The sequence below is a fragment of the Diadema setosum genome, chromosome 19, assembly GCF_964275005.1.
Source record: "Diadema setosum chromosome 19, eeDiaSeto1, whole genome shotgun sequence".
Lineage (NCBI taxonomy): Eukaryota > Metazoa > Echinodermata > Echinoidea > Diadematoida > Diadematidae > Diadema > Diadema setosum.
In genome coordinates this window covers 32,780,369-32,922,207 of record NC_092703.1, presented here as the reverse complement: position 1 = coordinate 32,922,207, position 141,839 = coordinate 32,780,369, and the positions used below count along the sequence as shown (strand labels likewise).

Sequence of the window (141,839 nt, the reverse complement as noted above, 5' to 3'; positions counted from 1 at the left end):
AGTGCAGTTATTTTTTTTTTTCTTCAAAATGTAATTCCTTGACAGAAACAGGTTTTTAATATCTTTTTGCTCTCTAAAAAAATATCTGCGGAATGATGACTGACAAGACTTTTTATTGTGGTGTGTGTGTGTGTGTGTGTGTGTATAAACCAAACAAAGAGTTGGCAAGGTGATTACACATTTTCGCCTCTTGTATGGTTGCAATCAATATACATGTATCATAACATTAATTTTCATTACATACGACACGTTTTGTCTGATAACTAAAATCAGACAAACATAAAGCCGGGTATAACGCGGAATGATACCTTCTTATAGAAGTTTGCTCAAAAGTTTGGCGCTTTCTGCTGACAATGACAATGACAATGAATTCTATTTCTTACACGGCCCCTCCCGAGGCATGGAAGAAATACAATGAGTATAAAACACACAATAAAAAAGATTGAAGGACAAGTTCACCTTCATTAACATAAGGATTGAGAGAATGTAGCAATGCTAGTAGAACACGTCATTGAAAGTTTGAGGAAAATCGGACAATCCGTTCAAAAGTTATGAATTTTTGAAGTTTTTGTGCAGTCACGGCTGGATGAGAAGACTACTGCAGTGTATGATGTCACATGCGTACAACAATAATAAGGAAAATATAAAGAGAATTTCACAAAATTTCATTTTTTGAAAAAAGTACATATTCCCTTGACTCGTTACTGACATATATATTATGGGTAATATTCTCATTGCCTGTAGAAAGAGGCAAGTCAAGTGCACTTTTATTATGCGAAAAAAAGGGGAAAATATGTTGAATTTTCTTTACATTTTCTCTATACTGTTGTACTCATATGACATCACGAGCCTTAGTAGTCTCCTCATCCAGCGGTTCCAACACAAAAATTTTAAAAATTCATAACTTTTGCATCGATTGTCCAATTTTCCTCAAACTTTCACTGATGTGTTCTGCTAATATTGCTGCATTCTCTCAATCCTTATGTTTATGAAGGTGAACTTGTCCTTTAAATCTTTGGCAGTCACAAAACACATAAATAATATAATATCGGCAAGATTTAACAACAAATAGAGCACACTGTGTCAACTGACACACTTTGTTTTTGGCACTCCTAAAAAAAAAACTACAACCAGTTACTTAAAAAACAATAAAAGAAAAAACAATTATTCTAGTCAAACTTCGACATAATCATCTGCTGTGGTATAGGCAAAGAGATTTGGGGAGGAGAAAAATCTCTTTGGGTATTGACCGATTCGGGTTCGTTGAGGGCAGCAGACATTTTATGACACTGGGCGCAGCCATGAGCTCAAATTGCGGTGTCTCAGCCGACCCCCCCCCCCCCCCCCTGCTCTCCCCCACCCCACGGGCAACATGTTTATCGCGCACTTGTAACAAAGGTTCGCGTACTAAGCAAGCATTCGCGCACTCAGTACGAGATGCCCATTGGCTAAAACAACCATGCATCAGTTTTTCATTAAGCGCGCGTGAGAGGGGTGGGGAGAGAGAAGGGGGGGGGGGGGGTCGGCTGAGACACCGCAGTAATGGCGCTGCCCATGCCAAAAATACACATAGCGCGTCACAGAATCGGTCAATAGGTCTTTACACGGGAGAGCGCCCTCAATTGCCAACAGCAATTCAATATTGCATGCCCTGTCTGGACCTTTGCCGTAATGGTCTGGATGTATTCGTTCAAGTCTGCATCTCATCACTATTCTGTACTTGTGAAAACAATGTACTCTTTTATGTTTCGCGTTTTGTTTTTTCTTTTCGTTTTCAAGCAAAAGAAACCAGACTATATAGCATCGTTTGCTATTCATTATTGTAAATGATTATGCAGTCCTTTTACACAAACGTATACTAGTACAGTAACAGCGACTAAGAATCAAGATGGGTGTACACTGTGTGTTGATACATTCGATAAAAACGCCAATTAATGAGACTCCTCCGTCAGTCGTAGTTCATGGGTCGAATCGAGGCTTTGGGCCACGTGACAGCTGCCACTTCGAGACAGACCATTACATCAATCTTCATCTAGTCTCCTTTACCAGTCACTAATATAGCGGCACCATAAAGATCCCAGACACTGCGTGGTTTGCATTCACAGAGGTGTTATGTCAATTTGTAGTTCACTTTCACTAATTAAAATCTTTGTCAATTCCAGGACTGCCAGTAGTCATCCATCAAGATGAAGAGGGTTCCAAAGAGCAACCAGACTACTGTATTACTTGTATATTACATGAATCTCACTGGGCAAAATAATATTTATGAACAAGGAATTTTCTTATATAGGCCTACACATGATCAGGGAGGTGGATCTCTCTTCCACCTCCCTGACATGATGATGGTGATAATGTATTGCAATTTTCAAAACGCCTCCTGCAAAATCGGGGAAACTGCCCTATTTCCACACCATTCAAACTACATGATGAATTCTTTTTGAGCCAAGTATTTGCTAATGATGAAGCTGATTACGATGACAATAACAATAACATCACTAATAACAACATAAATAGTAGTAGAGTAATAATGATAATATCAATAATGATGATCGTCATCATTAAGAAAAATGATAAATGATGATAATCAGTTATTATAATCATTACCACCATTATCATCATCATCATCATCACCACCAAACACCTATTTCTAGACCATGAGTTATACAGATACAATCTATTGCCCAGCAAAATCAGAGAGCTACAGTTGTATTGTATATAAGATCTCCATCATGGTAAAACCACGGAAGCACATGGTACTATTATATCTCCTTGGCATAATGAGTTGCGAATGTAATTTATATCATACACTACAGATATATCATTGAAACTATAGTTTATATGAGCTTTTTAATCTTAGTGAGAGTCCTCTAGCAATGTTCAATATCGAATTTTATTGGTAGAGCTGGGCCCTGTTTCATAAAGCCGTTTGTAAAGTTACGAACAATTAACTTACGGGCGACTGGTGATCAGTTCTGATGTTCGATACTTATCAGAATTTTCCATAATTCAGCACAAGAACTGATCACCAGTCGCTCGTAAGTCGTTCGTAACTTTACGAACAGCTTTTGATGAAACACCCCTCTGATTCATTCCAGTTTTGGTATGCAAATGCCATATCTGCCACAAATCCGTTACGTTATGTTTTATTTGAGATATAATTATTGGGCCCATGTCTTGGCGGTTCACTGATGTCATAATTGATTAATTCCTGCAATTGCTGTCACAGTAGATTGATATGTTTTATGTTATCTTAACATCTAAATATTTCAATAATTATTTAGTACAGTGCAGCAAAAGAGCATTGAGGAGCTCTTGCAGCGCAGTGGAAACATTATAGGCCTACAAACATAGTTTCCACGCTCAGTGAATGTACTTTCACATTATTATCATGATGATGATGATGATTATTATTATCATTATTATCATTACTTTTATTACTATCATTATCATTATTATTATCATGAAATTATTATCAATATTATTATCATGAAATTATCATCATTATTATTATCATTCATACTATTATCATTTCTATCATTATCAATATCAGTGTCATCATCATCATCATCATTATGTTACTCGGGGTTGATTTGGAAGTGACTTGGTGACGATCAAAATAACTGTAAATGATGACCTCCGTATAGCGGCAACCAATGCAGAACACTAGAGAGAACACTAAAGGGAGATCTTTGAAAATTTAGAGCAACCACAAATCAGTCTTGCAATTAAAGCCCATCATGTACAGTAGTCGATTAGACACCTGAATTGTCGCCAAAAGCCACGAAAGCGATTGATTTTCTCAACGAGACAATACAGAGTAATATATAGCATCCTGACATTGATCAACATGGATTTTGAGGGTTGAAATTACTGAAATTACCTGATCACCGAAGTGCTTCAAGATCTAGTTTCGCCAGTTTCGCGGTCAATTTTTTCTTTCGAATAAGTACGATCGGCCGTTACTTCAACAGCACCACCATGCGGCGTGTTTGTGCCATCCACAAACTTTCCTCCCGATTTTCCGCCCGATCGAGAGCGAGTGAGACACGACGGTGCTACAACTGTACGCATAGCTACAGTAACAAATCCGCTAAACTGCAGTTCTCCCATTTGAGACTCGGGTGTTTGACTCAGGTGGTTCATACAACAATTTCATTATACAATAATCTAACTTACTGATGACGCACGCATGAATGCAGCTCTTTTAATATACATACTGCCATGTATTTCGGATTTAGTTAGGGATTCAGTGGCGGATCCGGGGGGGGGGGGGGGCGCAAGAGGCGCACGCCCCCTTTATTTATCGTTAAAAACAAAAGAAATAAAAAGAAAAAAATGAAATGAAACCCGGAAGTGGCACCAGAAATATTATTTGCGCCCTTCCCCCTCCCCCCCCCCCCCTTTACAGAATTTCTGGATCCGCCCCTGGGATTATACATAACTTTATAGGCCTACAGCGTGCAGATAATTGACTGTGCGTACTCATTACTTCCATGTTCAAATCAATGTCAAGCTATACAACTGTACTTCTAAACTTCTCCAATTGGCATAATATGTGAATGTCCAGCTGACACCTCATTAAATCGGTGTTTAGATAAAGGAGCTGTTCATAAGGTATAAATCAATCATTCAATTTTACTGCCGTTACGGAACTATTGCAAGCTCCATAAACCGAGAGGTTTTGATCTCGAGTTAGTGAATCAAACCAAGGAGGTACTAGGCTCGCCTAGTACCTCCTTGATCAAACTTACATGACAAGTACAACTGTTAAATCATCTACATGGCATATCATGACAATTCAAGATACACAAGGGATTATGTTTTCAAGAATTTGTAACAAATACTGCATGTTTTAATGTGTCACATTATTATCATCATCATTATCATTATTATTATTATCATTATTATTATCACAATTACCATGACTATTATATCAAGAATCATCTTATCATTTCTCTTACTTCAATGAGCTTGTAACTCCGCTAATGAACTTTTTTTTTATTGCGTTTGAAAAAGTTCATACTCTTTTGATGTTTATAAGATAGCTGCCTGGAATTATACTCTTTGGTGATTTGAACTTTCGATCCAACATGCCTAATTAGGAAATGTTCATGTACCACACCCACACACTGATGACTACGAAACAAAATAATCGTCGTTAAGTTGAAGTTCAGACGGGAGTGGCTTCTTCACTGAAGAGTTAAGAATGCTGGTTGGGATTTCCTTTTACGGGCATACAGCAAATACAGTATCGGAGCATTTCTGTTGAACAACGACTTTTGTGAGTGTGTTCCTTTTAATGCGTGTGTATGTGCTTATAGGCCTATACTCGTGTGTGTATGCAATCTTTCATATCTTCCAATATGACCATGATATTGATAGTGATGGCAAGGCGAAGGCCTCGAACTATACTTTCACTTTCGCATGCCAGACAATCGAAGGCATCGAAGATTTCTAATTACACAGCACATTAGTCCGGGCAATAACGAGTTATGACAGTACATCGTCTGTGTAGTTCTAGTTGTCTCGATGTCGTAAGTATCAATTTGTTTAGATGCCCTATATGGAAATTATAACTCAGCTATACGTGCGTGTCTACACGTGTGTGCGTGCGCGCGCACGTGTGAAGATATTGTTTGATCAAATTAATTGATTCAGGACTTCAGATAACTCATTATCTGTCTTATTGTTATGATGACATTCATTTTCTGAATCCACCATATACCCGCACGTATGCATTTTTTTTTCTGCTACTATACTATCGCTTCATTATAGCAATAGATTGCTAACGATAGTAGTCTCATCCTCTTTATGATCAAAATTGAATTATTTAATCAAACCACGTTTTGTATCGAAAATAATTTTTCTTTATTTGATTTGGTTTATCATCTCATCACTTGTTCATTATTATCATAATTATTGTTGTTAACATTCAATTTGAAATGAATGCAGAAAAGCATCTGCGAACAATATCTGCAAACAAATAATCTATTATGTCCAATATTACTGAATGATTACTTTTTAAAGATCATAATTAACCATACTAAATATTCACCGTTTCTTGGTAAGTAGGCCTACACTTCAGTACTTGAATCTATAGTTCACACATATTTGTTGTCGGACAAACATTTTGGATGCGAGGAGAAACTACTATGAAGGTACGCATGAATTACATGAATACAATTATCATAAAACTGAATGCATATGTTTCATGTGAACTTTATCTGCTTCTATAGAGTTGGAATACTGGTAGACAAGTGACAAGGGGTCGAACTGAGGGGAAGATAGTACCAGGGAGGTGGAAGATCCACCTCCCTGATATTACTAATTACTATTGAAACACTGTACAATGTAGCTCTACATGACATTGTCATGTCCACGCCAGGATGATATACAGTGTAGTATGCAACACACGGGCTTGCCAAGCAGACGGCAGATGCTGTTTTCACGCCAATACAATCCTGATGCGCATTCCATGGACACTTTAGCACTGATTAATACGTGGCCACCTCGTCTGTTTCTCTCATCACAGGGGAAATACCGTCCTCAGCTGCGACTAACGATTCGCTCACGCGCTGCTTCGGCGAGCCACGGGCCTAGAGATGCGAAGATTAAGGGAGTCGTGCCCACAGACAGGTCTGGGGATATTTAATTAAAGGGAAACTCTACTAAGTCTACTCCAGTTTACGTTGAGTTCGAAAAAACAGCACTAAGTTCCATCAACGCAAGCCAAAAAGAACGACCCCCCCCCCCTCATTTTTGTTATATTATTTGTTTCCTTGAAATATTAAACTATGTAGGCTTCACGGTTTGAAAACAGTGTTCTGGTTTTATATTGGATGATATGAATACTGCTATCATATACTAAGTAATACTACTGCTACTCCGAAAACTGATCATAGAATGTAATAATGATAATAATAGCAATGGTAGCAATAATAATAATAACAATCACAATAATAATAATAATAATAATAATAATAATAATAATAATAATAATAATAATAATAATATGATGATGATGATGATGATGACGATACTGGTATTAATGAAAGCAATAATACCAACAATAACTCACATCCATAATGTTCCTGATACAGCGCTTCTAATCGCTGGCATGAGAAAACGACAGACTGCAATAGGCCCTAATTATTGTTAGATATCATAGAAACAGCGCAATTAATGACAAAATTAGCTTTAAAAACTAATAATACTTTTCCTCAACCTTGCCCAAACACAATGGTTGAGCTCATCAGTTCGAAACATCAAAATTAACACATTTTTATGGGTCTCGAAGTTCCAAACCATAAAATGAACTGTCATTTGCGAACTCCATGGAAGATGAAAGTGTTTGGTTTCGAACAAAGACTATTCATATAAAAGTTGGCTAATGTATCTAAGTTATGGAAATGAGGGCCTATATACCAGTGACCTATTCTACATAATAATCTATTTCTATTATAGACTAAATCTGACCACACGAAATTCAGTTCGTTTTGATATTACATAAACTCACATTTCTGACCAAGAATCGAATGTGCGAAATCATAATAATATAACTATCTCGTAAATAAATACAGTGCGTAATGACATGCGCGAAAACGGACTAAGAATTCACGTATAGGCCTATAGCTATACGTGTTGTATGTGACGGAACATGTAATACAAAAGTAATGCCAAGGGGAAAAAAACATGGTCTGGCTGTTTACATAATGTGTTTGAAACCTTTAAGGGTATTCTAAGAATTTGAACGCATTGGTATACTACTACTACTCCACGGGCTATTGCGTGCTTTGTGACGTGCCCTGGAGACAAGTGACGACGTGTTTCGAATCCCCTCAATAACAGACAATCATAATTTGCATATACATGCATCTATTGCGACGCCATTATGATCATATAGTGTAGGTTCATAAATTATAACACGCGTATCAAGGGATTGTCTTTAGGGAGATTAATACCTGCCGAAGGTCGAAATACGTTACTATTTACTATGCTTTATTCTTATACTTTATCTATAGTGCATGTGACAATTAAAGCCCTTATAACCATTATAATATTCTCATTCTCTCAATTCTCATTTATCTTGCTGTGAAGTCTGCAGAAGAAAACGCAAAACATAATGCCACTGAAATCGATTTCAGTTCATCGACAAAAGTGTTGATGGGATGGCTTTCGTTTTTGACGTCGTACTAAGCAATGACAAATTGAAACAAATTTGATACAGCTGATGGCTTTACTACTATTAATATCATTTCCACGTCTTATGTGGATCAAAAATAACGTAGATAATTAGTGATACATTGCGATGTACGGCCCTGAGGTAAAATTAAATAATGCGTCTGATGATAATGACTTTAAAAATCTATCAAGATATTATCAACTCGGAGAATAATGATAACTGAAAATAGTAACATGAATCACCATGATACCTTACCACTTTATCACCTTACCGCAATATACAGATGAAAGTACACATGTACGAAAAAAGGGTGAAAGAAATCATAAAATAGGCATCATCCGTTACATCAATACTTCGCGTAATGTATCCATATGAAAGAAACATTACGAATATTAACTGTGTACATCTGGCACTTTTTTTTTGAAGCACTTCACACTCCAAATCAAAAGGGAATTAATACAGAGAGTTGTCCACAACTAGCATGAAATCACCTCATGTCGGCGGAAATGGAGTTTTACTACAACCAACACCCTTCTTCCATCAAGCAAAAATTGTTCGATGTATGTTCAGACCAGTCCTTATCTACACTGGCCAGCGAACTCAGACAACCAATAAATTGACGCCAAACATTCCAATCATTTCCTCTCACATTAATATACTTACATTTCCTAGGTCGGAAACTTCACCAACGGTATATCCCGTCTATCAGAGTCTTATTATCATGCCAGACTTGCCACTAGGTCTACACGTCTGTTCCCTGACATATCAGGTGATCATACTGCTATACTACTACGAGATATGAGAGCGAGGAATCACAAGACGAGCTACAACTGTTATACATGTCGAGACCTCTGCATGTATTGGTTTGCTATAGTTCCATAGCACACGCCCACGTCAAATACCACGAAGAAGAACTATAGATCTGTGCATCGACGATGGCTGAAACAGAAACTAGTCGCTTCCGTTGATACATGTGAGGGGGGGGGGGGGTGTTAGGGCGCAGCAGCCCCCACGCTTTTAGCTCTAACAAAAAAAAAAAGATAGAAAAGGAAAAGAAAATAGGAAAATATCGAAAAGAAACCGCCCCCAAAAATGACACAAATGCTCCTCCCCGAGATTTTTCCAGTCAGATAATTATTATCTCCATAGCATGGTCGAATGATTTGAGGGATACAGCGAGCCCTAACCTGGTGTACCAAGAAGAGGTAACAAAATGAAGTGAGAGTCAACCAACAAAAGCAAGTTGCCAAACATATCAAAGTATATCAACGACCAACCCTTCCTTTTTTTCTTTGTTCTTTGTTTCCTAGCCCTCCCATGACTGTTCTTGTTGTGTGTAGTCCTGATTAAGTGATCACTTTCCCTGCTATTTGTCATTTTGGCTCTGACGAAGATTCTGCTGAGATCGAAAGCTCAGGCCCCTTTTGATTCCATTGTACTCCATTGGCTCGCCACTAATGGATAAGTGATTTTCAGCAGCTCTTTTTCTGCTACAAGTTTGAAAAAGTTATAACCCAAAGATCACTATTATCATTAATGCAATTACGGTCAAAAACTTAATAACAAGGCTGAATTGGTATATTAGGGGATCATTATCGACGACTGTTGAATTTTGACCTTCGTGAATGATGACATACACTGTGTAAATAAATATCTTACGAACACGACATGGCGTCATACAACGCGGTACCCCGGGGTATGACGGTACCCCAAGGTACAAGGTACATATTCATTTATCAACTTCCATCGTACAATATTAATGTATGACAAAATAGGTTCTTGGTACCTTGTATTTTCTTCCGTTCAATTCCTACACATGATTAAAGCCTTTTCAAGTCACATCGAAACTTATATATAAACACATAGATTTTAAGAAGGATTTCGCCATCTCTAAATATACACTTCCTGTGACGTCGTTAAGTAGTCTGACATTGAAGATTAGTCTCCTTTTCAGGATCTTGGTATAGTCTTGACCATGCTTCTCACTGTTCTATAATGATATAACATGCTTCTTCTTCTTCTTCTGCTTTAATTGTAACTCTGGTGAATAAGCATTGGAGAAATTCACATGTTGTTTGATGAGTTTGTAAAATGGATGAACCCTGCTACTTATTACGTTGCAAGTTTAGACAATGGCGTCTGAAACTGTTTTTGCATGTTTGTCCTAGACTTTATCCCCCATTTTTCCTCGAGGAGGACGATGATGAGGAAATAAAATACAGAGAATGATTAATGAAGGTGCAGTAAGTTGTTGTTGCTATATCCTGAATTTTAAGGTGTATCTTTCAGAAGCATCAGGGAAAGATACAGATTCGCTAGCAAACGATGGGGTCAACGCACTATTCAGCCATCCTTTATAGGTCTACGAGGATGGGTCTCATACTCCTCATTCGAACGTGTATTAATGCACTCTAATATCGTTTTCATAATGGACTTGCAGCTACAACCTCGCTATACTATACCCCAGTGTTTCATAATGCTTCTCGTTGCTATGGTTGCACAATAAATGCTGTTGTCGTGTCTAACACACCAGCTATATACGAGCAAGGAACGCTGGGGAACTATGGGGTGATAGAGATTAGATGTCAATGACAGACATACAATGACAATGACAATGACAATAAATTTTATTTCTTAAAACGGCCCCTCCCGGGGCATGGAAGAAATACAATGAATATAAAACACACACACACACACACACAAAGAGAATTAAATCTTTGGCAGTCACAACACATAATTACATGTAATATAATATCGGCAAGACTTAACAACAAATACAGCACACTGTGTCAACTGACACACGCTATAGGAAAAGAAGAGGGCAGATATAATATGATGACAGTGAAAATATTTATGATGTTTATACTGTGGCAGAAGTAATACACCTGTAATATATAGTAGATCACCAGTAGCAGGAGTATAGTAGGAGAAGGAGTCTGTAGTATAGTAGTTGTTGTTGTAGCTATAGAACTATAGTATAAGGGGTGTAGTAATAGTAGCAGCAAGTAGTATTGTATATAATTATGTAGGAGTTGTAAAGGAGAGTTGCTATGGTAGTAGAAGCATTATGCAGTAATACCTATAGAATTAGGTAGTAATACTAGCAGTACTAGTACTACTAGCAGTAGTAGTAGTAGTAGTGGTAGTAATAGTGGTAGTAATAGCAGCCTAGCAGTAATAGCAGGTGTAGTATACTATATAGCATCAGTCTATAGCAGCAACAGTTGAAGTAGTTGCAGTAGACGCGATGACCATGAGAATGACGATGATGATGATGATCACGACCATGATAGATAATTATAATGATCACAAAAATGCTGATAACAATAAACTGCTCAGAGAATAATGGGTAAGATAAATACACAAACACTGATAAAGAAAACGATTATGGTGTAAAAAGAGGATATAACATCACTGACAGTGATAATGGAATCATTATTATTATTATTTTTATTATTATTATTATTATTATTATTATCATTATTACTATCATTATTATTATTATTATTATTATTATTATTATTATTATTATTATTATTATCATTATTATTATTATCATTATTATTATTATTATTATTATTATCATTATCATTATCATTATTATCATTATTATTATTATTATTATTATTATTATTATTATTATTATTATTATTATTACTATCATTATTATTATCATCATCATCATCATCATCATCATCATCATCATCATCACAGCCCGCCTGCTATGTGAAGGTCACTCAAGATGATTCGGCGCATGACATCAACAGCTCACCAGCGTATCTCGCGGACTAACGGACTGAACTGCACTCATGGATACTTTGACTCGAGCACTTCAATTTATCGTAAGTCATCTATTAATAGATGATCAACCTACTCATCTAGTCTACGCTGTCACCCCAACCTCCCCTTCCCCGATCTCACTCTTTTGTCTGCGGACATGGATCGACACCCCTCATGATGGAGCTACAACACGATAAACTCATTCTGTTCATGTAGACATGGAAGAGCGTCTCATATTGACATGATGATATGAACGCGGTTTTTAAAGGTTAACTGGTCACTTTGCATGATCTAAACACTGCACTAATTTGTTACATTTTTCCACGTCCTATAATGTTCGTAACATCCTTGCCACGTCATCACTGGTTGACCTCAGGAAGAATGTAGCTCACCACCGAGTTACCTGTATGTGAGTGACCATTGTCTTTCCTTCAAGTTGGAGCCAGGAAGGCAGCACGAATGGGTATTTCCCCGCCTTTATGCTATAATCTATATCGTCTGGGCAATAAACCTGCATGTTTGTACATATCACTCAATCAAAGGAGTAACACACATATCATGCACACGTAACTGGATGAACACCAATAACATAATATACGTATGTGTATGCATGTATAGATAGATCGATATATAGACAAGGTCTTTAACATGACTTTTCTCTCGGAAATTCTTTTTTTTTCTAAGTTGTATGGCAGGTGGACGCTAAAGCAGGTTTGACTGCATAAATTATGCTTATACTCCGTAATTATTGTAGTGTTATACGGTGTTCTATACAACATAGGCCTCCGGTATACTCACTGCATCTTAAATGAAGAGAAAGAAAGAGAGAAAACAATAACCTATGTTAATTAATTACTTTGTATTCAATGTGACAAAAACGAAGGTGACGAAAGAGTCGTTCAGTGCCATTGGGGTGAAGAATGGAAGAGCCTACAATCTCACAAGTAAGAAAAGAGGAGAAAACATCGAAAAAGAAAGAGTAAACAGAGCATTACAGCCGACTGATAGATCTTACGTTCTTCAGAAGGATATCTCTCCCTCTCAATCACCGACAAATAACATGCACCAACAAGATTCACCGTCGTCGAGTCGCGAACGTGTAATCATTGGAGCTAGGATCAGAGTGGATTCTGATGAATTCGGGAGAACGAAATGATATCACCCCGGCTACAAGAACTGATGAGGAAATATAATCGAAACTCACTCAAGCTCGATATTGCCTGGAGTTGATGGACAACATGCGTTGTGAAAGCAGGGGAGGAGAGAAATGCTTGAAGGTGCGCACAAAACACGAACATACAAAGCGTTACACACTCATTACATAGACTTTATGATAATACACACACACACACACACACTCGCCCACACATGTAATACACGCGAAAAATCCCACATACGACATCCACACACACATAAAACATACACACAAACGGACACACACTATATAGCATTAGGTACTTGTGATCTTACACTATTGTACGTTATATCGTAATGACATGATTTTTCGCAAGTTTGCAATTACTACTATAGCGTTATTTTGATCAGAAATCTAATAATGCATCTAATACTGATAATACGCAAATGCTATAAATATTTCACTATAACATTAATACTTCAGAAAAGCCTACCAATGTGCATATTATCAGTATTATATGCATTAGATGTATTGTAATTGTAAAGAAAATTAATCAGGCTTTCTTATGATGTCACATTTGAATGATAATGATGCAGTTTTCAAAGATAAACGATACATTAACTTGGAATTGCAAGACTTTTTGAGGGGTTTATTTTGGTTTGATCTTTGCTGTAACACGACAGGTGCATGTGGGTGCCAGAATACCACACGGAACATTCAGCAACAATGCACGGACGATGAAACTGAATTTTACGTACGACGTGAAAAGAGATTGCACGATGACAATCCCATCGAAATATCGAGCAATTCGCACGGAACTGCCTTGTTGAATTCCGATACCGCATGTAGGCCTTTACCAGCAGAAATTGAGAGCAGACATCTAATAAGTTTGCTGCATTTTCTGGCATTTGATTTTCTTTAAAACAGGATTGGACATCATGAGATATCGCGTACCAACTACAATTAACAAAGCAAGTAAGGAGACGGATATATAACTAAATATATATATATATATCAGGGAGAGAGAGAGAGAGGGACAGATGCAGATAGCAACATATTATATATATATCCACCATACATGTATACAATTATATATATATATACATATATACATATATATATCTTCTCGCACTCTTTCTTTCTCTCTCTCTCTCTCTCTCTCTCTCTCTATATATATATATATATATACATTTGTATATATATAAGAGGGAGAGACAGACAGACAGACAGATAGACAGGGAGGGGGTGGGACGAGGGAGAGAAAGAAAAGGGAAAGAAAAGGTTTGATAGGTCAATCGCTTGATTTACACCGACACGAGTCGTCCATCAAAACGATTATGAACTAGAGTGCAGGATCCAGAGAGAGATGATGAAGGTGAAGAAAGAGCAAGTTAAGATGGACCGAAATGAAAGTGATATAGCCCTCATTGCTCGAAATCATCATGCTATATTTATCATTGGAAGTCATTCCTCCTCGTCCATTTCGCTCGTCGCTTTGCTATAATTGTCTGCTCTTGAATTGAGTAGCACCCAGTTGCGACGAGTTATTTATAGACCCTTCATACGCAGAAGATGGACGAATCTAACACACCTTCGAGACGTCCGCGAGGTTGTATACACAGCATGCAAGGAGGTACAATATAGGCGAGCTCGCCTAGTACCTTCTTTTGTATAAAGATGGTTATAACACACCCCTCCCATCCTCCTTCCCTTACTAAAGTGAGGTGTTCAATTTCACACAAATTCAATTTCTGGGTGTATCCTTGTAATAATGCGACATCATCATTTAGATAACCTAACGAAAACTGAAAATTTTATACCCTCTATACGGTAGACACACCTTGGTATTCATTCTGGTATTATTTCAGCTGCAGTTCATAAAAGAAGAGGAACTAGCTAAAGTGTCTTGTTTCTTACGTGATAAACTCAACATCATTGCGTTGTATCAAACTGGCAGATTCATATAAAAATACACGGATTTTTTTAGTCGCTACAAAGAAGACAATGGTGCACGAAGGAAAATGTAGATGTTTTTCGTTCGTTTATGACAATCATTTCCCTATCACCTTTGTGTGGCAATAGATCACTACGGATTTGGAAGGAATGACAACAAAGCAAAAATGTCATCTTCTCACAAACATTCGCACTCAATCATGGCAGAAAGCGGGAAGGCAGCACAATGGACAATTTGGTACTATACCAAGACAAAAACAACGATGCCTTAGCACACACAAAGAGTGATGTTGACGATAATTTTGAGGATTATGTATAAAGTAACACTAAAGAAACAGACCTGTTTGTAAGAGTTTCATGAACATTTATCATAACAGGGAGGTGAGTACCTGATCATAAGTATAAATTGGATGAATCTTCATATGAGTTTGTTTCAAGGCGACTGGAAAAAAGCCTAAACTAGCAGTACTTTATCAAGCACTTTCAAGGAATTTCAGGACCAGGCAAAAGTGAAAATGCTTTAATTCATTGAAAAAAAAATTCATCCAAAAATAAACATTTTACAAACTGAGGAAACCGCAGACACCTCCTTCTGCTGTTTGTGGGCGACTTATTCTTTAACGTGAAAATCCACACTTAGTTCAAATCGAAAAATCAAAAAAGATATCAAAAAGCCGGTGGTAGTCTTACTCATAATTATGTAATATGTGATGGGACAGTAAAATGGAATTTCAAAGTCTAAGCTATTCAGATGAATCATTGGTCACAAGCACATGATATGCAAAATACATGTAATACATGTAGTCTACACCTCACAATTCTCTAATCTGCTTGCACTCAGACATCTCAACTAATTTCAGTTTCTTCTTCTTTTTAGCAGGAATTAATATACATGCAGAGAATCTTCACAACAAAATTGTTTTACAGAGTTGCAGCGATGTAGCAATGGTGACTCTGTAAAGGGGACAATGGATAATGAATACAGTCGCTTAATTGATTATCGGCAAAAATTGATTTTTATAGCAATACTGATGAGTATACATTGTATTGTCTGATATCCAGACCAGTATAGGAGAGTTGTATGGCGAATAAATTATCATCTGCACTTTGTCCAAGTTGTATAAAATGTGATGGCGCGCATTCACTGCTTCACGAAAACGAGCCAAACTTCTATAACTTTCATAAATTCGTGGTTGATTTCAGTGAAACTCTCAACACTTCGAGCTTCTTCGTAAAAAATAATAAGAATCAATTGCTGCATGAAGTGGACTTATCCTTTCAGAGCGTCGTGTGTTGAAAATATGGGCTCATCTGTATATAGGGAAATATACAGCGTGTTAAGTTTTGTTACTTTACGATTTGTTACGAACGTCTGTAAATATTTACTCCTTCGTTTGTCGGCATTATCCGTGGATTTACGCGCGGACTCTAACATAATTCATATTCTCTGATTGCCATTGGGGGCGAAATTTAAAACAATGGAAGACAAAAGATTCGAGTTTGTTGCCGCTTCCCGCTAGCTATAAAGTGTCAGAAGTAATTTACGATCACGAAAAACAAAGTACCCCTGTTTGCTAAGAGGTAGTGGGAAACTATTAAAATTGATTTATAGAATGCTTGTGGACCGAGATACGTGAATGACTGTAAAATCCAACTTTTACCGAACCTTCGAGAAGTCAAGACATTTATTTTGTTTTAATGACTTGTATGAACACGAATATACCATTAATATCTAGATTTCAATCTTACACGGCTTTCTTCCATTTCTATTGAAATATAGCACTGCTTTTATTTTTCTGTTTCCTATATTAGTTTCTCATATAGCTATACACAATGACATGAGCACCGATACACGTTACCACATCATGTTTTTCATAATATGTAGACAATACTCTCTGAAGAAGGTGGAGTTTATTGATTTCAATAAAGTATATGTATTTATAACTATACTTTCATATCCCTTTTCTATCATCAATGGAGTTCTTCCTCATATAGTACCGATGTATGTTTTATATTCTTTATTACCAATTAATACATTTTTGGTTGATTTCGAAAATGTAGAAATACATCCAATGGATGAATTTAATCACAATATCGTTCGCCTATAAAAGTGCTGACATGTTGCTCTGGCGAAAACAAACGACAACTCTGTAATGTATAGAGTGTGTGCCCTGAACTTGGCCTGCTCGCAAGTGCAAACGCTCCGGCATTCATTCGTGCTATAGGTCTCAACGGACTGCACAATCGCCGCCATTATTGACGTGAAAATCTAATTTACGACGCGTCCGTCCCTCGACGCTGAAAATATGCTATGCATGCGCGCGATCCTGCATACCGTGCGCTCATCGCAGACAACACATGCTGCCTTATCGTAAGTCAACCGAACAGGGGTCTGTAAAATGATGTCCTCCTGCGCGTCTGTGTATTGAAAAGGATATCACAAACCCGCGCTACAAAGGAAATTGAATCTCTGTTGAGCAACAGTCCTTAAAAACCTAATGAGAAACGTTGATTCAATACACAGCGGCCACATTATATGCTGTCAGATATTGCCAGACGCCGCGTGACTAAGGGGAATTGTGATTGACAAATTGCGCCAGACAACTTATACAACAGCTTGCATTTATTAATGTTCTTGCGATCTATCGACGGGTGGAAATGTCGTTCAAGGAAAGGAGAGATCCTCTGAGCCCAGCGGTGATTACTGCATTGCATATAGCATACTCAGTCATCTGTCTTCACAGTAGGACCAGCTTGTAGAAAGGGCATAGAGGGGTGAAACGTTTAAGAGCCAATTCAACAACAGTCTAACCTAGATATGAAAACACTCTAAAGTTATTCAAATTCATGATTCTCTTCCGTCGAGATGTTTTCATTGCAACTGATTGACAAATTGCCCTACATCGACGTAAATAAGCACTGAATTGATCAGTGTTTTAGTAGTAGCCATTTTAGTAGTAGACATTTACGTCGATGTAGGGCAATTTGTCAATCACTCTAAAGTTGTCGTATAAAGAAACCGTAAAGTCATAGAACTGGTCAGGTACTGGAGAACTGAAAAACTTTGAAACATTGGGTGACACTATGAGCTCTGGAACAAAACAACAACAACAACAACAACAAAAAAAAAATTCTGGCTTCAACTCCTGCACTCTAAAAAATGCGGGATTAAAAGTGACCCAAAACGAGAGTTAAAAATGACCCCTCCAGCTTGGTCAGTACTATGCACTAACCCCGTGCGGGGTCACCCAAAACAACTCCGCAGCGGGGTTAAAATTTGACTCCGGCGGGGTCAAATTTCACCCCGTTGCGGAGTCATATTTGAATGACCCCGCATGATTGATGTATGATGTAGATAGATCGCAAGAAGATTTATAAATGACCCCGCATGATTGCAGGGTCATTTCAAATACATATAACCCCATATGACTTGCGGGATTATTTTACTATAACTCCGTCGAGCTTCAAAAAAAAAAAAAATGGTCATTTAATCCAACCACGCAACGGGGTCTTTTTATTATGGGTGGTCAACTTTGATGAATTAAAGAAAAAGGCTAACTTTTCATATCAAATTTGATGCACATAGTAACCGGAATCTTACCAATTTTTCTACCAAGGGCAAAAGGCAAAGTACCATCGGTTGGTCAGCTTCGCGCCACTCACTTGCTCGTTATCCTAACAATATTAGTCGCGCCCGAAGTGTCGAAAATGATATATCTCAATCATAAAGCCTTGATAAAAGGCTACATCCAGGATACATAAAGTGCTATGGCCTTTTCGTGTATATCTTGTGATATCATACATGTCACGATCACCTCGGTCGCCAGCTAATATACGAAGGCGAAGCAATATGCACCTGTGACATTTTCTTCTTGTTTTTAGTATGGCAGCATATCAGTGATCAGTTGAACGTTGTATCGCTCTACTCACCATATTGTGATCTAGCAAGATATTGGTTGACGAACCATACATAAGTGATTTGTTTTCCTTTTCTCTCTCTCTCTCTCTCTCTCTTTCCTTTTTTTTTTTTTAAAGGAAGCATGCCTCACTAGTAATAACTGCAAGCAGCATGCACAGTTAACCCCCTGCGGTGCTTTTTCTGTTTTGTTTTGGGTTTGTTTTTTTTTTTTCAATCTCGCACCGATTACAAAACGTAAACAACAGCAACGCAAATCAACATTATGTTGGAACCGCACAAAGCTGAAACAGCATAATAACATCACAGCTATTTTCCAGTGCACACGACCAGGGATCAAAAGAGTGGTTGCCATGGCGACAGAAACTCTACCGCTAGCGAGACCCGTCAGCCATTGTCGTGGACTGCGTGACTCTTCTATCTGCTGTCAGACCACGAAAGATGCCACACAGGAATATGAAATCATTTACTTATTATGTGAACGTTTCGTCTAACCGAAAGGCAAAAATTTCGATTCCCCTGAATTCCATGTCCGTAGTTTATCAGGACTGTGAAAGTGTTAAAGAGATGGTGTATAGTTTTGGCTGAGATGAGGATTGAGCTTTTAACTTTGTGCGGCATACTAGGAAACTACTTATGAAATAATGCAGTTCTATTTGTTTGTTTGTTTGTTCATTTTCCATCTGAGAAGATGGCTGGATAGCCCATATACAGCTACGTTAAGCTGGTCTTCCATGGGGTCCAGTTGGATGTGAGGTGGGACCACTTCACCGGGTTAAACACCCTGCTCTTTGCGATGAATGAATGAAGCGGGATCTTTTACATTCATGAGTTGTTGCTCTCTCATACACGGGACCTCCATTTTATGTCCTATCTAAGAGGAATTCAAAGTTTATTTGACGAAAATCGTTTATTAGAATCCATTTGTTTTGGATATCTCGGCCATTTTAAAACCAATTTTTATCAAATAAACTTTAAATCCCTTATAGAATTACATGCTCTGTCATATTTCACAAGAGGTTTCTCATACCTACTAAAGAAAAGTTGGAAACCTGAAGTCCCATATCAACCAAATCTACACCATCCCCTTAAGATGTTTCGTTAAACTCCAAACACCACGCTCCCTGCACAACACCTCGAAAGGTTTTTAAAGTTCCTCGCAAGAAGACGCTCACAGAATGCGTTGGCAAAAACAGGGGAAGTCGTAATAAACCATTTCGTAGTTGCTATGTAGCCTCAGTCGGTATCAGCTTACCGTTTATTGATAAACTGATGCTTTGCGGTGAAACGGACAAAAGACTCGTGGATCCCATTCCACTTTTTATTGGTAATCACTTGCACACAGAATACTGCGCGACTCTGAATTATTGACCAATCATATCACAGGATAAGGGAGAGGGGTCGATCGCTACTATCGATCATATTAATGTTTCGCGATTTGCTGACGAAATTCACGCCATACTAAACAAAGGAGGGAGACATTATATTGCCCGCCTTCTACTTCTTTCACGCAATGGATAAAACCCAAGATAAAGCGTGTAGGCTCCTGCACTCTTTCTCTATCTCTTAGGATAATGTTGCACACTTTACAAGTACCAGGTATTACAGTTTAGAACATGCGATATCTATTTATAATGATAAGTGCTTTTTTTTTTTGGTTGGTGCGTGGCCACACAATCACAATTGAACTCTGTTTTGTAGGACATTGACGGGTATATGCAACATCTCATCTTGCTAACTGAACTAATATGCACAGACGATTATGATGAATTAGTATTATCCCTCACATTTTCCATATATTTCCCATCAATATACTTTCTTTTTGTCTTGCCAGAATGAAATTTTACACTGTTTAATTATTTCAACTTGTCAGAGAAATTGTGCAATTTGTTTTGTTCTGTAATTTTTGTTTTTGTGAAATAAAGCACAAAAAAAATCACAAAATAAATCGAAATCGAAATCGGAAGCTAATCACACGTGAAATCATTTTTTTCTCCCCCCCCCAGCTCTTTTCCCCTCCAATCCTCCCTTCCGCTCTCCCTCTCTCCCTCTCTCTCCCTCCCTCTCTCTCTCTCTCACACAGAAGTTCCCGCAACAGCAGCAACACAAACAAACAAAGGTATATTGGAGAAAGATGATTGATTATAAACTGCAAGACATGGCGATAAAACGTCTCAGCTGCCATTATAGAAACAAACACTGCTGAAAAGACAATTCCGGGACATGATAATAATGAAATATTATCTTGCCCAAGGCCGCAATATACTCTCTAATATGGCGTCATATTTCTAAAGACATCAACTACATGTATCTATCTCCTCCAGAAGGTATTGAGAATCATATTTGCCTTTACAGTATTTCAGGAACATCTCACGAGCATGCGTGAAAGCGAAATCCCACATAGTTATGAGGCATAGTACATGCCATCAACCAAAATATCACATTTTATAATTTTTGAACGCGTTTTCCCGACTTTCTTTACAAACTTTCACTGAGTGCTTCTCTCATATATAATCCGCACTTTGTGAAGCCACTCGCATATCTGTGGGAGTCAAATGCCTTTCATGTGTTGTTACATAATATTATACCACGCTAAAGCTACGAACGAATTCAGTCACTACAGACTGCATATCTTAAAGAGTGACAGCCCTCTGTTATATGCCTTTCCAATTTCCACATCTGATCTGCAGAGGATTGAACATGGTCCCATTCAGTGATGAGCTGATAATGAGCGTCCATGAATGTGCAAAATGTATAGGCCTACGTTGTAAGCTTGTATGACTACTTTGATCGTTTGTTATACAATGTGTGTAGAAGTGTTTTCCATGCAATAATAATAATAATAATAATAATAATAATAATAATAATAATAATAATAACAATACTGATAATAATAATAATAATAATAATAATAATAATAATAATAATAATAATAATAATAATAATTATAATAATAATAATAATAATAATAATAATAATGATAATAAGCCGTATGATTGAGTTTCTTTAGGAAAATAAGTGAAAGGTATTTCTTTGTCTATTTCAACATGATATCGCATTCTACATGACCGGATTGTGAGAGAACCCTATCTTGATCCGATATTGAGTTTGTATACACGCGAGCTGTGGGTTGCAACCTTTAAAGGAATGGTACAGTATTGGTTGAGGTGAGGATTCAGCTTTTAACTTTTGCAAGATACTTACAAGCCATTTTATGACATGCTAAAGAGCGTACAATTTTAAGAGGAACTCAAATCTTGATAAAATTCGGTTTTGAAATGGTTGAGACATCAACAACAAAGTAAAACAAAGTGATCCTAATAAAGGGTTGGTCCCAACTTTTATTAGGATCCCTTTGTTTTGGTATCTCAGTCATTTTGAAATCAATTTTCATCAAATAAACTTTCAATTCCTCTAAGAATTGTGTGCTCTTTCATATTTCATATCGAAGGTTTATCATTATCTACAAAAAAAAAAATATCAAAAGTATTGGAAACCACAAACCCCATCTCAACCGAAACTGTACTATCCCTTTAAGCGTGTTCCTGTAAACATTGCAATGAGGGTAGCTTCTCGGCCAATGACTATCAGATCTCGTTCGCTCGTTTGTGTATGATACACCAGTGAGTGTCGAACTCGAAAGGTCACTTGGCAGATATAGTAAGATGCATAAATAATGGTCATCGAATGACCAGTGCGACGAAGATATAGAGTTCCGTATTGTTGGCAATGACAGACCAAGGAGCTCCATGGACAGACCAAGGAGGTACTAGGCGAGCTCGCCTAGGTGACCCCCTTGGTCAGACACACTCGATGTGAGACTACAATGCGTGCCTGGGACGCGATCGTTAACGGGCCGTTAACGATCGCCCCATCACTGTACAGGCATGCTAACCAGGAAACATTAAACTGCACATTACTTGAATATGAGACCAATCTGAAGCAAAACATTTTCACACAACAATAGATATATAATGTACTCTTAAATGAATCCCACAAGGATTGGAACAATCATCCCCCAGCATTCCCACTGAATCCCACTGATCAGTTACTAGCCTGTTAAACAACACCACCTCATAATGCGACGGAATATTGTCTGCCTGGTGAATTACTAGCCGATTCACTGGTACATGTTGCAAACAACTTCATTAAAGGTACACACGAAAAGGGAAGCAATACATTAGCAGCAAGCAGGTCATTTCGAAGAAAATGTTAGAGCGGAAATCAAACAGAATTGTAGCACCTCGCGGCACCCGGTCGACTTCCGGGATGTGCTACAAAGCTTATTCATGGTAATAAATACTGGAGAATTCATCCAGAGTGACGTGCAAATAGCGGGTTTGATAGTGGTGAAGACATTCCCAGTAACTCGAGCCTGACAACTTTGGTTTTCTTGCGGGTATTTGATAACGAAAGAGCGGCATTAGTTTTCCGATTGAAGGAAATCAATTTTCTCCCGAACTGACATACAGTATAATATCATATAATGGATCAACCTTCATCTACGCACGATCACACACTAGACTTATAGGTGTTAAGATATTAAGCTAAGACCCGATGCATGATTGTTGAATCCTTGATTCTTTTATACTCAGAGAGATATTGAAACACTGAACGATTTAGACGCATTCATTGAAGTGTAGAAAAATTACCTGATTATAGAGACATCAACCTGGTATGTTATGTCCATAATGACATTCTTTGGTGACTGCAGATCTCACTCTTCTCTTTAAATGTGACGTTATCAATTTAATTCGGTTCAATTAAATTCATTTTAATACAACAATTTTTTTTTGTCCCATAAAACATAATATAAAAGAAAGAAATTTGAGTACACATTGGTTGACTGCAAAGTGAGAATCATAGGAATAGTGAAAACATCTATGCATAGTCTGAAACCAAACTTGTTCAGTTCAGTTCAGTTCAGTTTATTCAAACCAAATCAAACATGACAAAAATACAAGACATAACTGTAAAAATTTAGAATGACAGGTTGCATTCTGCATGCACGGCGCTCCATTTTTTTTTTTTTTTTTTTTTGAGCTCGAGTGTCACTAATTTAGCAATCTGTTCTCATTTTGTAATTGCTCCTTGGCCAAATTTCTCTCTAACTTGGCCAAAAAAAAAAAAAAAAAAAAATGTAAGGGATATTATGATGCTATTAGTAGCGCGTTCTCTAAAACCAGGCATTGACAGGGAGGTATATAGGAGAGTACACCTCACCTTCTTGACATGGATCGAAAGATCGGTCTGTGTCTTGTCGTCGGGGATATAATATGTTCCGCGGAGACTATAATAGGTCTGGCTTCACGGAATTCCCTCCTATCTATACGGAGGAGAGCCGTAAAAGTAAAAAAAAAAAAGATTAAAAAAACTCCTTCGGACAGACAGACAGACGGATTTTTCTGTCTACTTCAGGTTCAGACCACGAAGGTAAATAAAACAAAGTCTGCACGTCGGGAAATCAAGAAAAAGAAAAGGAAGAAGGAGGAGGAGGAGGAGGAGGAGGAGAGAAAAAAGAAGAAGTGACTTTGTTGATCGTTATAGTAATGCGCCATTTAGTACGAACCTCTCCTCTGGAGAGTTACTCCAGGAGTAACCGCAAGGCTTTCGAGAAGGTGGGGCAGTAATCTGGGCGGAATCCTCGAAAATCATGAATTTTAGTGGATTTACGGAGGTATTTTTGACGATTTTACAAATACAAATGGTGTAACTTTAAAAAAAAATAAATTGTACCAAAATGTTCTCCTGTTTGTGGCACACACACACAAACACACACACACACACACATAAAAGATATGCTTTCGTGGATGTGTGTAAGGAGGGACGAGGGGGCGGGGGAGGGGGAGGCAGCACTTTTGCAGTACTAGTATATCGAAGTATTTATAACTTAAATTCGACAGCTTGTCTTCCCATTTCGTTTCCTACAGATTTCTTCTTTACCCCCTTGAAAACAATTAATGTCCTTGACTTTTTACGTACTTTCATTTGTCCTTTTTTGGCGCTTGTCCCATTGTCGCCTACTTATAACGAAACCATATTGAAAGCGAGACTGATTTTATTCTATTTTAGAACATCCTATAAACAGGAAATGCTCACACATACACGTCTAATCTTGCAGATCGATGAATTGTAGACGCATTTCTCTCTTTTTTGTGTGTGTTTTGTTGCGAAATCAATGCACAACTTCCGAGATGATAGCTCCCAAATTTCCCCGAAAGAATGACACAATAACTGAGTCGGCGCATATGGATTACGCGACCTTTGTACAACATACAGAATGTAGTCGCATCGTTGTCCCATCCTGGCCTTGCCCTTATACAGATGGTAAGCCAAGTCATTACTCTAAAAGATTTGCCTGGCTATACATAGTCCACTCAACAGCGATAAAATATGATAGATTGTTGTAACTCTAAATGCATGGTATTTTCCCCCGTTGACAAGAAATGAGAATCATTTCTTTCTATCCCCCCCCCCCTCTCTCTCTCTCTCTCCTATGTCGATTGGATTTGATGTATAGGCAAGGTCAGCGTGCTATATAAACGTCGAATAAATTAAAGAGATATAGACGACTTCATTAGGCAGATTTGTTAAGCGAGGTCGAATTGATTTTGTTGGGACATTATATACGCCTATACTATAATTTTGGACTAAAATAGCAAGCATATACATCAAACGTGATGGGTTGTAACTGAGCCGATAAAAAAAGTAAATTGCTGAGGGGAGGGGGTCATGGTAAAAATCCACCTAAAAGGTAAAGTAGTATCCTTTTGATTCATCTCTATACTATAAACTTAGTGCGCATACTCATCACTAAATTAATTCAGAGTATTGTATACCGTGCTTTCACTGATATGCAGCAATCGATATACAGAATAAAACTCGTAAGTTACTATTCTTCATCTGTGCTTTTTTTTCCATCTCCCCTCCTCCTCCTCCTCCTCTTCCTCCTCCTCCTCTTTCTACTACTTCCTCTTCTTTCTTCTTCTCACTAAGAAATCGCTGAATTTCCAAATCACATCTGCGTCCTATTGCCTAAAAAGTACTCCCATCCAGTCGAGAAAATTTACAATACAGCGACCATAACAACGCTCTATTGAGGGAACTCCCTTTACAATGATACACGGTTAAAATGAAATTTCAGTACAACCAAGTAAAAATTCAGATCCCACTCTGGTGCAATTTAATTCCCTTCGGTTATTAACAAAATTTCGATATAACGAAAGAACACTGTCGGTCCCGAGGACTTCGTTCTAGTGTTCTTATGTAATATTAGTGATTCTAAAAAGTTTCGGTTTCCCGTTTGTCGCTATGGTAATTGGTGTTTTATGTAGAAAAAAAACTCCACCATATAATCACTTCTTCTCCTGTCGTTATCTTTCTCCTCCGGCCATTTACATGCTAGTAGGTCCTATAGTCTGCAGAAAAAAAAAATGTAGTAAATGGGGGAAAAGGCTGACACTTCACGGGGCTCGAACCATGCACCTCTTGATTAGGGTGAGAGGTACAATGTAATGTATCCTCTTCATGATGTTTTGCTCGAGACTTCCTCGATACTTTCTGCGGCGTGACATCCTTGATTTTTGTTTGTTTGTGTGTGTGTTTTTTTTTTTTTTGTAAAGTTTAATACAGAGACGCAAGACACTCCTGAGAAATGCTATACACTCGAGAGTATACAAAACTATCACTCAGTTGCTGCATGAAAGCGCATGGAGATGCGTTCTTCCATATGGCATTACTGCACAAAACTTCTTTCAGAAAGGTCTTATACAATAATCATGAATAATGATTGAAATAACAGGAAGTCAATACTGCGTTTCTATGGTGAGCCTTGGACCAAATCTGAGTGGATGTGATGACTGCCAGACAATGTGGTCAACGGTTTCATGATCACTTGTATCACAACTGTGACAGCGGCTCTTCTATTAAACCCAAGTTTCTCCCACTTAATGTCATGTCATGATATCGCATGATAGGTCACAGGAGTACTTGTGGAAATTTACTTCTGGTGATTACTCAAAGTTTACACGCATGCGTGATGAGCCAGTTCGGAGTTTAATAGCTCATGTGCACATTCGTACTTAAATGACCTTTCTTTTCTCTCAGTTGCTGGTTATAGCATGGACCTAATACACATGGACATTCATCGTATCGTTAATTAATTCATGCACTCGGACATCTCAAAAGCGCCACAAAGACATTTTTATCATGTTTCACTGCTTTGATCCCATGATCGTCACCGTCAGCAAGCCGGGAGAAGAACAAGACGGAGATTCGAGAAATCTAAGACTATTAATATGCGCAGAAGAAAATAACTCACAAAAATCAAGTAAAGTGAATGTGCAGTTGTGGTGTATGTTAGGAAATCATACCTCAAACAATTTCGCTTGGGAGAAGCAGGCAGTTTTTAAAAGAAAGCTAACATTTTGGCAGAATGATTGTCATTTGTGAGCTCAATATTTCACTTTTCTCCAGCTTATTCCAGAGCAAAAACATGAAAAAAGGACGGTAATGGTAGAAAACAAATATATCTTGCCATTAGACAAGGTCTTATGGGTGTGCAAAAATGAATACCTGAATGTACTCATTAAGATGCACATAATCAGGTGTCGGTGACGATCATTACATCAAAGAAAGACTGTCGTGAATAGTCCATGTTTATTAGGTCCATGGTTATAGGCACTTTACTCACTTTCAAAGCGACAAAATGCATAAACCTGCTCGACGTAACAACCTACGGAATTCATCAATCATGTTCAAACAAAGGATGAACTCGCGTAGACAAAGTTACCAGATTGGTCCGTCAACTAACAACTCTTTGAAGGAATCCATTTCATTATTTTTCATTGAATGTCATAATAATCTCTTTCTATCGATGTTGCCAAATATCACTTTTGCTGTCAGGCGGTTGTGCTTGCAAGTATCATTCATACACTATAAGAATTCCATGAATAATTATTACATCCCAGATGCTTATCAAAAAAAACAAACAAACAAACAAACAAACAAACAAACATCATGCCCTGTTGGTACGAATGACCTTTTTACGCTCATGCGCAAAGTGGACTCCGAACTGGTTTTTATATACAAAATTGTACCATATAAACCCCATCAGTCGTCGTATCTTTATTTCAGACGTCGGTCTTTGAGAATTAACCATGTAGATAGATGTTTGATACATAAACTTTGCTCCACTTCATCCAGTGATTTCTGCTGGGCTCTGCTTCACAAGAATTTACCACAACCTTCAACTTCAGTCCAAACAATGTTGGATTTGATATGAAGTAAAGTCTACTTTTTACGCTTCATATACGAGAAGACATTAATTGCACAAGTTCTACTCGACATGGCCCGTGATGTGTTTTTGTTTGTTTTGTTTTGTTTTGTTTTTGTTTTGTTTTTTGATTTTGTTTTTTGATTTTGTTTTTTTTTTGCTTCTGTTTTCGACATAGCCGAATAATGAAAGGTGCACCCGGTCTCAACAAGAAGTTAACATTCTGTGATGACCCCTCGGCCTCGAAACGTATCAATCAAAATATGTGCGTTCTGTGGTTACCGTGTAATACAGACTGTCTCGTGTAATTCTGGAGCTAAATGGTGTAATTCAGATCGTGCGATGTCTAGACACGTCATATTCCTTGCGGTTTCTATATAGGAAGGGGAAGAGAAAGAGCCAGTGGTGGTTGTGAGCAATGACGATAAACACTGGCGTCCGCCCTCCCCCCCCCCCCCCCAAAAAAAAAAAAATGATGAGGGAAGGTTTTACTCTTAATCTGTCCAATCGAGGTTGTCGAAGTACAGATGACAAGTGACATATTATTGTATTCTGGCGATTAAAACATATACAGTCAAACCTGCCTTAGCGGCCACCTGTCTAACGCGGCCAGCGATCACAAATTTTGTTTCCCGCGGTAGATTTTAACCTGTCTATAGCGGCCAAAAACCCCATGGAGCCGTAGCCGAGCCGATAATTAAGCGTGTTTTTTCTGCTTTGTAGCCGTGCCAGTCATTACTGGGCAACGTTCAGTGATCGCCACCGCTGCATTTATCACTCATTCGGTCATGTTCTTCACGACTGTACACATGCAACTGTGCAACTATTTCATAAACACCGGCGTTGTTCAATGCATGAAACACACATGTGCGTACGTACACACATACACACAACATGTAAGTACTTATAGATGTATACAACGATGATACCTGTACATATAGGCAATGCACATAAAGTTGGATTACCTGTCTATACCGGCCACTTTTTACGTCTCCCTTGGGTGGCCGCTATAGACAGGTTTGACTGTACACGTAAGCGAAGGTTTGGTAGGCTGGGAAATCAAGGACCGGAACAACTTAATGTGTGAGATAGATAAATGGATAGACAGATAGATAGATAGATAGGTAGGTAGATGGATGGATGGATAGATAGATAGGTAGATAGACAGATAGATACAGCAGATAGATAAAAAAGTAGATCGATAAATGGATAGATAGATAGATAGATAGATAGATGGATGGATAGATAGATAGGTAGATAGACAGATAGATACAGCAGATAGATAAAAAAAGTAGATAGATAAATGGATAGATAGATGGATGGATTGATGGATAGATAGATGGATACACTCATAATATACATACATACATACATACATACATACATACATACATGCATACATACATACATACATACATACATACATATCGCTATAGCTATAGTGTGTGCGCGCGCGTGGGTGTGTGTGTGTGAGAGAGAGAATTATGTAAAAAAAACTCAGCATTTTGCCACGAGCCTTCTTGCATATACCGTCCCGAATGAATCATGATGATATTTTCACGGATAGTTTAACACTCATCCACAATCATCTCCATCTGATATTGTCACGCTGCTTATCAATCACGAGATAATTCTGAACAATTAAATGCGGTCCGGCGGGGTATGACGGTGAAACACTATTCTATCAAGTCACGATGACGTTGATACACAGGATAAGATATATAAGATACATTTTATACCAGAGATAATAGTATCATCACAATTCAAATGCATATGAGAATAATGTCGCCTGAAATTCTTTGAGACATCACTTACATCATCATGAAACTATCTGTACAGTCTTCGTTTGATTTTACTCTATTATATCACAATCCACTTCTAAATAGGGCGGCATTTTGCCTTTCGGCAGTATGTGTTGGGGTTTTTCTTTCATTTTGCACATCATCAATTACCTGATGGCATGAGTTGCATGTTTTACTGGGCCCTCGTCATTAAAAAAAAAATAATAAAAAAAGGACGCAGTCATTGGGGAAACAATCATCTACACCGACGCGTGATTGCTTGTTTACTGGCTGCTGTCCATCATCACAGACATTATTTTGTTATTGAATTGAAAGAAATCTTGCAGATACGAATGGACTGTAAACAATCAACAAGAAAAAAAACAAAACAAAACAAATAAACAGGGAGAGATAACGTATCATCATCTAACTCATTAACTTCCCATATCAGAAGCATAAAAACAACAACAAACAAATGGACACATTCTGCTGAGATAAAAAAAAACAGCAACCCTAAATACAACACTGTATGAAACGAAACTTTTGAAGAAAAAAAAAAATGGCGTAATTTCACTTGTAGCTTATATGCGACGCAAGACCCACCCACTCCGGAGTCAAATTTTGGTGGGGGATTCCCCCGGTTTCCACCTCGACCTTCGAATACCGGAGCGTGAAAATTGTTTCCTAGCCTGTCGCCACCACCAATAATCATAATCACCCCTGTGAGTACAAGTTGAAAGATCGGTTTGTATCTTGTCGTTGGGGATATGTTCCGCGGAGACCCGTCTGGCTTCACGGAATCCCCTAAACGGAGGAGAGCCGTAAAAGTAAAGATTTAAAAAACAACATCAACAACAAGAACAAAACTCCTCCGGACAGACGGATTTTTCTGTCTACAGTCATTGGTTCCTGTCCTCGGTACAATCAGGGAAGTTGCAGCTCCTTAGTACAATTATGTTTGTCAAGAATACAAGGGTGACGGCACATAGGCCATATACAGTCAAAGTCTCCAAAATTTCCTCTTCCCTATAGATGACATTAAAGTGCATCGACACTCTAATAAACTGTGAACAGACGAGTGCCAACCAACCTCCTGTTAATGTAAGTGTTATCATGGTGATCTGATCCTTTTTAAATGGCAGATGTGAAACGTATACCATACCGTATATATCATTTCCTCTAACTATAATCTACGCTATGCATGGAGAGCCGGTAACATGATTAATTTATACGGGTAGATACACACTTACACGAGCGTTCCCTATACCAAGACTCGTTCGTGGCTGTCAATAAGCCGTAAACAAAGCTCATAAACAAGTTTGATAAGTGAGCAACACTGTCTGTTCCATCCGCAATATATTAATCCACGCAACATGGTCTGAAAACGTAAAACATAATATACGACTTCATATCATAACAGTTTCCAGGGACGGCTTATTTCACTAAAAAAAAAAAAAAAAAAAAAAAAAAAAAAAAAAAAAAGAGCATCATATAAGGTCCTGCAGTTAGATGCTTATTATTACTCACCTTCCCTCGGCGCTAAGTGCTTCGGTTCAGCGTCGATGGTCCTGTGTATCTTTTTTTTTCTTCTTCTCACTGTGAGCCAAAATAAATTCCAAATTGAGAGCTTATGCTTCTAGTCGTTTCAGAACGTGGCATAAGCGCAGAGTGGCGATAGGCACAGGATGTCCATTGTATGATATGTTGGCTGCAGGCAGGCAAGTCAGGTAACTAACGAGAAGACAGCCCTGTCTCTAGGCGTGTTAAGAGGAGGAGCATGACAGACAACAAAAGGCACTGCGGAGGGAACTCCTGCATGAATGATCTCCCGCTCTTTACGAATGATCTCACAAATGCGTTTTATCACGAGAGAAGCAAAGCTAGCAGACGATGAAGGAAGATGCGACCAGGCGATCGGTGCGCATGTGCAATGGTCATTACCAGTCTCGTCGCTCACATTTGGTACATTAGAAGTTCCTGCGCGTATGATAGGCTCATCTTATACCCATTTTGTGAGGACGCAAAACAGGAGATAGTTCCGATGCACAGTAATTCCCCGTTGATCGTGTTGATAGCTGGTTGCCTGCAGAACACTGGGGGATCGCGGCCGCGCACACAGCGTTCGATTAACCTAAGTAGTTCCCCCGAGGAAACTCCTTTTGTATGGTGTGAACTTGAATTTGATGAGGCGGATCGAATGTAATAGAGGACGCAATCGCTTTCAAAGCGGGAGAATATTCACGTCCCGGTCTTGATGGAAGAACCAGCGGCATCAAATTGAGGGGAAAGAGTCAGCCCGCATACTGACTGGCTGCGCAGTTTGACCCGTATCGGGCAGCAGGACTTTTAGTATGTGATCGGAATGCGAGGAAAGTTGGGAGACTGGAGGAGTATTTATATTCCATCTGGCGACGGTATTTTCGCGATAGCAATAAGTGATAGCTGTATGGTACATTACCATCGTTTCATTTCATGTGGCCCGGATGTTGAGAGATTATAGAGAGGAAAAAGAAAGGGCACGGGATGGCAAGCCTTTATACAACCACGTCCCCACCTGGGAAAGGTTATAGCAGAAAAAAAAATGTTGAAAAGTAAAGAGAAGACAAGAAGATAAAAAAAGAAGAAAATTAAAGAAGGAAAGAATTGTTATGCAAGTTTCTATTTCAGCACATTCTAATTCTCACAATTCTAATAACAGACATTTGTATTGGAAAACTGACTTCTTTTTCTACGTGATAATGGTAGAGAAAAATCATTATTATCTCTGTATAATGACTTGGGCAAGCGAAAATAAAGCGAACATGCATACTTTATCCTTTTCACTACACAACTTGTTCTCAAACGTAAACATGTATTGATATGAGCTTAAAAACTCTGTGATGTTTTATTAACATTTTATCGTGATTAACGATAACTTTCACACATGCATTATTTGTGTGCATGCCGTTTTCTTTCGAAGAATACTCGCACTGTTTCCCCCCTCTACTCAAAACTACCATTCGAGCGATTGCTATGGATGTTCGGTGAAAACAAAATAAAGTGGCATCGAAGTTAGTGATTAAAGGAAACCAAAGCCCAAAGAGAAATATGGATTGAGTGAAAGCAGCAACATCGGTAGAACACAGCAGTGAAATTTTGAGGAAAATCGAACAATCGATGCAAAAGTTATGAATTTTTAAAGTTTTGGTGAGGGAACCGCTGGATGAGGAGACTAGTAGAGGTTATGACGCCATGTCTGGACAACAATTAATATAAGGAAAATATCAAGGGAATTCCACAAAAATTCATTTCCATGAAAACTACACATTCCATCAACTTGATACTGACATATCATGTTAAGGGTAGCATATTCCCCCTGTTTTCTGAAAGCGGTTAGTCAAGTGCTCTTTCATTATGCTAGAAAAGTGAAAGCATGTTGAATTTTATTTTTATTTTCTTTATTATTGTTGTCCACACATGATGTCACAAACTCAAGTAGTCTCCTCATCCAGCAGTTCCAACACCAAAACTTTAATAATTCATAACTTTTGCATCGATTGTCCGATTTCCTCAAACTTTCACTAATGTGTTCTACTAATGTTGCTGCTTTCACTCAATTCACGCATATCTCTTTTGGCTTTGGTATCCTTTAAGGAAATAGGAGATGTTTAGATTGATTTTAGATCTCTTTCGACGCCAAAATCGTATGCCAGTCTATGTGCAGTTGACTGAAATAGATTATGATATAGCATAAAATTCCAGGAAAACTGAATAAAATGGTGTGTCATCACCTTATAAACAACTGACCATCACACCAATCTTTCATTTTTTTTTTCCCCAAACAAAATTTATCCTTCACGTCAAATTACTCTAAAGTTGTATGTCACGATTGTTTGAAGTATAGAAACTTGGTTGATTATCGACCAGTGCACATAATATCTTATGCGTAAATAGGCCTTTTGTCTATTATGAACAGTATCTGATTTGATTTAATTTGATTTATTCTCTGTGTGTGGTGGTAAACTCTTGTTACACGTCAAATCCGTAAAATTTAATGTCTATATACCATTCCGACTGACTGATACTCTTGAATTCAGTTGAACGAGTGTGCTTTGTTTTGTTTTGTTTTGCTGTTTCGCTTATCCTTTGCTGTGATTTGTTTATTTGTTTGTTTGTTCGTTTGTCTTTTAGCTCTGTAGTGGTCACTGCCACATTTCCATCCACAAAACACGTGGAATGGAAGGAAGAAAACTTCACGTATTGTGATTGGTATGTATAAGTACTTGGTCTAGGACATGATAATGCCACTCAGCTGCTGATATGATAGGCCTATACTCATTTCCACCGTAATTATACAGTCTTCTCTATTAAGAATATTTCTGTTTGAAGCGTAATGCAGTCAACTTCGCCAAAGTCGACTTCGCCCACAAAGTCGACCTCGCACGAGACGAAAAAATGGCCAAATCAAAGAAAATTTTACCCCAGATGGATAACAGTATACGTCATGACGATGTGTCAATTCTATTGTGTAAGTCAAAATTCACGTAACTCGAAGGATTCTCTTCGGTCCCTTAAAGGACAAGTCCAACTTCATAGACATGTGGATTGAGTGAATGCAGCAATATTAGTAGAACACATCAGTGAAAGATTGAGGAAAATCAGACAATTCGTTCAAAAGTTATGAATTGTTAAAGTTTCTGCTCAGTCACTGGTGGCTGAGAAGACTACTACAGCTTGTGATGTCACATGTGTACAACGATATAAAGACAAAATAAAGAAAATTCAACATATTTTCAATTTCTCGCATAATAAAAGAACACTTGACTTCCCTCTTTCAGAAGGCAAGGGGAAAATTACTACCCCTAACATCAAATGTCAGTGACAAGTCGAGGAAATTGTGCACGTTTCACAAAAAGTTTTGTGAAATTCTCTCTATATTTTCCTTATACTGTTCCATACGCATGTGACATCATACACTGCAGTATAGTCTTCTCATCCAGTAGTGACTGTGCAAATATACTTTAAAAACTCATCACTTTTGAACGGATTGTCCAATTTTCCCCAACTTTCATTGATGTGTTCTACTAAAATTGCTGCATTCACTCCAGCCATATTGTATATGAAGGTGGACTTGTCCTTTAAGAATCGACTTAAAGAGGCAAGTCAAGTGTTCATTTATTACGCGAGAAAAGTGAAAAGATGTTGAATTTTCTTTATATTTTCTTTATATCGTTCCACACATGACATTGTGACATCACAAGCTCGCGATCCAGCAGTGACTGAGCAGAAACTTACAAAATTCATAACTTTTGAACGGATTGTTCGATTTTCCTCAAACTCTCACTGTGATGTGTTCTGCTAATATTGCTGCATTCACTCAATCCACATTGTCTCTGAAGGTGGACCAGGCGAAGTTGAGTTGCATTTCCATTCTACGACTTACAAAATAAAATCAACACGTTTATATACATCCAAGGTAAAAAAATCTTTGACTAGTATGGGCTAGTTTTTCGACTCGCAATATGTGCGAGGTCGACTGTTGAGAAGTAGACCAATATAGACGTACCACAGTGCATAATTCCACTGTACTGTGGAATTATGCCTATACCGTTATGCAAAACAACAAAGCCATGACTTGTTGGCTACAGTTGTTGTTTGCTTTTTCATATCATCAACTACATGATTATGATGACAATGATAATGATAATGACAATGATGACAATGGTAATAATACTCTGAGAAAATAGGTTCAACTATATCAGACCAGTGACTTTTAAAGGTGCAAAGTTGCACCCGTAAAAGTGCTACAATTGTGTCACACGTACAGGTGCAAAGTTGAACCTGTTTTTCTTAGAGTAATTTATGGCGAGAATGATAAAAATTATAATAACAATAACAATACAGATTATAAGTATTATCACAAATGGTCAAGAAGGGGAAAAGGGCTACAAACCGTCAATAATGACATGTAGCCTATACTCTTACTGCATCGCGTATCATACATTTTGAATAGATGTGTATTGGCTCTAAGTGTGAACAAAGAATAGAGGAAATTCACACAGGAGAACAAAGACTATATAGTGCATAGCGAAAGTACGTATTTCGATTTACCTACTTACAACGCAAACAGGTTTACATTTCTCAGTAGAAAGTACTCAGACTTTAAATACTTTCTTTAGAAAACATTTTATTGTAGGCCTATAATAGGTATCGTTAAGTACGAATCGATAAGAAATCAAAACGTACGAGTCCATCAAACAGGAGGCTCTCAAGTGCTAGAGATCTCAATAATGATGATAAAACTGTGAACTGCACTGCCACCCCAGCCCTCAGAAGGATGACGGGATGGAACATCCCTCAGTAGATGGAATACAACAAGAGTGTTCCGACTCGCACACGGGCGCGGTCGCAGCGGTCAGACGACAAAACTCCTGCTGTACAGCTATGCTATGCGAGTTGATATGAATGAGCATGCTTGAAAGCAGCTGGTGCCTTGGGATCTCAGCTCGCGGCCGCTGAAGGAAAGGGGATGTGCGCTGGGGCCATGATAGAATGTAAAACCTCGTGATTGGTGATGATAACATAAACATATGTTCAGTGGAAACTGCTCGCCAGTGATAGCATGCAGAGCGGGAGGCTTTCGGCCGGAGCATGAGAAGCTCCGTGATGGGAGCATCACGGATCCAAGCCGAGTTTGATTTCCAAGGTTCGGGGTTACCGCTGCTGGGATGGGTACCGGAAAAAACAGGAGGAAATTACAAGGTGTAGACGGTGAAACCTGACAACTCCCTTAACTTAAACAAACAAACAAACAAACAAACAAACAAAACAAAAACCACAAATAAAATAAAATGAAATAAAATCGAATAAATGAAAATAAAATGAAAATAATAACAAAGAAATCATGGTTAACAACCTTATCAACCGGCGCAGCATAAACTCAGAGAAGACTTGTAAGGCACGTTCGTGAATATCATAGCCTCACATAGTTTGCACAATAATTATGTAATCGTGACTTGCAGGAGGCCCTACTTTAATTTTGCGGAAAATATGTAAAACGGTAAATCTTATCCTTTTTTTTTTGGTCTGATTTTACTAAAATTCTCATTTTGCGTCGATTCCAGTCTACACTTTTCAGTTTACTACAGTACTTAATCTGGGCCCCGTCTTATAAAGACTTAAAATCACAAGTGAAGTCCCCAAATCAATCGCAACTTGCATTGCAGCTCTCAAGAAACTTGTGATTGATTTCTATCACAAGTCTTTGACAGGGCCCTGAGAGTGAACTCTACCTAGAAAGTTCAAGCAAATGAAAACTTTTATTCTGGAGCGAAGCCTGCCCTCTCCAGTTCTGTTTAGTTCATGCCTCTCCTGGGGACACGACTATTGCCTGAAAAGTTCCAGAAGAGGAATCTTTCATGAAAATTGCAATCCGCTATTGCCTTGTGTAGGTCACCTACTCTACCTCATTGCCTTAACTCCTCCTTCCTCGCTCCATGTAAATTATACGTGTAGTTTACATAGCTTATATCAGGGTCCGCGGAATGGGGGTGATGGGGGAAGGGAGAAAGCGGCAGCCCGCTGCAAGCCCAAGACTTTCCCGAGGTTCCGCCCTGAAAGAAGGGGGGGGGGGGGGGGGAGGAGGGGGGGGGGGGGGGGTGCGGGGGACTTGTCCCTTGCCCCAACCGCGAGAACGCCAACCCACACCCTCCAGGTACACCTTTTTTCTCCCTGGTGGCCCGTTCGGGCTATCCAGATTTTTACATTTTAGAATTTGCTTTTTCTTGCACAATTCTATATGCTTACTCTTTTTCTTTTCTCTTCAAAGAAAATATGACATGAATACAATCTCTGATGCATGATATACACTTCCTGTGTGAGACAACCTACATACAAGCGAGGTGAATTTCTGTAATCTTTTGTGTTCGCCACATGATGTAAACCACACGTATATTGAGATTCCTGAAAAGATTCTTGTCACAGGGTTCCAAACTGGATGACTGCTCGTGTGTAATCACACGGCCAGCGCCACGTTTTCAAAAGTGGGGTGGGGGAAGGGGCATTTCTGGGCTTCTTTTACTGACGGTCTTCAGCGCAAAAATAGGCCTTATCACACTCACTCTTCAAGGTTTCATTATGCAGTATTTCTAGTATGCCACTTCCGGTTAAAAAAAAAAAGGAAAAAAAAAAGTGTGGTCCCAAAGTGGTGATGCCAGATGTATTCCTATGTATGCTGCAAAAAAAAAAAAAAAAAAAAAAAAAAGGTGGTGGGCCCAAGCCCCCACCCCCCCCCCCCCTTTCGGCCAGCCATGATCATACCGTCTCCTCCAGTAAAAGGCAAAACACTTTGTCCCTCGGATAGGACATTAAATGGAGGTCCTGTGTGTGAGAGGGTCACAACTCGTGCAGGTAAAAATCCCACGTTATTCATTCCAGGGAGGTGAGACCACCTCCCTGTTCATTCATAGCAAAGAGCAGGGTGTACATGTTGTATAACCCGGCGATGTGGTCCCACCCCACATCCACCTGGACCCCGTGGAAGACTAGCTACTGCAGCTGAATGGGTTATACAGCCATCTTCTCAGATGGAAAAATTAAACAAACAAACAAACAAACAAACAAGAAGCACATCATCACTCCAGAGCATTTTATGTTTTCTTGATATGTCTTTATTCATCACTTTCTCACAGTAGTACATGATAAAAGTGAAGTCATCAATCAGCCATTTGAAATACTCACACTTGCATAATCAATGGATGAAAAAAGATAACACAACTTTACAGCACAGCTCTTGGAAGTGCCTTGTACCATGCATCCTACATTAGTTATCAGTCAGTTATCAAAGGCAAATACACACGTGGTATACAGGTACACTGTGTACTTGCAATTCAATCACACTTGGTTTCTGGCCTTATATTTCTTATAAGCCAAGAGTTAAATGAGTCAAACTCTATGCTTCATAAACAGTGGATACTGCCCCTTTCTTGGCTGAACTCGGTTACGCACAACGAATCATATCTTATTCATGACATCATCACAAATACCATTACATGGACATATAACACTGCCTTAAGTTCCTGGATCATACCAAAGAACGGAAGAACTTATCATGCTTCAGATGTACATGTACCACGTTCCCAGTGAAGAAGTACAAATGTATTACAGTATCTGTTCAAAATCTTAAATCTGAAGAAGGAGACAGCAACAGACAGATGTAGAAGATAGTAAAGAGTTAAAAAGAGAGTGTTTGATGGTGTGGGACCCCTTGAGAAATCATACAGATAGACGAGCACTTTAAGGTAATCTTCTTCCTCCAGTACTTTGGTTGGATATACACATCCCTTTACCTTAGATTTGTTTAAAAAACAAACAAAACCCAAGTTTATATTGTAATCAGTTCTGCAAGGCAGCATACGGCCATGTAACATTAATCCACTTCTCTATCATAACCCTTACCCCCAATTTCTGTGTGGATAACTCTTCATAAGCAACATCAAGAAACCATCAATTTGATCAACTGAAATCATGGTATCTGTACGTACCCATTTCCTCCACAGAAGAATAAATACATGTATATGGAAATATCATACCTTCCTCTAATATGGCAGTGGGCTTGGTCACACAATTTCTTCATTCAGACACATTCAGAATGAAGGTCCAGCAGTCTGTGAGTGACCACTGGACTGGTCAGTGCTTGCCCACAGACAGCCAACACTTGTAGCTTTAACTGAAGCCAATCTACATTCCCTCAGTAAAACTGGCAAGATCAAGCGGTTTTACCTGCTTGCTACTTGCTGGGACACTGTGAGACACTTTTGAACCATTTTGGAACCATTTCACAATCCCAACATACATCGTGCGCTACCAACAGCAGGCTGCTGTGCAGGTTCAATGATTGAATGGTGCTTGTGCTTTTCTCAAAGAAATCGAATAAAACCTCTTCACAAACATCACACTGACCGTAAGAAAAATATGACAATCATAAAATATATTTTACAACTGAAAATCAGAAGAAAAAAAAAAAAACCACAGCGAATTCGCCGAGTCAAATAGAGGAAGCCCTCGCCCACACTTTAACTGGACATCGCCTCGCCGAGTCTTGCTGCCACGTCATCCCAGTTGGCAATGTTGAAAATTGCCTTCACGTAGTCCGGACGGACGTTCTTGTATTGCAAGTAGTACGCATGCTCCCAGACATCAATGCCAAACAGTGGAATCAGACCTGAGCAATATTATGGGGGGGGGGGGGGATGAAAATGAAACAAAGGGGGAACAAAAAGAGTCATCACCACCATTTCTTTGTACAGGAGAACCTTGTTATAACGAGCTGCTTGGGACCATGGAAATTTCCTTGTTATATCAAATTCCTCATTCAAGGGATAAGAAGAAATGAATATAAAAGGAATGGGACCTACAAAATTACCTCATTATTTTGTATCAAGTATCTCACAACAGGTTGTTAATCCATCTATGTTATACCAAGATTCACTGTACTACTGAACACCCAAATCTGTCGTCTTATAGTTGGCCTTGTTCACAGATACTTTCTAGTCAATCAGTTGGTTTCTTCCATCTGCTGTTTCTTTTTAAACTTGATAAATTTTCTTTTTCAATGATGATTACAAGTAATCTCAATACGTTCTTTATCAAATGGGCTGAGAAATATTGTGCCCCCCTCCAAAAAAAAAAAAATCATGAAAAGTTGCTGCAGACCATGTTTACTACAATTTTGTCATTCTTGATGGGGTTTTTTTTGTGCCTTCTGTCAAATGTCTACTTCTTTCATTCACTTGTATCTATATTTCTTGTGATCTAAAGTTTAATAAAGTGTCCAATGCTAATGTAATGAACTCTTAGTCACATACAGTGGACTCCATTATTGCAAAATCCTCGGAAACGGCAATTTTTTTTCGTTTTATTGAAATTTGTTATTACCAAACAAATAAACAATAAAAAATACATAGAGCGGATAATGTTGCTGCCTGAATATTTACTTCGTTGTAACCGAAATTTCATTATAACCGTGTTCATTATAATGGGAGTGCACTGTACATGTATTCCATTTTTACAGGTGTTACATAAGATAAGAACAAAAGTAAATGTCTCCAGTTTGCTCACCTGTCGTAGGTTGGAGAGGATCCTGGTTGGCACATGTGGCAATCTGGAGGGACCCTGTACCCTTGTTGAACCCCAGCCAACCCCAGCCGGAACCCTGGATGGCGATGGTAGCTGCAGACAGCTTGGTGACCATGCTGTCAAATGAACCAAAGTCCCTCTTGATGGCATTTGCTAGTTCACCTGGAGGAAAAGATCAACCAAATCACACCACCATTAAACAGTCTTAGGGTGTGTGTTGTTTGAAGGTTTGCATGGTGAAGTTAATTAGGAAGAAAGATTTGCGGAGACACCATGTGTATGTAGTCCTTAACCGGATCGTAGTTTGAAAGAAGAGCTTAGAAAGAGGAGAAACGAAGAGGGAAGCGACATATGGGGGTTGTGAGGAGGGCAAAAAGTGAAGAGTGGGAGACAGTAATGGGCTGGAAGTTGAAGTTGCACTAGTGGAGACAGTAGAGAAAGGAACACAGAGAGTGGTAAGGAAGAATAGTGTGAGAATCAAGTAAGATGTTCGGACATCGTTAGAAGGGGAAAGATGAAATAGAAGGGAAGAGGAAGAGGAAGGAGTTGAATGTTGGAGAATCATGGAGATAGGAGAAAGCAGTGAAGATTCATGAAACCAAGAGAACGAAGTCGGCGAACAGTGTGGCTATGGAATGCGAATGAATGGAGAAAGGACGATTAACAGAAATAAGGAGGGGTAAGTAGAGGAGAGGTGAGAATATGCGGAGAGAATGGAGAGAGAGAGAGAGAGAGAGAGAGAGAGGGGGGGGGGGGGCAATGAAAAGAAGAAGAAAAGAACAAATTGAAATTCAAGACGTAAATTAGAGGGAGCTAGTGTAGATCCTAGAATTAAATGCTGCTGCGGAAAAGAAAAATAAATGGAGAGGAAATTGATGATGGTTAAATCCTGAAAAGGTTCCTGTGGGAGAAATGCAAAAATGAGAAATTAAAATAAGGTTAAAGTGTAGACCTGAGGAGAGAAGACAAGAGAAATAACCTGTAAAGAAATGTGTAAATTAAAACTAGTGGTCCTGAAAAGGACCGTTGGGTTGTATGGAAGGAAGAAATAAAAAGAAAAGAAGAAAGAAGAAAACAGAACAGAAAGAAAAGAAAAGATAAGTAGTGTAGAAACAGACAAAAGTGTAAGAGAGAGAGAGAGAGGAAAGAGAAATGAAACACTGAGTAAAGGTACACAGCTAGTGAAAGTAGAGCAAGAAGTCTAGTTATAAGAATAACTAGGAGAACCGAGGAACTTGACGTTTCGGGCAGGTTGACTGTCCTTCGTCAGAAGTGAAGCGTGATCTGAGGGGAGGCGGGCTATATATGGAGAATGCGGACCTAGATGGAAGAGGTCGGTCGAGGCGGGCTCGCAGGCGGGCTGAGCGTCGGCTGTTGGTGGAGTGTTGTGGTCGTTGATGCGTTCTATTGTTCTTGGAGTGTGTTAGTGGGGGAGTACATCTGTGATGGCTAAGTAGGCTGTTAGTAGGTCGTGGCCGGAGGTTGGAGTCCGGGTTAGTAGATGGGGTGGACGCCGGTGGTGTGAATGAATTGTGTCGGTGAGGGCGTCTTCTGGAACCAGCGATAGGTGTGGTCGTGAGTGGAAGGCGCGGTTGACGTCGTGGGCGCTGTTGTGAAGAGGTGGGGGAAGAGTTATGAGAGGAAGGAGTAGAGGGGGGAATGTGCTGTGGAGAGAGTGTGTTGTTGTTGTCATTGTTGCTGTTTGATTGTTTGTTGATGAGAGGAAGCCAGATGTTGTTGATGTGGAGTCCAGTATCCTGTGTAACAGTGTCGTGTGTGTGAATTTCTATGGCTTCTCTGATGCGTCGTGTGTTCCAGTTTTTGATGGATGTGACGAGTTTGCTGTCTTCCCAGTTGATGCGATGTTCCGACTGTTGAGCGTGTTTCACGATGGCTGACTTTTCCCATTCCGAACGTCTGTAGCATGTTTTGTGTTCTTTCAGTCTGGTCTCTAGCGATCTCCCTGTTTCACCTATGTAGACTTTGCCGCATTCACATGGGATACGGTAGACACCTGGTTGTTTGTGTCTGGAGTGCTTGTCTTTGTGTGAGTGCAATGAATTGTGAAGTTTGTTGGAAGATGTATGACGGACCTGGATGTTGGCGGACTTGAAGATGCGTTGTAGTTTGTGCGAGGTGGCGCCGAGGTAGGGAAGATTTACAGTTGTGATGGGCTGTTCCTTGGCTGCTTGGTTGGGATGAGAAGGTGCTTGAGTGTTGATTTTGTGTTTGGGGTATTGGTTGATAGTGGTGAGTGTGTCTGTGATATGTTCGAGTTCTTGTCGAAGATGTTCTTTGTCGCTGATTTGATGAGCACGTCGGACGAGAGCGTTCGGTACTGACTGACGGACTGCTGGATGATGGAAGGAGCGGTAGTGAAGATATCTGTCTGTGTGAGTGGGTTTGCGGTAGACCTGGTGAGAGAAAGTGCCAGCGTTGGTCTTTGTGACGAGAACATCGAGGAAGGGGAGAGAATGGTTGTGTTCCGTTTCCACTGTGAATGAGATGTTGGAATGTTGTTCGTTGAGGTGTGTGAGGAAGTCGTCCAGTTGATCTGCTTGGTGTGGCCAGATGGTGAAGATGTCGTCGACATACCGGAGCCAGAGTGAAGGTTTGTGTTGTGCCGTGGCTAGTGCATGACTTTCGAAATGTTCCATGTAAATGTTGGCAATGATCGGTGAGAGGGGGGAGCCCATGGCTGCGCCTTGTTGCTGTTTGTAGTGTGTGTCCCTCCATCGGAAGGAGGTAGAATTGAGACATCAACCCTACAGACACCCTCGTCAGCTCTGATGTAGAATCACTTCGTTCTCTTGGTTTCATGAATCTTCACTGCTCTCCCCTATCTCCATGATTCTCCAACATTCAACTCCTTCCTCTTCCTCTTCCCTTCTATTTCATCTTTCCCCTTCTAACGATGTCCGAACATCTTACTTGATTCTCACACTATTCTTCCTTACCACTCTCTGTGTTCCTTTCTCTACTGTCTCCACTAGTGCAACTTCAACTTCCAGCCCATTACTGTCTCCCACTCTTCACTTTTTGCCCTCCTCACAACCCCTATATGTCGCTTCCCTCTTCGTTTCTCCTCTTTCTAAGCTCTTCTTCCAAACTACGATCCGGTTAAGGACTACATACACATGGTGTCTCCGCAAATCTTTCTTCCTAGTCTTAGGGTGTGTTTGAGCTCTCTCCTAAAGCTTACCATACTGTACTGTACCATACCTGCACCAGAGGAGTGCTCAGATGGTCCTAAAAGTGTACTGTACTGTACCATACTGAGCCAAAATTGGAGGAACCAAAAGTGGACCACTCTCCGATATGCTCTAAAAGCGTACCATAACGTACCAGAAGTTGGCATGAGCATAATGCGCGTAACATGCACATCATAATGCAAACAGTTGATTCTCTTTGTTCAGGACACCTGCATGTAGCATAAGCACGCCAGGTGCATGACTCTGTTGCTACAAAACATGTGAACCCTCTGACTCAAGTCCAAAAACAACTCATGAGGTACGCTTTCTCCACAGAGCACTGAAACCCTCCCAATTTGGCATGGTATGGTACGGGTACGGTATCGTTTGGTTTGTTTTGGTTTGCTTTTGAGCACTCAAATACAGTCAAGGTATACAACAACAAGAACAGTAATAAGCTTTGCATGTATTTGCCCGTATTTATCAATGCCAACAATTTCTACACCACAAACATTCCACATTTACAGCATCCCATACAAAGTCACACTTTGTAGTTTGTTTTGACTTCAGAATGCTGCAAATGTGGGTATACAACCCTGTACACATACATAATATGAACAGCATGACCAAAACAAAACAAACGAGAAAAGCACTTGGTGAGTGCAGACCTCCGCCAAGCAGCTTTATTTCCACCAATATCGTGATTTCCATCTGTATCATAGTCCTAAATTCATATCATCTGCATCACTAGATTCCATGATCATGAAAAAATACACTCACTGCAGACCAGCCTTTGCCGCTTCTGGTGTATTTAATGGCAAATGGCCCAATAGCTCTGAGGGTCGCAGAAGCAAGTACACCATCTTCATGATGGACCCTCCCAGTGATGAGGAATTCTTACAAAAATTCACTAAATTCCTGGATCCAGATGTTGATCCGGATCACCACAAAAACTCAATCCTCTGCTCCTTGTGTCATTATCAACTTATCCTTAAAAATTTCAGCCAAATCTGCAATCTTTTCTTGAGTTATTTTACAAACAGACAGACAGAAAAACAAAACAATGCCAGGAAAAACATTACAGTGTACCTCCGTGGCAGAGGCAACAAAACAAAACACAGCAGAGACACAACTGGCACCCAATACAGCATACCTGAGGGTTCTCCGCCGCCCGCGGGGGACAGGTTCTTCCAGAAGATTGAGTGGTTGATGTGGCCTCCCCCGTTGAACTTCAGAGCTGGCTGCAAGGATATGATGGCATTGATGTCACCTGGTCCAAAGGAATAAATGCGTGAGGGAGAGACGGGAGAATTAGAGTCAAATAAAGATACAGTCAGTCCTGACCAGTCTAATCATAGAGTAGTGTGTACACCCATGGGGACAAGGTTACACTGTACATTGATTTACTGTGCCATGATAACTAACTCTGCCAACACCCCCCCCCCCCCTTTTTGACTAGAGGAATATGAGGTTGGATCCCTCAGAATGGTTTCCTTCTTCCCCAGTTTCTTTTCTCGTTCATGAACTTAAGAGCAGGGCTCCTCCCCATTAAGTTCTGCGCCCCTACAGTGACATAGACAAGATAATTTCATAGTGTATATTATGACATGTAAGGTGTTATGATGTGTCTCTCATATAAAACCCTCACTGTGTTTTGTATGGCCATTGCCACTATTGCTGAAGAGATTACCTTATCCAGACTGTGTCAACATGGTTCCCTTTTGGACTGAGGCACATTGTATGCCCAAGTGGACTGGCTAACATACAATAGACCATTTCTATATTGTATCAAAATTCGAGGATGTTTCTTTACCTACAGCCAAGTAACGAACTATTTCATTCACCTGCTCCTTCCAACAAAATTTCTTATGAAGGAATTCACCTGGCATTCATCAGTTGTGGGCAAGAGCCTCTGCCAAGGTTTGTGGTTAAAGGCAATCCTTTATGAACAATGCATGCATAAAATTTGAATACATTAGAAAAACGGTCTAATAGGTCAAGTTTAAAGGAATTATATGAAGGTTGATCTCATAAAAAAAGCATGGTAAGTGACAGCAAAGTGTCTAAGCACATAAAGGTACAAAAGATGAAACACACATAACATACAATGCTGATGATGAACATGGTTATAATGAAAATCTTGTTAGAACAAAATCAAAATTCTGGTTTAAAAATTATCATCTATAATGATATATCTTTATACGCTTTTCTGTTCGGTTATAGTGAAATTTGTTATAACAAAAGAAAACTACCCTTCCCGAGGACTTTGTGATGGGAGTACACTGTACTGCAAAAGTGGTTATTTTCGCGAAAGTGATTTTTTCACACTCAGCTGGGTGAGATGAATTTAGTGCATTTTTAATTCCATGGAACCAAGAATTTATTAATGAATCATATGACGGACTAAATGTATTTTTACTTTCAATGCCCAAAAATTTCCACACTGCATAAATTTCCACTTTCACAGTATCTGAACACATAGTGGAAACTTGTATTCATGCCACCTTTCTCTGATGCATCCTCCAGCGAAGCTTCAGCCGCGTTCAGATTGTTGACGTAGGTGGCGTGGTGCTTCTTGTGGTGCAGCTCCATTATTTCACCACTGATCACTGGGGCCAGTGCGCTGTAGTCATAGGGAAGTTCTGGGAGTGTGTGGAGGGACTGGCAGGCTGTAGGAGTCATGCATCTTGACAGAATCCTAGTGCTTGATGGACCAAGCAGGGTTCTGCTGACAAAAGTGCACCAAAAATGAATTTCATACAAACCATGGTAAATACATACAATCTTCTCACTTTTCTCTCCTCTTTTTATATGAAATCCAACGTCCAATTGGTTGTTTTATTAAAGCAATTATAACACCCCATTATTATGTTTACATACTGAATACCACAAATAAACTACCATGTACCCATAAGACAGTATTTGTGATAAAATTACACTGATATTTCATGGTAAAATTTCAAGCTTTCATTTTCTTCTCCTCTCTCTAGAGCTCTTCTCTATGTATTACTTTATTTCCCTTCCACTCTAGACCTAAGAACTTCTGATATATTTGATACTGTTCTTCTTCTTCTTCTTCTTCTTCCAGTCCGACAGTCCGCCGCTGGCGTATTATCGTACCTTTTGCTTGTCAAGTGCTGGGTAGGTGCACTAGGTGTACAGTCTGCAAGTGAAAATCCTCTACTGGTACTACAATTTTCTATGTGCAGCCCAAGTGCCCTAACAAAAGCTGTTGTGTTGTAAGTAAGTTGTAACTATTTGGATTTTGCTGAGCACATACATATTTAGGCATGTGGTGTGATGACCTTTGTGCACCATATTTAGCAGCCTACCCTTAGTTATGGACTTCTATCAAGATACATGTAGAAATGTCTATATCTGACATTACCTTACACTCCCAGGTCCCACATTATCACACATTCGTTGACATGGTAAGTTAGGGATCTAGACATCTAACTGGAAGTAACTCAACAACTGATTGGTTTCACATCCAGGTTCTTGACCCTACTGAATTCCAGAAAAAGAAAAGACGAAATAGAATCTATCGTGCTTATTCTACTTTGCCCAAAAGTTTGTAGACATGCAAGCAAACGGGTTTATTAGCAGGGTTCGAAATTGGCGATGGTCCGCTGGCCATTGGCCACCCAAAATCACGTCGGACTAGCTAAAAATCATAAAATTCTGAAGTCACTAGTCCGTCTGGCTAGCCAAAATATTGCTTTAGTGTTAAAATTGATTTTAAGTAGTCCGCCTGGCTAGTTGAAAAAAAAGTTAAGCGCGACCCCTGATTAGTATTTTGTATTGACTTCAATATCAAAATGGCATGGCCCACCAGCAGGTTAGAGTTGTAATAGTATACGTACGAGCGAGGTACCGTCGGCCGGCCTCACATCCAGGGCAGCTCAGGCCAGTCCAACGCATGTACGCACGCACTATTCTACTCCTACATAGCCTAGGTGGTCGTACTCGTAAATGAAGCTGCCAGACATTTTCTACCGACTTGCCTCGTTATCATTCGACTTGACTTTTACATAAAGTAAAGTAAACTTTATGTCTAATTCCGCGAAAAAAAAAATTCTCATTTATAATAATGACATTTGCTGGGTCAGTTTTTCGCTTAATAACTGACCCAGCAAATGTCATTATTATGAATGAGAAGTTTTTCGCGGAATTAGATAGGCCCTACTTGTCGGTCAATCATTCGACCCACTAACGACTACTACTACATGACTAGCCACTGCGCGCTGACTATAGAACCTCTATAGACACTCTATTCTGCTTTCTTATCATCGCTTTGCCTTTGAACAACATCTTAGTCGATTTTCTTACCTTCCTGCCGCGGTTACTTGAGCCAACATGTCGATAATCTCTCAGAATTCGTCAGGCCTCAAGCAAAACACACGTCGTACTCGAGGAGATTGCCGCTGGCTTCGCTTCGTCACTTTCGAGTTGGCGATATCTCCGCAACAACAGTACAGTGCAGTGTACAATCAATCATGCATGCGGTTTGTTGTTGTGTAGGGTTTCTAGTACAGCTCCGAACATTAGGCCCAAGGCACCAGTGCACATCACCCACACCACGTGAAATGGAACTACGCCCACTCGTGCTGACATTAGAATAAGCGTACTACTAATGTCGACTCTTCCCAGTTTTCTCTTTCTACCAGAACTCTATACGGGCTGGCACTCAGACGGGAGCATGCAGATAGCTGTTGAGAAAAAAAAAAAATACTCGTCTACAATTGAATAAAAACGAGCCATGGGTTCGCTCTTTGAGAGAAAAAATGATATCCAATCTTTAATCACAAAAACTGTTCTTCAATATTAATTTATCTCTATATCATTTGCCCTAAAATTCTGTGCATTCTATATGCTAATCAGCACCCGACTTTCTTGTTTCAAGTTTATTCACCGGTTTAAGGTATGCGAGTTTATAACAAATACAAAAACAGAGAAACTCTATTTCTATCACATTATTACAAAAACAGTTTATTTTTTCCCTGACCTGGTGATGACACTCATTTCCAATTCCATGACTTCTGATATTGTATACATGTACTTCATTTTTAAAAGACAGAAAGAGAATTAAGGAAAATTTTGAAGCAAAAAACAACAACAGCAAACAAACAAACAAAGGGAAAGAAAGAAAGAAAGCCCAGAAAAAATGAAGGGGTGGGGTCGAGTGATGTAGAGAAGGTGGGAAAGAGGGGGAGAAAGAAAGAAATTTATAACAATGTCTTTTACAGCGACTGGTTTCTGTGATAAGTCACTCCTCTGCGGCAGAACTCAAGATGTGGGCTTATGTTGGTCACTCTCGATATGCTATGCAGGGTCAACACTTTCAGAAAGTGGTGGCTCGGTGGCTCGGGGCAACTAAAAGTTGGTGTCAGACCACAAATGTATCTTAACATTTTGGTTGTCCAATTAGGCAACCAACATTCAGAAGTGTTTCTCTTACCTTAATTTCGAGCCACAATGTCTCGACGGATCAGATTTCAGATTTTAAAGATTTCAAGCGGGCCCGAACGGACCACCGGCCGAAAAATCCTGTTTTTACGTAGTATTCACATAAACCAATGAAATATAATTCTTGATTTATGCTTTTGCATGAATAGGCCTATTTTTGCAATGGGGATTGATCGGCACAAATTGTGTTTTCCTTTATAGTCGGCCATGTAATATTTACTGCTGAATATTTTTAACTCGGATTGCGTGATCTGAATGGACTGGTAGTTTTTCGAACCATGGTAGATTTCGCAAATGCGGTCATGTCAGCCAAGCTTTGCTAAATGTGTAGTGGCTAGTGCAGCGAGAACCCGCGTCAAATCTGTGCAGTGCGTATCGTATCGTGCATGCATGCATTGCACATTCGAAGATATGAAATTGTAGTAGTGTGCTTTTCTAATGCACATGGTAACCTCCGTGATGAATGCCGACGAAGAAATTCGAGAATTTTTACAAGTCAAAGTGTATTAACCATCACAAAAATCACAGCTGCTAGGAGGACTACTACAAGGTAAGACAATGATTTCATGTAGTTATTCATCAGAGTTCGTGTAGAAAGCATTTAAAGGTAGATGCGATCGTGCAACCTGTGTGCAAGACCCGCTTGATCCGCCATTTTTGCATGTTAACCTATGGGGAAAGTACCGGTGTACAGTAGCATAGCTACATGTATAGCGTCGTTCAGCTCGAGCGTGTAGATGCAGGATGTAACGTAACGCAACGGTAGATGTTCCAACCGGGGAAGTGGACTGTAGTATATGCCGGTTTAGATAGATCCATAGAGTGGTTAGCAGTGGTTAGCAGGAAAAGTAAAGCCAAAAGTAAATAGGCCATGCACTCTCCCAGTTTAATGTCAAAGCTCAGAGTTGGACAATCAGAACAACAAGGTAGACAGAGGAGAGAATGGTCTACAAGCATGACAAGGGTACAGTACACACGTGCGTAGTAACGTCAATTACCGTATGGTCGGTCGCCACTTGTGTGTAATTCTTGTGCACGTCCGGGCTGGCGAACTAATATCGGCACTAAATTAGTTCACCGCCCCTAGCTGGCCACATATTATTAGCGTGTGTGTTATACATACGCTTCAATGAAGGAGGCATTGTCGGTCACCGCGTTTGAAAATCTCCCTTAATCTGCCACCTGAAATCCATTCTAAATCAAAAACATCCTCGCATTAAAAATGGTTTTATCACCTGTTACATATGGTAAAATATATTTTGATTAAAATTATTTGTGTTTTTACGGAGGAAAAAGGTGAATTACGAATGTATTTTGAGAGAGATGAAAATCCGTCGCCCAACCTGACAAGGGTACAGTACACACGTGCGTAGTAACGTCAATTACCGTATGGTCGGTCGCCACTTGTGTGTAATTCTTGTGCACGTCCGGGCTGGCGAACTAATATCGGCACTAAATTAGTTCACCGCCCCTAGCTGGCCACATATTATTAGCGTGTGTGTTATACATACGCTTCAATGAAGGAGGCATTGTCGGTCACCGCGTTTGAAAATCTCCCTTAATCTGCCACCTGAAATCCATTCTAAATCAAAAACATCCTCGCATTAAAAATGGTTTTATCACCTGTTACATATGGTAAAATATATTTTGATTAAAATTATTTGTGTTTTTACGGAGGAAAAAGGTGAATTACGAATGTATTTTGAGAGAGATGAAAATCCGTCGCCCAACCTGATCTCCGATCGCGGCGCGCGTTACATGCGATGTGAATGTCTGGCGACCTTACCGCAGTGGCGACCATACCGTAATTGACGTTACAACAATAATGTAGGCTGGGGGCAGGCTGGGCATAATAATTACTCAACTCTACAACCCACAGCAAGTGATGATGTGTGCGATGCTCACTGGTCTCGCCACCATTCATTCAATTATCAATGACAGTGTGGTTGACAACTTACTTTTTACACTACATCCGAGGCCAAGCAGTTGATGACAATCTAGATGCGATAACACACCAATTGTGATTGGATTATGATGTTAACCTTTGATTTTCATTTTGAATGAACAAATCTGACGTTAGATTCTACACTACATAGAATCTTTTTCTATTAAGACAAGGAACAAGATTCCAGCCATTGTGATTTGTAACGTTAGAACTCCTATCGGTATGCGGTACTCCGATCCTAGTGAGTGAGATTTGTGAAGACTGATGACTATGTTGACTGACTGAGAGAATGTTTTTATGAGAGCATAGAATCTTATTTTCAAGACTTTAAATGAACCTACACACATTAACATTGTCATTAGTCTATAAAAGAGTATTACATTTTAGTCAAATGTAGATCATACATAGATCTAAAAACGTTAAATTTATAAATGAATAATTTTCCATTTCTTCTGCATTAGCAAGCATCAGTGAAATGCTAGTCAGCAGTTGAGTTCTAATGGGACATCAAATACAAAGTGATTGTTTGTGTTACCAAAATAACTTCTATTCCATGCCAGTGTTAACATGTTGCAGGTCCACAGTACGTTGTACACATGTATGTATTTTGCTGTCAAGATTAATGTTTTCCTAAATGAGTACACATAGTTAGAAGTGAGCATTTGCACAAACTTTTTTTTTTTTATTATTATTCCGTTTAGGACGAATCCCGAGTATACTCGGGCAAGCGTCTATGGGAAATGCGTGTTGTAGCAAACTCAAACCGTTATCAACAGGTTAAAAGTGTGCTTATGTACCATACTTGACCACTTGAAATTACTTTAAGATATGAGACAATTTTTTTTTTTGAAGTCAGCAAATTACAAATTTACTACTGTATGCTAGCTTTGCCAGCTGCATTGTTCTACAGTGTACAGATACAGTATCTGCAGACAGCAATTTTCTCTCTTAAACATGTGTGTAGAATAGTGCAGAGGACCTTCTGTGCATTGTACATATAATGTACATGTCGTCGGTTGAGAATGATAAGGGCGTTTAGTTGCCACTAAACCCATAGTGTTCACAACCACTTAACGCCCTTCTCATTCTCAACAGACGATGTGATGATAGACAGACTTTGTATATTATAACAGAATCTGATGAACTGTTGCTTAATTTGTGTCTGCATCTCATGTCATTACTACAGGCAGCATCATGTCCGAGGAAAGTGCAAGAAAAAGGGTAAAGTATTTCTTTCTTTTTTTTTTCTATTTTTTAATTGCAGTGTTCACCAAAATATCACAGAGGGACTTCCTAAACTTTGTTCATGACTGTTTTTTACATGTGTCTTCATCCAAAATGGGCAGAACAAACATGCAAACCAAGATACTGTAACTGCTGCCAGACCTTTCGCTACTATGTACTGTTAAACATGATATATTCGCGGCATGACATTTTTGCGAATTGGAGCCGACGGCCGTTTTCGCGGCATGAAATTTTCGCGAATTGCCACTGGCATTCAATGCATATATGATATAGTTTGATAGACAAGAACTTTCGTGTGCATTTTGATTTTGCGAATCTTGGCGCTCGCAAAATTTGTGAAATTAAAATGCACGCGAACATTCCTCGTTTTACAGTATTTCCTGAAGCCCTAAGACTGCATACATGGTTTCAGATTTGTCAATCAGAAACTAACAGAATATTTGGACCAATATCCCCATTTCATTACAGCAGCACAATTTATAAATGTACATTTTATTATGCTAAAATGGAACTGAACTTCCTGCTGATTGTTTCTCCTTTCATGAAATTTCCTTTTTCATACAGCCAAGACTCTCTGAAGACGACACAGATAACCTCTCGAAAGCTGACCTCCTTGACTACGTCAAGAAGCAAGATCTCTACATTGCGGACCTAGAGACCAGACTTGAGACATCAGGGCCGAGCAACAGTGGTAAGGAGGTTTAGGGTGATATGGTGTGTGGAGCTGGGAGCTAGTGACCTCGTGCTGTTATATACTTTTTCTTTTTTTTTTCCATCTAGTTGTCTCCAAGAGGTGAATTAGTAAATATCCTAGTTGGTCTTTTTTTTTTTCCTTCAGGTTATTTGTGTTAGGGCCTGTTTCTGTAGATTGGACCTGTAGTTTTGATTTACTCACATACATGTACATACAGATGAAATCCACAACACATGAGATCCCTCACAAACTGCGCTGTATGGACCAACTAACTTCTGCATTATATGAAAGACATTAAACACTGTGATACACTGTGGACTGCCATACTCCTTAAGAATCTGAAAAACTGTGTACGGAGTCACCTTAAGTGTGAGGAATATGCATAACATACAAATCCCATTTGACATCAGCAGTGATACTTGTCATACTAGCAGTGATGATAAATGGTTTCTTTCTGTCCCCAGGGGATGGTGAGGACAAGGCACGCCACCTGAAAGCCGCTCGTCGTGAGCAGCTGCTTGTCATGAGGCTCACCACCAAGGAGCAAGAACTCCATGAGCTAGCTGTGAGTAATGACTGACATGAATGCTAATTCTAGTATTAAAAGTTACAGTACATTTTCCTCTCCTTCTCATTCAGTTCCATTCCTTAGTTGTAAATTGAAGATAAATTGAATACTGATACTCCTTTAGTCTGATACTCCTTTTTTCTGAGCGTAGAATGCATAAGTCAAAGAATACGTATATATTTTTCCCGTTGGGATGTCAAAAAATATTTTTCTGAGTAAGATAGGTACATTCAGTCTTCTCCAGAGAGAGAATTTTGTGGATGTGGAGAAGGCTTCATAAAATATAGTTTCTACTTTGAAAATTCTGGAACCTCAAATTGTAGTGCCAGAAAGACAACAAGGAGTTTTTGATGTTCACATTTTATTTGTAGACTACCATGTGTATGTTCCACATTTATTGTACCAAAAAGTCATACTGCTACCATAAATGATTTCGTATTGTGATTGCAGATCAGACATGATCAGATGTTAAAATGGCTGGATGGGGAGGGGTTGAGTGTGGGGGAGGGGGAGGGGGGTAACCATGACATCATAGTGTTTGGTCATAAAGTGAGAATGGAAATGGCTTCAGATTACTGTAAATGTCCATATTTTTGTGTGATAAATTATTTGCGCCGAGCAGCTCAACAACATATTCAATTCTTGAATTGCACTGCACCATTGTCAACCCATTCAAAATGTGCAAAGAAAATTATGAAGATATTCTTATTGGTTTTAGAATTCCCACTAGCCAGAAGTAGCGCAAAATGTGCGAAATTAAAGCGGCGCGAAATTTGTGTGTTTACAGTATATTGACAAGCTGGGTGGCCAGCAACTATTTGGCACTATTTGAGAGTGAGAATGGGGTACACATCCATGCAGTCAAAAAAGCCCCAGTTGTCATTGTCGGTGTATGCTCTCCTTAATCATCATTCTATTCACATCCTCTTCCACTCTTCCTCCCCAGAACCAACTGGCAGACAAGACACAGAATGCAGGCACGGCCCAGCTGCGGTCGGCCATGGTGGACCCCGCCCTCAACCTGCTCATTCAGCGCCTCAAGAGGGAACTAGAGGACAAGAACACCAAACTGAAGCAAGCGCACGAGGACATGGCCGCCTGGAAGTTCACACAAGACAGGTACATACTTTGGAGTGAGGCAGAATCCACGCCCTGTCCAAGTCAACTCCAGCTGATACTGGAAGATTTAGAAGAGATTCTGCAGAAAGATGATGGAAAGATAGATAGATAGTGAGAGGAATAGACATAAAGGTAGAGGGGAGTGGTAAGCAAAAGAAAGCTATGCCTAAAAAATAAAAAAATAAAAAAAGATGCTTGTTTCCTGAAGAGTGTTGGCTATCTTGAATTGGAATGTTTCCACGGAGCTGAAGTAAAAAGTTATGTGGTAAATACATCCCACCTGAACAGTAATAGAAAATTAATCTCTTCTGCAAGTTAGATAATCCATGCCCCTAAATATCTGAAGAAAGTTTAAGAATAGAGCAAGACCTAAATCATTCAGGTTTAGGCATATCAGTAGGAAGTATAAGTCATGACTTCTCATATGATTTGGAAAAAAGCATTCATTGGACATAGCCTCCTCTGTGTTTATCTGTTTTGCTATAACATTTTATACCTCCTTCTTAACTCCCCCACCCCCACTTGCTTTCACCCTTGCGCCCTAATCTGCCCCTGCAGCCAGACGGGCAAGCGTCTGATGGCCCGTTGCCGCACCCTGATCCAGGAGAACCAGGAGCTGGGCAAGCAGGTGTCTCAGGGCAAGGTGTCCCAGGTGGAGGCTGAGCTGGCCCTCCAGAAGGAGATCAACGAGGAGCTAAAGAGCAGTCAGGATGGTGAGTGAGATGGGGGCGGAGCTAGTCTTCTTACAAGTCTCTCATGCTGTAACTGTAAAACCAGAAATGTTCGCTTGTGTGAAACTCTCACGAAGTTTGCGAGGAGCCAAAAAGAAAAATGCATGTGAAAGTTTTTGTCTATGCCATGCATTGAATGCAAGTGGCAATTCACGAAGGTATCACACTGATAAAGGCTATCAGCTCCAATTCGCGAGAGTTTCATGCTGCGAGAAAGGCTGTAGGGGCCAATTCGTGAAAGATTCATGCGACAAATGTTTCTGATTTTACAGTATTAGTGACAACAATCACAGGCAAAGCAAGGTGGAGCCAAGCGAGTAAACTTTATTGACCGTATAAGATCTGATTATTGTTCATGAGCCAGGCCATAGTTTAACTGATGCACCAATCCCTCTGAGCAACTCAGCCACTGACCGATTCAATTAGTCTATTAGCTTGCAAAACTACCCAAACTTATATTTCTGTCTGTCAACAGAGAACTGAATCCTTATCAAAATGTTATAAGTTTCAGAAGATCTCACATTCTTACATAGAGTACAATTATTGTAGGGAGTTAGACATGGAATTGTGCATGCATGTGTTCCGTTCAAACATGAAACTATGCATCTATCAATCAAAATTAGAAGTGGAATTGTGGTTGATATGGCAGCATGCTGTTAAGTGTATGCAACAATGCGTAAGAAACTTGCAGTATGACTTACCAGCTATTGAAATATCAATGTTTCCAAGACATACTCTTGTGGGAAATATGTTGATATCCATATGCTTTCTGAAGAATGGGAGGGGTAATGTAAGGGTAAGTTTGTTTATTTGTGTGTTTAGTTGTTGTTGGGGTGTTTGTTTTTTTTTGGTCATTGTTGAAATTGTATCCTAATCTGGCAAGGCTTTGTCTCTTTTTCTTCATAGAAATGTATGAGATGGTGATCCAGCTCAATGACGAAGGAGAAGGTATGCAGAGCACCATCTTGGCTCTTCAGCAGGATCTCAAGGAAAAGCAACAGGAGATCGCCCGCCTCAAGTCCCAAGGGGAGCCCACGAATGCTTTGGAGACTCCAGCCATCTCGGAGGAAGCAAAGAAGGAAGCAGAACCTTGCCCCACTGCAGCGCATGAGCCTCGCACACCTGTCACACACGAGCCTGAGAATGATGTTGACATGGAGGGAGAGACCAGTGTGAAAGAAGAGGTGGAAGAAGAGCACCAGAGTCCAGAGCCAATGGAGCAGGGTGAAGCAACAGAGCAGGATCAGGAAGAGCCAGCATCTCCTGGACAAATTCCTGCTGTGAGGACTACAGAGTACAGTCAGGAAGCTTTGGCATCTCCAACAAGAGGGGAAGCAGAGTCAACCACTGTTCCTGCAACTTGTGCTGACAAGGACAGCTTGTCTGTAGAGCCTTGGACCAACCCAAGCCACTTTGTTGCGTCCCCTGCAAGCCCTGTTGAAGAGGTGGATGAAAGGACGTCTGAAGGTGATAGGGTAGCTGACGTAGAGTTCAGGACAGAGCTACCGCCACAAGAAGAGCTGGCATCAGAATCGAGGGATGCCGGCCAGTACGCAGAGGAGGAGGTGCCATCGGAGAGGACTTCAGAATCGACTTTGAAGAACCAGGGAGCTGAGAGCATATCAGATGAGGAGGAGGTTGATAGCACTAGCTTCAGGGATGAACCGGAGGAGCGGGAGGAGCGTGGGAGCGACGTTGGGGAGGAGCAGCCACAGTTTAGGACTCCACTGGACGACTCGTCTCAGGACAGCACCATATGTGGTGATGTCCGAGATGCAGAGACGGACGACAGCTCAAGAATAGGTGAAAGGTCAGGAACCCTGACCCCTGATTTCAGTACAAACGGTGAGCACCATCGCGAGAGTGCGGCCGACTCGGCTGCGAAAAACGGTGAGGCAGAACCGCTTTACGTAAACAATGATGATGGGAGGGAGGGGGAGTCTGTTGAACGTTCCATTGAAAATGAAAGAAACACCTTGGTCCAGGACCCGAGTACTTATGAGGCTGTTGAGGATGAGGTTAACAGTCTTGATAATGGGTCCGATATCACTGACAGACAATCTGAAGAGGTGGCAACTGATAATAATAATGGTGTGTCAAATTCAGGGGAGTATGTGAATAGTGGTGTCTCGAGTCCTCGAGAGGATGCTGAGGTGCCTCGGGTCCCAGCTGGGGAACACTCAAGGACAGATTCTGTTGTCAAGTCCTTGAGTACAAACTGTCACGATGAAAGCCCCACTTTAGACGAGGGGGTTGACTCGGAACAGTGCGGGGATGAGGACAGCACAATTCAAAACTCTGTCCCATCCACAAACTCGAACCCTGACGAGATATCCGTCTAATCCTGGCCATGTCACACAACTATTGTACAGCATGGAATATTAAGCAAAGAAAATGACAGACATTCTGACTCCATGAATAAGTATACAAATGTAAAAGAAGCTGCTTTAACCTGGTCAACTTCCATTTAACACAAAATGCATGTAGTTTTTAGTCAATAGCAATCTGTCCACACACAAAAAAAGTAGTTCTTGGTTGTCTCGTGATGATAAGTATGGTGCATTCATAATGAAATTCCTGGTTTGGAAAACAAGTTCCTCTTTTTTACACTTTGCTCTTTTATAATACCAACTTATATTGCCCTTTCAAGCAGTTGTTCATATTGTCTTGCTTTAACTCCGTGCTACTTTCTATCGCAAGAAGATCCTTGTTGTTTTTTACATTAGACCTAGGGCTCAGGACATCCAGGTAACTGCCAATTACGTAGATGAGTGAATCACTCACGGGGCAGCTGATATTGGGATGTTTCTCTCAAGCTTGCAGTATTTCGACAACAAATACAGCTGAAGATATACTTTTTTTGAAATGGGGTAAAAGTTGAAGTAACTAAAATGTTAATATGGTTGGAACGAAGTACAGCATCTTGGAAAGAGGTCTCTACATGTATGTTTGCCTACGAGAGATTTGTGTATGCATGCAGTCTACCTGAAGTGAACATTTCCATATCCTATCCCTTTCTCTATCCGTACTGTATCTGCTGTATTCTGCTACTCATTCATGTCTACAGTGTGAAGTCAGTGGGTAGTCTTGCTTCAAGTTGCTTGTACGATAACTCTCTGAACAGGTGATTTATGACTATGCACTGTGAATGTCCTGGTAATCGCTGTATGATTGTAGAATGATTTTGAAATGCTAGTAGGTCATTTTTTTTTTCCCTCTGTAATGGAATGTGGGATTGTGAGTGTCCTATTTGATGACTCTTCAGGAAGACCCCCTAGAGATCAGGTGGTAATACAGGCGCCACATTTGTCCCCAAACTGATAAACCTAATACCATCATGTTGCTGCATATTCATTGTGTCAGTAGATTCTATACTCGCTCTTTGGTGTCAGATACACCAGAGTGACTACAATGTACTTGTTTAGGTTTGTCTCGTATAATACACGGCAAGCAATCATCCAGGCTCCAGTGGTGTTGGTTGCCAAAGTCGAACAGTCTCATACATGTAGTTCAGAGTCAAAGATAATGGTCAGAGGTGTTTCCTTGAGTCGGTAAGTGAAGAAAGGTTTGGGTTTTTTTTGGTTTTTTTTTCTTTGTTTTACAGCTAATCACATCATTTGTGCAAACACAGTATGCAGTATTGTCCTATGATGAACTGTACTCATCTGGAAACTACGAGACTTTAATGCCAAGTTGAAAGTGTTTGTATCCTCTTATTTTTGTTTTGTTTTGTTTTTGTCGTTGGGATGATTTTCTCCTTTTCGAGCCAAGACAGTGAGGCGTTTACCAAAAACTTGTAATTTGTCAAAAAAGGGACTGGAGGTGTGTGTGTGCTCGTGTGTGTGTATGTGTTTGTGTATGGAAATGTGTGACTTGTAAAAATATGTCGTACATATGGAGCTCATTTCAAATTAAACAGCGATTGAACCAGTAAGATCTACCTGAATTTCTCCAGATTTTGTCCAATTCATTAGCTAACTTGCATCATGTAGTGTAACAGATACTACTAAACACCTACGTATGTACATCATAGCAGCTCAGTGGGGTGCGGTCCCACTTACTACATGGTAGTGGTCCATCTATACATTGCACTTGCCTTCACTTGACGGCTCTTGGGTTTTTGTAAGTGTGTTTGCAACTAATACACACACACGCACACACGCACACGCACAAAGGGAGTAGGAGACCAGAATGTTAATAATATTTGCATAAAATTTGTATCGCTTGAAAAATGAGGTAACAAGTTATTTGAGATGATGTAAAGAATTGAAGGGGGGAGAGAGAGCGAGAAAGAGAGAGAGGTACATACATTGTACAAGTGATATGTTTAGCTGCAAATAAAGTGTATGGATGAACATGATTTTTTTGAGAGCTGATAAGTTTCCAAGTATTTGCAGATTGAAAAAAAAAAAATAGCACTCAATTTCACCAAGTGCATGCATTGAGACTGAAGTCTCAAAATACCAAGGGTAAGGGTCAGAAGTCTGGTGTGGAAGAATCATGGGGGAGTGTTTGAAGTCCCCCACTCCTGTCCGCAGCTTGTTCATACACAGTATCAATAGCATTTTTAGACTATTCTCCTGAGAGGGTTAATGGAGGAATGATGATGTACTCTGGTTACAGCACACCACCACAGCACAGCGACGCAGCACAGCGACACACCATTGAACCTATATGTTGACCGATGCACTACTACTGTAGTTTGAGAAGATTGGCTTCACTGATGCATTTGAGCATAACCCAACTTCAGGCACGACAAATGTAGATTCATATGACGTGTATTGTACACGTTTGTACCTGTTCGAAACGTGCTGAATGATGTAGTCTGATTGGCACTACCATTGGTTCAGAAAAGCACTGCGGTGACTGCCACAGGTTTGCGTAAAGACTTTTCTCCCAGAATGACTAGGAAGGGTCCTTGATGTTGGAGCAAATTTGGGAGGTACTGTTGATGGGGTCATTGGTATATGCTAATGATGTTGGTCACAGGCTTAGAAGCAGCGCAAGGCATGTTTTGTGATAAGTGTAACCAGGAAAAGAATTTCCTTTAGTTAACAGGGAAATTCAAGTACAGTTGAAAGTTCGTCTGAAAAGGAGTACCTGTATAATTTTCTGAGCACAACAGTGACAATTTGATCAAGATTGGATGAAGAAAGGAAGTTATAACATTTTGAAGTTTTGCATCTTTTTCAGAAAACACTTCTTGAACAGTTACTATGATTATGCAAATATCAAAGTGATGATGTCATCCCCTTACAGCTTACCATGTAGTTTGTACATAAAATTTCCAGGTTTTCCTTCAAACTTGATTACGCCCAGTCTCAAATTCACCTGATCATCATTCTAAAGTTATTCAACTAGGAATAATTTTTTTTTGCATTTTAATAACAGGAACATTGAATTTTTGTCATTTTTTTTTTTGTCCACGTTCAATGGAAAATTATGAGGTGCTGACATCATCAGCTCACTCATTTGCATATTCATATCAACTATACCAGAACTGTTCTGCTGAAATTAGCAATATATTACAATTTCAGAACTTCCTTGATTTTCATCCAATTTTAATCAAAATTTCACTGTTGTACTTATAAGATTTTACTCTTCCGTATCAAACTACACTTGTAACTTATATCTGGACTATCATTCCTGTCTAAAAGTGAAAAAGGGCTAAATTATCTAGAGAAATAACCCTGTCTTATCGGAATGGAATTGGATTTGGAATTGGAATTGGAATTGGAATTTGAATGATAAGGAATGGCAGGAATGTGTTTCCAGAAGAAGACATGTTTTATACTCGTGAGTACATAGTACACTCTTACCGTCTTTCAAACTGTCTTTGTCCAGCCATAAACAACAATGAATAAGCAACATTTTTCTCATGCCCGGTACAGACTCATCCCTTGTTAAAGTTCTTTTCAAATTAAGATACCAGTACATTGTACTATTAAACTCATTTGTGTGACACTTAGTTTGCTATTGGTGTTTTTTTTTTCTTCTGTACTGCCAGCAAATGAAATTGCATTGATCCTTGTCCTAGTGTTATTTGGTCCATTGCTTTTGCGGCCCAAATAATAGGATCTTTGGGAATCAGGTATTTCGAAGTGGCCGTCACATGTGACATACATGTCCCCCCCCCCCCCCCCCTTCACCTTCATATACTTGCAGCAATGCAGCAGTATTCATAGAACACATCAGTGAAAGTTTGAGGAAAATCAGACAATCCGTTTGAAAGTTATGAATTTTTGAAGTTTCAGTAATGCTATCGCAAGATGAGAAGACTGCTACAGCTTGTGATGTCACATGTGTAGAACAATATAAAGAAAATATCTAGAAAATATAACATATTTTCACTTTTCTCCCATAATGAAAGAGCACTTGACTTCCCTCTTTACTCGGAAGGCAGAGGAATAACATTACCCTTGCATGATATTACCCTTACAATGACAAGTCAAGGGAATGTGTACTTCTTTCAAAATATGAAATTTTGTGAAATTCTCTATTTCTTAATATCGTTCTATGCATGTGGCATAAATTTTGTAGTCTTCTCATCCAGCAGTGACTGTGCAGAAACTTCAAAAATTCATAACTTTTGAACAGATATATTGCTGAATTTACTCAATCCATTCTAGATTTTTAAAATGTTCACATATCAGCAATGATCAATCAAGTGTGTACTGTAACCACAGAGTTTGCTGAGTTTTGTCGTGTGGTTTTGATACCTGTAATCAAATAAGGTACATTTGTAGTTACCAGGAGTATTCCAATTACATTCATATGAATATTTATTAATATGTTAATGAGCTCTTTTAAAATCAAAAGTTCCACATTTACAAGGTAGAAATTTCATCTTGTCATTCAATATTTTATGAAGTGACATTGCTGGCAAGGCAAAAAAAAATGATAATAACTTTTGTATTTCATTGATAAAGTATTTTTTGATAATCACTAGAAAAACCAGAACTCAATTAGGAAAGCTAATTCCTGACCAACTTCTCGGGCTTACTCATTGAAATGTTGACACTTGCCATAGTATTACGTCCAACAAAATGTCCGTTAGTAACGGCACCTGTAATTCCATACCGGTCTCTTGTATTGCGCACAGTGTAAATAGTCCACATTTTGAAATGGAGCCACGATGTACTACTATTACAACCCCATTCCAAACTTCGCCATCATGTTGGGTCCAAGAAGGGAGCTACACTTCCAGGCAGCCTGGTTTGAACTCTACCCTTCTTTAAATCTCTGTCATGCCATGTACACTGTAGTCATTTCAAAGAAAGCCACAAGCCTGGGACGATATACCACCAGCTGCTGATATCTCACTGGCACCATAAGTACGCATCTGATACCATCCACAAAAAAAGAAAAGAAAAGAAAAGGTATTCTGTGATGTTAAAATACCAATTCAGAGGTGATGTTACATTGTATGTTTGGTTGTTTGTGCTAGAAACTGGTCTTAATATACGTAGAACACCATTAGTAGATTATCTCTACAAAGTTTTTTTTTTTTTGGGGGGGGGATGGGGGATGTACATGTATATTATCTTATACATGTACAGTGTATATTCTTTTTGAGCAACTAGATGTGACATGTCTTATGTACCTGTTGTAATAGAAAAAAGTTCTGAAACATCACTTTTATATCTGTTTGGTAACCCATGGGTTAAAAAAAAATCAAAAGTATTTGGTCAGAAGACTTGATAGTTGTTGAATCAATGTTGAAAAAGAAGTTTGACAGTTCAAGTGGAATATCATACAGGAAATGAAATCCCTCCCTCCCTCCCTGCATCTTTCTTGTCAGATGTCTTGTCCCAGTGAAGTTCATGGAGAGCATTTGAATGCTTTTACTCTGTATTATATTTGACCTGTGAAGTGACCACTGCACTAAAGGGTAAGCACAATGTCAGTCAAGAAGTGTGTTTACAGAGTTACTCTTGCATAGTGTGATGTTGATTTGTGTGTGTAGACCCATGCGCTCATCACATCTTCATCATAGGCATAGAACTTTTGCAGGGTTTTCTTTTTTTTTCAACATTATAATTGTTTGTTTATCTGTTTTTTGTTTTTGTTTTTTTCCTCGGGGGGGGGGGGGGGGGGAATACTTTTGTAATTGTACGGGCACAAGTAAGGCATAATTTGTATGGTAAGCGTGTTGATAAAAGAGAAATTGGATGACCCCTGGTATAAGTATTGTACTTGTACACTCTGGTATATTTGAATGTCATGGGCCAATGCTGAGAGTTTTGGGGTAAGTATAGGATCCATTTTCTCTCTGCAAGGGATGTGCTGAGAGCTAGTCACCTTCCCCACCTGCTTCACAAGTCACGATGCTCTCCTGGGAGACCTGTGGTACCGAGAACTGTCACCTTTAACCTCTGACCTCCAGTGATGCTGTACACTCAAGAGGCCAACTGTTACCCTCTCCCTCTCCCACAACAGAGAGAGAGAGAGAGAGAGAGGAAAAAATTGATTATAAAAAATGATATTGTGAGACATTAAAATTCTGACAACTGTTCAACCCGTGCGTGGCATTTTGTGTTTTTCTTTGATATTACAGTGCACTCCTGTTATAATGAACACGGTTATAAGGAAATTACAGTTACAACAAAGTAAAAATTCAGGCCGCAACATTACCCCTCTATGTATTTTTATTGTTAATTTGTTCGCTTGTAACGAAATTTCGATATAAGGTAAGGAACTTGCCGGTCCCGAGGACTTCGTTATAACAGGAGTCCACTGTACATTGTAGCTTGATGTCGATTTTCAATACATTATTTTTAATGTCTATCTTAAAAAGGTGCTGGAGGGATCCCTTTCCCCTGGTAATAATTTTAGTTTTTATGTACTTACACTATGATACAGTGGCAACTCGATATAAAGAGATCTGATAAAACAAAATACCTAATACGGCTGTACAATGTATAACAAACTAATTTCTCCAGTCCCAATGTATTTTTTCCTTTGTTTTGTATTGTTTATTGACTACACGATATGATATAACAAAATATCTGATATAAAGAACAAATTGTCTTAGTCCCAAGGATCTCATTATACTGAGTTTCTACTGTGTTAAGAATAACCAAGCATAAGAGGGGCTGGAAAGGATTGGTTGAGGTGAGGATTCAGGTTTATAACATTTTTGGTGAGATAATGAGAAACCTCTTATGAAATGTGAAAGAGCATGTAATTTAACGAGGAATTCAACGTTTATTTGATGAAAATTGGCCTTGAAATGGCTGAGATATCAAAAAAAGCGATCCTAATTAAATTGACAGGCCATGACTTTTATTAAGATCTCTTTGTTTTACCATGTTTTTAGATATCTCAGTCATTTAAAAACCGAATTTTGTCAAATTAAATTTTGATTCCCCTTTAGATTGTATGGTCTTTTACATTTCATAGTGATTTCAAAATACATGTATCTCGCAAAACGTTTCAAGCTGAATCCTCACCTCAATCAGTACTGTAGAGTCCCTTTAAATTGAATTTCAAAACAAGTACAACACATTTCAACACAGGACAAAAGAGCATTAAAATCATCAAATACAATTTCAACTTTAAAAATAATTCTAAAATGTGGATGCTGTGATGTACTTAATATCATATAGGTAAATCACACACAGCTGTTTGAAATCTTTTAATGAATGACTGAAACAAAGCTGCAAGTTCATAACAAGAAAAACATGAAATATGAAAAAAAAAAAAACATAGACGCTATGCTTTTAAGTACAACTAGTTGGTTGTGGGGGGGGGGGGGGGCATTTCATGAAGCATTTTGTCCGACAAAGTTGTTGGACAAATCTGCTCTCAGCCAATCAGCTGCAAGGATTTCAGTAGCTTGTAACTGTTTGTAGGAAAAATATCTGACCAAAACGCTTCATGAAATGTCCCCTAGGTCTCTGTAACATGGTCCTTTGATCATTTATTAGAAGCAGATATACATATGTGGTACAGTTGAACCTCTCGTATCCGGACAAGTCGGGACCGGGGCTCGTCCGGATAAGGGATTTGGCCGGATACGGGAGACTCAATGCTTTATACATGTAGAGTCTACACATGTACTGATGCAGCCCATTGTAGTACCACATGTAGTAATGTGTATACTGCAACCTTTTCATTGTTACACACAGTAACAGACCCCAAAATAGAGGTTCGTGTTTGCAAGAATGAAATCATTTTCTTTTATAAATTCTTGGGATGATTTACCTAAATAATTATTAAGAAATGTATCCGTTGGGAATCCCCCTTTCCTCCCGTAATTATTAAAAAAAGATTTAAAAAATCACGGCGAGATTGCGTCCGGATAATAGAGAGATCCGGATAAAGGGAGGCCGGATAATAGAGGTTCAACTGTACATGCACAGTTCTAAAGACACTCTTACAAATCCCAACACGCAAAACAAAAAGTGATAGTGGGAGACCAAGCATTTGCGTGCACAGCTGTGGAGTGACTTAGTATTACAAGTCAGGAAATCCTCACCTGTAGCTTTCTTTAATTCAAGACTCGAGACATATCTTTGCATTGTTGTCAAGGATATCAGTAGTTTTTGCGTAACAGAAAAATATGTGTGCATAGGTTTTGCACTTAACAAATTGATATTATGTATTTTTTTTTTACAATAACAGTAAATCTAGCACAATTGACCACGCAGAAGTCGGCATATAAAGTTTTAATATTATCAAGAAGTCTCAAAGTTTTCTTTCTGTTGTACATTGTGTATATATATATATATATATATATATATATATATGTACATATTTATATATATTATTTATATATTTATACACATTTTATATGCATATTAATACATTGACATTGAAGTATATCTAAGCACACACACGTGTGTATATATATATATATATATGTGTGTGTGTGTATATATATATATATATATATATATATATATATATATTTGGTTAAAAAAACAAATTATTCATATATATATATATTTGGTTAAAAAAACAAATTATTCATATATATATATATATATATATATATATATATATATATAAATATGAATGATTTGTTTGTTTTTTTTAACCAATGAGAGAACTCTGCATTGATGACATCAGAATGACATCAGAATTCACGGATAGCATGTGAAACTTCTACTTGTGCACCTGACATCACTCTATGCAAGTAAATTTGAAAATAGTGTAGAATTTCACGAACTATGATGGAATCATAACACATCATTGCAGGATTTCTAAATTGGTTTTGCTCACATCGTGACTTTGATATTATGTAACAGCACCCATTCCTAATGTTATGCAATGGGGAGGAATGCTGTACAATAACGTTCTTTGAAATTTCAACATACAATGATGACAACACTATCTCTTTTTCTGAGTGCAAAATATATTCCAGGATGCTGCATGTATCATAACTTGTTAATTAGAATATTAGTCCCTCTTAAATAGAAAATAGCCATCTTCAGGGAAAGAGAGGGGTGGGGTGGGGAGAAAGAGCAGTATTTGTGTGTGGGTGGATGTGTGGGTGTGTTAATGAGTAGTAGAAGAATGGAGACTCATTTGATATCATAGCCAAGTTAGATAAACAAACATGAACATGACTAATACTGCCTTGTTTAGCGTATGACCGGAAACTATGATTGAACACTTCACGGCATTACATCGGTCATAAATTTCTCATATTTCCAACAACTTTCACTCATAGAGCTCTACCAGAGCTGCTAGGTTTTCCTGATTCTGCGAGGGCAATTCCACAAAAAAAAAAAAAAAAATCTGCAATAATTTCAGAAATATATGAGCTACAGGGAAAAATTTTTGTATCAAATGCTAGAACTTGTCAAGTTCTTTCATTCGAGTGGTGTTTTGATACAACTGAAGTACATTTAGTTATTCTTTTCTTTAAAAAAAAATATGGGGCATTTTTTTTTTTTCGTAAAAACACAATCTTTGACTACCATTATTTCATATGCATCAACACTTCAGGATTTATTTCAAAGTAGTTTATGATTAAGAATGGACCAAAAAATATTAATATTAGCTTTGTCTTGAATGAGAACTACAACGTATGTCGAAGTTAACTTAAACAGGACACAATTATCAATTTACAACTTAAACAGGACCTGAGCACTCATTTCAACAGAAAATTGCTTTAATACTTAATGTTCCGAGTCATAACTTTGTCAACACATCCACATGGAGGTAAATAATCATGTCCTAAAAATGTAATGTCTGTAACCGCCAGCAGTTTGTGTAGTACAGTGGACTCCCATTATAACGAAGTCCTGGGGACCGCCAGTTTTCTTTCGTTATATCAAAATTTTGTTATAACCGAGTGGATAGAGCGGATAACGTTGCGGCCCAAACTTTCACTTCGCTGTAACCGGAATTTCGTTTTAACGGGAGTGCACTATATCTCCCAAATAATGATTTATAATAATTAATCAAAACTTGGACTGTTGACACTTCGCGATGACCAGGTTAGAAATCACCATGAATGGGTTCAGAGTGATCACAATGAGTTGTTGTAATAAGCCCACAAAGTCACAAAAAATTCTCTGAATGTAATGTCTATAACACTGGAATTGCCAAGGAGGCTTTTGAACAACTGCAATTACATATCTCTTCACGTCTTGATTAAAGAGAACATGGATCTTAATGATTTGGCACCTACATACTGTATTTTGGCCCATGGAAATGCATGTTACAAGCAAGTGCTGTAAAACGTGATATTTTTACAGTATGAAATTTTCGCCAAATGGACTGATGGCCTTTTTCATGGCATGAAATTTTCACGAAGTGTATCTGGCATTCAATGCAGATAGTGAAGATAAGACGTTCGTGTGCATTTTAATTTCGCAAAGCTTGGATCTAACAAAATTTGCAAAATTAAAATGCACACCAAGTTTCATGGAATTAAAATGCATGAGAACATTCCTTGATTTATATTTCTTTGTATCTCCCTGATTACGCTTTAGATCTCCCTGAGTTTGATGGGTCGATGTTGGCAGCTCTTGGCTATGACTTTACTGCTTGATCAACTTTCAACATACAGTCATTCACACTTTTCAATGTTATATGAATGAATCAGAGAACAAAACAATGTGCAGTCTTCATGTTTTGTGTGTTTATTGCACCATAAATATTCAAACGTAGCTGTACAAAATAGAAAATAAAATGAAACAAAATAAAACATGCCCATGATAGCAACACTCGACCTGGATAGAACTACAGGTAACAGCGCTGAACACAATCACTACTTGTAAATAGTACAGCCACTAACCAAAATTTCAGCAAGTATATGTACACATTGCGTCATACCAAACTGAGATGCATGTACAGACAAATGTACCTATGATATCTGTATACATCGTACTACACTGTATACTATTTCCAACACTTGCCATCCACATTCTTGCCAAACAAGATTCAGACTTTGTGCATTTCACCAAAAAAAAAAATACAAACAAACAAACAGACATCCATCTTGCTTTGAAGAAAGAAAAAATGAGGCCAACATATTATGTACACTGTATTATACACTATACAGTGTATAAAAACTTATTCTGTAGTGAATTGCTTTCCATAAATTTGTACCAAGTCTTCTTTTGCTGACCCGCCCTTCAACTTGTAAGTTAAACACAGAAAAAATTCACATGTGTAAAAGTGTCTGTACACATACAGTAAATTAATTACATTAGATAAATGTGAACCAGTATTAATGTTAACTTTACAGGGCCATCTCTCACAAAATTATAATCTTGTTAGAAGCTTAAACAAAACTAATTTCAACTTTAATTACACACCTCCTAGTCATTTAGCTCACAGCAAGGGGAAAAAATGGAAAGAGTTAAACAAGGGGGGGGGGTATGGATGGACTACCGCTGGCTAGTTGAATTCGTAAAGTTGGATTTCTATCATATAAATAGTGTTTCCACTTCAGAGGGCTACATACATGTACGGTACTAGACTGTAAAGTATTGTTCTTCTCTGCATTGCCATTCCATCGACACAAAAGTTAAATATAATGCTACTATGAACTGAACTTTTAAGGCAGAACACCAATGCAGAGTGGACTGGTCACCATTTGTTTTTACACAATTGCAGTATGGTATCTGTGAAACATACATTCTACATTGTTCAGAAGATACCTTCTATCATACTAATGAGTAGACCAGAGAGAAGTACATCAGAACACATTAATCGTAAAGCTCTCATTTGAGAGTGTCTTTGGATCGTGACAACTGGCACTGGAGGTGGAGCCCACCAGCACAGGGGGTGGTGGGGGGGGGGGGGGGGGGCACTGGGCACGCACCCCCTCTTTAATTTTGGTTAAAGCAGAAGAAATATAAAGAAAAAATGAAGGGCGCATGTGCCCCCCCCCCTCCCCCCACTTTAATTGTGTTAAGGTGCCTCCCCTTTACAGAATTCCCAGATCCGCCCCTGAAAGAGTATGATGCTTGGAACACCTTTTGAGAACATCAACAGGCCTGAATTACGCCAAAGGAAACCCAACTAAGGACTAGACTTGGTGGACTGCACAAGTGCTCCCAGGAACCCTATTTGTGGGGAGGGGAGGTAAGAACATGGTGTGATGTGGAAATCACATGTATTTCTTGAAAGAAAAAGCAAACAAACAAAAAACAATGTATACCTACACAGAGCCCCGGAATCATTAAAATAAAAGTATCAATACCCTCAAATTCATTATGAGAATGTCTTAAAATTTCAGCTCAATGATCAACTATGTACATGACACAAAATTTAAATCCTTTGCTTTGACAACTGATACAAGCTGTACTTTTCTATTACAGTGTGTAGATTCAGCAATATTTTGATCCCGATTTGTATGATTTCACTAGGTGGCATTACTCTATTCAGTGAGGTCTGTTGTTGAAATTCAAATTCTGAAACTGGATTTAGAAACAAAATTATACAGAGTATAGCGAGCAGAACTGACACAGCGGGAACAAACTGGAGTACTGTACACATGTAACTGTACTGATGTATAACACATGCAGGTTTGAGGGAAAGTGGGCAATAGGGGAGGGGGATACAGACGGACAAAAGGGGACGGGCTTTTAGATGGTAAGTTCCATAGGCACATAGTCCTTGACACTTCGGACCCCCCCCCCCCCCCATTCACAGGGCCCCATTTACAGTTGTACATATGTGTAGGCTAAGAAACAATAAACTAAGTGGTAAACTACACTAGGGGTCACTGACCTTTTGGTCAATCACTGAGTTGGTACAATATAATTTACAAAGCACAAATGACATACAATGTACTTCTAGCTTTCCTTTTTTTCTTCAAGTTCTTCCTACCACGAAAATCTATCATGCCTCTGGTGAACATTACATCACTACGTTTGCACTAGCACACAACGCGCTGTACGAGTAACCACTGCTGTTACTACAGTTCATGTTTTTCATTATGTATTTTTTTTTGCATGAGCCATTAAATCTGCATGAACCAAATACACAGACATGGGTCAAACCAGACCAAATTAAATCAAGTCGAATCCGCAGCGTATACACTGATGTTGCATGATTTTCACATCCGCAAGGCTTCAGAGAAAATAAAATGTTTCTGATGAAGTAGAGATTAACATGAACAGGCAGAAGATAATTATCAATTTTTACTACACACTCTTAATCTTTTGATGCAAACTTGAAATAGCACTATCAGTAATCAACGCTTGCATTTCATTGTGCAGGTAAAGCTAAAGAAAAAAACAACAACAAAAAAAAAAACAGAACTCTACCTTGGTCCACGAATCTGTTTTTCTGACTTTATTTTTTATTTTTTATTTTTTATTTTTTTTTATCTCTGGAACTATAATTGTCTTGCAGGCATAGAAGGAAATTTGAGTACATTGTATTTCAGTTGTACACGCACTGCCACAGAGTACACACAAAAGATATGGCTGGCCTGTGGTAGATACCTTAAACCATTTGAAAAGTTTGATTGTAAAACGAGTTAACTCCATTTTTGTTAATTTTAGATATTTGTGATTAAAGCTGTTAAAAACCAACGAAAACTAATAGGAAATAGAAGGATATTTTCAATCATAACATCCAAGAATATTCCTGGTTACATAACAAGTGAGGTATCGCTGGAAAGGTTCTATTTTGCTCTGTCTGATGACGGACTTGCTTAAAAATGTTTTTAAAAAATGGCACTTAACTCGTTTTGCATTGATCATCAAAAGCTGATAAATTGACTTGGGAATAAAACCACAAGAATGACTTTCCACTTGTGGGGTGTGACTCATGTACACATCCATGGAGTTAACGTGTGTATGTGACAGTGTGTATATGTGTGTGCTTGCTTTACAAAGGTTGCCATATAACAAGTTAAAATACAATCATTCAAGTAAAATGATCAGCTGTCGACAATCTGAATGTTGCTCTACATGGACCTCATCTACAAACAGACAGTGCTCAAATTTGTAATAGGTGATTTAAATATATAAATAAATTTTGTGTTGTAGTGACTAGATGATATGGCTTTCTACCTACAAGATGCAGAGCTACAACTCTATCCCTTCTGTGATACTGACTGAAACCAAGCATACTAACATGTTGCATGAGGCACATTCAAAATATTACCTCCAAACTTGCTACACATTCATATTATAAAATACATAATACATGCTACACCCCTTGGCAGTGGTAATGTACAAAATGTACAGTGCATGATTAAGGGGGGGAAAATGCATTTGCCATGCCAAGTTGACAGTAAGAGAACTCATCATCTCACGTTATGATGGTGTCTCAATATCATAACGTTCACGCTTCACCCAATCACCAAATATAATGTTCCACCCAGTCTTTTTAGTTCTATACTTCTGCATACTTACTATTACCACTGGAAATTTCTTGTGGATGAAATGGCTGTAATGGCAAATCAGTGACCTTGACTTGAAATTTTGCCATAAGTCTCAGTGCATCCATGCTTATGTAACATACCTACGCCTAGAACCAACAAATCTACCAAATAGGTTCTTTCAATATCTTTTTTTTTTTTTGCGTATTATTTTCTGAAATTACTAGAACAAGATCTGAGGCAAATGGATAGATGGATGGACTTCTTTCTTTGAAGCGGAGGCATAAAAGATAACCCTACATGTATGCCCTAATATATGTGCCAAGCTTTCCTATTCATATAAAAATATACCTTCCATGCCAACTGGTATTACAACCCTCATCAATTTTAAATTCACATTTGCCACGAGCTACTCATTAAGTATTCATACATAACTTTAACATACAGCCTGTGTACTATCTGAAACTGCTTGCAAAACCATGCCTGTAAAGAAAATAGAGTCTATGACAACCATCCTCTGCAGTAGTGAGAAGATTGCCTAATATGCAGTTCGTCTATCCATTTTTTGTCCAGCAATAAGGTACATAGTAAGACAGCTATGTGGGGATGATATTGTTCACAGGAATATTGTTCGTACCTGTGAACTGAGGGCCATGGTGTCTAATGATATGAAATGGGCAATGCAGCGTGGCAGCTCCTACATTATACTGGTTAAGACATGAACGAGTAGTCCACAGCTGTAAGATTCACAAGAAAATTACAGTTATGGGGAAAATGCTGTCAAAGTTTGACAATAAATGTGATATTTTATCCCTGTAATGGGTATGTAACATTGCCATCACTGATAATGCAGTTGATTAGTCAAGAAATACTGGTTTGTGGTTTAATGACACCGAATTCTAATACGAGTTTACTGCTGTCTTCTCCCTAAGCCTTTGTGCCCATTGAGTGCTAATTGCCACAGAAAACTCCATACTGTTGTATACAGTGTTCAAGGTCCCTGCCACAGAAAAGGTTAATAAAAACAGGTGCACTCTACACACTGTATGAATATCAAAGAAGGTATATCCATTATGTACAAGCAGAAGTTTTATGAGAAGGCAATGTGTTTACAATCATGGGTGTATTCAATATTAAAGAATACCTATAGCAAATGTCAGACATGTATTAGTAACTCAACTAAAGTGAGTTATATTGTACATGTATGTTTTACACATCCTTGGCATCACATATTGTCGCCCTCTCAATACATGGACATCAAAATCCTACTTGAAAAGCATGCATGACGTGCTTCAAACTATTCATTTGCTAAGAAACAATCAATCTTTCAATTCTAAGCAAATACTCACTCTGCCAGATATGCTTCATAACAATATCATACAAACATGTACAATCTGCTTTCTTTTCCGGGCCTATAGTACTTCTTTGTTAAATAGTGGCTTCTGTTACCACACATGATTAGAGCAGTAGGGTTTTGAGGAAGGCGTCAATTATCGAAACTTTCTTATTTACAAAGAGAGGGAGAGAGAGAGAGGAGATACTTCGTTAAGGTCCCGTGTCAGGATCACGACGAGCAGGACATATCTGGTCTCTTGGTTTGCTGAATCTTTGGACGTAACCGATGGCCGTTAGGGTCACGGCATGGTTCTACAACTATGCTTGGTTTGTCTCCTTCTGCAGCGTGTAGTTCATGTGTCTCACCTATGGAGAGAAAATTTTAAGCATGGGCTTGTGTTAGTGTTTGAATGTTGAAATTGATATTGTTGCTTTTGGAGTTAATTATAAAGATTATCAAATAAAACTGTCACAGTCATTGTGTAACTTACAGAATTTGACTCGGGCCATGGATGGATCTGTGACTTCAATCAGACATTTGCTTCCCCCCCCCCCCCCACCACCACCACACCACACCATAAACACATACACTGAGCTTACCAACCTGTCACACTACCAAGTACAGCAATACAGCAAGTTTGATGAAAAGTGTTAAGTACTCCCCGAGTTTACTGTAAAAGTGGAAATTTTTGCTCATTTCGCGCAGCCAGAAGCTGGCGCAAAAATGAAGCAGGCCAATACATTTGCTTGCCATGTGTTCCAGTAATTAATGGCTTGATTCCGTGGAATTAAAGACACATGAAATTCATCTTACCAAGCTGAGTGCAACAAATTACTCACGCGAAAGTATCCACTTTTACTGTAGTGCATGAACTTTCTTTTTTCCTCATTGAAAAGGGGGGCAGGGGAGGGAATAATTGTGACCTCTAGCCTGAGATGGTTCTTGATAAAGGGCACTCATGCATTTTGAAGTAAAATGAATACCCGGTACCAGTGTACATCTACATGTATTCACAATCTCTATGAAACCCTTCTCACTGTAAACTCACCTGGGGCTAGGTTGGCAAGGGCAGCAAGGAGGTCGTAATCGATGACGGGCTCCGATTCTGGGACCGGTTCCCAGCCGACGGGCGGCGAGGCCGGCGGTGAGATTAAGAACTGCTTCACGGGCTCAGGTGGTTCCAGACTGGGGTTGCTTTCACCGAATAATTTAGTCTGCAACATACATCGTGGATTAAATTGAGAATTGATCTGACTTGCCTCCAGCAGCTGCAGAAGCAAATCATTCTACATTATGAAGAGTTTGTTCGCAAAAACCGATAAGTCCATTTTTTGAAGATTTTGAAGTACGGTGTCTGTCATAAAGTCAAAAAAAAAAAAAAAAACCTTTTAAATGATATATTGGTCACTACATATAAAGGTACACTTTTGAAGTTATGGTCAAAAGAAGCAAAAATTTTCATATTATTCTCTTTATTTTTCTTGACCTTTAATCGCAAATATCTCCTTTTGGCAAATATGGACTTATCGGTTTTTGCGAACAAACTCTTCAAATGTTGATGGACACTTGTTCACGTGAATTCATGTATGTTGTGCTACAGGACCCCGAAAGTAGGTCTCCCTGAGCTAAAAATCCTCCCGAGGCCTATGTAAAGAAATTGTTGCTGCTTGTTGCTTTGATTCATCAGCATAACGTCATTGTTGTTATTTTAACTTTTAAGGCGTGTGTCGTTCAGTATGAATATTTAAAACACAGAACACAAATATAACACAAACTATACAAGTAGTCCCTGCTACAGCTGTTAATGATTTTTTTTTTCAGTTCAATCTTTCAATGAAAACTATAAACAATTTATCATAGTAATCTTGATACTCACTTGTACAAAGTAGAAATTGACACTGGATCCACAGATTTCTTTGGAATGTAGCGCTATCCTTGCCCGGACAGCCTCGTCTGGTGTGTTGTAAGTGACTCGAATTCTTCGGAAGCTCGGTAGATAGTGAAACGTGGCATTCTCACCAAATTCTAAGCACATCCTCTCAAAGTTGACCTACAAACAGTAGGATGATGAAAGTTGATAATAAACACAGGCAGATGACTAAATTTTAGTAGTGATCCAGGAATTTTTATGAATTTTTGAAGAACTTTTTAATCTTTTGGTAGATAGGGTCAAAGAACTTGGGAGTTGGTTCAAGCTGTGCATATTTGAGGTTTACATAATGCACATCAAAGCCCATGCTCTGCTCAAGGCTCAATTGAGCAAAATTTCAGCATGCATGCATGGGTGGAAATGAGCTGCGTTGGCGGAGGTCTGCACTCTCTGACAAGTGCTTTTCTAGTTTTCTGTACATTTGTTCACCAAAAATTGTTGCCTTGTCTAGATAGGAAGATTATATCAAGCATTATGTGAAGAAGACAAGAAAACAAAAACATATAATCAACCAATAGGATGCGTGGAATCCTCTTTTCATTGATTGGTGCTCAGGACTGAAGATTACCAAGTATGGTAGCCCTACTACATATCAACCACCCTTATTGAAACCGACCGCGTATAATTCGCACACTGAACACTGAGTACGCACTTCTCTGCGCGCAAAGCACATAAAAATGGATTGGCTTTGAATGTAGATGAGGATGGTGTGGGAAAACGCGATAATTCACTGTTCATTAATGGTTTTAATCAAGGACAAAATTTCGAATGAATATTTTCACCGAATCGTAATGACAGCACAATGTAATGTCTATGGAAGTTTCTAAAAGGTTTCTAAAAAGCTTCGTACAACACGGTGTTCAATACAACTCGGTTTGCGTGCATTGTCAATGCAAAAACAGCAGTCGATCCTAATAATGCGATCTACCGCGGGGAGCTGAAACGAGGCCACGCAAGTTCGTTGGCGATATTTTTGCACTGAAATTTCGAATCAAAAAGGGAACAACGGCATTTCATAGAGCTGGATTTTCTCAATCACGTAGGTCAAGTTTTTTAAGTGAATCTTAGTGTTAAATATTCTTATCAAGCAAATAAACATTAGGCGGTCGATAAGTAGTAGGTCCAACCATCTGCTGACATTAATAATAATCACGTTCCCTGTATGCTGTAAATTTAGATGAGATTTGTGAAAATTGTGATACTAAAGTTCACAAAACAGACAGCCAGCCTTCTTCTTCTCTTAGTCTTTAGTCACCAACCACACTGTTTGGGAAACATTCCAGTGTCATCAACAAACATGGTGGAAAACCATCACACTCTCATGCCATGTGACATATATCGTGTATATTATAGGACCTAGTCTAGGTCTATCTGTTTTGACAAATCTTTGTAAATTTCTAGTTTTTTAAATTAATGCTAGTCGAGATCTATAATCAAATGGCTATCCACAAATACCTAGGAACAGGGAAATGATGCACGATCTAAGCAAGCGATGACTCACAGTCAGTCTAACATTAGACGGGTCTAACCCCTTACCCTTTCTTCATCATGTGCAAACACTCGCTCGTGTACATTCGTCGCGATGAGTGCTGTAGGCAGCTCGCCGTACTCGAACTCCCCCGTAGACTGCCGTGAAACTGCCTGCCTGGCGTTACCCTCAGCCGAATGCTGGCCATTCGAGTTAACAACACCGTTCATTGTGGGGCCTTCAAATGGTGCAATTCACAAATTTACGCGATGCTTCAGATCCCAACGAAGTCTTGGATGATCTTTACAAACATGCCTTTCGCTCATAAACATAAATGACGAGTGGCTACACCCCTTGATAGTCACAAAATTGCCAGATCAGTAGGTGACTTACGTAACCCGTCAGCTCGTTCACTCATCGCTCGCTGTAAGCGAAATGTATGACGTAAAATGACGCACTCTGAGCCATCATTACACACACACACACACACACACGCACTTTCTCACAACCAACGCACAATGCCCGATCGCCACTGAACACTGTCTCTGAAAATGATATATTTTCATGCGATGACTCACGTTTGTCTTGCAAGAGATAAAAATAACATGTTTACAAGAGTCGTCTATTTTTAGAATTGATGCTAAAGACATGATTATTTTGGTTGTTTTTTATGGCGTTGGTGTTGTGTTTGCTTGACTTTTATTCTATGAAACCAATGTTTTCTTTTTTAAAATGAAATATTCAGTGTAGACTGACCCGTATCAGTATCATTGGACATCACTCATAAATTTTATGTTCGTAGTTTAAATCATCCTTTTCGTCTTCATTATCAACAAAATCTTTGATATTGTTAAGATTGCTATCATTATTATTATTAAATGAAATGAAGAAATGATTTTATCATCATCATCATTATGATAATAAAGGGATGGTATAGTATTGGTGGAAATGAGGATTGGGCTTTTTAACTTTTTGCAAGATACAAATGTACCAAGAAACCACTTATGAAATAAATCAAAGCATACCATGAATTCAGACTTAATTTGATGAAAATCGGTTTTGGAATGAATGAGATACAAAAAAAAAAGAGTAAAACAAAGCAATAAAAGGTGGGTCCCACCTTTCATTAGTATCACTCTGTTTTGGATATCTCAGAATTCCTTTGGGATTGCAAGCTCTGTCATATTTCATAAGAGTTTTCTCATCATCTCACCAAAAATGTTGGAAACCTGAAGTTAAGTCTCAACCAAAACTATACAACCAGTTTATCATCATCATCATCATCATCATCATCATCATCATCATCATCATCATCATCATCATCATTATCAGCATCTATATCATTAGTGATGTGATCATCGTCATCAATCATTCATCTTGTTTTGTTCCCAGAATTTTTCTTCTTTTCTCTTCATTCATCCTCTTACTTCTTCCTTTCCCTTGACATCGTTTTGACTCTTCTCCATCATTGATCAGAGGAATCCACATCACTCTTGAACTTCCACTATAGAGGGTGAATGGAGGACTCAAACGACGTCCAGCGTGTTGTGGCCCAGGGTTGTGGCGTGGGATGGGGGTATATAGAATATTGTAGAAAGGGGGACGAGGTTGGGGTAGGATGTGGGTCGAGGTTGGGGTTGATGGAGTGGTAGGGTGGGGTGGGATGGGGTAGGATACCCTATAGGGTAGGTTAGGGTAGGATGGATGGGATAGGATGGAGTAGGACTCCGATGTGATGCATAATGGGGGTGGGGTCGTGTAGACAGGTCCTCAGACCTGGGGGGGGGGGGGTGTTGCGGCCCAAAACGATCACATCATTTGTTTTTGTTCAAATAACGACTCACCCGCACATGCACACGCGCGCGCGCGCACACACACACACACACACACACACACACGGGCTTGCATATACAGGAACAGTGAGTCCAGTATTCTAGGGGGTGGGAGAATGTATTCAATATTTTGAAGGGAACACCCAAGCTAGGGAGCGAAAAGACCGAACGGGGAGGGTGCACCCCCCCTCCAGCACTGGGGAGATTTTTCATTTTTAGCACTGAATTTCAATGTTCCGGTGCTCACTTTTAGGGGAGTATTTTGAAAAGTAGGAAAAACTAATGTGCAATGACAAGGCTTAATAATGTTGTATCTGCAATCCGCGTGTGTTTTCATATTTATACTAAAAGTCTATGTGAAGTTGTCCAAACGGGAGGGTGTGCAGCTTTTGCACATTTAAAACTGAAATTCAACGATTTGGTTTGGAATATTGTCAATCTAAAAGTTTGAAAAACAATTGAACATTCGAGGCAACGTGAATGGCTAATGAGGTATTTCCGCGTTTTCCGCGTTTTTCATAACTCAGTCTATTGAAATGGAAAGATGGGGGAGGGTGTTGGAGGGGATATCCCCTCCCACACGATGGAGCTTTTGCATTTTTAGAACTGAAAATCAACGATATGGTGCACACTTTCGAGGAATATTCGGAAAATATGAATCAAAAAGAAGCAATCATAAATTGATATTCAAAGATATTGCGAATGGCTATAGTACATTACAATATATGTCTTTTTTTTTTTCCCTCGTATTTGTATTTCGTTGTGTAGGAAGTTTATGGAGCTGGAACAAAAGGGAGCTCATGTGGAGCTTTTGCGTTCATTTTCAACGACCTGATGCACAATTTTAGAGGAATAAATGGAAAATGTCAATTCCATGTAAGAACGCTAAATATTCAGGGAGTGGGATGGCTAGTTATTTTCCGCGTGTCCGTCTTTTCAAAGGTGTATAAACTATTAAAGTCAAAGGTGGTCAGAAGGGGGAGGGGATATCCCCCTCCCACACGACGGAGCATTTGCACAGTAGAACTGAAATTAAACGATCTTGAGCATCGTATCTGGGCAATTACCCCCAGAGGTCAATTACCCCCCCCCCCCCCGGCTAAATACTGGTTAGTGGTAAGGTTAGAGTAAAGATTAGGGTTAGGAGTTTGGGTTAGGTTTAGGATTAGATTCAGGATAAGGATTAGGATTAGGGCCAGGAGAATGGTCCAGGGTAATTGCCCAGGGGGTATTGCCCAAGACCCCTTGAGCATATTAATTGGGAGATATACTAAGAAATTTTAAAATCCAAAGCTTGAGAAACAACTAATGAGGCATTTCAGACATGATGACTATAAGATCAAATTTCTGCGTTTGCGTCTTTCACTGTGTGAAGGGGGGGGGGGAGGGGGGGAGGGACGGAGTTCCCCTTCCTTCTCGAGGGAGTCAGATAATTGAATTCTAAGAATAAAAACAGCCTTTTCTTTCTTTTTTTTTGCATTTACTGTATTTACTCCATTCCGTTGTATACGGCTCTTACCGACAATTTAGAGGCGGAAGAAATTGTTTATAGGGATCAGATTTTATATGGAAGTGAAGACGAGGTGACAATGACGAAGATGGCGATAATTATAATATCAATATTATTATGATAATGATGGTGATGTATGTTTACATGTACTAGCTAAGTATGTGCATATACAATGATAATACAGGAACCAATAAATCCTATCTAATCAAATCAAATCACAATAATACAAATAATAAGATTAATACTGATGATGATGATGATGATGAAATAATAACAATAATAATAATAATAATAATAATAATAATAATAATAATAATAATAACAATAATAATAATAATGATGATAATAATAATAATAATAATGATAATAATAATAACAATAATAATAATAACAATAATGATAATAATGATAATAATAATGATAATAATAATAATAATAATAATAATAATAATAAGAAGAAGAAGAAGAAGAAGAAGAAGAAGAAGAAGAAGAGTGATAATCATAATCACAACGATAAAAAGAATACCACTAATAAAAAAAAAAGATTATAATATGTATATAATTAAATATTTTCCACGAAACCGGCGGGAGGGGGAGCGAGATGATTATATAATACCCCTTCCCCACCTTGTGAGCTGCATGGGGGTGCATAACCCATCCCCCTCTCCTGTCTACGCCCGTAGGTGGGGTATAGGGTGCATGTCCCATGGGATAGATGAGGGTATAGGATGAAACAGGAGGGGACAGGTGGATGAGGTAGGATGTGGGTGAAATGGGGTATAGGACCGTAGGATGGTTGAGGGATGGGGGCAGGGTGGGTTGAGATGGGGCAGGGTATAGAATGGTATGATTATCTATTTCCGTATGATAACAATGAACAATTAATTTACATCAAATAACGACAATGCATTGATATTCTCTATGGCGTAAAATACGGTTGGATGACACTATACTGAACGATGACGATGATACATAACTGGTTTACAGAGGGGTCGACGTAACAGGTGCGTGTTACCTGTTACGTCACGAAAATATAATAAACCAACGTGAGACATACTAAAATGGTAAGAACAAACACAAAAGGGTAAAATGAATATTTTATGCAAAGTGAGGTATCAGGATGGAGAAGATGGGGCCGGATGGGGATATGATAGGGTAGGTTGGAGGTATAGGATGGGATTATGGGGTGCCTTGTGTTGTGTTGTTGTGTTTTATAGAAAGAAGAGAGATAGAAAAAATGGGTGCCTTGTGTCTTATCTCTGTTGAAGCCAATGGTAGCCGTAGTCAGTTTGTTGCTGTTGTTGTTGTTGTTGTTGTTGTTGTTGTTGTTGTTGTTGTTGTTGTTGTTGTTAATTGTTGTTGTTGATAATGATGATGTTGTTGTTGTTGTTGTTGTTGCTGCTGCTGCTGTTGCTGCTGCTGCTGTTTTGATGGCGAATGTAGTATAGCAATGCCAATAATGTTGTCGTGACTAGCTTGGTGATTTCAGTCACCAATTAAGATTACATTAGAGTACAGCTTTATCATACACATAGTAAGTAATCATTATTATTATCACTGTTATTTTCAGGCCATTGTTGAGACAATTCCAAACGTGTGTCATTAAACCAAGATTTCTGATGTTTGTACATGTTTGTGTGTATTAATGTGTGATGTAAGGAAAACAAAGTTTAAAACGAATAACTCGGACTTTTGTTTTTCAAAATTTGTTTTGTTCAGCATCCAATTTATCCATGATTCATGTCTCAGCTACTTACAGAATCTAACTGATGACATTGATATAATTTCTCTTTCTTTCGTTTGTAATCTATACTTCAAGAAATTTGTGACTACAGGACCAATGTCAAAACCCAATTAATGAGAAGACATGATTATACTATCCCTCACTGGCTGTGATATCTGATTTTATTGTTCTGTCAATTTTTATGTTGCATTTTGTTATTGTGAGAGCTAATGCAACGAATTTCTGAAGTTCCAGTGGGGCTTTGTCGAGTATGGACATGACAAAAGCCTTTAATGGGAGGAGGTTTAATTTCTTGCATTCCTGTCTATAATTGAAGAGTTTGTTCGCAAAAAAGCGATAAGTCCATATTTGCCAAATGGAGATATTTGCGATTAAAGGTCAAGAAAAATAAAGAGAATAATAAAAAAAAATGCTTCTTTTGACCATAACTTCAAAAATGTACCTTTATATGTAGTGGCCAATATATCATTTAAAAGGTATTATTTTGTACTTTATGACAGAGACCGTACTTCAAAATCTTCAAAAATGGACTTATCGGTTTTTGCGAACAAACTCTTCAATTATTAGTCTGGAGCTACATCTTCGGTTTAATGAGAACATCACTTTATCCCCGACTGTCACTCAATATTGTAGTATAATACTATGTTCCTTTTTTTTTATAAGTGTAAGGTGCAATTTCACTTCATGTTCAAGGCATCTTTTTATTGATAAATTAAAATCCTGTCACAGTACGTTTAGAAATTTAACCAAAGCCGGACACGAATCAATAAGGTTTTCGATATAAGGTTTCGTTACCCGAAACAGAGATATTGCGATAAAACGATGCACAAAGTAAAGTTAACTTGAACATGTGGAAAGTCGATGAAAGTGTCTTGGGACACCAATCATGTACGATTCATGGACTTTGATAATGTCTATAGTCTGGGATGACCCCGATTTATCTACTCATGACTGGTCTATACACCACATTATTACCTATACGAGGTAGTTTTGCGAGGCAATTCCGGTTGATATTTTGCAGGGTTAAAGGTCAGCAGTTGATATTTTGCAGGGTTAAAAGGTCAGCAAGCAATATTCGTTCGCCTCTGCCGGGTTCGCGACGTTGCTGCGTGTCGGTCACACACACCGTACACAAAACAAAAACAGTGCAATCTTCCGGTTTGGGGAGGTGGGAAGAGAGAGAGTGGAATCTCTCTCCCCACCGATCGACCACGAAAAGAAAGCATCCAGGACGTCCAGGGTGTCAGTTACACGCACCGCAGAAGAACGCTGATAAATCAACTCATACAAGGTCGACTACTTACAGCAGCACTAGGCAATGACTAGTCCATTTGTGATCAGTAATTGCACAGTGACCATCAGTTTTACAACTCTCAAACTTTTAAAAGAGAAGTGAAAATAAAGTGTAAGAACGTTCAGAAGTTTGAAGTTTGCCTGTTACAACTACATGTATCTTTGAAGTTGGAGTTGGATGATATACATTGATGAACAATTTTGCAATTATTCAACATGTTGATGGTCTACAGGTAGTCAAATGTGGCTTGATCTGTATCATATATAGTGTATAGCCGTATTTACATATTTTCTTAATTTACCTAGGGGGATAGGTAATAATTATGATATTGACTGGCCTTTCTTTCGGGAGGTACCAGATAAATATTGCCCTCACTGAAAACATATTGCCCTCGTCTTCGACTCGGGCAATATGCTTTCAGTTTGGGCAATATTTTCTGGTACCTCCCTCAGGGCCAGTCAATATTATATAAATGTCTCGTTATCCAACCTGTATCGTGCTGTGTTTTATAAGTCACCCGGCTACACATTGGCAATCACTCATTCAGAGCAAATCTTACTCAGTTTCTAAACAAGAGGTATAGAAAAAACAAATCTCACACAATTTCATAAAAATATGTTAACTTGATAATATTGTACTGCGGCTTACAGACTATCAGCCTCTACATACCGATTACCAACAGATCTACACTCATTTATTGTGTTTCCAAACCAATATAGCTTCATGAAGGATGACACCCTTTGCATGCCTAACCATGGGGAGGCAAAGCTATATACATGTACTAATACTCATATGGAGATATTATTGTTTGTATACCTTGTCATGCTTGTACATCAAAACGTTATTGAATTTCCAGTCGCTAGAAGCACGCGCATTCGAAAGGGTAATTACCCTCGCCGTTTTAACTATCTATGGCAATTTAACCTGACACTTTATTGCCTCTGGTTCGGCTTTCCTTTACGTCAACCATTTTTAATGTCAGGATATAGGACCGCGATTGACGTTATTTTCGAACTGTTGGTATACATATTATGACGTCACTCACATCGCTTTAAGGTCACCTGATACCAGGGACCACTTCTCGTCCTTTCACCTCTCCTCGATCTCCTTTTGCTTAAAGGGGCATTCCAAACGATTTTCATAATTGCACATCATGTGGTGAAATCAATAGCTACATGCATAGATTTGTAGAAAATATTGTGGCCCTTGAGTGTTGAGCAGAGAAACCAACACTCTGAAAAAAAATCTTCATTTGTTCTGCCTCCTTGAGCCCCAGCCCAAGCATTCTTATGGTAAAGCTATCATGTCATCATCCTTTCATTGCAATTTGTAATAAATTTTGAAAACATTCTTATTCCTCATTCAAATCAATATATTCATAAATTCTGAAACTCTGTACTCAGTATAACTAATAACAAATATTATTCAAGGATTTTCAAACATAAAGTCTGAAAATCATCTGGAGGTCTCCTTTATAGACACCATATTGGCCTGACAGGATTTTTTCTTTAAATTTCGTTTGATAAGAGGACTACTACAGTTCATGACGTCATTCCGGACAACAAAATGAAGAATAAGGAAAATTCCACAAAATTGTGGGGGGGGGGGGGTTCAAGAAAAATACGCATTCCATTGACTTTTTAACTGACATGCACGATGTTAGGGATGATATCATGGTTCCCCTTGCTCTCTGAAAGCGGTAAGTTAACTGCTCTTTCATTATGCTAGAAAAGTGAAAATATGTTAAATTTTCTTTATAATTTTCTACATATCATTGTTGTCCATGATGACGTCATGATATATAATTCCTCATCCAGCGATGACGGCAACAAAACTTTAAAAATTCAAAGCTTTGAAACGATTGTCCTCTTTCCTCAAACTTTTCCTGAATCCACACTCATATTTGGGTTTTGGTTCCCTTTAAACTTCTGTCCCTTAGAACCAATGTCCTTTACACGGCTTAGTAAGTTCCCTGTAGCCTATACCAGTCCGCTGCTAAAAATAGCCTGACTATATCAGCGAGACATTATTCTGTATTTCTTTCCGTTCTAGAGACCATACTTTACGTACGTAATCACGTGAACGATACACTAGAGTAGCTGTAAAGAAGTAAAAACAAACAAAGTGAAGTGAAATGCAATCCCATAAGGTTGATGAACTCGATAGCATTCACTTTACCCTTTGTCACTTTCGATTGAGTGTCTAAATATTGATAGCATGACTATGACGTGTTTATTGGCATTTGGTTTCTGGCAGTTAGTACTGGAATTACAATAGGCCGTGGCAAAAGGGTGGGTAAAGTGTTGGTATTATACGTGTATTTTTTTTTTTCAATAGGGGAGTCATTGAGGTGAAACAATTTTATATATCAAAGTCTCAGATGTGCTGGAGTTGTCGTTTCTTAGATAACAAAAGCTGTGTTGAATCTAATATGGAATGGTGATTAAGTAATATTGCACGAATTTGGAAATGCTACAGATATTATCTTCAACGTATAAAGCAGACCCTCAGACAAACTCCATCACCAAACGGTTCTAGGACAATTACCCTATGGACAATTACCCCAATCTCAATCTTAAGCCTAATCCTAATCCTAATCCTGACCCTAACCATATATACCTATATAATCTTTACTCTGACCCTATCACTTTCTTTAACAGGGGGTAACTGTCCGGGGGGGGGGGGGGGGGGGCAATCATCCTGATACGCATCAAACATCAATTCTTGTTGTTCTAACCCGATTATATACAGCAAGCATGCAAAAAGCACAAATTTTGTAGTCATTTTATTGTCTTAGCTGTTTTATTTCTCCCAGTGCGGATCTCGGATCATACACCATTTTGTCATTATAGCCGAGTGCTGGCTATATGCATTAGAATGGAAGGAACTCCTTTTTCTTTGTTTTTAGTGTCCTCTATAGATTTTTCCTTATATACTGTATAACGTGTTGTTAATGCCCCTTTTCATACCGACTATGATGCATACAAAGGGATCTCCAAACGAGAAAACAACAAATAACAATAAAAAAGAATGGTTGTATTTTGCATTTCCTTTTTTAAAGTCTTGAAAATTGGTTTTAGCAGTATATATACTTTATGTTTTGTAATGTCATTTGCGCTTATAAGGCAGCCGTTTACAGGTAGGCCTACAATGTATTGGGAATGAACGGAAATGAATGAGAAACAATTATCTCATGAAAACTAGCACCCAGGGAATGAATGTCTAAATTTGATGCTGTAAGACGTATACACCAGCTTTTTGAACAATGACCGATGCTAATGACTGTGCAACATTTTGTCTTGATATATGTATGGTTCCTCTATACGGTCATAAGATTAAAGGGATGGTACAGTATTGGTGGAGATGAGAATTGGGCGTTTAACTTTTTGTGAGATACCAAGAAAACACTTATGATGTAGTACAGAACATACCATTTTAAGAGGAATTCAAAGTTGATTTGATGAAAATCTGGTTTGGAATGACTGAAACATCCAAAAACGAAGTAAAACAAAGCGATCGTAGTAAAGTGTGGGTCCCACACTTTATTAGAATCGCTCTTTTTGGGATATCTCAGCCATTTCAAAACCAATTTTCATCAAATAAACGTTGAATTAATCATAGAATTACATGCTCTTTCATATTTCATAAGAGGTTTCTCATTATCTCACCAAAAAATGTTAGAAACCTGAAATTAGGTCTCAGCCAAAACTATACGATCCCTTTAATGGGCGATCACCGTGATTGGGTATTGTAAAGCTACGTTGCACAATGACTTGGTGTAAACACAATTTAGTATAGTCTTTCGCGAACAACTGAATGCTTGACATGCTTGTGCAATCAATGTTTAATTCTTGTATTTCCCTTTGACCACAAGGGTTCGCGCAGCGTTACAGACTCAACAACATGTCAGAGTGAAGCAAGCAGAACAGTGATTTTGTTTTTAATGAAGTGGTTGAAAAACAATGACAATTGTAGCTATTACAATTCTCGCTATATATAAATCAACTCAATCAAATCAAATTTTCTGAAATGAAACAAATGAAAAACAGAAATAAAATGAAATTGTCTTGCAGGTGTGACGATTAACTAGTAATGACTGTTTCCCTTAGAAGTGATGAATTTGTAAACCGGGAATTACTGTTAATAAAATCATTTACATCTTTACAAAGTTATTTTTTCTGAAGAATTAATCATCGTCTCATATTTCCATACATGATTTTGATTTAAATCACTTCTTTATGAGGTGTAAGTAACTCGAAAATTCTATGACATATACTATTAAGTTCCATTTCACTCATTTTGTTTGATCAACTTAAATTTGAAGTGACCTGCATTCTAATACCTTTTTTTTCTGTATTTACTTGTAGCTAGAAAAGGTGTTTTCTTTTCTTTCTTTCTTTCTTTTTTTTCTTTCTTCCTTCCTTCTTTCTTTCTTTCTTTTTTTTTTTTTTCTAAATACGTGGTAGTTCGTACGCCGGGCGAGTTTACAGGAATTCCCAGACAGTAAGCGGTTGTTATCAAATAAGTCAATGAGGTACCTAAAATAGTCACTCCGAAATAGTTAATGAACACATTATACAATATGATGACATCAGTCTCCTTTTGCAGATACAACTTTTTAGTTCTTAGAGAGCAAAACTGATCACTCTGCAAACTTAAAGGAATGGACGCAGATGGCGTCCTACCAGAAATCAATCCAGTGCAAGATAAACTCGGACTCACGGGTCTCACAGTAAGAACTTCGTTTCAGCAACAAACTATTAAAAAAAGTTTAGGGGAAAAGCATAAAGAACAAAATCAAATCAATTTGAAAAAAAAAAAAAAAATCACAGCTGAATGTTATTCTTTATTAAAATTCATCCCATCTTCCCACTGGACATGCTTTAATTCAAATGGAAAATTAATTAAATGCTACTCCATGTTGAAGTAATCAGATCATCCCCCAAAGAGATAGCCACTTACAGGTGTCATTAACTGGGAAAATTGGGAAAGAAAATTATTGACTTGATGTACATTTTCCATTTTCTAACGAAGCCTTACAATCAGTCACATCCAATGTCTACCTCGAGTGTTGAGGAAATGTCTTTAATTGCCTATGGGCTTATACGCAAATTATCAAAGACAATAATCCTATTTTGGTTATTTATCATTCAGAAACTATATCCCGTCCACTTAAAAGGAATACTTTCTGAGTTGTTATAACATCTCGCAAATACCTGAAATACAATGTTTAATCTGGTTTGTTTCATGGCCAAGGATAAAATTAAAAATGTTGTGTAGGTCATTCAGAAACCGGTTTCCCGGCAGCGTTTGTACATTTCCCGTCAAAGTTCAACGTTTGTACATTTCCAGGCGAGACGTTGCACATTTCCCGGCCTTTGTACTTTTCTCGGCATTTGTACAAATCCCGGCGTTTGTCCCACTCCCGACTCGACACGGTCTCCGCCAGTACCTCCAAATATGTTGAAGTGTGTACACGTATAATATTATGCTATTTCTTTTAGGTACCTGTGTGTATGTGGGATAGGGCCAACATATATTTTATGAGTAAGTTTGGTTATCAATGATTTTGTCACATCGTAGTTAGATTGTCGTTGATATATCGATTCTTTTTTTTTTTAATTTGTACAAGTGGACAAATAAACCATCCTTTTTCATTTCATTTCATTTCATTTCATTTATTTAATTTCCAACAGTGCAAAACATTTTCATACACAAAAACACAATATCAATGCAGTGTAGCAACAAAGAAAAATACGTGAAAATAACAATACTACGTATCACAAAAGCAGATGAAACTGAATTAAAATTAAAGTTGCAGGAAATGGAGGAGACATACTGAAAAGCTGAGCTTGTATTTTGCAGTCTCCTCGCGGACAAAATAACCAAATAACACCAAGGAAGCAAGTTGCTTGCTATATATATATATATATATATATATATATATATATATATATATATATATATATATATATATATATATATATCATGCAGGCAGAGTGACTTAGAATGAATTGTGACATAACTTCATTATGGATATCTCCATCGGAAACAAATCAAAGTTTAAATAATGATGTCAAAGTTTTTTCGTTTTTTTCTTTTCAAATGTGTACATGTAACATGGCCTATGTATCATAATAAAGTCTCCTGTACAGATGATATAAGTGACCAGGTCTAATACGATGTAATAGCAATATTATGTGAGATTTGTATTTGTACGGCTCTACATGCACTTTAAAGGGATCGTATAGTTTTGGTTGAGACTTAACTTCAGGTTTTTATCATTTTTTGGTGAGATAGTGAGAAACCTCTTATGAAATATGAAAGAGCATGTAATTCCATGAGGATTTCAACGTTTATTTGATGAAAATTGATTTTGAAATGGCTGAGATATCCAAAGCAGAGCGATCCTAATAAAGTGTGGGGCCCACATTTTATTACGATCGTTTTGTTTTACTTTTTTTTTTTTAATGTTTCAGCTATTCCAAACCCGATTTTCACCAAATAAACTTTGAATTCCTATTAAAATGGCATGCTCTGTACTATTTCATAAGTGTTTTCTTGGTATCTCGCAAAAAAGTTAAAGAACAATTTTCATCTCAACCAATACTGTACCATCCCTTTAAATCAAATGCTAGGGGCGCAACTAAAAAACAAAATAAAACAAAAAAAACCCACACATACATCAAATATTGACAAATGGATGTAATTTAAAATTATATAATTATAATATTATGTAGGCCCTATTTACACACGGTGGAAGGAGAAATGTTGATAATAAACACACACAGCACACACACAAGCACGCACACCCCCCCCCCCCCACACACACACACAAAGATGGGCTGTCCAATGTTATAATCGCACTGCCCTGTATTATAAAGTGAGAGATAGAGCGTTGTGCATTAGGTCTGTTTGACCATTCGCTCGCTTGGCGTTCAGAGGCAATGCTGATGTGAGTAAAATGCTCAATCGGACTCGTGCGCGCATTTGCGTCAGACCTTCACGTGCTGACTACTTCACGTGTAATCTGAGAGCATGTTTCGACGAACTTCCCTCTCCATCAAAACAATGACTATACAAGCGCATTCTGAGCTGATTAGCGCTCGAGTGTTCAGGATTTCTCAGTCGACTTCAATACTCTTAACTTCGTGCATGGCCATTTCTGACATGAAGTAAAATGAAGGACATTATACACAGGACAGAGGATATCGTTGCCTCCTGTGTGTGCGTCGTTTTTTTCTGATCAGGTTTATTTTCTTGGACTGAACAATACAGAGCGATACGCACTAACGCGCGAGCGTGAAATTCGCGACGCTTTTACCTGTTGCGACGCGAAATCTTGTTTTAGTTTTTAGTAAAGGGATGCTAATCTGAAAATCAAGTCTGTTATAGGATTGGCTAACATCTGATTTTCTAGATTGGATTGGGCTCCCTGAGAACTGCAAAATGGCTCCGATCTTCTGAACTGTTCTTGACAAATAAAGAAAGGGGAAGAGAGACGTCATGAAATAGGTGACAAAAGGTAATTAACGTTTTATCCGGGTAAACAACGTTTAATCTCGAGGTATCCTTTGCTGCCCGAGGCCAGTTATTGCAACAATTTATTAGGTGAAAGGATAATAACCGTCTTTGGTCAACTACAACATGACAACGCAGGTTGTTACGGAGGCCAGTTCGCTGATTAGCGACCTGACAGCGACGCCAACTCCACCCGACATCTTTGGCGTCTTTACCTCGCCGCTCTCCGGGGACGCCACGAGCTTCGCCCCAACAGCTGCTGGAGCGGGTCCGGTGATAACACCAAGCAGCGTGAGCACTGTACCCAACGGAGAAGTCAACGGGGGGTGGTCATCGGACGGCGATGCTTTCGAAGATCAGGTATCAAACATCTCTATACTCTAAACCTGATTAGCCCGACTCATTTCGATTGCATATTACGACAGAAGCTCCAACTAATTCCCTCAGTCATTTTAAATGCATTGAGCATAATCAGAATGGAAAATGGCGCTGTAGAAATTTTTTGTGTATTATTATCATTATTCTTATTCTTCTTATTATTGTTGTTGTTGTTATTATTATCATTATTTTAGAAAACGACAAAAATAAATGGAAATAGAATTTGTGGAATATCAAATGGAATTTGGAAATAAATGAAATAAATATAATAAACACAATTCATATATTATTACGAATGAATTCTTTCACGGTTTTTAAATACTGTTGTGTCAGTAGACGGCATCCGGTTTTTGAATTACACTACAGACTAAAAGAATAAATCAGCGTATCTAGACGGATGATCAAAGAGCGATGAATACAAGGTTTCCTCCACTTGGAGTCCTTGGACTAAAGATTTTCTCGTTCTGATAAACATACCGCATTGGTAGATTGAGTCTTCATGACGTACCGTACTTCAAAAAGCAAACGTAGTAGTACTATACAAAGATGATTCAATAAGTTAAATAAAATAGGAGAAAATGTTTGGTATATTTTGAAATACAACTATACATGAATTCAGATGAGTATACATCTATCAAAATCAAATAATCGCAGGCATCGCAAATTTTCTTTGCCTTTAGCAGTGTTTAGCCACTCTGAATGATTTTATTGGTATCATTATGTGTATTTTAGTATTTAATATATTATGCATTTGTTGCTGGTTAGTTTCAATGAAATTATTTCATATTACATACAAGGATAGCTTTTATCCGTGTTACACTTTGAAACAATGAGAGCAAAAAAAGATTTAAGCTTTTATTCATTGTAAGTTGATTGGGCCTATAGGTTTGACCTTCCAGAAATGATCTCGCATGCTGCCAACTTTTACCTTGAAACCCAGGACTGTTTCCGAGCTCTATAACATTGATAGTTAATTCAAAATAGTATATTGTACAATACAGACTTATGATTTCACTCCGGGAATGAACGTTATATTACCCTTGTGCTTTGAAGTGCATGACGTGGTTCATTTGAATTACATACACACCTGAATCATTTCAGACGAGCTGCTTTATATAATCATATAATCATATTTATTTTCTGATACATTCAGCAAGTTCCCTATATATACAATGGCATTGCCAATACAGTGAATTAGCGGAGAATGTAATTAAAATAAATGTAGATTGGGTGAATGCGGGAATGTTATTACATGACTTCAGTGAATTTTAAGGAAATCCGTTCAATATAGCTATACATTCTTACGATTTCGCCGACGCCATCGCTGGATGAGAAGACTACAACATTTTTTGATGTCACGCATGAACAACGATGTATGAAGGAAATATAAAGAAAATTCAACATACTTTCATTTTTCTAGCATAACGGATAAGCACTTTGCTTGCATCTTTCAGACAATAGGGAGATTCATATTAGGCCTACTGACAATATACAACATGAATATCATATTATTGATGAGGCACTTTTAACGAAACTGCATTTCAAAACTTCTCTTATAGCAATCGGGTCGCTATATGATACGTCCGGTGTAGTATCGCTGATAGTAATGATCGAGGTGTTCATGGGTATGTCGCAGAGAAATTACAGGAAATACCATATCGTAGAGCTATTTTTGTGCACCATATCAGATAATGATTATAATTGTTCTACTCTAGAAAACGACGACTGCATGCAGTCTGCAAAATTCGACCTGCGATATCGTGTCATCACATGGTATTCCGACATCCGGGTATTTCCCTGAGTACTTTCGCGTTTTGCTTCGTAACTGGGCGGACCGAGTTCTATGCTCGACTAGGGACTACTGGGCCCTGTTTTATGAAGAGTTATTGATTATATAGTTGATTTCTATGGTAAGTCTATGGCAGCCTGTGTAGTAAGGAAAATTATAATCGATTATTTCTTTTGATAAGACGGGGTCCTGGTATATCAATCATCTACGTTTGTATTTCTATATGATAATAGTCCAAAGTGACACTCTCCTTCTCATGCAGTTCTTGGTAATATGGCGTGAATGTTACCATGTCATCACCAGGTCTGGTTTCTCATTTTGGCACACATGACTTCCAACTTCTGTAAAAACCGAGTAATAGATTGTATGGGCTATTACGCCGAAGGTGTCTATTATGTCGGTAATAGATTAATAACTGGCATTGCAAAGGTGCTTGTATATAAAATCAAGGAAGTTTAAGAGAATGGAGTCACGATTCTGTCTAATTTCATTTGACTCCATGTTCGATGCCGCCACTCGAAAATATTTGAAGCCAGTGGCAAACTGGATCTGCCGCGCAGATAGGAAGACAGTTGACTTTTGTCTCATTGCATAATCACCGGCCACTTTCTAAGGCACATTATGTCTTTGTGATGGTAATTATACTTTTCGCCATCCCTATTTATAAAAAATAAGTGATTTATAATGATTAAGACAAGGGGATTGGTGAAAAGAGATTGCGCGAAAAAAAAAAATGATTTCATTTCATTTCATTTCATTTCATTTCATATCATTTCATTTCATTTCTCTTCATTTCATTTATTAGGTTGCCACACAAACAGTGTTGTGTTTACAACATCCGTCAATGACAATATAAAGTGACACATAAATAATAAGTTATAAGTGCAGTATGTACAAAGGCATTTACATAGCACAAAATCAGTTGAAATTATTCTCAAGGGTACATTCATGACGGATAAATAAAATTGTGTGTGGAGGGAACCTACATAGAAGCAGATGCTTGCAGGAGTAGGTTCCCCGAAAGAAAATCAACACAGCACTCACACACACACACTCTGCACGCACGCAAGTACGTGATGAAATAAAAATTACTCGATTGGGCATACCCGGGCACTACTCTGATCTATTCTTAAATAATAAAGACTTTTAAAAGGTTATTCCACATCAGTTTTAATTGTCGGAATCAAGTAGAAAAGTGATAAACCCGGCTGTCCGTGAGGGTACAGTTTTAAACACTTTCACGTGATACAGCTCTGATTTACACTTTCGCACATTTTTTCTGGACGGGATTGACTTTTGTTTTATATGGATTATCATCAAGTGAGATTTCATTTCATTTAATAAATAAACAATAAAAATATGGCTAACATTATGGCAACGTTGAAAATGAATCGACAGATTGCTCAGCAAGACGGCGGCATCGAAACCCGATCAACAAAGGCACAATGCACAAGTAGAATTCTTTGTATATCACGAGAAAACTGACAACTGTTTGAATAGATACAGCCATTTGGAACTCCATTTCTAAAACCTCCTTATGGTAAAATCATGCCATCCCACGTGAGCTTGACTAACATGACAGATACGTTACCCGCAAACTCTCCCCTCTTGAATAATGATTCTGTTGTCGGTGGAAGTCGTTGTTGAATATATCATTTACTGCGTTGTTTGTACCTGCATGCAGGCAACGCTGTCAAGTCATTAACTTGACACAGACATGACAGAAATTGACCTCATTTTGATGTCGTATTACGTCGTAAAAACCGTGTGAAATCCATACTGACACTTACAGCGTATGTTTGCCAAACAATATCTCTGACAGTATCAATTTATGACTGGTATGGTCCTGGCACGTGAATCCGATCCCTTCTAATTTGAATGAAATATACTCATCCTGAATTCCCTACAATTTGATTTCGTACATTTAGAATCGGTGTGCAATATACTGTAATGACAGTATGAGCTATGCAGAAACAACTTGACCGTACTTTGACAAAGAAAATTTGAAGATTTCACGACTTTGTCTTGATGTTTGCTTTCACTATACAGCGTCGCACATTCTCTTCAGTACAGAAAGAGTATGCTTAATACCATGCTGGAAAGAACACAGTGTCCCACAGAGTGAGAAACACAGTTTGAACACAGTGTGGACACAATGCGAATACATCGTGAGCACGCTGTGAAGTCTCTTCACATTGTTAAATTCGAACGTTTTAACAGTGTGAACACATTGTGAATGATCAATTCACAGTGTGACACAGAACATTACCATGTGAACACACTGTGAAAACCAAACCAACAGTGTGAAATCATCTCCACACTGTTAAATTCGAGCATTTTCACACAGTCGACTATGTGACCACACTGTAAACACACTGTGGGACACTGTGTTCCTTCCAGAAGGGTATGTATGTGAAAAGTTACTGTCTTACGTTTTGACGGTGTATGTAACTATAATGGCACTAGCATTAGCTTAGTGAATTATTGACTGCTCCTGGAAAGCCCAGCGATGCTTGGCAAATTCGAGCTGTAAAGCTACTTTACATAGGTAGCCTTGGCAACCCAACTATGCTAACAGAATAAAAAAAAAAAATGGCACAGGTCTGTGGACAATGAATGGAGGAGAAACTCTATTTCTAAAGAACTGTGATTTAACAAATTCCCCAACTTCACATGCAGTTAGTGCTCGTTGTTGTACGTATTATGGCAGTGTTCAAATATTCATATTCAATTATTATTAGGTCTTATACCATGACAGCGCCAAAAAGTACCTTCCCTGCGGTTATCAGTCGAGACAGCGGTATAGGGCACAGTTCTCAGGATACGTTGATGTCGCATTTCCTTGTCCTTAATGTGGCACTGTCCTGCTCGGTTTACTCCCCATTTATATTCTCCATTAAAGTTCATTTTCTTATTTTGATGTCTCCATCCGTTGAGGACGAACTGATTTTGCTATAACGCATTTTCCCACATAGACACTGGTCCTGCCGAAGTATTCTTGGGACTCGTCTTCAACGAGTTAACTCATATTCAAATCCTCAACCCTTCATAGCCATTGTTTTATAGTACAAGCCAGGACTCGCAGGAGACTACTGAATCTAATCATCATCATCATCCTAACCCCATGCACCCATTCCAGGCCATTTAATGTTAACCTAGCAACCATGCCCATTAACAACAAGCTGTGTTATCAATACTGTCATTCCTTGTTGGCCAATTACGCTTCATAATTAGGTAAGTGCTCCATGATTAACTATCAATTACGAAATTTGTCTGCCGTGGAGGACTAACTGTTTAATACAACATACTGAGGGAATTCCCGGAAAGGAAAAAAAAACAACGAAAGATTGCAGTGAAATACAAAACTTACTGCATGTACCATCTGATATCAATGATTTAGTGTGTTAATGCTGGCAAGTCATCAACGATGCATTCCACACCGGTCTGTCATAGGAGAAACCAGTCCACTCTACGTCGTGGTTTGTTAACCCTTTGCGTGCGTTGCCCTGCACACAACATTATCTATTTGACCGAAATCTCTGATGGCACAGACATTCGTTGAATAGCACACCGTGACAGGTTTGTGCTTAACAATCCTTTGATTACGATACAATAGACACACGTCAGTCAGGTGGAGTTATGAAGAAAATCAATTTCAGCAGATGTTGCGCTTTTCCCGACTGGCGAATTCATGGAGCTGATCTATGTATTTGTTGATGGTTAACTGACTTTTATCTCTGGCATTAACCCTTTCTCTTCCAATGAGTCAAGTAAGCACACACAAATTTCACGCACATGCCTTTGGATAGGAGACTGATGGCACGCAGAAGGTAAAAGGAAACCTTCAAAAAATGCGTCATAAATATGAAAACGAAACACTACACCTGCCGTTGAATACAATTTTATGGGTAAAGGGTGAATGCTCATTACTCTCTCTAGAAAAACCTCGAAAATCATGAGTTTTGTTTGTTTGTTTGTTTGTCTTTTATGTTTTGTTGTATTAGTTATGTTCTATAGCTCTTTAATTAATACCAAGTGTGTGTGTGTATGTGTGTTAATGTGTGTGTGTGTGTGGGGGGGGGGGGGGGGTTCAGCTCCCTTGCCCCCTGTTCCGCGTTCCCTGCACCAGCCTGTATAGTGTTGATGATGTTTTGGTATCTGGTTTTGCAGCTAGAAGCCAGGTCTGGAGTCAAAAAGTAACAAGGATCGCAGAAACAGAAGTAGAAGTAACAGCAGCAGCAACAGCAACAACAACGCCAATTCACCCACAGCAGTTTGAGGACTACTTGTTCTTATTGTTGTATTGGTGAAAGTAGTAAGAACGTATATTCTAAGATTAATCTTGAAAGCGGCGCTATTTGAAGGATTACAGTGTTGATGGTATCCATCGTCATTCTCAAGGGCGTATATCTCCCTACCTAAAAGAAAATTAATGCATAATAGTCAGCAGAAGTAATGCTTCCATCGCACATTGTATAAGTATTATATACCTTCCATACCTTGTTCTCCCCCCCCCCCCCACCATTCCTATTTCCATCCCTTTCTTTCTGTTCTCTCTCTCTCTCTCTCTGTGCCATCTATTATATATGCAGCTCTGGATTCGCCTATGTTACGGCATCATTGCTACCCTGGGTATATTCGGCAACTTCACGGTCATGTTCACCGTTTTCCGGGTGCGCTCGATGCGAACGCTCACCAACATGTTCATCGTGAGTCTGGCCGGGGCAGACTTCGTCACGTCAGTGTTTCTTATCCCCCTTCATCTCGGTGAGTGTTTCCCTGTACCGAGACAACCTCTCATCAATCTCCGTTGCTAGGATACCAGACTTGTTCTCTGTTTTGGTGATAGCGACGTTGGTACTGACGGTAAAAATGAAAAATAAAAGAGAATGGTGAATATGTTGCTGAGAGTAAAAATGATGATGCAGATGATGATGACGTTGGTAAAAGAAAGGATGGATACAGCAACGATGGTGATGTTGATGTTGATGAGGATGAAGATGGTGGCGATATTAAAGACGATGATGATAATAGTGAAAGTGGTGAAGATAATTAAGATGAAAATGACAATATAATAGAATAATACATTCATGAGTCTTACGACTATTTAGAATATAATTATGTTCCAGAGAGAACCATGGTGAAATATCGTTCAGACATAGTCTACCAAAAAGAAAAGATTCGCGTATAATCCAGTGAAATTGCTTGAATGAGAATAGTATTGTTGCTCTTTAAATTTTAACCTTGTTAACAGGCTGACAGGTCATATAATTCTCCCTTCATATATCTCCAGATTTTTATGTTTTTAGCAAAACGTTTCTGGAGTAACGACCGTATATGAACATAAATTTGTAACATAAAATCAGGGCGCATATATACTGCTCATACTATAATGACAGTCAAAATGAGGATATAGATTTTAATGTTTTTAGCAAAACGTTTTTGGAGTAACGACCGTACATGACTATAAATGTGTAACATAAAACCAGGGCGCAATAGATTCTGCTCATACAATTTTATGACATGATGAGGATAAAGGTCAAGGTGATTGTGGAATGCAAGTGTGGATGTGAAGAGGGTGTAATTGGCACGCAAAGAAACTAGCAATGATTCTATCAACGAGGACGAAATGAAGAACGTTATGTAAGATACGCGCATCTGCTTGAAGACATTCGATCGTTTGACAAAAATCAATCTGCGCCAACGTATATTAATCGATTTCAAGCTTCAAAGATGACTTCATTGTCCCAATGAAATGACATGCCTCACGAGTCACCCCTGACTTATAAATCCTGCCTTGCTCTCCTGACCTAAATTAGTGTACCATACAGTAATCAAGAGACGGCATTGCGTTCACGTGTTACGAAACGACATCATCACTGAAAAAATGAATTTATTTCACCGTTTTAAATCCTACCTAAATGCTCCACGATGCGGCGAAAAGGAAGACATGTACACTTTAAGAATTCGACCACGATGATGGAATTTACTACAGTTGATGTGCAAATCTGGGGCCTGCAAAATGTGCAACATACATTCTGAGCGGTTGCCAGTGGCATTACCGTTGCAGTCGTAATTGAGAGTGTAGGAACCAAACTGTTAAAAGATCACCAGGGGATCACCATCACCTGTTTCCGTCAAAACATTAAAGTTATTCATTTACCTATTTTCACTCTTCTTGTTTCTTGCATTCGCAAACGGGCAGTTGAGAGACAGTTCTGTTTATGCTGCTTTAAAAGAGATATAGGTTGACCATATTCGTTTCGAAATGCTCCAGACATCATATTTCTCGTATTCAAGGAGGAAGTGCGGAAGAATGGACGGATGACAGGAACTTATCCTCTTTTCGGTCCTCATCTATACTCGTTGCTGGACAGCGGTACATAAACTCTTAAAGATATACCCGACGAATTAAAGTTTTTCAGGACTCACCCCGGAATAACCAAAAGGGACAATAGCGTGAGTAACTCGTTCGTAGATCTTCAGGAAAAAAAAAATGTCTATAAATCTAACTATTAACAAAGGACAAAATGATGTCTACCGGTCTGCATTAACAATAATGGGCGCTGGAAAGATTCATCACGCGTGAAATAATCTCCATAGCACGAGACGCTGCAAAGACGCTGGTCTTATAAGAATGTATCTCGGAGTGTGTATATCTCTTGACTATCATAACAATTACGTTCTAAAACACGATGAAGCATGTACTTCGATTGAAATAATGACCTACTTAGTACGAGTTACGTTCGACCTATTATTTTAACAAAGAGCGGAAACCACTAATATACAAAATATCGAACATAATGTAAACATTAACCATAGCAGAGCAATGTGTAAATTGCCGACCCAACTGGAAAGCGAAACTAGGGAAGCCCATTAAAGGATTCGTTTTTTCTTATACTGTAATCTTCATCTTCATAACAAATACCGGAAACCGCAACACGCTATATTCATCATCGCTGTCATCTTAATTAAAGGACAAGTTCACCCAAATATAAATGTGTGGATCAAGTGATTGCAGCAATATTTTAGAATATTATTATCAGAGAAAGTTTGAGGAAAATCCGACAATCCGTCCAAACGTATGAATTCTGAAAGTTTCAGAGGTGCCATCGCTGGCTGAGAAAACTACAACAGTTTATGACGTCACTGAAAGACAACGATACGAAGAAAATGTAAAAAGGGAATTCAAGATCCTCTAATTTTTCTAGCATAACGAAAAAGCACTTGCCTGACATCTTTCAGAAATAGGCGGAATCATAATCTGATAACATATGATCATAATATGAAAATCATACCATTGCTTAGGCACTTTTAACGACACTGCAAGAGTCGATGTGATATATATCTCATTCTGTATATAGGTCAGGTAAAGTACATTGTATCACTGAAAGTAATGAGGTCTGCATGGAGATGTCGCAGAGAAATTATAGGAAATAATTATATAATTTAGGATGGCCTTGAGGTTAATACAAGGAAATATTGGACGAGCTATGCACAAATATTGGACAAGTCGAAGACGAGTCCAATATTTCCTTGTATTAACCGAAAATAGGACATCCAATATTATCATTATTATCCTACAGAGGATTTTAGCAAAGAATATTTTCACTCGCCCTTTCTGTCTCCGTGTGCTGTATGGTCTCCTACTTGATCCTGACATGGAGTATGGTACACTCTTCAGTAACACAAAGAACTCCAAGTCTGAAAAAATGTCAATTCGAACACCAGTCTATTTATAAAATAAACAGACTTCCATCTCTATTGGAAGTTATTGTAGTTGATGGTTATGTTGCTGCAGTTATTAAAGACCAGGGGATGCATTTCCATACTTGTGGTTGTATTGCGAGAAGCACTGGCCATGTTGATATTGTGAATTCGCTCCGGTTGAGGACCAATTATGTCATCAATCAATGCAACTTGGGAGTCAGACAATAGGACTCTCTTCTTGGTCCTGCTCATTGTACTCATGTAGATATACCTCACTTTCACCTGCTCTTGTTTGTTTGGGTCCTGGGCCTTGACCATGTTGACGTGATGGTTGGTCTTCATGTACTTCTGGATCATCACATACGTCTTGAGATGCACTGGTCTTATCCCGCGAGTGAGTGATTGATGAAATTAATGCATCAGACAATTCTCTCTTACGCTTGCCGGTAACTATAGTCCAGTGTAGCTTCCGAGGCTAGCCTCATTGTGATGCCCAGAAATGCTGCAGACATCGTGGGCACTGAATCCCGTGCGATCGAGAATTGTGATAGCAGTGGCACGAATACAGTGGTTGGTATAGATGCGTGACAATTCAGCTTTCTTGCTAATTAGTAGACATCAATTCGCCCAATGTTCTCTGGCCCACTGCCATGTTTTTGTACCAGGAATTTGTCTTTGCCTTTGGTGCTTCTGAAGTGATAGGTGTCTGGAAAAGGGCATTGCATTTCGGGTTCAGTTTCGAAATGTGCTTTTCATAGGAAGATACTGGACACCCAGGCTTTCCCGATGAGTACATACGTCCTGCATCTACTCTACTATCTGGGTTGTCTTCTCTTGTTTTCTTTGTTAATTCGTCTTTACTTTGATAAACGTACTTTCTTCCGTTGCTGTCCTTATCTATCTTAAAATGATCTGGAGTTAGTTCACGAAGATTTTCACGACCTCGACGACAGATGAATAGCATCAGTTCGAAGAACACTTTGTATTGGAGACCTTGGAGGAGTATCCTCATCAAATACCCCTGATTTGTAGAGCTGATCTATGTCCTCCTGTGAGATAGGACTCTTATGGGTTGTATCTCCCTTTCCGAGTGTCTTCAGCTGCACGAGGGCAGCTTGAAAAGCAATATTTGCCTCACTGAATTCGACGTCTTTAGTTATGTCTATAATTCTCACTTCTTTGCCATCAGGTCTTTTTAAGTGTCTGTTCAAACCTTGCCTGATTGCCAGCAGGCTAGCCATTTTGTAGTGATCTCCGTCTACCTTTCTGACTTCTAGATAGAACTTTCGAAGAATATTTGCAAGATCGGGTTTGTCAAGCTGTTCGAAATCGGTATCTAACTTTTTCTCACGCAGATATTCTTTGAATACACTCACCGAGATCTTGGTGGCTTTGTGCGTATTCTCACTGTCCTTTTTGTTTAGGAGTTTTTCATAATCCTCTGCATCCAGATCTGCAAATCTCCGAAGAGCTGTAGATCTATCCATGGTAGCCGTCATGTTACTGTTAGGCCGAGATCTGGCTAATCTAGACCAGAATTAGATGTTCTTGTATCCGAGATCTAAGACACAATTCACGTCACATCTACCGTAGATCGTGAAAGATCGAATGAACACATACGTAACATGCATGCAAATGCAAGCGCTAGCGGCGGCCGGCTACTATATAAATTTGTGTATCGCGCGCGGGCTTTGTGGGATTCATTTAAGAATACATTATATATATATATATATATATATATATATATATATATATATATATATATATATTGTTGTGTGAAAATTATTTGCTTCAGAACGGTCTCATATTCAAGTAATGTGCAGTTTAATGCCCCGTCACTGGACAGGCATGCGAACCTAGAAACATTAAACTGCACATTACTTGAATATGATACCATTCTGAAGCAAACATTTTTCACACAACAATAGATATTATTATGTACTCTTAAATGAATCCCACAAGGATTGGAACAATATTCCCACTGATTCCCACTGATCAGTTACTAGCCATCCCCTTTAATGACTTACATTTTCTCGTACTTAGGTGTTCTGCAAACAAGTAAAAGTTTGTTAAGCGGCTTCCCTATAGGAAATAAAGCGTACACGACCGGCTACCACTAAAGTTATCCAACAATACTACATGTCGTTTAAGAAACTTTTGATGTAGTGAGTATTTAAGAGCGTCATAAAGTACCCGCCACCAATAAATGCCTTGATATATGCATTTTGCCGTACCTGCTATGGAATGTCTGGTCGCTGACTGTTAGCAACAGACACGTACTCCTTTCCTTCTGACCAATGTGGCGCCACATTGTGAGTTGTCATAACACGCTTGGCCTTCACGCTATTTCGTGTCGATAGCAGCAAATTTCCACTTCCGATATCACGGTTTGGAGATTATGAAGGACTTCTCGCTCATTATTACCGTCAATTGCTGGTTATACAGTGTGACTCCCCGGCGATCGATTACGTGATGGACGATCAAGTGCTGTTGACTTAAGTAATCTCTGAGAAAAATAAGCTGAAATTAACATTCCCCTTTGCAGTCTGTAAGCATGCATGGCTTCTGAAGTCTATCATGGTAAGATCGAGTTTGTGTTTCTCAAATTCAGTGCCCCTCAAGAAAGTGCGTGTACTTGATTGCGTTGAACTTGAACGTGCCAGTGGGAGAGTACTAGGACTTTAATTGTAATCATCACTGACCGGATATTGCAGCTGCAAACAGCACAATCCTGTCCCAAGTATTATGCACTAAAATGTGATGTGTTATCATGTCAATGTCTCAGGTGTCAGGGTGTACAAACCAGTAGAATGGTGTACATGAAAAGGAATGTTTTTTTTTTTTGTGGGTTACTTTACTTACCGTTTTTGGATCCAGCACCAGCACTCACCTCATTCTCTGTATATATAGTATCTATTCAATTTTTGTTGTCGCAAAGTGATGCCAGAATGACTATTTTTTTTTTCGATAAGTGTACATGATGTATGTTTTGCCAATTTTCTTCTTTTTTCTCTCTTTTAAAGGCTGTCGTATCTTCAAGTTATATGCTTATTTGACGACAGTCTTCTGCATTCACACTCCCAAAACATGCGCCATAATTCAGTCAGATCATTTGATTTACTATATCCCGAGTGGTTCCCAAATGACGTGTTTTCTTTCTCTTTTCTTCCATCTGTACACATATATCTCAACTATTTTTGGATGTACACACTGTATGATTTATTGTCTTGAAAAAAAAAAATGACTGTATTTCGTTTGTAATATATATTCAAAGCCGAAAATTCTTAATAAATTTATTTGAATTGAATTTGAATGAATCGAATCCATAAAACAACGAAAACAAACGAGCGAGCAAACAATCAACAAAGATTATGTGCATACAAATATTAACAGTGAATTCATCAGTATTCAATTAGATCATGCACCGCCATGATTAGATGTTGACAAGGATGTGTCTATATGCTCTCATTCTCTTCAAGTTCAAGTTCAAGTTTAAGTTCAAGTAGATTTATTTCATTTCCAACAAACAAATAATTAGGAATACAATAAATGTTCGTAAATACAGATGTCAGGAAATCAGCACAAAAATGCTATGAACATGATAACATGTGATAGAAACACAGGTAAATTATCAACAAAGATACAAATAAAATGTTATATCATTATGGTATTTAAGACAGAAACAAAATTCGAATGCCCAATATAATGGGCGGTGAGTTGCAGGCTCAGTCGGTAGCGCGTCTGCCTCACGATCACGATCACGCGGCCCGGGTTCGAACTCGAGTCTGAACTGAGCAATGTTGTGTGTAAACATACCGTCCCCTCTAGCAAGAGGCAAAACACTCTGTCCCTCGGATAGGACATAAAATGGAGGTCCCGTGTATGAGAGAGTCACAGCTCATGCACGTAAAAGATCCCGCTTCATTCATTCATCGCAAAGAGCAGGGTGTTTAACCTGGTGGAAGTGGTCCCACCCCACATCCAACTGGACCCCATGGAAGACCAGCTTAGTGTAGCTGAATATGGGCTATCCAGCCATCTTCTCAGATGGAAAATGAACAACAACAACAACAATGATGAAAGGTTACAACTCGGTTTGATTTTACTCTCTATATGATATCATAGCAACACTTGGGGGCGGGGTGGAGTTTCCCTTTACCAATGGAAAGGTGTGTGTGTGTGGGGGGGGGGGGGGGGAATAGCCTGTACTTGCACTTTCCCCCAGAGTTGATCACATGCCTTCAGAACTTGTGTCTCATTTGAAAGTGATCTTATCGGCGTTTGGCATTTGCCAGCGGTAAGGTCACCTTACACTTACTTACACTCTGTGACAAGGAGTGAAACTTTATTGCTTGAGAAAGGACATGGGTATATGGCTCAACGTGCAACTTGTGTTCCTTCTTTTTATCTCGAGTGTCCACTTGAATAGCACCGTGCTAAACAAGTGTAATTTGCCCTCAAGAAGAGATTCTTCAACAGGACCCTTCATTTACGCATGCTGGAGCGACGCGCTTCCGCGTGAAATTAATGTGACTTGATCTGTGTGGAGAGCGTACTTGAATAGTTGGAAAAACCGAGAGAGAGGAATTCGAAGAAGCGAATAAACGGATATATTTCGGAAGGAATTAATAAAAAGCCAGTCTAAAGATGACTGCCAGAATGTGCGATCATAGGGTTGCATTTTGTCGAAATGAGTATGAGTGGTGATACTATGTAGAAGCCGAAGTATCAACAAACATGGCACTATACGGTTTTGGGGGTTTCGTGACTACAAATGTTCGCAGCTTATATGGCATGTAATTATGGAAGAAAGGCTGTCCTAAATACACGAAGGTAAATAAATTGTACCATACAAACAAAAAAGTAATTAAATTAGCAAAATTTAAAGATTTCAATGAATTAACTCGAGATGCAAAATTATTTCAGTCTATTTCAGCAACGAAATAATATATCAGTCACTGCCTTAATTCTGTATTCACGGCATTCATGAAATCTAGAGAAAATGAGTAACTGTGTGAAGGCAGAAACATATAATTTCACATTTTTATATTTTTTACATAAAAAATTACTCAATATTATCGATTATGCACATGTATATATGTGTATCATAATTATGTATTTATAAATGTTTCGGGACGCATATAAGGTTGGAGTCTGTAATCGTAAAACTTTAATGGATGAGAAAAATATTAATGAAACATAATGATAGGTGATCTCAGTTTGATGCCAGATTGAAAAAAAAGATCCTCTATATTCATGACATCTTCTAACTAAAATGATAAATCCAGCAATTTTCTGTACTTTTTTTATCTAAATGCTTAATCTGTCTGGAAAAGAGAATACTGAGATCAAGACCATAAAAGACTTCACTTCATTGGGTTGTTGTTCAACCATGAGTACCCAGTTAAACTGACGTTCCTTGTATGTATTATGTGCATATAATAATGTCTCAGGAATCCAAAGTAATGTTTTCCTTTACTCAAGACATTTGGGAGAGCTGAACTAGATTTGATCAGCTGATTCATATATGTGAAATCCAGGATTTTTGTATTGACAAAACAGTCTTCATTGTGTTTGCAAATCAAATGTTCCAAGAGGCTTACCTATAGAAACAGCAGCATTATAGGAAAATGAAAATGGGCAGGGGCTCCATCGATCCAGAAATGGAATTCAGTGGCAGAAAATAGAACATTGATATTTGCTTTGCCTCATTTTCTTGTCGTTTGATGATTCTACCACATTGTAAAGAGAGCAGAAGATGAGATTCGGGCAGAATTAGTGCTTGCTTAACATGCTTAAGATGTTTGTGAGATAAAGGTTTGTAGTAGGCCTACATTTATGCATGGATTCCATTTGTCCCCCCCCCCCCCCCCGTTCTTGCATGTTCTGGCAGGATGTTCTACTTATTAATGAGTATGTGAAGATGCAACGACTGTACCACAAGGCATGAAACGCACATGACACATGCAATCACATATCTTTGAGAAACACACATACCCATTATATACGTGATAAAACATAAAATGGCATTAAAATTTCAATTCAATTTCAATTCATTTATTTTCATATTTCTCGTATATGAATATTACATCAGAAATAAAAATACAAGTTCTTTTACATTGTAAACAATATACATGGCAAAACGCTTTATCCCGGCGAGGAAAGCGCATGTTTTAGAAACAAGACACCAAACAGGTTAGTCATCGCATTCTTCATCAGCGACCAGGATGCGATGTGATGTTATACATGTATATATATATATATATATATATATATATATATATATACATATATATCCATTTATTTTTATCACATAAACATATATATCATATGTATATGTATTGATACACACGTGCTATTCATAATATGAGTGTATGATATCCTATTTACATAAATAGATGTCTTCCGCTTGTCTTAAGCTATAATGCCACAATAGTGTTACCTTACTTTCTATTATTAAATGTTTCCAGATTAGCATGCCTGTACAGTGACAGGGCATTAAACTGCACATTACTTGAATATGAGACCGTTCTGAAGCAAATAATTTTCACAGAAAGGTAGATATATAATGTACTCTTAAATGAATCCCACAAGGATTGCAACAATCATCCCTCAGCATTCCCACTGATTCCCACTGATCAGTTACTAGCCATCTCCTTTAAACCCTATGATACCTTGTTCATCATGTTCATAGATGACTGTCATTGGGATCATAAAATCCATAACCGCGCTGAACAGTGACTGTTCCTCGCTATTGAGACATGCAAGTAGTATCATTGTTATGTTTTTTCTGTGTAACACACCTCTTCAAGCCCTTTTGTGCTCAGTATGCCGTCTTTGAGAGGTTTGATTCATAATAATAGTCGTTAATGTAAGCCTGTATCAAATACTTTTTTTTTATATGCCAACAACATCATTTTTTTTAATTCTTTATTCGAATTTCGTTCAATTTCATATCACAAAATTCACGTTCACAGAATCAAAAACATAAAACAAAACAAAATGCAGTGTACACAAACATTGTGCAAAATAATGTCAAACTTACACTGTGACACTTTTTTTAAACCAAAGAAACGAATTCTGTTTTTTCTTTTGTTTTTCTTTTTTTTTGAATACACATATATTCTCGCAAAGTCCCCGCCAAACGGGGATATGATAGCTTGCTCTAAGTATAACTGGGCATATTCCATTGTGTGTGTATGTGTGCGTGCACACAAACACACACACACACACACAAACACATTGTTCTCTGCTGGAAAGTGTAAGACACTGACATGTGTCTCAAAATGTGTTCACAATGTGTTCACAATATGTTCACACATTCGGCTTTGTGAAAACGCTAGAATTTAAAAGTGTGGACATGAATTCACACTGTGGTGTGTTTTTTTTTTTTTTTCACAGAGGGTTCACATAGTAACGTTCTGTTTCACACTGTAAATTGATGACTCTCAATGTGAATTGATGATTCACAATGTGTTCACAATATTGAAACGCTGGAATTTAACAGTGTGAAGAGATTTCACACTCTGTTCCGCCTGTGTCCACACTGTGTTCACAGTAGGTTTACACTGTGTTTCACAATGTGTTTCACACTGTGGGATACTGTGTTCTTTCAATTAGGGGATATATATTCACATACGGATCGGACCTTGGTACAGATGAGCTCAATGGCTACGTTAAAAAGTCTTAATGGCCGAACTTTGGGACACGCATCAGCTGTATATCAACCAATGCGTCCTAGTTTAGAATGCGATAAAATATAAGAAAAAATGTCCAGCACACCCTCGAACACAGTCACGAGTCAGCAGACTTGCGTGACTAATCAACTCTATTATGACCTCACTTTCACACGTTACTTTTATTGGTGACATAAAATATCACTTCATATACAAAGAATACCATTAATGAGACTAATACGCGGAGTAATCATATAGGTCTAGCAGGAAGCTATACACTGAGCAAGCGAAAGTGTGCGTTTTTGGGTCCACGCAACTCGGGACATTACCGTTATTCGCTGTACGTTGTGTGTAGTGTAACATTAAGAGTAATGTATGTTTGAAGATTTGGATTTCATAGATATAGAATTATACGTATGCCCTAGTGATATCTGCAAGACAAAGAGAACTTTTTTTTTCAGTACTTATCAAAAATGGCGTCATCCGTACAGCCAAGTTATCATGGTCCTGGGGGGTATTCATAAAGCTGTCCTTAGGCTAAGAATAACATTAAGAACGACTGGTGATCAGTTCTTGTGCTGAATTATTAAAATTCTGATAAGTATAGCACATCAGAACGTGTTCCAGTCGTTCTTTAGTGGTTCGTAACTTTAAGAACAACTTTATGAAACAACCCCTGGACAGGATGACAATTTTACTCTGCTACCCATTTTGTATGAGAAGCATTTACAACATTAGCAGCTTGTTAACAATATCATTATTATGCAACTATTATACAGTTGCACATTTTCGTAGGTTCACACCGTAAAAAAATATCGAAATATTACTAATAAACTGGTCGATATCATTCCAATACAATCTTTCAAAAATCGATGTGAGATATACATCAATGTTGACTGGAGGATTCATTTCCTTTTTTTTAATACTATATTCCGGTGCAAGTCATATAGCCTATTAATGTACACATAACATGAATTATTTGTGATCGCTGTAACTTCACTGAGGATTGCATGTAGGATTTGACAAGAAAAAACCCCCACAAAACTTCGTTAGCTGGTTATCTTATCATTGTCCCATGCTTCCTGTGTGTGCATGCATACACTTTTGTGACTCTACACGAGTGTATATATATATATATATATATATATATATATATATATATGTGTGTGTGTGTGTGTGTGTGTGTGTGTGTTGTGTGCGTGTGTGTTTTCTTGTGTACGTATGTGCACATGAACGCTAGTTGTAAGTCCATAATCCAGCCATTGAGACTTGTCAAAAGTATATGATTTAGAAGCATGGTAGAGTAACTGTAAATCATCAACAATTATACACTGTAAGTGACATTACAAATATTAGAAAAGAGTCGTTAAGAAAAAAAAAAAGACCAAACTAGTCTATATCACATTTCCAGACATCGCAGTGTACATTGTATTTCAAAGAGAGAGAGAGAGAGAGAGAGAAATAAAAAACACGTTTAAAATGCTCTCATTACTGGTACCCGTTTGCGCCAGCTTAATATATACAATTGACACGGATAACGTCATACCATTACCTCTACCTCGATGATCACAAGAGCAAACATACATACATACATACATACATACATACATATACATGCATACACACATATAACATACATACATACATACATACATACATACAAACAAACATATATGCATGTATTGTATAGAAAACACTCCCTGCCCGAGTCCCTCATACATTTTAAACAACACACTGCACATGCACAAAAACTCGCGTTGAAGTATAGGCCAAGTTATGAAGTTAATGCTTTGTATCAAGAAAGAGACAGACAGACAGACAGACAGAGCAAGAGAGAGAAGAGAGAGGAAGAGGAATAGATTAATAAAAATGAGAGAAGGAGAAAGAGAGGGAGAGAGAGAGGGGGGGGGGGAGGGTGACATGCGTAGCGGTATAACATCTCCATGGTGACATAGCAGTTACAAGTTGTCCTTCAAAAAGATCTTCAAGCATCAACCAATACAATGCGTCGCAGTTATCTTTGCGTTTCCGTAGTTGATTCCACGCATGAGAGGATAAAAGATAAACAGAATGAAAATGGCAATAAACATGTTTATTGTCAGTATGCCTTCCCCTTTTAATCGTGTACCTCGCTAGAACAAATCACCTTCTTTTATTTGTCCCCATACGGTTTTTGAGAGCGTGTAGTAGAGTGTATTTTGTCGATTCCCCCGAGTTTTCTCCCAAATTTACTAATGCGTCTGAAAATGCTATTCCAACAGAGAATGTTTAGCCAAGACAGATTTTTGTGCATTGGAAGGGATCATTTCAAGCACATAGGAGAACTGAAAAAAAAAGTACAGTCAAACAAATAAAAAGCAAACGGAAAACTGGTAAGTGAATTATAACTTTATACAGATTCGTGCAACATCTCCCACCATCGACGTTTCGTATTTAGGAAATTTTAGTCGGTTGAATTGCTCATTCTTATAGACTCCCATAACATGTACACGGCATGTTTGTATTTGCTTTTTATTGATTGATTTATTTATCATTTAAACACAGTGCACTTGTCCACACTTTTGTATTTCATCTTATATCCCAGGAGAGATTTACACAACTTTAAATCATATTCAAGTCCGGAAAAGGAAGAACCATTATTTTTAGAGATTTCATCCGTATTCATATTTACCGTCTTACCGAAAATACGTACCCTTGATTATCTTGAAATTTGAGAATATGATTTGTAATGTGTGCCCTTCTGAAAGTAACAACTATCATCTTTATTTAGAGTATTGATTGATATCTTTCTCACGCCGCAAATATATATCTATATATATATATTTTCTAGCTGGCATCAAATATTTTGCAATTAATGACAACTCATTTCTACATTCATAATAAAGCCTGTGATCTATAACTTGCGATGAACAATCTTGCGAAGATAAAATGCTAGGGCCACGATATCTCCGACATTATATACACCAACGCATACTAGTATAGCTCGCTTTTTGTATCGCTCACATTTTGAGAGAGAGAGAGAGATTAAAGCATAGCCGATGTCGACTCTTTCGAGCTTGTCAATAAGACTCAAACAAAGCTGCCGCATTTATGAAAGAAAAAAACACCCCCGATTATAGCAGAAATGTCCATCAATCAAGGTATTCTACCACAATGAAATGCAAAAAAAAAGTAAAAAAGAAAAAAAAGATTCCGATAAGCTGCAAAGAGATGTTATGATCAAGAAAAGGAATTAGAGAGATGCAGCGAGATTCTCTGAAAAAAAAAAAAACAAAAACAAAAACAAAAACCGGGCCCTGAAGTCCAATCAAAACAGTCAAATAAACCGGGCGGAATAGAGCACTCTAGCTTTAATGCGTAAAACTCATCTCTGTTTTGGTGAAAAGAATTCCATTAGAATTGTCTTATTTGATTAGAAAATTCTTGAGGGAAACACGAGGAGGAATGCCCGCCCGAGTAAAAATGGGGCGAGCGCAGAGTTGCAAATCGCTTCACGGTAAAAATAAGGTATATAGGAATGAGACAGGCGATCGATGGTAGTGACCTATAAGTAAGATGTTGAGAGATTGAACAATCGGCAAACTGTACACTGAGTGAAAGCATGGGCATGAGTAGACAACTTTAATCGCACGCGATTCGAAAAATACCAGCGTTATGACACCGGCAAAGGTCATATCTGAGGCTCTAAGGAATCTTGAGATGGTCAATGCATGTCAGGAATTATCTGTCTCTAAATCTATTAAAACAGTCTACATGCCATTGAATATTTTTAAAAGAGCTTTAAGAGATATCCTCATATCCCAATATCATCCCCATATAAAATCATTCCACAGGTCTTTATTAATTCCAAATAATTAGTTTAAGGTGATGATTATGTTTCCCACATAACATCAACGTACATTGTATAGTGCAGTGTACTGAGCACACTTTTACAAATCAGCATCTGATATAATAATATCACATTTTTGCACAACGCACACCTCATAGGACAGTATACCTTCTGCACTGCAGCTGTTCAGCTAGTGATTGGCGACATATATGATCGTAATCCACACTGTATTCTAATGCGTTGAAACAAATCATAATATGACATATTGTCATTTTTGTCTTCAATATATTGTATTGAAAACAGAATGCAGAACCGAAGTGAATAATACTGATTATGAGTTAATAGAGTCAACGGGAAACCTGTTTATAAGATTCAATTTCATATTCCAGTTGGCTTTTATGAATATTTTATAATACATAAAGCAAATTTTAACAAAGTGAATGATAGAAGTTTCTCTAAAATCAGACATAAACAAAGAAAGTTGTGGGATTTTTAATTTTATACGATTTCACTAAACAGTGTATAGTGAAATAAGTTAGATGAGGCGAAAGGAGTAAAATAGGTTTGCACTCACAAGATTTAAAATATAATTATTTGTGATTTTTCTTTTGTTGTCCACGATTTCTCAAATGCAATTCTTTTAACGTTAAGAGTCATCTTTGCTTCGTTATTTCTGATTATACAATAAAGGGTGTGTACAGTTCTGGTCGAGGTGAGGATTTAGCTTTTAACGTTTTGCGAGATATTCTGAAACCACTTTATGAGATGTCAAAGAGCATGCAGTTCTAAGGGGTATCAAAAGTTTATTCGATGAAAATCGGTTTTGAAATGGCTGAGATATCCAAAAACAAGGTGAAACAAAGAGATCCAAATAAAGTTGTGGCATGTCGCCTTTTATTATTAGCACTTTTTTTTTTGGATATCTCAGCCATTTGAAAACCAATTTTCATCAAATAAACGTTGAATCCTTCTTAAAATTACATGCTCTTTCATATTTCATAAGAGGCTTTTCATTATCTCACTTAGGAATGTTCAAAACATGAATCCCCACCTCAACCAGTACTGTACAGTCCCTTTAATGACTTGCATTGTTCAACTAAAAATCTTCATTATAATCATATTATGCAGATGACACAATAGTATTCTATAAAGGTTCTGACCCACAAATTTAATTTCAACATGTTAGTAAGCAATGATTATGAAATAAGGAATTAGAAGACAGCAAATAAACTAATCTTTGATATTGATAAAACTAATTTCATGTTGGTTGGAACTCGAACTACAGTTGATATGAATAAAATGAGAAAATAATAAGAGTGGCTGAAATTACTTTGTAGTAGTATTTTTGATGAACAATTATCTTTGAAGTATCATATCGATGATTTATACAAAACACTGAAAATGTTGGTAGTTCATGTAGAATGCAATTTTTCCCCTAAAATATTCTAAAAATGTTGTATCATTGACTTGTTTCATGCCATGTTACTTATTGTAATGTTGTTTGGGATTTCACATCAAAGACAAATATAGGTCTTTTTTGCAAATTACAAAACGGTCCATTCGATAATAATTTATTCAATTCAATTCAATTCAATTCAATTCATTTTATTTTCATACTTCTCATTCATGAACATTACAACAGAAACCAGACAAGTTCTTTTACCTTGTGAACAATGTGCAGAAAACAAACAATATACATGGTGATAACACAGTAATTACATGTAATGATAACTGGTCAAAATCGAAATCGAAATGGGGTTGATCAAAGAGAAGTATGACGGGACCTACGTGAAAGCTAGCTTGTTTGGCTGTAAGCCCCGAGTAATCAGTGTTTGTGAAAAAGAAACGGAGAACGGATAGAAGATAAGACCAGAATGATGATGTAAGGTTGAAAAATTTTATGTGATAAAAAAGAAGAAGAAAAAGAAGAAGAAGAAGAAGAAAAAACAACAACTAAACTGTAATATGAACCATTACTGTGACCGAGCTATCATTATTATAAAGCCTACTTTGGTATATATACTGTCACAGCCGGTGAGAGCGTGTGATTGCTTGTTGGTCCAGTGTGACTCCTTGAATACAGAACTCAAAGTAAACACAAAACACCATAATTCCGGAAATTATAAGATTTATTTCCGGTCTTTCAATCTAGATACAAATAAGATGGTGGTACAAGAAACAAAACAACACACAGACACGTCACATACGCCCATGCACACAGTTCAGTCAATGCTTATCATGACACCTCAAATCTCACTCTAACGACGTAATGCTTGAACGCCGGCTTCATATCAATCTCCTAACTATTCATAGCAAAAAAAAAAAAAAAAAAAACTTAACAAATGCTTCGCAATATGGCCATGAATATTGCCTAAACTTTACTCCGGTTACAGATATGGTTTTGCATAAGCTTCTTTAATTAAACTCAACACTTGCGATAACTCGTCAGTTTATACTACCTGTGCGCACAGTTTACAATTAGGGGTTTGAATATTAACAGTCCAAAGTGTTTCTTTCGGGATAAACAAAACCTGGTATTGTCATGCTGAAGTTGTCTCCATGATCGTCGAAGTCGAACGTGAAACAGTTCGCTGCGAAGACGGAGTGCAAGACCTCGTCGAAGGGACGGTTTCCAACTGGACGTGTAGTACACGGCGGGTTCCTTCCTTGTCCGAAGTGGCCCGAACACATTGTCACGAGCTGGGGTTATCTTTGCACGGCGTGCACGGGTTGTCTACGTACACCCGAATGACCCAAGTTAACGCCATCTACAGAGTACAGTAACGAAATTACCACAACATAAAAACCACTTACTCTCTTACCATTTTATATCAGTAAACACCTATCCACAAGGATTTAATACTGCAGCTACTAGTATCACTTCGGTGCCTACAGAAAAGAGTTAAACATTTTCTCATGTCTATAGATCTAGTGTACATTGTATGAACACAACCGTTTTGAGGTTGGGCATTTATCTTGCTTCCTAATGCTCCCTTCCGTATATCAAATATCAACATAAAAGCACTTCAGCACTCTGCTTGAAATTAATCATTACGCCAGTAACCACCATGTATAATCCATTATCCTCTTACACATGCAACGGTGTTATTAAACAGGGGGGGGGGGGGGGGTAACTTCTCTGCATTACACATGATCACAGACGGTATATAATTCAACCTGCTTTCAACTAGCTTGCTCTATACCAGAGACTACAAAAAGCTGTGCACATGATATAACACGTGGTCGGTTAACCAAAACCACTTTTCCTTTGTAGAATACAACTTCAAATAATAACTGATATTTGGAAAAAAGAGGATATCGTAATAAAACTATTAACTTACAGTTTGGTGACTAAAAACTGCCGGTATCCGACCTCATATCGTCTGCTCAAGCCTTTTCCAGCAGACCTTGCAGTGTAACTGCTGCCCCTGCAACTGCTGCATAGCCACTGAGGTTACTTCTATGAAGCCAGTATGACATGTGGTTGTATTGCCCCTATGTATTAAATCAACTAGCATTGTTCTGTACAAACACCTGTAGCTTCCCCTGCACAGTGCTGCTCCACACTGGCAGCCAGACACTGTATGATTTCAGCAATGTATTGTTGCTTGGTCAGATTTCTATACACAGGAATGTTCTGTCCAGGTGTTCATAACTCCCTTTTGTCTGTCGGTAGCAGCCCAGATTCTTGAGTAAGGCGTAACAATAGCAATAGGAAAATCAGGGGAGAAATGACTTGTAACATATACTATAAACTATTGTTGCATTAAAACTATCACCAGGACATGATCAGTAAGACACAAAAAGTAACATGTACAGCTATCAAGCCATTTGGTGCCTGCCGTCAAGCTCTGCATAGAAAGTTAGAGAGAGGTAGAGGGAAAGAGGAAGAGAGGGAAACGAAGTAGAATGTGGAATTGCTAATGATGAAATCAGAGAGCCTGATGGCAAGACCCTAAATGGAATCTGCAACGTGTTGACAAAATGTTTGATTGGACAATAACATACCACAGTATTACATAAGACGTTATGACTATTCAGTGTCTGCAAAACATGTACTCAATAAAGACTCTTTTAATTTACGTTTAAAAGAATATAAAGACGAGCAGCTTGTTATTCCGGGGGAGAGGTCATTCCAGTATCTAGGGCCCGTATACATTATCGTTTTTTTAGCGAAAATTGTTCGAGTACGTGGAAGGTGAAATGCGTCAATTTGGCGGGTAGGATAATTATGAATCAAATAGTTTTTCCTGAACATGCGAGTAAAAATATCCGGTAAGTCCTTGGCAGAAAATTTATACATAAATATGCCGACGTTGTAACTGAAAAGATCTGATGTTTTCAGTATTTTATTTTTCAAAAATAAATCATTCGTGTGGGACAAATATCCGACATGGTTGATATTTCTGATGGCGCGTTTTTGAATACGGAACAGTATATCAAGAAGATTTCTAGTTGCATTCCCCCACACAAGAATACCATGATTAAGGTACGGAGTAATCAAAGTAGAATAAAGATTAAGCAGAATTTGACTTGGAAAAACACTCTTAAGTTTATTAAGAACACCCGTATTTTTAGAAAGAATATTACTTAAATAACTAACGTAGGATTTCCAAGATAAATGACTATCAATAAAAAGCCCTAAAAATTTTATACTACTAACCTGATTTAATTCAATTTCATTAAACTTAATATGAAAAGGACAGGTTTTAAGACTGTTGCTAAAAAGCATACAATGAGTTTTATCAATATTAAGTGACAATTTGTTGGCGTATATCCAAGATTGCACAGATTTAAGTTCTTTATTCACTGTGTTAAAAAGAGTATAAGGATCTCTGTGTGTAAAAAACAGATTGGAGTCGTCAGCAAAACATATAAAGGAAAGAATTGGCGAGGAACTAGGAAGATCGTTAAGATCTAGGAAGATCGCCTAGTAAGGAGTCCTGTGGAACACCACATGAAATTAACTTTAACTGAGAATCACGGCCATTTATACTCACAAAATTGTTTTCTGTTTGATAAATAATCTCGAAACCAGTCCAACAGTCCAAAGCCTTCCCACGTATACCATAATGTCGTAGCTTGTAAATCAAAATATCGTGGTCAATTGTGTCAAAGGCCTTCGAAAAATCAAGAAAAACTCCAATAGTGTGGGAGACATCATCTATAGCATGAGCAACTTTATGGATAAAAGTGAGTAAGGCATGGGTCGTACTGTGGTTTTTCCTAAAACCAAACTGGGAGTTACAAAAAACTTCACACTTTTCGAGAAATTTGTGTGTGCGCGTATATACCAACCTTTCAAGAAATTTTGAAAATGAAGTTAACAAAGAAATAGTGCGATAATTTGTCACAGATTCTTTTTGTCCTTTTTTAAAAATTGGCACTACTTTAGCTATTTTCATTTTTTGTGGAACTATGCCAGTAGATAACGATAAATTAAAAATGTGTGGCAATGGTATAACTATTTCATTAATGATGTTTTTAAGGACTGGTGATTCCATCACATCCAGAGCTTTTCTTAATGTTCAAATTTTGCACGATTTCTTCTTCAATGACAGCTTAAAAAAAAGAGACTGCTGATTCTGGTCTTTCAGAAAGTAATAAAAATCAGCATTTGAATGCGGAATACTGCTGGCAAGATTAGGTCCTATGCTTACAAAGTATTCATTGCATACTTCTGCCACATCAGCTTCATCTTCAATATACTTATCATTATTAATAATATGCCTATAGGTGGTTCGATGTTATTTTTAGTGTTCAGCGCTTCATTTATCACCTTCCACGTACTCTTGATGTCATTTCTATGCTTGATAAATTGCTTTGAAAAATACATTCGAAAGCAGAGATTAAGCAATGGGATGAATTTTGAGGTGTGAGTTTTCTTCAGTTTGTCTCCCTTTACAAATGAAATTTGTAAGATCGCAACTGCTGTGCCCTGTTGATTAAAACCCTTTATATACCGCTGGACTTACCGCTCCTTTCTAGCGGTAAGTCTTCAAATTAGCGGTAAAGCTTATAATCCTTGATGCTGATTGGCTGTGACGCCTAATTTTGATGGTAGTTACTATTGAAATTCAACGCTAAGTGTTATGCAACGGGCCACTGATCTATAATTTTTGATAATCATTGAGGAAAAAGGGAACTACTAGGGATTAAACCTGTCATCTACTGCTTTCCGAGCAGCGACACTTTACCACCAGGCTATCCCTGGTTGTCGGCAATGACACGATGAACTTGAAATAAATACCCAATGTCCATATGTATATATATATATATATATATATATATATATATATATATATATATATATATATGTGTGTGTGTGTGTGTGTGTGTGTGTGTGTGTGTGTGTGTGTGTGTTATTCTATTTACTTCCTGGTGCAGGTATAGGTTATCACTTCTCTTACAAAATGCTCTCAGTTTATAGCAAGGTAAGGTAAGCTTTTTGCCCGAGAACGAAAGGAAGAAAGTGTGAAAGTGAGTGTGCATAATGTGTGTGCGTGCGTACGTGTGTGTGTGTGTGTGTGTTTGTATGTGTGGGAATGTAAATCAAATCACCACAATGTAATTTAGGAACCATGTTATGGACGACGTTCATGAAATCCCGATCACGTTGCAAAACTAATAACAATATTTTGAGGTCACTGAAATATCTTTCGCATAAAAATTTGCATGTTATCCTTTCTTTTAGTTTTCCTAAGGTATATTTATCCTTCTTCGTTGATTCTTACTTTCAATTTCCTAAATCTTTCTTTACCATTTTTTAATTGCACAACACGGCCTAGCGCCTCTCAATTAAATTCTGCTTTCGTTTCTGTTCCTTTTTTAAATCCTCTTTTCCTTCTGTAAATGATTTTCTTCCTCATCTTCAATATAATTACTAGTCTTTTTTAGGCGGTTGTTCTTGTATACTGTTTTCCACATAATATACCCGCCATACGCACACAATAATATACAGTATAAAAACGGCAAGAAATCTTCAAATCTACCGAGTAAAAACTAGTTACACCATTTCATGTATTTTGTATGCTTGCACTTTTGAAGACTTTAAATTTCCTCTGCATCTTACTTACTCGTTCCCATCAAAAACATATCGACATAGAGAAAATTCTATATTTCCTTTTTGTCGTTAGCAGCGTTCGATATACGCCCGTTTTTGCGACCTTGCATTAGTGAGAGTTAATTAAAACTGAGTTAGATTTCAATACACGGCCCAAGTCGTCATGTATTAAGGCACATGTATGCTTTTGGTGGTGAAAAAGAAGTTAGCTGTAATAATGGTCAAGGTCGTCGAGACTCTACGCAGCATCGACCATGCAGTGAATACGCAGTTCCGCTTTATGCTATATGTCGTGGACGTTTGATCCTTGACCAATCATTTCAATACCGGTAAAAGGTATTAACAGCCACTTGAGAACAGTATATCTTCTATACAGGCCTTGCTACTGCTTGATGGAATACACTTTTCTATACTTCATCCTGCTAATGGACGGTGTATGTATAATACAGTAGTTGTCAGAGATTTAATATTCATAATTGGCATAATACCCTACACGAGAAGTGGGCAGCGCGTTAAACCATGCATTAAGAGTGAGATTTTGACGTTGGCCGCATTTCTGGGTTATTGTCTTCCTTTTCCGACAAAGAAGTATCTTTTGTTTTGTTTTTTTATTCGATGAAATTCTTTTAGATTTGACATCCATTTGCTGATGGTTTGCGCCAGGAGGGATTTTTTTTTTTTTTGTGTGAAGAACTTGCCTTCCCATCATGCCCATTGGCTGACACTTGGCATATGACATCAACCAATTGGAATCGAACTTACTCGTAATATTCCTGAAGGAAGATAAGCATAGGCCTAAATTAATATCATGACATCTCATAGGACTGTATACCTTCTGCACTGCAGCTGTTCAGCTAGTGATTGGCGACATGTATGATGTACTTTAAAGTGAGGCAGTCCTCACAAACTTTAAAAAATATGTTGTTGTTGGTACCTCCAATGAACTACTTTCACCAAAAACAAACTTTCAAATCACCAAATAAGCTCGTAGTTTTTGTTGAAAACTTGTGAATCTGCATGGTGAATATGCTAATGAGCAAGTCTTGGCGGAGAGTCTGACGTCACCGAGGCACAACTCTTCCCAGCCGTGTTCTGCTCGTTATGCGTACGCTAATATTGTTACCGGAAGAAAAAAGGCGATGGCTACTAGTATTTGACATTGTTTTTACGTACTGTGTGTGTGTGTGTGTGTGTGTGTGTGTGTGTGTATGTATTGCGTATTGTATATTCGCACAGTACACCTGTGGACGGCACTACAGTACTACAGATCTACGGTAGATACCCCGGTTGCGTTTGCCCTTCCAGTCTATCACAGTGCAGCTAGCCTACCCTGTCGCCGCGCATGCAGTTATACTTTTGACGTAGACAGGCAGGCTGTGGCCCTCGGTTATAAGCCGAGAAAACTGAAGCTAGCTAGATGCAATCCCGACCATATTTGCTCATATGAGTTATAAAACAGAAACACCTCGAGCATCGACTTCGAAGAGAACCGAGGAAAGGAAGCGTAAATGTTAGAGAGGTAAGGAAAGTGGCTAGCTACTAGTACTAGTATGTGTCATTTACGGTGGGGCTGCAGCCGGGGTTGGACTGCAGTGCCACTGCAAGTGCCGACTGGACCTACACGGCAAAGTGGATCGAAATCAATTCGTTTGATATCTGAGTACTTACAGAAATATCGAGATAGAAACAATATTTCCTTTGAAAAATTCGAGTCTCTTATGCCCAGGTAATCTTCGGTCTGAAACTCAGCTAGACGGAGTACTGTGTACATTAGTATGATAAGAATTCGCGCGCAGTATATCAGTAATATCTTCTATACAGGCCTTGCTATACTGCTTGATGGAATACACGTTTCTATACTTCATCCTGCTAATGGACGGTGTATGTATAATACAGCATGTTTTTTGTCAGAGATTTTGTATTCATAATTGGCATAATACCCTACACGAGAAGTGGGCAGCGCGTTAAACCATGCATTAAGAGTGAGATTTTGACGCTGGCCGCATTTCTGGGTTATCTTCCTTTTCCGACAAAGAAGCATTTTTTTTTTTAATTCGGTGAAATTCTTTTAGATTTGACATCCATTTGCTGATGGTTTGCGCCAGGAGGGACTTTTTTTTTTGAAGAACTTCCCTTCCCATCACTTGCCCATTGGCTGACACTTGACATATGACATCAACCAATTGGAATTGGTCTTATTCGTAATATTCCTCAAGGAAGATTAGGCCTACATCAATAGATCTTGACAATAATGGCAGTCCTCTCATGACTGTCATCACAATATCCAATTATGTCGATGGCATTATAGGCGTAATTATAAATAAATAATTAAATAAATGAATATATACATATATATATATATATGTATATATATATATATATATGCAATTTATTTTCCTAGTGTTGAGCTCATGGGCTAAATGACTCTTGGTCTGTATGACTCTTGGGTGTTTGTCGGACTGATTGGATGACTCCATGAATGATTTGGTTAAAGTATTGAGAAAGGATAAACGCATCCAGGCAGAAAGTAGGCCCGAAATGGAAGACATGGCATGATTGGCGATGTCGACTTATGACGAGTTACCTCCCACTATCGCATATATTTCACATGTAATGCATACTGTCATAAGATAATAATAGAGAGAATATCAGGGATTTTTTCTTTTCATTTCATTTCATTTCATTTATCTATTGTCAATCAAATGGAAAAGTGTTCGTGAATCAAGTGACATACATGGGGACACAACTAAAATAAACATTTGAAAATAAGATGCATGAAACGACACACATGAGATAAATACAAACATTTCAGAAATCATTCCATCCAACATTTCAAAACATGGATTTGACTATTGATTCTATTTTTGTAGACACGTCCGTTATACAGATATGTAAATCAATTTTAAGTCTCGAATTTTACCCCGAGGCCTCGATCCATGTCAAGCTGCTGCTTACGATCGCGGTCTCCTGCTTTTCTGTTATTATAATAACCAAAAAATATTGAATTTTAAAAATCGATTATCCCCTGTGTTATATTCTTTTTTTTCTGAAATTCGTTTAATGAAACGACGTGATATACTCCGAATGAATAATCAATTATTATTTACATACTCTACAAGTGTTGATTTAACGATTCGCCTCCGAACTTTTTTTTTTGTGAATGATATGCTACACGTCTTATACATCGAATACTGTCATGTTCATAGTGTGTGTGTAATGTACCTTGAATTAATTTGCAAGACAGTATATGCTTGCTTAAATGTCGTGTAACGTTAATTTCTAAATATGTGTATTCTTTTGTTATGTGTGATTTGGAAAAAGGCAAAAATAAAATCAATCAATCAATCAATCAATCAATCAATCAATCAATCAAACATAGAGAAGCACATCCTTGACTTGAAATGGAGAGCTTGCTTCCAAAAGGCCCTAAATCCATCATTTTTCAATGGATTTAGCGTCTTTTGGAAGCAAGCTCTTTAAATATTGCACCTGTTTCTTTTCCAACTGATTGACGAAATGGCAATGTATAACCACAAGTTCTGATCTTGTTGAATGATCTTTCTCGTCTTTATATTAATAAATCCCTCCGACATTTCATACCGCGTGATGAAATGGCTTTCGAGTAGGGGTAAATTCATGAATGCTTTAAGAATGAATTCAGGAGTTTTATACTTCATTTTGACAGGTACCTGCAGAACGAGTGTAATATTCCTAAAGTTGATATTTAACATCTAGGCCTAGGTCATTAAAAAATTGAAGACTGGTTAAATCATGGAATATCGTTTGCTCTGTTTCTTTTCAAGTCTACTCAGTGGCTAGTACCCAGCCTCGTGATTAATGGTTTTATGAATGATCTTTGACATCGGCATAAGCACGTTAACGACCAAAATAGCGAATTATGTATGATTTATATACAGTACTTGTATTATAGAACGTACCAGGTTCATCAGTAGGATTTTATTTTTGCTTCGTTTATAATACAAGTTCTTATTTTTAGTAGCATCATGGTCCATAATTCAAATGCCCCATAAGATGTCCGATCATGTTCTGCAGTACCTTATGATGTAAACTCATCTGACTGATTGTACGACCTTCTTGCACTTCTTTTTTCCAGTTTGAGTGATGTATGAAAATATTGAAATGATAGGGGTGTAATTACCAAGTAACAAACCCAAACAACCGTACAATAGCAAATGCCAAGAGATCAACGAATGAACGCAGTAAAATGTGAGTCAAAACTCTCCCTCTTATAATGCTATATGCTAAAGAAATGCACGCAAGCGGATTTAAACAAATCAAAATGAAGCTGGCGTTCATCTCTATGAGGGAGATGCATATTCCCCTACCTTAATCTGGGGTGAAATTCGTAGAACTGATTAATGCATTGATCTGCAGGGCTGAAACAACACCTTGTTCCACTTCTGGGTATATGTACATGAGATTCCGTATACCTCAATATATTTTCTTTGCTGATGAAAGAACGAGAGATTTGAAGGATTTGAGGATAGGAAGGAGAGAGCAGAATGACATTGAGAGGGGAGGAGAAAGAAGGGAAGAGGGAGAGAGAGAGAGAGAGAGAGAGAGAGAGAGAGGGAGAGGGAGGGGGAGAGGGAGAGATTTGTAGATTGTACGCCTATACTCTGAAACTTATAGAATACGCATTTCAAACAATGTCGTTTGACACTGTATGAAAGTGATATGGTCTTTTGAAAATGATATGAATATCAGAATGAATAAATGAAATAGAACCTTTTTCAACAATAAAGAACAAGATTTAAAGCACAACATCAGTGAAATCTCAATGCGAATAAGCGAAAAGAAAATGAGAAAGATTAATGTCCTATTTCAAGATAGCGAAACATGCACACGACGTTGACCCCCTCCCCCAGAAAACGTAAATCCCGACAAGAATCGCGTATGATTCGACAAAATGACAGTTTTGCTGATTCGTGTCTCAGTACATTCTCACGGAAGATGAAATATGAGATAAAGCAGCGGGTACAGAATGTGAAAGAGAAAACTTCTCACTTTTTTGAACGATCCACTCATCATGTTTACCTGTGGACGTTATATCTAATCATCTGCAAGATATATAACATCAGAACATCTTTACCAAACATATGTTTGTTCATTGAAGTCGGTTTTTTTTTTGGTTTTTTTTTAGGGGGGGGGGGTATTCAGGATCTGCTGCCTAATGACTTCAAATCACAGAGAAGGGGAAGATGGGAATCTTAGATATGGCGATTTTCTTTCACTTCACTGCTCGGCGATGAAATCGTCCTGAATGTCGAGAACAACTGCGGTCGGAAAAGTATAGAATGTTTTTCAGAATTACAATTTGATGCTTTTGTCAACGTGTATAATATGCTTCCCCCCACCCCAACAAACTCTTCAAATTGGTGTTTGTCCAGACGGTTCAATTCAGCCGTGCAGGCATATTTTCTTTATCATTCATTTGTGTCATTCAGTTTCTTTTTACAATCGTGGCAGATATTATTATCATTTTTCTTTTTGACAGTGAAGAGAATTTATAAAAACGTTGTCTCCCCGATTGAGGCGAGGTCCTTTTAAGCAGGACCAGTATCTTTCACATGCAGATATAATCAATTTCTTGTGACATCTGAGTTCAATAAAGGTCTGATAAAGTTCAATTTCAGATCTTCAATATACCATTTTGTATGATATTTTGACCCAAGGTGTTTTTTTTCTCTCTCTCTTACTGTTTGGCAGAAAATTGCAGGTAGTGAAATGGTGAAGGAGAGACATGCGAAGAAAGAAGTTCTGAAAATCCAGTGCAGACACTTATCCAGTATATCCAAAGCCATCTTGAGTTTCATATCAAGTATTGAAGTGCTTTGTGCTATCCCGTACACGATGGGATTGAAATCTAATATTACCAAAACGTTTTCGGTATTTATTTTACCACTGATGTTTTGGTTGACTGGAACCAATTTCCTGATCATGAAGATAAATGATATCACCATAGGCGCGATAGGTGTACTGTGTTAATAGTGGTGGGAAAATCGATGATTATATAATCAGTATTCATAGACACATCATATCTTTGAAAATAACGATGACATTCACTGATAATGTTTATGATAATAATACTACTACATGATACTATAATATACTACTACCTCCTCTATATTACTTCCGCTTCTACTACTTGTAATGATGACAATGACAATGATGATCATTATAGACACATTGGCCCGAATTCACGAAGGTGGTACAAATGAAACCATGGTTTAAAACATGAACAAAAACCACGGAGCGCCAAGTGTCGCATGGATTATTTCGTTACGAAATCAGTCATTTCGTCGATGGAATGGTTATTTTGTAACGAAATGACAACATTTTGTAAATAAATGAACATTTCGTCCACGAGATGATAATTTCGTTAACGAAACTGTCATTTTATCGACAAAATGATCAATTTCGTAACGAAATATTCCGTGCGACACTTGGCGCTCCATGGCTCTTGTCCATGGTTTAAACCATGGTTTCATTTTTACCACCTTCGTGAATTCGGGCCATTGATTTTTAATGAGATTTCATGAATATTAATGTAGAGAAATCTTATTCATCATAAGGACACTTCTTTAGGCTCTGACTGATTTGAAATACTTGCAAGTCATATTGCGAATGATTTTCCATCCCCAACAAGTCAACAGTTCATCATGACTTCGATCATGTGACTTATAAGCTTTCTAAAGGAACTGTCGTTTCTTGATGATGATCAAACCGATGCAATTTTCAACCAGAAATTAAATAGTCAGAGAGTAAAGCCAACTTCAGTGAATAACGACCATCATTGAAAACTAGTCACACGCTAAGGGCGTGTTGATAAGCAGATACAAGGCTTGAAACTCTTGGAATCTATCGTTTCATCTGTCACATTGATTTCCACAAGATTATTTTGAAATGACAAATGATGTTGATACAGCACCCAAACTCAATCTACCTTTCGCTTCCTACTGTAATTCTCATCGATGTCGCACAACCACACCTGTAACGCAATGTCAATGCTTCATCTTGACTGGCGTCAAGCAGGAGAGTACGATACATTGTAATTGAGCGATAGCGATTATCGGTCTCGACATGATCGTTGACAAGTGTACCAAAACCATCATTGAAACAATTGTTAATCTCCTGTTTTGTGTGCTGAGGGGCGTGGGGGGGGGGTGCTTAGTACGACGGCAATGACTTTGCCACAAAAACACCAAGGTGCAAACAACCACCTTCGCTTGGTTATAGATTTCTTGACAAATTGTGGGTCTAGAAGAAAGACAATAAAACACGACACACACGCAGGAAAAAAAAAGTTGCAAAGCCTTGTCAATATTTTCTATTTAAATTTTTTCTCCAACGCAGCACCTCACACAATGAATAATTTCCTCTTCTGAAAATGAACTATGACACAATCAGACTGATAACAGTGTTGAATGATTCCTTTCGGTAATCGATATTCCTTAGCAGATGTCTCGACGGAGCCGAAAGTTCGTTATAGATAATGAGATTATAACACATTGATCACCGAAGACAAAATCAAAAAGATAATTTTAGACTTTCTCTCATGATGAAATCGAAAGTTTCTAATCGCATCAATGTCAAACGTTAAGAGGAGCTATTATACAGCTATTTATATTCAAGCTCTCGAAATATTACACATTCTGCCATGAACTATACAGGTCTTTGGTTCCGCCCATCCCAGACTTTGGAAAGTTAGTGTCGCCTGGTATGATTGAATCAGAATCTGCGCGATATCTTGCTCTCCTTTTCTTCCAACTGTCCAAGAATGGCAAAAAGGCGTTGAAAAGGACAGACACAAGGACTCACGTTGCTCGCAAGCTGTGAATAAATAGGATATGAGGTCACACAATCCCAGCTTCAAGATGAAGGATTATTTTGTTCAATATCTGAAAAGGCAGGTTGCTGCTCATCTTTACTGAAACATCCCCAAGGCTTGCCATCTCATGCACGCAACAATTAAGCATCTAGGTCAAGTCGCAATCACTCTATGTATCTTAGACCGGGGATGAGAGCCCTCACAGTTTTTCATGAACTTCCGCTCCAATTCTGCTCAAGCTGTGGTTCCCTTGGAATTAATTTCCAGGTACAGTTTAAGAAGAGGGGGACGCGTGTCTATGAAGCGGCAGTAATGACTGAGGGAATTAGGTCTTTTAGTTAGCTATAATTATCATGATATAAACACAGATGATTTTTTTTTTATTTTGTACCATTTACCCAATACGATAAAGCAATCACTGTGGTTAGTCATATTATGTGATGTTACATTGCATGGTTGAATTCTTAGTTAATATCACAAAGTACGAACACCCTTGGGTTTGATTTGAGAAGGCAGCATATAGGACCTAATAACATGGGAGACAAATTTAATCCCTATGTGAAGATTGTAACAATTTCTCTTAATTCTAGGAATGCGTATAATGCCTGTCATGAAATATGATGTGTCTTGTAAATTTTGCTAGTCCGAGTATTTCCACAGTGGTTCCTTTAATAATACAGTGACTGCAGTTGTATGTAATGGTTGGATACTTTGATATACAACATTCGAATCATCGAATTTCATCCAACGGTTCCTTTAAAAGTAATTAAATATTACACTGGTTGGATACGATGATACTATACAACTTTCAAATCATCAAATTTCATCCAAAGGTTCCTTTAAAAGTAACGGAATATCATACTGTTTGGATACCATATCATAATCGTTATACATTTGTCATTCTATTTTCTCTTATGTTTCACGATTACAATAGAGACAGTCCATTCATAACGGAGAACTAAATAGAATGACTTCAAGCACCGGTAATACTGATCGTCATTTGAAACGGTCTCTCTACCTGAAACTCCAACACTTTTAATTCGATATCAGTTTACTGCATTAATGCCCATAATTATCTAGTCATATCGCTTTGAACATTAACAGATGGAGTCAATGCATGCGTGCCAGAGAGAGAGAGAGAGAGAGAGAGGACTTGAAAGAGTGGACATGAGAAACTCGTTGATTTGCTGTGCCCTTCAACGTTCATAGTTTAAAGGAGACCTCCGGATGATTTTCAGATTTTTACATTTGAACAACTATAAATTAATTATACTGAGGGCAGAGTTTCAGAATTTGTGATAATTGGGATGAAGAGTAAGAATCTTTTTTTGGAATTTAGAACAAATTGCAATGAACAAGGATGATGACATGGCAGAGTCACCATAAGAATGCATGAGTTGGGGCTCAAGGAAGCAGAACAAAAGAAGAAGGAATGTATAGATTATACACAGTAAACTTTGCAAGCAAGCGGTATTGTAATGGAATTGCACTGCTACATTTCTGAAATATGTGAACCTCCTATGTCATCATCCTTGTTCAGTGTAATTTGTTTAAGGTTTTTCAAAGTATTGTTTCTCTGCTCAAGAACCACAATAAATTCCACAACTAATCTATACATGGAGTTGTCGATTTATGTACTACAGATCATGATGTGAAATTATGAAAATCGTCTGGAATGTCCCTTTAATGTATAAATCCCTCGTAACAGCTCGAACCACCGAACTAAAACATACGTTGCTTACGTCCCAGCGTAATCTAAAGCTACTTTTCCACACGACGCAGGGAGAGGAGAACGTCCAGCGCAAGCGTCGGCTCAAACGTCCGCGCGTCAAAATCTAAAGCTCCCTATTAAGGACCTACTGGTGAAAGGGATGGAGAGTTGTGACGGGGTGGGAAGGGGAGGGGTGGGAGGGCGTAGGGGTAAGAAATGAAATTGTACGTCTCTCACTTTTGTGCTAAATATAAATTGAACCAAAGGAGACAGAGAGAGAGAGAAAGAAAAAAGAGAGTAAAGAGTTCAAAGCTCATCAATAAAACTGGCGCACTGTCAGCGATCGATCTGTACGCATATCGATTATTCACACCTCGCTTCGTTGACCTATCACGGACAAATATTTGTGTGACGGTGGAAAAGGTGGGCAAACAATATTTATCTTGAATTATTCTGACCTTGACAGGATCGACTTACGCAGCACTCTTGGAATCACTTTACATGAGCATCTGACAGGTAGAAACATTACCTCGTTTTTTGTTTTTTTTTTTTTTTTTGATGTGGTCACAAAAACATGGTTTGTAGAAAACATGAATTGAATTGAATTGAATTGAATTGAAAAAAAAAACAAAACTTGGTTCTGTAAAAACATGAAGAATAAGACAATATCCATGACATCACTAAAGAACTTCCATAAGCTCTTTTCTGTATATTTCGTCGGTTTCAGCTTTATCATGCTGTAGCAGACGGCAGAATCCTTCTTAAAACCGTGAACGAAATATTTAGTTCACTATATTTTTGTTCGATATTTTTTTTTTGTGTTTGCAGAAAGTATTGACAGAAAGTATTTAGAATAGAATATAGATAAAAAGTCGGCCAATACTGATATAAGTGTAAATTCTCGAAAGAACAAAGGCTGTATTAACGACTTTCTGTCGTTGTCACGTACGACCGAGAAATTCCGCTCACGAGCATCACGTGACAACGAAGTGTCTTTTAACCGTGCAATTGACAGCGCTTTTATGTTTCTTTGTCTGACATAAAGACTACATACAAACATACAAACAATCACGTATTTCCTTCCCGAACGATGTCTACATCTGAATTTGCTTTTGTGTTTGATTGTCATTGAGTTTCCTTCGATAAAGCCAGACGCAAAGGCCGAAACATCTGCGTTCCGAAGTATGTATATACCAATGAGGAATTTTGAATTCTTATAATCTCTTTGTAAATTCATTTTGGTAGTATGTGTTTGTACGTGTGTCCATGTATAGACTCAAGTGACCTCAACGCTTAAACCTTTCTAAACCGTAACTTGATCATGGATATCTTTTAATTTTCATTAAATTTTCATTCTAATTCTCTCTTCATTACTTTCAGGTTAAGATACATGTCCACCACAAACAAGGACAGTGGCGACAGCGCCCTTTCACTTTGTAAAAAAAAAAAAAAAAATGTTTTCCTTTCAAAATTTATTGCTTTTCCCTCTCCCCCTCTCTTGCGGATAATTTACTAGTATAATCTTTGCACCCAATAAAGGAAATGACAGAAACTTCACTGGGTTGTACACGGAGGAAGTAGTGCTGCATATATCACATCTAAGATTGTTATTTATTCATTAGTTATTTTTAATTCATACCTTGACATCATTCTGTATCTCTTCTTACTTCATCCATACTAAACCCTTATACAGCTGTTATTATGTAGACCACTGATTCTTTAAACAAAAAAGGGATTATGTAGGCTATATGTCTGCTAAATACCAATGTATTTCATTATTTTCCTCTTCCACACTTTTATAGGAAAAGAAAGACTCTAACACTAGCTCCCCTGAGCTGTTAATATACCTTCTATCAGGATATTTTGAGACTTGTACCAACTAAACCACGTAAATATTACACATGTCGTAATTTCTAGACCACGAAGACTCACGATAAGACAATTAACCGTCATTAAGAAAGAAACAAAACAAACAAACAAATAAACAAACAGATTCATCCCGGAATTTAATGGCGGCATCATTCAGCCTCGAAAGGAGAAAGGTTCTTTTCTTTGCAGCGTTGCTATTGTTCATGGGATCATAAGACCACCGTTTAATTGTGGCTTCGGATCTTTACTACTCTCGATTTCATCGTTGCTATACCCTCGGTTTATTGTAACCTTCTTTCTGAAAGTGCAAGCTCATTTTCATTATGGCAGGAAATGTTACATCAAGTCAAAAAACTGTGACATGCCACGAGAGAGAAATTGGAACCTGTCAAAAGCAATTATTGTGGATCATTTTTGCTTTTAGTCAAACCCGCATTGTTTGATTATTTTGACGCCAGTTCTCATCAGTTATTTTCCGTTTTCAGTCGCTGTTCTTCTGCTACCTTCAGAAATCTCCTCTAACGTATGACAGTAGCCACTAGTAGCCGCAGGAAATTTGATTTCGATTATGATTTTGCAATGACACGACAAAATGCACTCTTTCATCGGTTGTTGTCGCTCTGTCTCACTCGGCTTCGGACGCAGACTATGCTCTCGGTGCGAAGATAATAGACCAGTTCGTATAGTTCCATGCACTTTGTGCATGAGCAGAAAAAGGTCATTTGTACCAACAGGCATTTTGGTTTGTTAATTCACTGAGATAAGCAACTGTGATGTGATGATGTATCCATTATATTGATATAGATGGTGCTTGCCAGCACCTCCACCTGACAGCAAGCCTGGTATTTGGCAATATCAAAAGAAAATGTTGTCAATGCATTCAATACAAAACAATGAAATGGATGCCTCCTGAAATGTCAATTGGACATTCTGGTCACCTGGTCTACACGCAAGTTCATTCTTTGTTTGAATATGAATTCCATAAATTATGTTACGTCGGGCAAGCTTATGCATTATGTCGCTTTGAAGAACGAGTGAAGTGCCTAACCAACTGAAAAAAGCCTAACCAATTGAGAAAAAGAAAGGTCATTTGTACCAATGTGTACATGAGCTAATTACGAACTGGCTTATTTCCTTGTCGTTGAAACAATTTATATAGATGAGATGAGCCATGACGCTGACCTGCATATTTTGAAAAAAAATTCAAATATCAAGACTTACGGAGAAAATGACTCAAATCTTCTAAACACTTTGTATTTTCGATAATTTGGTGGCTTTAGTTGGTCTTTTTCTTTGCATTTATTCGTAACTTATTTTGCTGCTACACCTAGGCCCGACCAGGTAACCAAAAAGACTGCTCTGATATCCATCGCAATATACACATCTTGGTAGTAAAGCTTGTTCAGAAAACCAGAAAGCTCGGGTCATATTTTGCCTAACAGAGCAACAACTACTGCATGCAATCTGGATTCCACGTTTTGCAATGCATTGGATATAGCTGAATCCAACTCCAGAAAACTGTAACTTATGGCGACCATAAGGGGGGGGGGGGGGCTTATGAGCCAGGCGCGTTGCTGTCAGTGCATAGATTATCTTTTGTTAGGCAAACTTGAAGCCCCCCCCCCCCCCGGAAAGAAATTACCATTAAAAAAAAAAACAAAAGACAGTGCCCAAACCGAGTTGGTCTATAGATAGAAAAACAAAACAAAACAAATACAATTCATTACGATGTCGCATTTCCATGAATTCGAATTCGTCGGCGACAAGCTTATTAATCAACTTCCACTCGAGTCTTTACCAGCACGTCGCCAAGGACGTTACGTTACATCTTATTCCAAATCACAAAAGACCGGCTTTGCAGCTTTTTGTCTAGCCGCGGCATTTTGCCGAAGATTATGACAGAATGCTTGAGTGTTCTTGTTTTTTAAAGCAAAATTCCCATCTTCTTTCCCTTTGAACAGCTCCTAATTTGCGTCAGAATCATCTCCCTCGACAACCTCGAACAAAAGGTGCACCTGCTACTCAGTCTGGTATTAATTGTTCCTCCCTGTTCTTCCCCATTCCTTCCCTGCCCCTTGATTCATTCATTCATTCATTCATTCATTCATTCATTCATTCATTCATTCATTCATTCATTCATTCATTCATTCATTCATTCACTCATTGATCGTGCATGCTGATTACAGTCTCTTCCATTCCTCCTTCGCTATCCTGCTGGGGCTAGAAGCCGGCATCATCTGGCAAACTACACCACTGCAGTTTGGTTCAATAAAACATATATCATTACTTTACTAACACCCTGCAGCGCTGAGGTTAGTATTGACTACATTAATTAGCTCGAGCCTTGCATTAGCAAAGATTTCTACATGCCTAACGAGTTCCAAGAACTGAAATACCATCATTAACATGAACCAGGCACCTCCCTGCATGAACAGGTCAAATACACAGCACATACTACTAGTATATAGGCCTACAAAGACAGTTTAAGAGATGGAGTCATAACTGTCTTATTCTCTTTGAACCCCCAATCAAAAATATTTGCAGCATGTTAAAAAATGGATCTGCCTCACAGATATAAAGAGAATAGGGCAACGTTTCATGATTTTGTCAGCCCTGACGAGACAGTTGTTAGTCTTAGTCTATGACATTTTCAGTAGTTTGGATTGGCTGAAAATCTCTAGTCGCTGACTGTTACTATGGTAATTGTCAGAGACTGACAACTTGTCAGGGCCGACAACTTTCGTGAAACGGTGCCCTGTTGTATATATTCATGTCTTATTCCATAATGACCCGCCACTCTCTGAGGAAGATAACACGTCTTTGTACCATTGTGTAACAGCAATTACTTTTCGCCATCCCTAATTATAAGATGAATGATACATAGTGTATGAACATGAGGGTGCGCAAACTAAAATTGCGCCAAGATTAAAAAGTAAAAATAAAAATTAGAATTACTCAACTGGGCACCAATCTGATATATTAACTTAAAAAGAATTGTACTAAAAAATTATACCATTCCAGTGTTATGAAGTCGGAATCAATTGGAAAATTAGTTTCAAATGGCAGTGTCAAACACTTTCACAAACCATAACTCTGACACTTTTTGCACATTAATCTGGACGGAATTGACTTTTATTTTATATGCTTTATCAATAGGTGAAATTTTATGTACCAAGCATTATTCGAGTTCGAAATGAATCTTCAAATTGCTTAGGAAAATTCCGGAAGAAAATATCTAGAGCGTGTAATGATAATATGGAAAGACCCCTTTTCAAATTGTAAGGCCAAGTGGCGTACTCTAATGCAAAGAAAGTCTTTTAAATATATATAATCATCTATTGCATCATATTGGCAATTTTCCAATCGGCTTTGCTGGCTCTATAGATGCTGAAAGTTATTATGTCGATTGCTCATTTGTCGAAACCAAATAGGAAATGGAAAAGCGCTGGTCAGAGAGCTCATTATTTCTCATCTCCTTTTGATAACCCCGAGAGAGATGTACGCCATTCAAAGACCGTATACAACCAATGTCCAGGGACTATAAATTTTGCCACACATCAACTAATACTATTTGCGACACAAGACCATTTCAGCTCAAGTGACCATCAGTCAGAATAAAAGAGAGACCGAGAGAGAAAAAGAGATAGGGAGGGAGAGGAGGGGAGAGAGAGGGAGAGGAGAGAGGAGAACATCAAAATGACACTCTTCATTGAAGTGATTTTCCCATAGTCCCGGTTGCACAAGACTGCGTTGGGTTAAATCGAATTACATACGCTCTGAAAGGCCTTTATCTCGATCTATTGAAAGTTCTCGTATAATGGTCATTGAATCAGGCACTGAGCATAGAAAGGGTCATTTGAAGCTATGTTTATGATGAATTGAAAAGAGAAAGGAACTTTGGTCGGAGAGAAACGGCAGAATGAAAAGCTGGCAGTGTCAGCGTTCGACCCTATATTCGGTCGGACAAAAGACATGAAAAATTTGTTTGAAAGATGTAGGACGACCGCAGCTTTCATAATCAGTTACTCTGATGTAATGGACTAAATACTTATGGCATTGTAATTAGATGAGTGGTCACTGTTAATAGGATGTGAGTATCCTGTACATTTCCGAAACATTTCGCTTTGTGTGCGTTTTCTTTTACACAAGGCGATTCTTGACAATCTGACAATGTGTCAAAACTATTTCCAGTCTTAAATTGACAGAACGAGTTTCAGAGGTTACCATCCAAGTTGTGTACATCTGTGGAAATGTGCGTGATTTTATAAAAAATATTTCATCATTCTGCATGCTGGTATAAATTTGTTTAATGTTTACGTACAGGCGTTGGTATGTCCATAGTCATGCCATTCTTTAGATGCCATCTCATTGTGTTGCAAAGACAATTTCGACAATTTCGTTCTTAACGTCGTTTCTGAACGCTTACTTCCGTAGAGGTGTTCAATTAATTTAACATTGATTATGAATTTATACATTATGATCAGCTCTAAAATGATTTTGCCTAAAATTGATTATGAATAACATTATGATTATCATAATTTTTATCGGCAAAAAAAAAAGCCTTCTTTCTCTAACATCTATTCACCTGTCCCTGTATTACACTCGCCTATTATTGCAGCTACACGTACGTGCGAATTCTCCCGCACAGGTGTGCATGGGGCGAGTAAATCATAGTGGCATAGTGTCCATAGAACTGTGTACATAGATTCAAGTTCTCCTATTTACTATTACTCCCCTTTCCGTATTTCTCAAGCAATGCATCAAAAGTATTGACCGCGAGCGGCAAGCTATGTTGTCCCAAAGACGGTCACTTGATGTCTTTTTGTCAATATTTGTGTCCCCGTGAATGGTGATTTTTGTGCCTGCGTGGTTTACACGCTATAATAAATACCACTTCTTTCTCTCCTTCTGCTGTTCTCGTTTTCTTAGGTCTGAAAATTCCTGTTCCAGCTGGAGTTGGGGGCGAGATGCTCTGTCGCCTCTTGCTGTCCAAGTTCCCCCTGTGGACGAGCTTCGTCGCGTCTGTTCTGAACCTCACTGCGGTGACCCTTGAACGCTACTTCAGCATCGTGCATCCCCTGCACTACGACGCCATCTTCACGGCGAAGAAAGCTGGGGTGATGATCTTCATCGTTTGGATCGCCGGCATCGTCATGAACAGCTACATGCTCTACATCTTCTTCAACGACAACGGCGTCTGCACGATCAGTTGGCCCAACACAGAGTACCAGACCTTCGTGGGCGTGGCGAATTTCTGCGTCATCTACGTCATTCCCATCGCGGTCATGGGCATCTCCTATTGGCTGATCATGGCCAACCTTTCGGCGAGTGCGCGGAGATTGAAGCAAGAGACGCGCGAAGGGAAGTCAGGCCCTATGTCCATGGAGCTGTTGAGCGCGCGCAAGAAGGTGGTAAAGATGCTGGCAATTGTGGTGGTGACGTTTGCGATCTGCTGGGCCCCAAATCAGTTTGTCTTCTTCGCTTACAACTGCGGCTGGAATTTGGACTTCAACTCGTGGTACTACCACCTAACGGTGTTAGTGGCCTTTTGCAACAGCTGTATGAATCCCTTCATCTACGCCTTTAAGAGCAAGCAATACCGGAAGGCTCTCCGGGCTGCAGTGTTCGGCAAGAAATTGACTACAACGATCAGCAGTCATGAGAACACAAATCCAAGTTTGGCTGGATCGTCTGCCGGCAAATGAACTTTGAGAAAGAATTGGAGGAAGTAACATTCGTTGTGAATGGCGTAATAAAATGCTGAACTACAGACAAGCGCCGGACATAAACACTGAATCATACAGTGTCAGATTGTTATGTAATTATGTTATATATTATGTAAATCATATAAAAGTATAACATAAAAAAAATTCTATTCGATAACAACAACAACAAAAAAAAAATATTCGATAGCGTCTTTATTAAGTGTTGCAATGATATTGATCCCTTTGCAATACATATCAGGTTTACTAGTACTCAAATCCGAGATATTGCCCACCGCGTTAGAATTTTTAATCGAGCAGAATTTGACAAAGATATAGAACGCCTAGAAACCTTATTAAAATGTTCACATGTTTGTACCGCAAGTTGATGTCACCACCTCACAATTTTCCCATAACTGTGTAGATGAAATACCGTAAAAATCATGTATCTGGTCAATGAAAGCATATACAACCCTTTGCAACTGTAAGTCATTGTTGGTACCGTATACTGCGACGGGCACACATACCAGCGCACACATACCAGCACACACACACACACACACACACACGAACACACACACGCACACGCACACACACACACACACACACATGAAAACAAACAAACAAACAAACAAACATAATATGATATCAGCTTCTTAAGATACAGCTAGCCTTTTTGCTTTAATCGATTTCAAGTTTAAAAGAGAAAAAATAGCAGATATTGTGTGAAGGTCATGAAGACAATCGTAGATTTATGACGTCAACTCCTCATCTAATTTGCATACGTGGCTGCTATTGACATCACTTTGTCCTAAAAATATGTGAAGTGTGAATATTTAAAATTCCCTTTAGCTTCCAAAAGATGCAACTTCTACCAATAAAATTGTTTGATATAGCTCCTGATTTGTTTGTTACAGTCGACTTGAACATTAAAGGGGATGGCTAGTAACTGATCAGTGGGAATCAGTGGGAATGCTGGAGGATGATTGTTCCAATCCTTGTGGGATTCATTTAAGAGTACACTATATATCTATTCTTGTGTGAAAATTATTTACTTCAGAATGGTCTCATATTCAAGTAATGTGCAGTTTAATGTTTCCAGGTAAGCGTCCCTTGTCAGTGACGGGGCATTAATCTGCACATTACTTGAATATGAGACCGTTCTGAAGCAAATAATTTTCACACAACAGTAGATACATAATGTACTCTTAAATAAATCCCACAAGGATTGGAACAATCATCCCTCAGCATTCCCACTGACTGATTCCCACTGATCGGTTACTAGCCATCCCCTTTAAATATTATGGCAGGACATCTTGTGATAAATGATAGATATACATTAAACCAAAAAAGTAGCCTTCTTTCAACGTTAATCTGTATATTTCTTACTTCGATTGCAGAGTAATGCTCACTTCATAATTCCAAATGTTTGACATTAGGGAATTGGCGTCATGACGTCAAAGCAAGTTTTCGAGATGGAATCAGTCAGGCCTACATAGCCCAAGACTGGCCCGGCCAGCTACAAGGACTATTACTGTACGGTGTGGTGACTGAGCCTGGATAATTCTATTTTTTTTTCCAATTTTGCACCCATACCTTGACTATAAAGCCCGGTCACACAGCGCTTTACGGCTTAATCACGGCCAAAACACGTCAAAAAGTGGTCTCCCGTGAAGCAGACGATGTTGTTCGCATTGATGTCGAGTCTAAGACGAGCTACGGTCGATTTATAGACGTGGCAGGACGCGGGGAAAAATCGGAACGGCGTCGGACGCGGTAAAAAGTTTTGAACTGCTCAAAATTTTATTCCGCGGACAACCACGGGCGGCACACGTGGTAAAGACGTGCAACACATGTGAAACACACGTGATAATCCGTGTTCCGGCAGTGATTAAAACTTGGGGAGACGCGGTAAGACGCGAAAGTTTAGCGGTCTGTCACGGGCAGAGCACGGTCATCTGACGCGTGTTACGCGTTGGTATCACGGGAAATAGCGTGTGTTTAGTGGCTTATCACTGACAAATGGATTTTTCCGCGTACATACACTTGGCTGGACGTGGTCAGCCATGCTTAGGCAGTGCTTCAGCAGTGGAACAGCCGCCAACGGCCATACCCCGTACAAAGCACGGCCAAACCAAAATTGACCAAAAAATTACCACTTACAACCACGTCCACCAGATTTTCATAACTTTTTGTACGTGATTTAGACGTGGAGTGCTGTGTGACCGGGGCTATAGAGTCAGTGGTTTTACAGCATGGGACTGAGAATTCTACGTGTCATGTGAAAATGTGTCAGTAGGTACGTGCGCCTATTCAGCTGTTCTTATTTCCATGTAAGCATCTTGATGTAACTTGAAAAAAAACCCCACAATGTTGATAAGGAGATGAATATATTGCTTGTAGGAGGGAAACGAAATCAAAGACACGGTGATCTTTGAAAGAGGAAAAAGGATCTCTGGTTAGCGAATCTCTGTCGTGAACAACGGATACAGTATGCGAAGACACTGATTCACCTTAGTATTCATGTTGGACTCCTGAAAATTCAGGTCTATGCCCAGGTGTGACTTTATCAAATAAAATAAAGTCAAAGAAACAAAAAGAGGCACAAGTTTCATTATTAAAAATCGCACATATAGAATGGGAATATTATGGATTTTCAAAGGTCATCTGCTCTTATCAGGAAAAAGACAATGTAATTGCCACCCATTAGATAATTAGACATTAGATAATACTTTAATAAATAATGTAATAATTTCCCCATCTGAAGGCACTCCTATGCAATTCTTAAAAAAAAAACACCCAACAGATCAAATTTTCGTTTATATCGCAACTTTAAGTTGTGGCTATTCCTGTTGACTTCATTGAAAAAAAAAAAGAACAACCTACAGAGATCAAGTGAAAACTTGTTTGTATCATTACCAAGGGAGACGTGTGAAGCCCTAAGGCTTTCTTTGGTCTCTAATCAATTCGATTACAGCTCGTTATTCCGAAGGTTCGTTATTCCGAAGGCTCTTCAATCCGAAGATTCGTTATTCCGAAGGTTCGTTATTCCGAATTTCATTTTCGGATTAACAAATCTTCGGAATAACGCCGCAAATGTTCGGATTAACGAATCCTTTTTCATTTTCGGATTAACGAACCTCTAGGTATAGGGAATTTGTGTGTTTCGGATTAACGAACCTTCGGAATAACGAACCTTCGGAATAGCGAACCTTCGGAATAACGAACAGCACCCGTCAATTCTTCATATCTGCCTAAAAAGAGTTTCTTTTCTTTTCTTCCCCTTGTAACTCTCTGCTACTCAGAAAACCACGTCAGAATGATCGCGTGTACTGATGCTTCTGTAATCGTTATCATGAAAGAAACCGCGAACCGTGGGTGCAGAAGAGGATTTGGAAATCGATGCTTCTAAAAACTCGTAAACCACTCGACAAAAAAATCCGATATGTACATGATGAAAGTGAAAATGCGTGACTCCTAAGCTCACGTACGTATATCGTCTTGAGATTTTACTAATACAATGTATACAACACCTGCCTGCGCCCTTTGAATAGAATGGCAATCGATATGGAATTTGTAATCAGGGAGGAAGAGAAAAAGAAAAAAAAAATGGTTTCAAACGGCATATACTGAAAGGGAAAAAATGAAGCAGTTTCTTTACTTGAATAATCACGCTTACTCGGTTTGATTGAGATCGTTTCATAATATACGCTGGTAGATTTTAAGGAAGTATAGGACTTGTGTTATGTTTCATTTTGTCACTACTTTATTGAACTTAAAACCATAATCATTATTGAAGCAGGTGCTTTTACTAGAATCACTCATGGATGACTTTTTGTCCAATTTGAGAGAGGCTTCTACAGGAGGAAGAGATCAATGCTGCGATTTAACGGGAACAATAAGTAAAGCATTGAGCGTAATACATGCCTCTACACAGTGACTTTTTATCATTTTGTGCTTTAAAATACAACAAAATTAACTTAAAATGGCACTTGATGCAAAGGCAAACTTTGTGCAATAACCAAAAAATGGAGTATAAAGAGTGTACTTGCTTCCGTATGTTTTGACAGGTGCCAGGCGTTATGTAAATTCTTGAAAAGATTGTATTGACGTGTTTGTGCTTTAACAAATGAGAGTATTTCAGATTGATAGCCCTATATTTGAGACTATAATGTTATGTGCGTCCATGCTTGTGTGCTTGTGTGTTTGTGCGTTTGTGTGTCTATGTGGTGTGTGCAGGAGGTGGGTGAGCTAATAAAGGAACAAAGTTTTACTGACTAGCGCGCAGTTACTTAACGAATAGCTTTGGGAGAAGCAGATTGCAAGCGCTCACGATAGAGCGTGGTACGGTCCATGCCTTCGATTGGTCTCTGTTGGATTTTGATTCCGCCTATATGCAGTCGATAGGTGGAAGATCATTTTAGTTTTGATAAGGGTAGTTTAACGCTTTTAGTTGTTTCATTCGAGGTCTCACATCCAGGTGCAATCATCAATGATTAACTAACATGAAAGTTTGACATGTACTTGAGTTTAACCAACAATTACAAACCATGGTAGTTCTAGTTTCGTAATTGTTATCTTTTATTGTCTTATGTTGCAAGAAATCTTTTTCAAGCAGGAAACTACAATGTATTTACAGAAAAGCTGATATTGGGTAGTAAACGTTTATGTTGTGATGGCATGGTGATAATTGTTAATAATGTACTGTCTGTATGTAAATGCCTCTAGAAAC

At 38.4% G+C, this 141,839-nt stretch overlaps 4 protein-coding genes across 5 annotated transcripts; 2 read left to right on the top strand and 2 right to left on the bottom strand.

Moving 5' to 3' along the window:
• Positions 1–38,646: 38,646 nt before the first annotated feature.
• Positions 38,647–48,854, bottom strand: LOC140242602 (superoxide dismutase [Mn], mitochondrial-like). The gene is made up of 5 exons (XM_072322353.1): positions 48,657–48,854; positions 46,832–47,052; positions 45,481–45,597; positions 41,119–41,298; positions 38,647–40,222 (listed from the first exon to the last, which is right to left on the bottom strand). The coding sequence occupies exons 1-5, from the start codon at positions 48,683–48,685 to the stop codon at positions 40,074–40,076; spliced, it is 696 nt and encodes a 231-aa protein (XP_072178454.1). The 5' UTR covers positions 48,686–48,854; the 3' UTR covers positions 38,647–40,073.
• A 1,285-nt stretch (positions 48,855–50,139) lies between these two features.
• Positions 50,140–60,029, top strand: LOC140243125 (uncharacterized). Its single transcript, XM_072322854.1, has 7 exons — positions 50,140–50,343; positions 52,925–52,959; positions 53,548–53,674; positions 54,142–54,242; positions 55,192–55,364; positions 55,923–56,077; positions 57,002–60,029. Exons 2-7 carry the CDS (start codon positions 52,933–52,935, stop codon positions 58,435–58,437), a joined length of 2,019 nt encoding a protein of 672 aa, XP_072178955.1. The 5' UTR covers positions 50,140–50,343; positions 52,925–52,932; the 3' UTR covers positions 58,438–60,029.
• Positions 60,030–73,364: 13,335 nt separating this feature from the next.
• Positions 73,365–77,932, bottom strand: LOC140242729 (calcipressin-1-like). Of its 2 annotated transcripts, XM_072322490.1 has the most exons (5): positions 77,696–77,932; positions 76,106–76,279; positions 75,278–75,443; positions 74,435–74,594; positions 73,365–73,893 (listed from the first exon to the last, which is right to left on the bottom strand). In XM_072322490.1, the coding sequence occupies exons 1-4, from the start codon at positions 77,855–77,857 to the stop codon at positions 74,458–74,460; spliced, it is 639 nt and encodes a 212-aa protein (XP_072178591.1). In that variant the 5' UTR covers positions 77,858–77,932; the 3' UTR covers positions 73,365–73,893; positions 74,435–74,457. The 2 variants fall into 2 exon arrangements, with proteins under 2 accessions (XP_072178591.1, XP_072178590.1); XM_072322489.1 differs by lacking the exon at positions 73,365–73,893 and having other exon boundaries at positions 74,115–74,594.
• Positions 77,933–91,654: 13,722 nt separating this feature from the next.
• On the top strand, positions 91,655–137,110 carry LOC140242445 (galanin receptor 2a-like). The gene is made up of 3 exons (XM_072322181.1): positions 91,655–91,888; positions 98,288–98,462; positions 136,335–137,110. The coding sequence occupies exons 1-3, from the start codon at positions 91,655–91,657 to the stop codon at positions 137,108–137,110; spliced, it is 1,185 nt and encodes a 394-aa protein (XP_072178282.1).
• Positions 137,111–141,839: the final 4,729 nt, after the last annotated feature.

What these genes read in the sequence shown, in the direction of transcription:
- LOC140242602 (XM_072322353.1), bottom strand. Translation starts at nt 48,685, where the DNA reads ATGTTGGCTCAAGTAACCGCGGCAGGAAG. An exon ending in CAAGTAACCGCGGCAGGAAG is followed by an intron (nt 47,053 to 48,656) that starts GTAAGAAAATCG and finishes TTTTGTCAGCAG; the next exon opens with AACCCTGCTTGGTCCATCAA. An exon ending in GGGCGGCGGAGAACCCTCAG is followed by an intron (nt 41,299 to 45,480) that starts GTATGCTGTATT and finishes CTTTTCCTCCAG; the next exon opens with GTGAACTAGCAAATGCCATC.
- LOC140243125 (XM_072322854.1), top strand. Translation starts at nt 52,933, where the DNA reads ATGTCCGAGGAAAGTGCAAGAAAAAGG. An exon ending in AGGAAAGTGCAAGAAAAAGG is followed by an intron (nt 52,960 to 53,547) that starts GTAAAGTATTTC and finishes TTTTTCATACAG; the next exon opens with CCAAGACTCTCTGAAGACGA. An exon ending in GCTAAAGAGCAGTCAGGATG is followed by an intron (nt 56,078 to 57,001) that starts GTGAGTGAGATG and finishes TTTTCTTCATAG; the next exon opens with AAATGTATGAGATGGTGATC.
- LOC140242729 (XM_072322490.1), bottom strand. Translation starts at nt 77,857, where the DNA reads ATGAACGGTGTTGTTAACTCGAATGGCCAGCATTCGGCTGAGGGTAAC. An exon ending in TTGCACATGATGAAGAAAGG is followed by an intron (nt 76,280 to 77,695) that starts GTAAGGGGTTAG and finishes TACTGTTTGTAG; the next exon opens with GTCAACTTTGAGAGGATGTG. An exon ending in TCAATTTCTACTTTGTACAA is followed by an intron (nt 75,444 to 76,105) that starts GTGAGTATCAAG and finishes TGTATGTTGCAG; the next exon opens with ACTAAATTATTCGGTGAAAG.
- LOC140242445 (XM_072322181.1), top strand. Translation starts at nt 91,655, where the DNA reads ATGACAACGCAGGTTGTTACGGAGGCCAGTTCGCTGATTAGCGACCTG. An exon ending in GCGATGCTTTCGAAGATCAG is followed by an intron (nt 91,889 to 98,287) that starts GTATCAAACATC and finishes TTATATATGCAG; the next exon opens with CTCTGGATTCGCCTATGTTA. An exon ending in TCTTATCCCCCTTCATCTCG is followed by an intron (nt 98,463 to 136,334) that starts GTGAGTGTTTCC and finishes TCGTTTTCTTAG; the next exon opens with GTCTGAAAATTCCTGTTCCA.